The sequence below is a fragment of the Marmota flaviventris genome, chromosome 1 (assembly GCF_047511675.1).
Source record: "Marmota flaviventris isolate mMarFla1 chromosome 1, mMarFla1.hap1, whole genome shotgun sequence".
NCBI lineage: Eukaryota > Metazoa > Chordata > Mammalia > Rodentia > Sciuridae > Marmota > Marmota flaviventris.
The window spans coordinates 59,303,809-59,431,420 of NC_092498.1; the positions used below are offsets into that span (position 1 = coordinate 59,303,809).

General features: G+C 36.7%; 4 protein-coding genes across 12 annotated transcripts; 2 read left to right on the plus strand and 2 right to left on the minus strand.

The window, feature by feature from the left end:
* Positions 1–680: 680 nt before the first annotated feature.
* On the plus strand, positions 681–49,987 carry Slc26a5 (solute carrier family 26 member 5). 5 transcript variants are annotated; one of them, XM_071613295.1, is made up of 21 exons: positions 1,400–1,480; positions 4,870–4,987; positions 14,207–14,263; positions 17,988–18,192; positions 18,642–18,781; positions 24,366–24,476; positions 25,712–25,878; positions 26,511–26,675; positions 29,273–29,425; positions 31,335–31,417; positions 35,767–35,914; positions 37,035–37,148; positions 38,142–38,219; positions 38,887–38,982; positions 39,157–39,263; positions 40,991–41,060; positions 42,682–42,774; positions 43,373–43,480; positions 44,208–44,408; positions 45,308–45,362; positions 46,287–49,987. In XM_071613295.1, the coding sequence occupies exons 4-21, from the start codon at positions 18,041–18,043 to the stop codon at positions 46,478–46,480; spliced, it is 2,235 nt and encodes a 744-aa protein (XP_071469396.1). In that variant the 5' UTR covers positions 1,400–1,480; positions 4,870–4,987; positions 14,207–14,263; positions 17,988–18,040; the 3' UTR covers positions 46,481–49,987. The 5 variants fall into 5 exon arrangements, with proteins under 5 accessions (XP_071469391.1, XP_071469396.1, XP_027782149.3 ...); XM_071613290.1 differs by lacking the exons at positions 1,400–1,480; positions 14,207–14,263 and adding an exon at positions 681–714; XM_027926348.3 differs by lacking the exon at positions 14,207–14,263.
* A 2,815-nt stretch (positions 49,988–52,802) lies between these two features.
* On the minus strand, positions 52,803–69,614 carry Psmc2 (proteasome 26S subunit, ATPase 2). Its single transcript, XM_027926442.3, has 12 exons — positions 69,466–69,614; positions 64,181–64,218; positions 63,448–63,529; positions 62,645–62,744; positions 58,448–58,579; positions 57,779–57,851; positions 57,273–57,368; positions 56,275–56,439; positions 55,218–55,305; positions 53,328–53,530; positions 53,138–53,234; positions 52,803–53,053 (listed from the first exon to the last, which is right to left on the minus strand). The coding sequence occupies exons 1-12, from the start codon at positions 69,533–69,535 to the stop codon at positions 52,896–52,898; spliced, it is 1,302 nt and encodes a 433-aa protein (XP_027782243.1). The 5' UTR covers positions 69,536–69,614; the 3' UTR covers positions 52,803–52,895.
* A 28-nt stretch (positions 69,615–69,642) lies between these two features.
* On the plus strand, positions 69,643–100,267 carry Dnajc2 (DnaJ heat shock protein family (Hsp40) member C2). 5 transcript variants are annotated; one of them, XM_071613321.1, is made up of 17 exons: positions 69,643–69,685; positions 72,728–72,829; positions 77,310–77,385; positions 83,967–84,065; positions 85,340–85,481; positions 87,573–87,653; positions 88,521–88,586; positions 89,366–89,457; positions 89,544–89,665; positions 90,094–90,243; positions 93,301–93,389; positions 93,539–93,608; positions 95,716–95,900; positions 96,516–96,616; positions 96,877–96,984; positions 99,664–99,818; positions 100,117–100,267. In XM_071613321.1, the coding sequence occupies exons 2-17, from the start codon at positions 72,797–72,799 to the stop codon at positions 100,189–100,191; spliced, it is 1,644 nt and encodes a 547-aa protein (XP_071469422.1). In that variant the 5' UTR covers positions 69,643–69,685; positions 72,728–72,796; the 3' UTR covers positions 100,192–100,267. The 5 variants fall into 5 exon arrangements, with proteins under 5 accessions (XP_071469422.1, XP_027782189.1, XP_071469418.1 ...); XM_027926388.3 differs by lacking the exon at positions 69,643–69,685 and adding an exon at positions 70,800–71,220 and having other exon boundaries at positions 72,639–72,829; XM_071613317.1 differs by lacking the exon at positions 69,643–69,685 and adding an exon at positions 71,165–71,220.
* On the minus strand, positions 100,189–112,647 carry Pmpcb (peptidase, mitochondrial processing subunit beta). The gene is made up of 13 exons (XM_027926389.2): positions 112,526–112,647; positions 111,332–111,472; positions 110,392–110,478; positions 109,735–109,864; positions 107,817–108,015; positions 107,401–107,480; positions 103,769–103,881; positions 103,186–103,329; positions 102,002–102,162; positions 101,063–101,148; positions 100,834–100,922; positions 100,624–100,699; positions 100,189–100,540 (listed from the first exon to the last, which is right to left on the minus strand). Exons 1-13 carry the CDS (start codon positions 112,625–112,627, stop codon positions 100,476–100,478), a joined length of 1,473 nt encoding a protein of 490 aa, XP_027782190.1. The 5' UTR covers positions 112,628–112,647; the 3' UTR covers positions 100,189–100,475.
* Positions 112,648–127,612: the final 14,965 nt, after the last annotated feature.

Consider the following 127,612-nt stretch of genomic DNA (forward strand, 5'->3'; position numbering starts at 1 on the left):
GTATTGAGCTACAGGACGTGTAGGTGACAAGGTAATCTCAAGTTAGCAAAGGATAAGTGGCAAATGAAAGATACCAGAAATGCATGCCGAGGAGCTCAACTACTCCTTAGTAATTCTCCCTGTTAGGATTTGTTCAGAGATGTTCAAAAAACTGGAGAAAAGCAAACTCAGTTCTACACAAGCGCCCAGATAAAACAGTCGCTTCTGAGCACAGGACACGCAGTGCACTTGAATCCTTGAAAACAGTGCCCTCCAGTGGTATACAGAAGGAATTTGCGGCCCCCTCTCTCTGAAATAGAGCACCTGGGGCTGAGTCTGGCCTCTGTTCTCTGCCGGTGAGGTACCCTGGTCATAAGTCATTGGTGTCTCTAGGCGGGGTTTTTGGTTTTAAACCCGGCTGCCAAATAGCTAGCTCATCACCTGTGTCACTACAGGGTACACGCACAGAAATGCACAAAGCAGAAACAAAAAAGTGTTCCTTATGAGCCAGATATAATTTTTGCAAAACGATAAAACCAGAAGAAAGTGTCTGAAATAGTTTTCTACCCTCACCTTCCTGGATCCTGGCACTTTGGCAGCAGTGCTCTCCTGAATCCCAGCTGTCAGAAACAAAACAGGCTGCTTCCTTCCTTCCTTCCTCTTTTCTTTCCCCCCTTTTTTTCCTTTCCGTTCCTCATCTTCCTTCTGTTTATATTCCTTTCTCCGGAGTAACAGGTTGGTTAATTTACATTAAAAAACAAAAAAATAAAGGGTTTTTTTGTTTGTTTGTTTTGTAAATTCTAACTCGAATGCCTGCAAAGTAACCTATCAACCATTGCCTTGTTGCACGATAGTCAGTACTTGTAAGTAAATTGTTAATCAAAGACAGCTCACCAAAGCTTGTTTTAAAGGGAAAAAAAAATACATTTTTTTTCCACTGAGTATTTTCTAAGTTTTAGAATGTTCCTATGCTTATATCTCCACAATGACTGTCTTTTTAAATGTTTGAATGTTTTCATTCAAATAATAAGCAATGGAGCAATGTTTTGCACTTGAATATTATTGCTCGCTTACTGAGCTTTCTTGAGCCTGACCTCTAAATTTGCCTTTTACTTTTCACCCCAAGGCTACAGGAATCCCATCTTGAGAAATTCATGGGCGATAAGGGGTGAAAGCGGGTCTCGCCTCAGTAACTCCTCTTGGCCTGTCGACTAAAAGTGTTCCAGGAGACGTCTGGGGAACAGGGGAGCCCAGAGCCCTAGGGTCCGGCGGGGGGCGGCGGTGACCGCGGGCTCTGGGGCTGGCCTTCGGAGGGGCGGGCTGCGCGCGGTCCCGGCTCCGAGGCGGGGCGGGACGGCTCGGGTTACTCGGAGCGCTGCTGCGCGCCGCGCCTCCACTGACCGGCCGGCGCCTCCTCCGAGAGCCGCACCGGGAGGCAGCGGCGCGGCGTCCAGGCGGCAGCGGCGGCTCCGCCCAGGGCAGCCCCGGGCAGCGCCGGCCGGTGAGTGTGCGCGGGCGGCCGCGGGTCGGGGGAGCTCGCTAGGGTACCTCGGGCTCTGCGCCCTGGGGGGAACGGGCTCCCAGCGCTGACTCCACTGATGCCCACCCGACCTGGGCTCTGGCGGTCACCGCCTCTCCTAGTGGGTCTGTCCCTCTGCCTCGGGCTTTACCTTCAGGCCTTTCTCACTCCTCTAAAACTAATAGCCCACAAATTTGACTTGCCCACACCTTGCGGGGATAAAGTCTCAGGATGTGTTTTCCCTTGCTTTCCCTAACTGGTTCCTTTACCCTCTGCAGCTGCTGCGGAGAGATTTTTACTAGACGTTTGCCCCTCGAAGTCCCTTTGGTTCTAACCCAGCTCTTTGCTGTTTACAGTTTCGTGTTCCTAATTTCTCATGCGCCCTGACCCTTGCTTCCAAAATATTGTCATACTTCATACTTGCCCTGCTGTGGCCAGAATCGAGTCCCTCTTAGTTCTAGCCTGTTTGTAACAAAATCCAATTTAACAAAACAAAAAACGTTCAGCGATTCCTTTATTTAGCCTTCTCTCTGGAGCCCAGCGCTGCCTCGGGCTGTGTCAGAATGGGTTCTACTGGCATTTGACTCCCTGGGCAATCCACGGAGGGTAAACCGGTTTGAGACCGGGCCCCTCCGCACATCACACGACACTGCTTGACCCCTTGCTTCGACTAATATGCTAAAAAAAAAAAAAAAAAATTATGCCCTGAAAGTTGGTATTGGTTTCCTGCCTAAAAATTCATTGCCCTCCTTGTAGCAGGTGCTCTACCATAATAGTGGCTCCGAGTGTTTGAAGGTAGCAAAGGCAGTTATCAGGAAACCAATTTACTTGTATTGATTATGCCTGGTTGGGTACGTACTGGGGACCGGACCCTCAAGGAGACAAGCCGGACATTCTCAGTGGACTTTAAAAAACTGCAAGGATCTACTGCTGTGAAGAAGGCCACCACCAGATACACTGTGAGGAGGGGGAGATTCTTTTCCTGGTGTGATGAATACTGTGGGCTGATCTAGAGTCTAGAATTTTTTAAAAACTTAATGAAGACTCTTGTCAACAGCAGCAACAAAAATGGAAACGTTTGGAGGGGTTGCTGAGATTCTGCTTTATCTTATTTGAAAACTGGGAACAATGTGCATTATATTTAAACGTATTTACTAAAGTTAGCTTAGGGCCTAACCCAGAATGAAAATGGAATGGGGTTTGAAATATGCAATAGGAAATGCACATTTCCTTTTGGAAATGAAATTTGAAAGACCTTTTTAAATTTTTCTTGTGGTGCTGGGAATTGAACTCAGGGCCTTGCACCTACTAGCACTACCTCTGTGCTGCAGCCCTAGCTGAGATACTTTTTGCCAGGTGATCTAATTGCTGTAGGGTCCTATTGTTTTGTACCAGAAGGGACAAGAGGGAGGAAAACGAAATTCAAACTAATTTGCTTTAGAAAAAAACTTAGGGTAAAGAATTCCTGGGTAAGGTTGCTATGGCTGATATCAAGTGCACTGTTGGAAAGTGTTCTAGTTTGTTAAGTAACACCTGAGGTCCCAGTTCTGTTGCATAGCATTTCTTTTTTCTCTCTCTCTTTAACTACTCTGAAACTATACAGAGTTACAGGTTCCTCATTAATTTATGAGCGATACCAAAAGAATTTACTCAATCCAGTAAGTAGGTGAGTGCTGTCTGTGTAAAAGGCACGTGGCTAAGAACTGAAGATTGAAAGATTGGGGAAATTTCTAATTAAAACAGTGGGCTGATACAGGTTTGTAGCACCAGTTTGATTGAAAATCAAAATCAGTTGAGTTTTCATCTCATTTTCAATGCCTTGCATGTCTTCTGGTGGGCATTTTATTTTATAGTAGCAGCTAGTCTGCATTTTAGTTAATTCCAAAGTAAGCAGTTTTCTCAGAAATATAAATAAGAAGACACATCCATTTCTCCTGATGTTTGAATTACCATTAAAGTAATACAGTTAAAATCAACAAGAAAAGTGATGAAATGATGGTTTTCCTTTCTTTTGCTTTCAAACTAGTAAAATCTTATATGAAGGAAGACAGAATAAACATGGATAACTTTAATCCTCTGGGACCTCCCAAACCATCTTTTATCTAAGTCCATTCTTTTGGAGAATGGACCCAATTTCATTGAATCTTTTAATTCTTCTTTTGGACAGTAGTTCCAGAGGACAATTTCATAAAATCTTTCATTTTAGGTACCAAGAATGATGAATATTATTATCTACTGCTCAACTCAACCTTTGAAAACCAATTTTATTGTAGGGGACTTTGAGAGAATAGACAGGTCTTTTTCAAAATCTAGCAAAAAGTAGGGATTTCATCTCCAGAAAAAAATGCACACCTATTCAAAATGTTGGACACCTTTCAGAGGATTCCTCATATCAGGGTTAATAGATCTTGCTTTATAAGAGGGCAGATAGATAGAAGAAAATGAGAATGAAGAGGCATGTGGATAAATCCACAAACTGAGTGTATTATTCTACTTACACATGAAATAAATACCTGGCCTCTAGTGTAATTGTTCTGGATTATCTGTGAAAGACTAAAGACACTTTAATTATATTAATTTTTAATTGATATTTTAATTGATATTTAAAAGATCAGCTCTTTTTCTTGAATATTATACCATTCTCACTTTTTGTATTTTGCTGTTTTGAGTGCCAGGGATTGAACCCAGGGACACTCTACCACTGAGCTGCATCCCCAGCACTTTTTGTTTTTATTTTGAAAGTTTTTGCTAAGTTGCCCAGCTGGCCTCAAACTTGTGATCCTCATGCCTCAGCCTCTGGAGTTGCAGGGATGTGCTCACTATACCTAGCTTTATTTTTAAATTTTTCTTGCTTTTCTCAAGAAAAGTGGTTCTAAGATTTGTTCCCAGTACTAGTGTCCTATTTGGGGGAACAGTTTCTCACACATGATTTTCTACCCTTGACTTACTAAGTATGGGAATGGTTGAATTAAAAAATCAAGGAGTCCATCTCCCTCAAACCATAGCAGTTCACCTTTAGGAAGATTTATTTGTTTATTTATTTATTCAATTTTTATTTATTTTGTAAGTATTAAAGTCTATGTAAACCACTGTGATAACAGTAGCTGTATCTTGGAGTGGGTTGGAATTAGGAATTAGAAATCAATGAACATGGGCTGGGGATGTGGCTCAAGCGGTAGCGCGCTCGCCTGGCATGCGTGCGGCCCGGGTTCGATCCTCAGCACCACATACAAACAAAGATGTTGTGTCTGCCGATAACTAAAAAATAAAAAATACTTTAAAAAAAAAAAAAGAAATCAATGAACATTTAGGCATGACTTCTAAGAACAAACCAGCAGTTGCTGTGTTAACTCTCTTTCTTCTTTACCCAGGGAAGGAGTAAGCTGTCCCTTCAACTCTCAGCCCCACTAATCAAGGTTTCACTGAACTGCACTGAGCTCCCAGCTGGGGATTCTGTCCCCTGCCTCTTGTACTGCACATTGGATCTGGGTAAGTAAAGGGCCTCCTGGAACTAGTAAAATGAGACAGTGGGACATAGGTAGTGACAAATTTAATCTAGATCAAAGGGATCCTTAAATCTCCAGAGGTGTGATTCATACACCACTATTTGGAAGAAAAATATAAAAGAGAATGCCAAAATCCTCATACCTTATCCTCACCTTTGAACTTAGGTCAGGATCAGCTTAACTGATCCTGATATATAACTTAGATATCAACCAGACTTGGTTGACCTTATTCTTGACTGGCAATTTGTGACTGGTAATCAAGTCTAGAATATTATTGGTAGATGTTTATCGGATGTTTAAATTCATGGAGATCATGGCTTTAATCCAGGCCCTTCTAGGCATGGGTAGCTAGGCATATGATCTTGGGCAAGTCAATTAAATTCTTTGGACCTTGGTTTTGCTATGTATAAAAGCAGGCTGGCAGCTGGGCGAGGTGACACACACCTGTAATCCCAGTGACTCAGGAGGCTGAGACAGCAGGATTGCAAGTTCAAAGCCAGCCTCAGCAATGGTGACACTCAGTGACACTCTGTCTCTAAAAAAAAGTAGGCTGACATATGGTACCTGTGTTTCTCAGCTACTAATATGTAGGCCCATTATGCTTTCATCACCTGAAAGTTTACTTGGAAAAAAAAAAAAAAAAAGATTTTTATTTAAGTGGACTAAGGTAGGCCCAGACATCTTTTAAAAGTTCCTCTAGGAAATAATAATACCCAGTCAAGATACAGAATCACTGGGTTAAATAATCACAAAGAACCAATTCTGAGATTCTGTAATCTTAGGACAGAAAGCAGACCCAAAAAAAATCTGTTACATATTATGTCACCCTTGCATTACCTACACTCACAGTAACCAAGCCTGAATTATGCCCTGTAAACAGCAGTCCAGACCAAGACATTTCAGTGAGTTTAGAGAAGGGACTGCTCCTTTTCACCACCCAGAGTGCTTTGAGTTTTCAGCTCCTGGTGCATTTTGATGGGCTGAATTGGATGTAACTCTGCCTATCTAAAATGATCCTCTGTTCCAAAAGGCCCCCTGGGACGATTACATCTCTTTTCTAGGTATCCATGCCAGCGTTTAATAGCCTCTTGAAATTGTCTCCTAGAAGTGATCTGTGACTTGTTGGGGTAGGGAAGAAAGGTGTCAACAAGGGATAAGGATGATCACCTTGATTGTAGCTGAAATGTGAGCTAAGATCCTCAAACCTTCTCAAGTAATCAGACTATCGAGTTACCAGAACTGGGAGAGGGGAAAAAAAAAAGAGCACATTGTTTACTTACTTGTTCAGGGCCTAATCTTGTTGTGGTTACATTGAAACCTCTATAGATGCTCATACTTAGAAAACTATTCTTGCTATAAAGATATGTTATTAAAGTGTAAATCCATGATCTTTGTCTTTCCTGCTCTTTGTTTCTCCTTCTACATATCTGAAAATACCTCAAAGGCATGTCAGAGAGAAGGACATGAGTTGACAAAAAAAATGGGAAGGATTAAGCCAGGGTAAGAGGCACGTGCATTACAGGGAACTATATTGAATTTCTCTTTGGGTTAATCTGCTACAAACTTGTTTTCAAGCTTTCTGTGATGTAGGCAAATCATCATATCCTATTTGCTCTGTGTTGGTGAATGTGGGCTTCTGGCCCTTGATTCCTGCTTGTTCCCTGCAGTCTTCCATATGCAGTGTGTGGAATGGTAGCTCCAAGGGTGAGCTGGTGACACCCACACACTTGATATAATCTAGTGTTCACCAATACCAGGGCCTGATTGAATACTAAATGATATTTTAATATTAGTATTTGTTGGAGAATACTTTTTTCTGGAGTGGAAAGCTACCAGCAGTGGAGTTCTTTGCCTTGTATCTCAGAGGAGCTGCCCATCCCTGATTTTAAAAATCCAGTGCATACCTACAGAACCAGCTCAGCTTCTACCTTGCCAGCTACCTAGAGCTGGTTTACCCATTGCCATTAAAAAAATGCATAAATAAAATTCTAGCATTGCATTGATTTTATGTCTTTCTCACTGATCATTGTTCCCAAAGATTTTATGGTATTGGCACATGCTGTTTTATGATTTCATAATTTATTCTTTGCCCACTTCTTAAAAGGAATTAAGGTAGGAATAAAGGCACTAGGAAAAGATGGATTTGTCACCATAACCTTAACAATGATGAAAAATTTGCTAAACTCAAAGACTCATTAATATGTTTACATATAAACATTTGTTCTCCAATGCATCTAACTTTTTAAATTTTTTAATTGCTTTTATTTTTTAAATATATGACAGCACAATGCATCACAATTCTTATTACACATATAGAACACAATTTTTCATATCTCTGTTTATATATAAAGTATGTTCACACCAATTCATGTCTTCATGAATTGAATGAAGATGAATGAATTGAATGTCATGTCCATCACATTCCACCATCAGTGCTAACCCCCTCCCCCCTCCCTTCCCCTCCTACCCCTCTGCCATATCTAGAGTTCCTCTATTCCTCCCATGCTCCCTCTCCCTACCCCACTATGAGTCAGTCACTTATATCAGAGAAAACATTCACCATTTGTTTTTTTGGGATTGGGTAACTTCACTTAGCATTATCTTCTTCAAAGCCATCCATTTACCTGCAAATGCCATGATTTTATTCTCTTTTATTGCTGAGTAATATTCCATTGTGTATATATGCCACATTTTTAATCCATTCATCTACTGATTTAGTTCCTCAAAACAATGAAATGTAAAATAATGATAAATGATAGAATTTCTTAACTAGTCCCTGTTTTATTGAGCACTCTTAACAACAATCTCCAAAGGTAGCAGGGTTTTTCATTTCTTCCTCTCTTTCCTTCTGCCTTGATTCACTCATTCATTCAACAAATATTTAATGAATTCTAATGCCATTTTCCTGTAGCTTCCATTCTCATGAATGGAGGAGGGAAGACAAAATAAAGAAATAAAATGTAATATAGGTTAGATGATGAAAATGCTAAGGCAAAGCTGGGGAAAAAGCAGTGGTGGACTCGTAGTACAATTTTTTAATCAATGCTCACAGAAAGCTTCCTGTGAGTAAGTGATATGGAGCTAGAACAGAGGTGGTAAAGGAAAAGATTATGAAGCTATCTGGGAGTAGAGTTCCAGACAGAGCCCCTGAGTCAGGTGTGCCTGACACAGTCAGAGAGCAGCAAGAGAGGTCCCTGTGGCTGGAGCCCAGGGACAAGGTGAGAGGTAGAGGGAAATTTTTTAAAGTCAGCCAAGAAAGGAGCAGTTGTGGACAGGAGTTTGGGAGGATGGCTGAAGAGCATCTAGGGCCTTGTAGTGCCTTGTCAGTGGGATTCTTTTGTTTTGTTTTGTTTTGTTTTCCTAAGTTCTCAATGGACCTTTATTTAATTTATTTTTTATATGCAGTGCTGAGATTTGAACTCATTGTCTCACACATGCTAGGCAAGTGCACTGAGCCCCAGCCCCAGTCTGTCAGTGGGATTCCTAAGGGATGATGTGAAGATAAGGTTTCCTGCTGTTTGATCAAAATAATAGCAGTCCTGTGTTCTGTTCCCTCTGTGTTACTGCCTCTAAGCATTCCCTTAGCTTTTATTTTCGCCCCCACCAAACTGGACTTTTCTCAGTATTTCCTTTGAAGTTCCTTTTTCCCCAGGACTGACTATGGAGTGGGCTCCACTCTCCCTTTTCTTCCTTTCTTGTTCCCTGAAGATAAGGCTGGCCCTTCCTGTTTTAAGGAATGTGCTCCTAATTGCTAAAGAATAAAACCCATCAGGTTATTTCATGAGATAAATTTAACGAATTTGTACAAATCATTCATACTGCAGAACAGACACACAGTGTTGTGTTGTTTTGGGGTTGAGGTTAGCCTCTCTGTTTTGGGTCTGCCCATTGTTTCCTTAAAAACCAGTATTCATTTCCACCATTGAAGATTAAAAATATTTTTGTAAAAGTGTAGTTTGAAGTTATCTTTAAAAACTGGTTGTTCTGCCAGCTGCCAGGTATGGTGGTACATGGCTGTAATCCCAGCATCTTAGGAGGCTGAGGTAGGAGAATCACAAGTTCAAATCCAGCCTCAGCAACAGCAAGGTGCTAAGCAACTCAGTGAGACCCTGTCTCCAAATAAAACACAAAATAGGGCTGGGGATGTGGCTCAGTGATTGAGTGCCCCTGAGTTTAATCACCAGTACCCCCCCCAAAAAAAATACCTGGATGTTCTATATGAAGTTCTAGAATAAGCATAACTAATACATGGTAATAGAAATCAGAACCATGGTTGCCAGAACTGTGGTAGGGATTGACAAGGTAAATTTCTGGGTGATGAGAATTCTACTTATAGAAGCCAGAAAGGCACACACAGTAAGACTCATAAAACCATATGCAGATCTGTACAATTCACTCTATGTAAATGAACTTCAAGATAAAGAATGTTTTAATTTTTGAGTTAATAGTATTGTTAATTGACAAATCATAATTATATATATATTTATGAAGTATGATATGATATTTCAATATATACATATACTATGGAATGATGAAATCAATCTAATTAACCATTACCTCATTTACTTATTATTTTGTATGGTGAGATATTTGAAATTTACTCTTTGTCCTTTTAAAATACACATTACATTATTATTGGCTGTAGTCAACTTGCTGCACAACAGATCTCAAAACTTATTCCTCCTTTCCAATTAAAACTCTGTATCCTGTGATCAACAACTCTCCATTCTCTCTCCCTTTTCCACCTATCTACCTGCCTCTGGTAACTGTCATTCTACTCTCTATTTCTGTGAGTTCAGCCTTTTTAGATTCCATATGTAAGTGACATCAGTGGTATTTCTCTTTCTGTGCTTAGGTTATTTCATTAGCATAATGTTCTTCAGATTAATCATGTTGTCACAAATGACAGGATTTCCTTATTTTAAAGCTGAATAGTATTCCATTGTGTGTATATAGCACATTTTTTCTGTCTATTTATCTGCTGATGGACCTTATGTGGTTTCCATTTCTTCCATTTCATTTTATTGTTTCCATTATACATAGTGCTACCATGAACACCAGAGTGTAGTATCCCTTCAACATGTTGATTTTAGTTCCTTTGGATAATGCTCAGAAGTGGGATTACTGGGTCATGTGGTAGTCCTAATCATAGTTGTTGTTTGTTCTTTTTTTTTTAAGGAAATTCTATATTGTTTTCCGTAATAGCTGTATTCATTTACATTCCTACTGACAATATTGCAAGATTGATCCTTACCCCCACATTCTCATCAATGCTCGTCTTTCTTTTTCATGTATATATATAAATAATTCTAACAGATGCAAGGTGACATCTCACTGTGGTTTTAATTTGCATTTCTCTAATAATTAGTGATAATGAACATATTTTCATTTACCTATTGGCCATTCATGTGTCTTCTTTTGAGTATCCATTCGGGTCCTATGCCCATTTTTCAATCATGGTTTTGGTTTTCTTATTATTGAGTTCTTTGCGTTCTTATAGATTTTAGATATTAATTCCTTATTAGGTGTAGGTTTGCAAATATTTTCTCCCATTCTGTGGGTTACTTTCTCCTGATGTCAGCCTATTTGTCTATTTCTGCTTTTGTTGCCTGTGCTTTCAGGATCATATCCCAAAATATCATTGCCCAGACCAATGTAATGAAATGTAATGAAACTTTTCCATGTATTTTCTTCTAGTACTTCTGTACTATTTTCTTCTAGTACTTCTGGATCTTAAATTTAAATCTTTCATCCATTCATTTTTTGTTGATTTTTTTATTCGGTGTGAGAAAAGAATCCAATCTCAGTCTTTTGCATGTAGATAACCAATTTTCCCAACATCATTTATTGAAAAGATTGTTTAAAGAAAAGATTAAATGGAGGCCTTACTCGATATTCAGCAAGAGCTGAATAGCACCTGTCTGCTTTGGCTTGGCATATGCTTTCTAGGTTGGCATAGACTCAACTGGTTCACTTCAGAGGTGAATGGAGAGTCTTTCTGCATTTTCATTAACTACCTGACCCCTCATAGGTGGCATTGATTTGTGTTTCCTTCAGTAGATGGTTGGTGTTTGGGTTTCAATTATTAATAAGAAGCAAATCCAAAGAGGCCTCATATGTTTCATAGTAGAGAAAATAGACCTGTCTCTTGGGCAATTTGTGGGTCATGCTACAAAGCAGAATCCTGAATAACTTGAATCAGTTGAGCAATTCACCTGTATTTCCTTCTCAGATTTTGAGAATACTCAAATTCTTAAATTTTGGTCTGTGGATATAACTACCACTTAGTCTGCACGCGCATGGTAGTGGGGATTGAATCCAGGACTTTGCACATGTTAGGCGGCAAGCACTCTGGCCACTAAGTTATATCCCTACCATAATAACTTATGACAAAAATGATTTTAAGAAAGTGATTTATTTAGAAGAATGGAACTAGAGCTGGGGAGAGGTGGTATTATGGTCATAGCAACAATAAGCTAACTACTATGAAGTGATTCCATAGCCCAGCCTCCCAGATAAGGAAACCAAGGGATAAAAGCTTGTCTACAACACACTGTAGTAGGGTGCCAATTCCTGCCTCCAAACACAATCCTTCTAAACCCCAAACCCAGCATATGGTGTTGCCTTTCTGGATACTAAGCTAGGCACCATTTGGCAGAGGAATTTAAGGTAAGGTAAGAGGATATAAGTAGAAGAGGGGGAAAGGCTGGGCACAGCATGAGGCTAAATGCTCTGGCAACTTTGGCCTCTGAAGTCCAAATACACTGAGAATATTCAGTCAGCCATGCCTGGGAGCTGCTACAGGTCAGCTGTGTGCTCTGTGCTCAAGAATAAGAGTCCTGCCTTCGCAGAGCTTATAGGCTCTATTCAAGAGCAGCTTGCACAGATTTTAAGGCCTTTTGCTCTTCCTACATATTGGGCCACTATAATTAATGTTTGTTAATAGGGACAATCAGATAATATATTCTCAGAAGTACAAAGAGAAAGCAGTTTCTCCTATTGCTTTCAGAAATCAGCTGATAAAGTCACAAGTGAAAATCTCCCCCACCCTGGATTATAATTAATAAGGCCTTTGCTATATGCTGTATACTTATTTTAAAAGTTTTAGTTTGTTGCTCTAGGCAGTATAAAAAACAACTTCTTAACAAATAACATTTATTTTTGTTAATTGTTCATGCCAATACCCATGGGGAAGATCTGTGAAAGATAGTAAACTTGACATGTGCTTGCCTATTTGAAATTAAAAGGCTAACGTGCATTATTCAAGTTTTAAATACATAAATTGGCTACTCGGAAAAGATGGATGGATGATGAGACTCACTTTCTTTAAGTACCTACAATCCACAGAGACAAATAGTTTTGAAACTTTTAACAATGAAAAGCATTACTGTAGAGGTGAGGGTTCTTAGTTTCAGACTACAGAATCCATGCTGGCTAGTTTAAGCACAAAGAGATTTAAGTGGTATTTTGACAAATTTGCAAAATTCTCTTCTCAGAATCTTGTCACTAGAAACCTTATTTAAAGACCATGAAACTTAGAAGTGGAAACATAAAAGTGGAGAGTAGAATGGTGTTTGCCAGTAGAAAGGGGACGGGATGATGGGGAAGCATTAGTCAAAATTTCCCTTTAGAAAGAGTAAATCCTAAAGGTTTGTACCACTTAGTACCCGCAGTTAACAGTGCTGCATTGTACACATAAAATTTTACTGAGAAGGTAGATTTTATGTTAAGTGTTCTTATCACAAAATAATAAAACTTTTGGAGATCATCGATATGCACATGCCACATATTGTAAAGTTTTTTAAAAATGGAGATGGTTTCATGGGTGTGTACTTATCTCTAAACTTATCAGTTGTTTTCATTAACTGTGTAGATTTTTTTTAATGTCAACCATATCTCAATAAAGTGATTTAAAAGTAAGTAAATAAAGATGAGAAAACTAAAACCCAGAGAGGCAAGTTATTTTTCCATATTCACTCAACAAGCATTTTTAAGACACTGTACAGCAATGAACTGTACCAGAAGTTCTTTCCTCAGGGACCTCAATCTGTTTTCCCAACAGGTTGTGCATTGTACTCACTACATGAGCTTTAAAAAAATACGGATTCCAGAATTACTAAGTCAGACCTAGAAATCTTTAACCTCCGTCTGGTTGATTCTGACATGCTACCAGACTTGGGAAGACCAGGTCTAGTTGATCACAGCATGACACTGTAGAGAGCTCAAAATGGTTTAGAACTCCAACCATCTCATTCAGTGTGGAGCATCTTCCACAAAACCAGGGAGAAGTTCTATTATTACAAAGCAATGAAATCTGTCTCTTAGTTTGAGGTTAAAAAATGTTACTACCATTTTTAACACAACTTTTATTTGTAAATATCTTTGCCTTTAAAATTTGATACATATGGCCTGGGGTTATAGTTCAGTGGTAGAGTACTTGCCTAGCACAGGTAAGGCACTGGGTTTGATCCTCAGCACCACATAATAAATAAATAAAGTTAGAGTCTTTCTTAAAAATTTTTTTGATGCATACTTTGAAGAGGGAATAGAGTTTGTGTTTTGAGACTATTTCTGGATAAGTCACTTACTCTCAAGTGAGTGCAGATGAGTCCATTTTCTTACATACTAAGTGGTAGAGTGAAATGGGATGATCTCCAAGGATATTTTCAGATCTAAACACCCAGAATGACAGATGTTATAAATTATTTTTAAATCCCTTCTTTCATGGCTGTGAAAAATGGGACTTAACCCCTCAGTCAGTTTGCCTCATTAGTATTTTTGCTTGAGCACCTCCAGAATTGTCCCTTTAGACCATGTTAGAAGTGACTTTCCTCATATAAGGATTTGTGTAGTTTTGCAACTTAGTGATCTCATCCTTTTAATTCATATACTGGAAGCTCATTATCTGCCATGTCTCTTAATTTCTTTGCCTCTCTGCTTCTGATAAGGTGGTGGTTATTGATAGCCTTTATGGCTTTAATTATTTAATCATTGTTGATGAAAATAAGCAGAACCAACAAGGAGATTTCATAATATGAGAACAGGATGTTTTACTATTACATCCTCTTCTTTTCTTTCCCAGTTGAGACATTCTGAGCTGTGAAACAGATCTCTCTAGGAGGACACAGATTATAGCCAGGGTTGTAGAACCTCAGAAATATTTGAGAAATCTCTCTTTACTGTGTCTCTTTCTAATCTACAGGAGTTATGGTTGCCAGATTTAGCAAAGAAAAATACAGAATACCCAGTTAAAGTTGAGGTAAACAAAGAATAAATTTTTATGTCACATGTAATATTTGGTACATATTTATACTAAAAAATATGTTGCTTATCTAACATGCAAATTCTACCAAATATCATGTACTTTCTCTGAACCCTATGGAGAAAATATGTCCTAATGCTTTCCTGATTCCATCTAATGTTTGAGATCTAAATTGCATTGAGATTTTCTCTGAATGAAATGGCCTTCAATTAAGGCTGCATTTGCCTCAGACTCAGGAGACAGTGAACTGCCCATCTATATAGAATTCCCTTTTTATGTGAGAACGTAAGTACAGAAGCAAGACTTGCTTGAGAAACCCAAGCTAAATAATTCCTCTTTGTAATTTTGTATTAAATATTTCAAAAACACACAAGTAAAGATACTGATACAATGCATTGTACACTATTTACATTGTATTCATATTTTTCCTTTTTGTTTGTTTGGTAGGGTTGATAGCTGGGTGGATCGGTATGAGTTTTTGTTTTGCCATCTCCTAAGTCCCTAATTTAGAACCTTGGGTGCACAGTAGCATCACCTGAGACCTTTTTAAACTTTAAATCTCTGCCTGCTTTTCAGACCAAGTAAGACAGAATCCCTGCCTGTAGAGGTAGGCATCAGTAGTAGTTAAATCTGCCCACATCACTCCACTGTGCAACCAGGACTGAGAACCAATGCCCTCAGTGAAAATAGCATATTCAGAGAAACATTTTTACTGCTACAGCATGCCCCTATGTTTAAAATTCCTCTTCAAAACTGATTTCATGGACTTCTCAGTATGTTTACTATTTTTACCATATTTATTATTTTATGTTGCATTACTCTATTATGTCATATATTATAAAGTTTTTTTTTAAATAATCTAATCTGGCTTTAATTGTGTCACTGATTCATTATTAATTTCCTAAAATCTGTCATTTGCTTTTGTTTTCAAATGCTGCTTGGTGATTTTCTTGTCTCTTTCATATCTGTTTCTCTGTCTCTCTTAGGTTATAAACTGGAGGTTCTCCATTTAGATTCCTCACTAGAATCATGTCAGGATGCTTTAAGAAACAATGCCTGGGCCTTGCCTCCTAAAGGCTGTCTAATGAACAGGTCGTGTGTGGAACCTGGCTCTAGTGTTTTAGTGTCCGAGGAGAGTCCAGTCTAGTCACAGTTGAAAGCCAGCATTTTAAGTGTCAAGTGCCTGTCTTCCTGGTCATCTGAATTTCTTGGGAACTTTAAAAAAAAAAATAAATAAAATTAAATTAAATTAATATATATATATATATATATAATTGTTCTGGTTAATGAAATGAAATGAAGTTTAAGGTTCTAGGAGAAAAACAGGGGTGGCAAGTACTCTTCAGATTAATGGGTGTAAATGAGAGATTCCTGATGTTGGGGCTAGCTAAAGAACTCTTGACAATAAAAATAAGGATGTCTAATATTTATTTCTGCTGCTGTATTTCAGTGTATTAAAATGGTTCCTAGGAGTGGCCATAAAAGTCAGATGACGGGTGTCCACCCAGTCTTGCTAATCTAAAACAAAAAATGTATCTTTATCAGATTCTGATGCAAAGTCCTTCTTCCCCAGACTGTCATTCCTGCCTTGGCTCGTTTATGCTGGTAAAACAAAATGCCAAGACTTGAGTCATTTATAAACAATATAAATTTATTTCTCACAGCTCCAGAGGCCAGGAAGTCCAAGATCAAGTTGCCCACCAATGAGGGCCCGGTCTCTCCACCTCCAAGATGGCACCTTATTGTTGCATCACCTGGAGGGGAGGGACACTGTGTCCTCACCTGACAGAAGGGACAAAAAGGGACAGGATCCCTCCATCAGGCTCTTTTATAAGGCCACCTAATCCCGTTTATGAGGGCCGAGTCCTTCTGGCTCAATCCCCCCTATAGGCCACACATCTTCATTGCATAGGCAATTAAGTTTCAACACAAATTTTAGAGATGACAGAAACATTCAAACCACAGCATTTAAATACCATTCTTGGTGGTACTTGGTCACATTGGCTTTTAGCATATAATTTTATTTGAGGCTCTTGAATTTTCAGTCTTTTTGGACATATGCATTTATTTTGCATTCTGCTTTGTGGCCAGTTGCACAAGACTGGTTTCTCTTTGGTGAAAACCTGACTTTTCACCATGAGGAAGTTTCATTGACATTAGTGACCCAATGCCATAGGCGCCACCCAAACCTAACCATGCATTTGTTAGCCCCGGCTCCTCTGCTTTTGACTTCCTTCTGCTGGGAATATTGGGTTGTGCAACTTTTTTTTTTTAATAGACATAATACCTTTGTTTTATTTATTTTTATGTGGTGCTAAGGATAGAACCCAATGCCTCACACATGGCTAGGCAAGTGCTTTACCACTGAGCCACAACCCCAGCCCAAGGGTTGTGTGCTTTTTATTATTAATATATAGTTCAACGGTTAAGATAGGCACAAAGAATCATGTAGCAAACAACAGTTTACTTACCACTCACCACAATAAAATCTTATGTTTGCTCTAATTATGCCAGTTCTTTTTACAATCTAAACATTGCCAATAACAGTCGGAGCTCTCTGACTATCCCTCCCTAGTCTCATTCCCCTTCTCTCCAGAAGTAACACCATCTGGTCTTACTGTTTACCATTGTCACAAATGCTTTTGTACTTTTGTACTTTTACACACATATATATTTAAATATATACTGCTATAACAACATACACTTTTTCTTTGTAAGTTTTTATTGTAATTGCATCCTCTATATATCTATTGTACCTTACATTTTTATTGAAAATATTTTTTTTAGTTGTAGATGGACACAATAACTTTATTTTGTTTATTTTTTTAATGTGGTGCCTCACACATGCAAGGTAAGCACTGTACCACTGAGCCAAAACCCCAGCTCCAAAATTAAGTTTTTGAGATTTATTGATAATGATGTATAGATTTATTTTCTCTCTTTTAACAACTGCATAGCTTTCAATTTATGAATACACCAAAATATATTTTTTATTGTATACAAGTAGACATTTGGGTTTTTACCAATTGTTTACTGTCATGAAACCATGTGAATATTCTTATATGTATCTCCAGGTACACAAATATGTTAGATTTTTATTCCTCAATTATTTATTTTATTCAAATAAGAGATATTCACTATGTAGCAAGGAAAAAATATCAACCATTCTAATAGTCTAACACTTGACAATATTATCACCTTTAAAACAACATTATACTAATGTGCTAAAGTTTTTATTTGTGACCTCACAGGGACTTCCATCATGGAGACATGAACATCTAGTCTGAACCATAGAATAATTTGAGGAGTAATCAAATATAAGCATGGAATTGGGAAAGGAAGCTGATACACCTTCTGGAAATTGGGTATCAATTTAAGTGCAGTCTTACTCTCCATTCTGTTTACTTGACATAAACAGATGGCCAGCGTTGGCCTGACTTACAGTTCCCCTTAATGTGAACTAGAGACAGCATTAGCCACTGAACTTAGGATGAGCTTTTGTTGAAAGTACACTTGTTGCTTTGGGAGGAAATAAATCACGTTTATGTTTGTATTTATTATGACTTTATTCTACTTATTAGTGCCTACTGTATACAGAATAATGTGTTGGGTGCCCTGGATGTCTAAGAAGTCCTCAGAATTTAGGAATACTGTGAGGAAGAGATGCTTAGGAGCAGTAGGACTTTGGCATCTGACATGAAGCTTTAATTTTCTTCCTTAGTGACTCTCAAGAAATGCTTGTCTCCTGCTGTTAATAAATAATTTTGGAGTACTATGGATCATGCTGAAGAAAATGAAATCCTTGCAGCAACCCAGAGGTACTATGTGGAAAGGCCCATCTTTAGTCATCCAGTCCTCCAGGAAAGACTACACACGAAGGACAAGGTTTCGGATTCCATTGGTGATAAACTGAAACAGGCATTCACGTACGTTGTGTTCCAATCTGCTCCCTTTATTGTATGGTTCCACCGTGAAGTGAAGGGAGAGTGAATTGTGAGCACTCCTGATGTGCAAAGCCAGCCACAGCAGTTCAGTGTTAGACATAGGATGGAACTTGGGCTTCATCATGGATGTCACCATGTTTATTTTACTTTTACGATGCCTTACTTTTGTGTCAAGTTTTACCCAAATGACCCACTTTCTAATTCTCCACCCACTGCTGAAATATCCACCTCTTCCCTCTGTCTCCCAGAATGTCCAGGCCACTCTGTCTTTTCCCCCACTGCTGACTCTGACCCTATTTAGCAACATCTTGAATCATCAGTTGTGAATATTTCTTTCTCACTCATGGATATGAGGAAGAGAAAATGTCACGCTGTGAACTCTGCAGAGATATTCCTTATTTACAACTTTGTTTCTGTCTTTATCTTCACAGCTGTACTCCTAAAAAAATAAGAAATATCATTTATATGTTTCTGCCCATAACTAAATGGTTGCCAGCATATAAATTCAAGGAGTATGTGTTGGGTGATTTGGTCTCAGGCATAAGCACTGGAGTGCTTCAGCTTCCTCAAGGTTAGTAGAATATCTTTCTTTTCTTTTGTTGTTGTTTTTCTTCTTTTGTTTCCCTTGCTATCATCTCCTTGAACAGTTATTTGACCCTTTTCCATCATGATTGCAAATGTATGGTTTTTATCAGATCACTTTTATAACTTTTACCTTCCTAATGGATTTCTTCAGAAACTTTACCCTTTAAAAGCCCCAGAAGTATTCATAGCAGAAAATGGTGGTTCTATTTCGCAAATCAGTAAACTGTTTTGGCATTACCTTGCTAAGTCAATCAACATTTTGTTGTGGTTGTTATTAAAGTTTTTGGCTTCTAAGTCCATGCTCTAATTACAAGGGATCATGATATACTATGACTTTATATTTGATATAAGAACTTAACAAAATATCAATTTATTCATTCCAGTGGCTTGGCATAGACAAAGGTAATAATGACTTCAACAGGTTCTAAGTTAGCTGGTCAAAAATCCATTACCTTCCTAGACAGTTTCCCGAAAATTAATTTCTAATGATTTTTTTTTTCTTTCTTTCTTTCTTTTCTTTGTTTTTTTTTTTTTTTTTTTTTTTTTTTTTTGGTACTTGGGATTGAATTGAGGGGTACTTTATTACTGAGCTACATCCCCAGCTCTTGTTATTTTTTTTTTTTTTTTTGAGACAAGGTCTTATTGAGTTCTTAGGGCACTGTTAAGTTGCTGAGACTGCCTCGAAGTGAGATCCTCCTGCCTCAGCTTCTCAGTTCACTGGGATTATAGGTGTACACCACTTTTCCTGGCCCCAAAATTAATTTCTAAGAAAAATGCTTCCTCTAACAATCAATTATTGAGTTTAAAATTTTTCAAGTGGTTGATTTGCCACATATATTAAATCTATTGAAATCTTAGAAAGGTAGAGGATAGTTTCCTATACCCATTTGGCACCATCACCCCCCAAGAATGCAAAAACGGACAGATTCAAAGGCAGGGGCCAGGGTAGGGTAAGGAGAAGATAAAACCTCAGCACCTGCAATGGCATACAGAAGTTTAGGATGTGCCTCCAGGGAACCTAATAAACTCATACTCAAAGAAATCCAAAGGATTTTGCCAATTTGGGTTTTCACAGTCATCTCACAAGCTCATTTTTAATCAATTGTCTTTCTTCATCTTGGACTAGGGTGATGGCTATAAAAATGGAAACAACTGGGGGCTGGGTCTGTAGCTCAGTGGCAGAGCACTTGCCTTGCACATGTGTGGCACTGGGTTCAATCCTCAGCACCACATAAAAATAAACAAAATAAAGATATTATGTCCATATATAACTAAAAAAATATTTTTAAAAAATGGAAACAACTGGAAAACTGTGTGATATGTATTCTGTAAGTAAGATAGTAAGACTAGCTGTTTAGTGAGAATGAGGGAGGAAGGATTGTCAAAGATAGTCTTAAGGTTTCTGGGCTATTGAGTTGGATGAGGGGATAATAAGGAAGAGGAATAGTCAAGATGACTCCCAGGTTTCTTTTACTGAGGGATGGAAGGATGGTTGCAGAATAATAAAAATCACAGGAATGGAATTGAAGGGTAAGTTTGAACTTGTGCATTTTAAGATACTTGTGAGATAGACAATTGGATATTTCAAGTTTATATTCAAATGTGACAAACTTAAAAAAAGAGGCATGCCTAGAGAATCTTTGACAGATTAAAGAGCATTTAAACCACAGCAAAAGACAAGGGCACCTAGGGAGAGACTGTGAAGTGAAAAGAGAAGAGAACTAAGAACACATTCTGTCCAGCATTAAAGGCCAAATAGAGAAGGAGGACTCAGCAGAAGAGACTGAAAAGAAGAGTATCTGGATCAGAAAGGAAAACCAGGAGCATATGTGATATTTCAAAAAGAAGGAACCTATTTCAATACATGGAATGATCCAGCAGATGCTGCTAAGAGGTATAGATTATCTACAATCAATTTTCTATTGAAAAGCTATTTTTGCCCATCATAAATCAATGAAGACAGATAAATATGACAAACAAAATATTAAAAAGATAGAAATCTAAGATAAAGTAAATTTACTGTGATTGAAAAATGATTTAAATATCTGAAAGAATTTTTTGGTTAAGCATGGCAGATTGAATCACTGTTTTGTCTTCATTCAAAATTCTGCTAAAATATCAGTAAAGGAAGGAGAAGTGGTATGAACCAGCCTGGACAAAGAGAATGGGAGAAAGGATATAGTGGACCTGGTGGGGGTGGAAATATATATATATATATATATATATATATATATATATATATATATATATATATATATATATATACATACAATTGAAAACTGAAGGGAGGAAGCTGAAATCTGAAATTTATTAACCTACCCCACAGAACCCTGGGAGTGTGGAGGCTCCAAATATTGTCAAAGCTGAGAGCCAGGCAGAAGGACAAGAGCAAGATAATTGGCTGAATGTCTGTGTTATAAATAGCACATAGGCACTCAGGTGCCCACCCTATGCCATGCAAGGAATGATAAGGTGATGACACCTAGAGCTGTCAGGAGGATTAAATGAAAGTCTGCATGTTCAGCTGTAAGCCAACAAAGGCTCTTCCCTCACCCTGCTCAGCTCTAAAGTGCCTACAAAAAAAGACATAGCCCATGGCAGATGGGGAACTGTCCCCAGAGGAAAAACAGAGTGACAGCTGGAGGACCCCCAATGAAGAGATTATCTGGCCACCCAGTTGCACAGCAATAAAACTCATTGGTAAAAAAAGCAAGCCAAGGGCTGGGGATGTGGCTCAAGCGGTAGCACGCTCGCCTGGCATGCGTGCGGCCCGGGTTCGATCCTCAGCACCACATACAAACAAAGATGTTGTGTCCACTGAAAACTAAAAAAATAAATAAATATTAAAAAAAGCAAGCCAATATATATTAAGCTTCAAGAAAGACCAAACCATACACAGAGAAGGAATTTATCAGAAACAGAAATGATGGAGAGGATAAAATTAAGAAGTTTAAAACTATTGTATCTTTAAAGAAATATAAAAGCATGTTGAATCCATGAGACAAGGACAGGAGTCTATTTTAAAAAAAACATCAGATAATAAAAATGAGCTCATAGAAATTAAAAATATGATATCTAGAATAAAACATTTAATTGGAGGATAAAGAAAAGGAAATATCTTGGCAGTAGAGATAAAACACAAATAAATGAAACAAGTTTTTTAAAAAATAAATATCAGAGAATCAAGCCTAATGTTCTATCATGTCTAATAGGACTTATAGAAAGAAAGTAGGGTGAAATAAAAAGGGAAGAAATTATCAAAGAGCAATTCCAAAAATTGAAGTACATGAGTTTTCAGACAGAGAAATCATTAAGTACCCTGCAGACAAAAATGGAAAATAATTGAAAACAAGGCACATCACAGCAAAACATCTGAATACCAGGGATAAAAAGAAGAAAGCATCACTTTCTATAAAAGAGACGGAAACCCATGCAATTATGATATAAGTAATGTGAAACTGAAAGGTAGATAATAGAATAGAAAGTTAATAGTTTATATCTAAAATTGATAAACTGGGAAATAACAATATAAACATTTTACTTAAAACAAGGTTTGTCAAGCCTGTCCCTTTTACGTATTGTGGGAACTATCTTGTGAATTTATAGGATGATTGATAGCATCTCTATCTAACCCTATATGGTAGCAGAATTCCTCATCATGATAAAACAGAATATCTCCAGAGTTTGCCATATGTTATTGATGGTGGTGATTGGGGGTGGGGGGCACCAAAAGCAATCTCCAATGAAAGCTGCTAATTTAGGAAAATGAAGAAAAATAGCAGAAAAACAGGATAGAGTTGGAAGTGATTGCTAGCCTGAGCAACACCTGGAGGGAGAGTAGTTCTTTGTTGTTGTTGTTATTGTTGTTTTCTTCAAAACATAACAGTGCATTAAGTGATTTTTCTAGTTGCCCTAGAAATTCAGCTGAGCTCCCAAAGCTACAAAAACTGGTGTTTACTGCCTACCCATTGGAGGGATGCCAGACCATCTATGCAAAACTATGAGTGAATGACACCCAAACTCTTTTATTCTGCAACAGAATATATGAGGAGAAGAGGAGACTGATATAAGATGGGAATGAGAAATTTCTAAAGACCCTATATATTTTCCTTCCATCTAAAAGCAAGAAAGAAGGATGACAAGAGTGCTACTCAGAGCATTGGGCAATGTCCCCAGAGTTTGTGGAGACTGCTTCCTAATCCTACTTATCTAACTTCTCTAAAAAATAGTCTCTTTTTTAAAAATCTGGAAATCAACCTACACATGGACATTTCTAGCAACTTTATTCATAATTGCCAAACCTTGGAAGTAACCAAGATGTAATCTCTTTTAGTAGACTAATAGGTAAATAAACTGGTACATCCAGATAATGGAATATTATTCACCACTAAAATGATATGAGCTGTCAAGCCACAAAAAGAATGGAGAAAGCTTAAATGTATTTCTAAGTGAAGGAAGTCAATCTGACATAGCTACATACAGTGTGATCCCAGCCACATGACATTCTAGAAGAGGCCAAAACCATGAAGACGGTAAAAAGATCAGTGGTGCCAGGGTTTTATGAGGAAGGAGGGATAAATAGGCAGAGCACAGAAGATTTTTAGGTCAATGAAACCATTGTGCGTTATACTACAGTGGTGGATACATGTCATTACATATTTGTATAGAATGTACAACACCAAGAGTGAACCCTAATATAAGCTTTGGGTATAACAATGCTTCAGTATAAGTTTGTCATTTGTCACAAGTGTACCTCTCTGATGGGGGATATTGGTGGTGGGGGAAGCTATGCCTGTGTAGGAATGGGGGAAATCTCTGAGCATTCCATTCAATTTGTTATGGATCTAAAGCTTCTCTAACAAATAAGTTCATTTTTTTTTAAAGAAAAAAAGAGTCACAGGTAAAAGATGGTGTGAAGTCCCTGGGACAGCAGAATGAAGAGAGTGAGTCTTCTAGTAGATATGACCTGTACTGCTAAAGTTTCTGGGGGTCAAGGGCCAAGCTTTCCCATTGAAAAACTGGGGACCCTGGAGGGTAACCCAGCTTGGCTCCTTTCAAGGTGCTGCCCAAGAAGCCCGCCCACAGGATGAGCAAGTGCCAGCAGAAAGAACCTGGATGACTATATCTTAGGGAGCCAGGGGATGAATCCAAGGGTCAGGTGGAGGGGCACCATATAGGCCAGGGAATGGAACAGTGGGTTCCCAATATCAAAGGGATCTCCACAAACCCACAATAATGGCCCAGTAGAAAAAGAGCTGACATTTGTGCACCAACACCAGACTACAACTGCACCCATCAAGTCAAATAAGATTCTTTTCCCTGCTCTTTTCTAATTTGTGAAAGAATAAAGCAGAAAACATCCACCTAATGGCAAAGCAGAGATGACAAGGAAAACTGTCTCAGCCCTGACTCCGTAGGTACAGGATTTCGTGCAGGATTGGGGTGGAAGGGTGGGCAGGTAAGACACATCAGCTTCCATTAAGATGCTCATCAGATAGAATCAAGAGAAAAGTCCATATGGTCCCTTGTTTTCTAATGGTCTCCCATTTCTCTGGCTCTCAACCCCACAGGCTTAGCCTTCGCAATGCTGGCAGCTGTGCCTCCAGTGTTCGGCCTGTACTCTTCATTTTATCCTGTTATCATGTACTGTTTTCTTGGAACCTCCAGACATATATCCATAGGTAAAAGCTTACACTTGACATTCTACAACCTTTCTTTTTTGGATTTCCAAGCTTTGCAATATGCCAAGGAAATAGTGTCATAGAACATCCACTTTGTGGTAACTTTTGATTCTGAATATACAACAGGTGCTTTTAAAAATAGACTCCTCCCAAGATTTCTAGGATTAAAAAGTTTTCTTTTTATCTTGGGAAAATTTAAAAGGACAAGTTTCTTGTATAAAAGAGCAATTGTTGAAACCTGTGAAATAAGGTAAATGTTTTTTTTTCCTAATACAATTTGCTTGTGTCTGGTTTTCCTTCTTTATGTTAATAGTGGTATTTCGAGCTTGTAATGGCTATGCATGTATATCACTTTCATCATATTCTAGGCTCTGAGTTGTACATGTTTTCTCTTTAATGTATTTAAGATCAGATGTATATAAAGTTCATCAAAGTAGTGGTAGTCCTTAAGACCACCACAGTGTTTTAGATATCTATTATAGGGGTGAGAAATGCTCCCAAAATTTAGCAGGTTATATTCTGTTTTTAAAAATAAAAGTTTTAAAAATAAATTTAATACTTAAGAATAAATAAACAGAAAGCATGAAAAACAATGATTTTATTACCTCTCACAGTTCCTCTGCGTCAGGACCTGGGAAGAGGTTGTCTGGGTAATTCCTCCTCTCTCCCTTCTTCCTTCCTGTCTACTCCCTTTTGTCCCATCTCCTCTGTATAGTCCTAGGAGTTCTCCACGTGGGCTGGTTGGAGCTTTCTTACATGGTGACCCAGGCTCCAGCATAAGTTTGACAGCTCTCAGGGGGAACCAGCATCACCTTTTATCACCTAGCTTCCAAAGACACACAGTGTGATTGCTGCAGCATTCTATGGGTTACTAGTAAGTTATAAAGCCACCCAGCTTCAAGGGGAGAGCAATTAGATTCCACCTCTTGGCTGGGAATTGTCAAGGTACTGGAAGAGCCTGTGGGATGGGAGATATTGTTGTGGTCACATTTGGAAGCACAGTTTGCACACACACCAGGCACAGAGTGCTTCAGCAGGTCAGGGCAGTCTTTGTCCAAGGATGACTAATTGACCTCACCTGTGTCTCTTGACATACTGGCAATAATCACATCAGATGCACTGGAGAGAGTTTTCATGTACCCCCTGAATAAGGATCATATGTGCTCATCACACCTGATACACTGAACAATTTCCTAAAGCCCCTGACAATGGTCATTCATGTTTCATCATTTCAGGTCCTTTTGCTGTTATTAGCTTGATGATTGGTGGTGTGGCTGTTCGATTAGTACCAGATGATATAGTCATTCCAGGAGGAGTAAATGCAACCAATGGTACAGAAGCCAGAGATGCCTTGAGAGTAAAAGTTGCCATGTCTGTGACCTTACTTTCAGGAATCATTCAGGTGAGACTAGAAAACGGGGAACTGGGCTCTGACTTGTTCATCTAGTATATGTTGAACCCTCTTGGCTACTTACTAGTAAGCAAAAGAAACCATGTAGTAGGGAAAATCTTACTAGGATAAACTTACTATGTGGTGGAATAATCTTACTATGGGGTGGGCAGGGCCAACCAGTAAAACTCGAGAACTCAGGGTTTATAGAGTTCAGACCCTATAAACTGCATGCCTTATTGACAACTAGGAGTGACAAGCAGGCTTCAGTTGGGGACTTTAGAAGTTCCAAAAGCAAGATAAATTTGAAACAGTAGGATTGGTTCATAAGGAGAAGAGGACATTCCTTATCTGCTTGGAAGGAATGACTGTGATGCCTGACTAAGCATGTACCTAGTTCAGTAGACAGGGAAAGCACTGTGACCACTGCCCCTTGGGGCTCCAAGCCACTCCACATCTCCCATGGTTTTCTCTATAACCAGTGATTAATTTGTTAGCTACTGAACTGCTGCAGTTGCAAGTCTGTAATGACAGAAAGTGTTCCAGAAAGAATTTTTATGTTTCTGTTGATCATAATTTCCTAACCTATCATGTGATTTCTTTCTTTCTTTGTCTTTTAAAAAAATACAACAACAACAACATAGTTTTGCCTAGGTGTCTGTAGGTTTGGATTTGTGGCCATATACCTCACAGAGCCTCTGGTCCGGGGGTTTACCACTGCGGCAGCTGTGCATGTCTTCACGTCCATGTTAAAATACCTGTTTGGGGTTAAAACAAAGCGGTACAGTGGCATCTTTTCAGTGGTGTATGTAAGTAAGCAACTTCTGATTTGGTGGTACTGGTTTTCCTTCTTTATTTTTCTTCCTCATCTTTTATCTTCAAGGTTTCTTTTTCTTTTTTTAAATTTTTATTATTTTTTTATTTTCAAGGATTTCCATAAAAGGAAAAGGACTTAGACATTTTGAGGCTTTCTTTTTTTAAAAAATATTTTTAGTTGTCAATGGACCTTTATTTTTTTTTAATTAGTTTATATGTGGTGCTAAGAATCAAACCCAGTGCCTCACACATGCTAGGAAAGCGGTCTACCACCGAGCCATAACCCCAGCCCTATTTTGAGGCTTTCTGAGAATAGTGCCACAAAGAGAACTAAACCCTAAAATCCTATTTTATTGATAGTGATCCTTTCTACATCACAGATAATTTTGTGTTAGGTCTTTATTTGGTGACTATATGATTACTCTAATTAGGTGAAGAGAGAGTTTTTTCTTAACCACAAATTTTGTTCTTTTTAGACTAACAAATAATTTAAAGACATAATGGGAAAACCTCTCTTTCAAAAATTGCTAACTCATGCAGCTAAAAAAAAGAAGGATATAAAAGATTTAATGAACATAGTTAACCAGTTTAATATGATAAAATATGCATAGACTCTATACAATTCAGAGAAATCATTTGCAATTACATGGGGAGCAATGGTAATAACTGTCCATGTTGAAACTGATTATACAAAACTGATTACAAATTCTGAAACTTCAACATTTTTTCACAGAGTAAAATATAACTAGAAATCAATGACTAAATATAGTTTTTAAAGCCTGATGTATTTGAATGCCAATAATGACATTTCTAAATGACCCATGGATAAAGAGGAAACTAGGAAATTATTAGAACCAATTGACAGTAGAAGTCCTAGATATTAAACCTTAAGAGATGCTGCTACAGCCTTTGTAGGTTTCTCTGCCAGGCACTGAGATAAAACAGCCAAGCTGGGTGCGGTGGCGCATACCTATAATCCTAGTATCTCAGGAAACTGAAGCAGGAGAATCCAAAGTTCAAAGCCAGCCTCAGCAGCAGCAAAGTGCTAAGCAACTCCGTGAGACCCTGTCCCAAATAAAATACAAAATAGGGCTGGGGATGTAGCTCAGTGGTCAAGTGCCCCTGAGTTCAATCTCTGGTACCACCCCCCCCAAAAAAAATAAAAAAACAGTGAACCAAGCAGATACAGCCCTTGTCCTTTGGAACTTACAGTCTAAGGGGAAGATAATTGGTAAATTGTGAATTGCGCAAATATGTAAGTAATTACAAATTATGTCAAGTACTACAAAGAAAAGGTGCATATTGTTCTAAAAGTTGAATAGGGAGACATAGGAAAGTCACTCTGAGGTTTAAATTTGAGTCCTTGACTGATTAGAATGGAACTATAAGAATATACCCTAAATAGTTAAACTGTTTTTCTGGTAATAGCTAGTAACATACTTCTTACTCTGAGACTTTTCAAAATGGCTTGTGAAAAAAGAAAATACAAAATCCAAGCATACCTGAGTTTGTTCTAGGCATTGATGGGAAAGGGTGCATGCCCTGGGCCTGGAGGGGGTCATTTTTGTTGGATTTAGTTGAGAACTGACCTATATTTGGAGTACTCAGACTGTAGCTGTGGGATATAAACCAGTGGCTTTCTTCTCTAACTCTCTTGGGCTCCTTTCCAAACTTCATGCCCTGTCTCATAGTCCACCTAACTTCTCTTTCATCTGCTAACAGTAGTTTCTCCCTCTTTAAACTAAAAGCTTTTCTGTGTGTTTACCTTCAGAGTATTTTGCTGATATCAACCTTTAATTCTTTCCTAATGCTCACAGCTCAGCCTCAGGGTTATTTTTCTAAATTTATAATAATACATTGAGATAACAGCATATTACAAAACACTATAAGAAACTTGAATAAGAATTACAATTATGAAGTAGTATGACTAGGTCAAAATGCCAGCTAATTAGTGGATGCTACAAAGAAATTATAGCCAGAGGAAAAATTTTTTTTTTTCCTGTGATGCTGGGGATCAAACCCAGGGTCTTGTACTTGCTAAGCACATTCTCTACTACTAAGCTACACTCCAGTTCTGAGAACTTTTAACTAGAAATGTCCAACAATAGGATAGCTAATCAGGAACTATTTTTTCTTTAACTTTTTTTTTTTTTTTTTTTTTTTTTTAGTGCTGGGAATCGAACTAAAGAATGCTCAGCATATGCCCTACCACTAAGCTATATCCCTGGCTGTCCTTTCTTCCCTCCCTTTCCCCTTTCTTTCTGAGCTCATCTGAGACTTTTTTTTAATGGTAAAATATATATAATAAAATTTACCACTTTATTTTTTAAAGTATGCAGTTCAGTGACATCAGTGCATTTTTTACAGTATTGTGCAGTCATGACCAATACCCATTTCCAGAACCTTCTCATCATCCCAAACAGAAACTCCACATCCATTAGACAATACCTCCCTCCCCCTCCACCCAGCCTCAGGTGACTCCTCTACCTCTGTCTCTGTAAATCGCCTCTTCTAGGTAACTTGTATGTGTTGAGTCACTAAATACAGGGGCCGTTTCTTGGTGTAAACTCCAGTGTTCACTGTGTTACAGAGTACAGTTGCTGTGTTGCAGAATGTTAAAAACCTCAACGTGTGTTCCCTAGGCGTCGGGCTGATGGTTTTTGGTTTGCTGTTGGGTGGAAAGGAGTTTAATGAGAGATTTAAAGAGAAACTGCCAGCACCCATTCCTTTAGAGTTCTTTGCGGTAAGTCCACTCGAAGAGATGATCTATTCAACTTCTACAACCCATGTACCTGTTTCTGTGAGGGATTTTGAAGTGTATGAAAGAGGAGCAGAGAGAGTATATTTTTTCTCTTAGTTCTGTCAAAATAGATAACAAAAAGTAGAAAGAAAAAGCATTAAAACGTAAACATATATGACTTTTAAATATAGGTGAAGACCATAAATACAAATTTTAACTTTAATTATCTCTGAGTGATGGGAGTTTGGAGGATTTGTTTTCCTCAAATTGTTTGTGATCTAATTGTTTTTTAATGAGTATATATTGCTCTCATAATCAGAGAAAGATAAAGTTGTCTGCACTTTCAAAATAGTATAAAACAAAAGTTCCCAAACTTTCTTAGCTACCTGGCATGCCTGAGCCGAAGAAGCACCTCACAATTCCATTTAAGAAGTAGTTAGATCCAAACACCTTAATACGTATTTATGTCTAACAGACTTGTTAGCTTTTTGTAAAAACTATACACAAATTTGAATAAAAAATATGTTCTTGAATAACTACAGTTATTTATTCATGGATGTGTACACCTGTTGAGCACTGTACAAATCCTCAGACCCTGGAAACTGATTGGATAAAATCACCTTCATTTCCTGTTCACATGGATTTTTTTTTTAATCATAGCAACCACTGAACACCCAGCTTGCAAAGACAGTTTTACCAAAATGAACATACTATGAACAATGTTCAAACTATGAGCTTCCTTCAATTAGAAGTCTACACAGTGTCCAACAGATACAAAAAGATGTGTTATAAAATAGAATGAAAAGCTCAAAATAATGTTTTTATAATAAAAAAATATTTTACTTTTTGTTCAAAGGGGATCCTAAAGAGTCTATCCCCAAACTTTCCAATATGGCTTCTATTTTCTGTGCTCTGTGGATAGCTTTGATAAGAAGTTGAAAAGGCATGGATTAAGTTATGATTGAAAGACATTTCAATGACAGAATTTTGGCAAACCATTTTCCTGGAATACAAAGGAGTCTCTAAAGGGTATCTGGGAAGTGGACAGAGCTAGTTAGTAACCCGGGCAGGAAAGGCAACCTTCATTGCTCACTTGGTAAATGGGGCTTTCCTGCCTTATTTTGCATACATAGGGGCTTAGAATCTCTTGCTGGACTCCCAAGTGGAAACAGGGACTTACATGTCCAGTCCCAGAGAGAGAGGGGGTTCTAAAATTGTAAGAGATAGTCTAATTCCTCCTCTCCTGGGTAACCCCTTCAGAAAGCAATATGAGCAGTAGTTACTGGAGATGGAAGCAAACTGCCGTCTCACTGTGTCTCACTAAGGGGTTGAGCAATATCCCTCAAGTAAATCTGGGGCCTGACCATCCAGGGTGGCCTTCTATCCACCATCACCCTGGGGAGTGTGCACTGTGGCCCTGGAGAAGACAACTGTGGGGTGCTGCTGTCCTAGAAACAGAGTCAGCAGGAGGGTTCTAAATCCAAACATTCATTTCTTTCATTTCATACTGATATGCTGAGCCACCCTCACCACACACATCTTACTACCCTCCACTCATGAGAGCTTGGCCAGAGACTCCTTTTACCTGCCCCAAGGTAAGGTCCACCCCTGAGAAGCTTAATGTCCTCTTTCTGTTGCACTGAACTAGCCTGACACCTCAGCAGGGAATAGAACAAAGTGAGAAGAAAATCATTCCAGGCCTCAAGGAAACTTTAAAACCTGTTTGTGTTACATGATGTAGAGTCATTGAGAGAAGTTAGAATGGCTGGAAGCTAACAAAAACTTCGCATTTTAAAACTGACCATCAAAAGTGAGACTAGGTTAGACTTGGCTAAGAAATTCTTTGAAGCTTATTTTTCTGACATTTGAACATTCATCCCTGAAGGTACATTTGTATTTGTGTCTGTCTTAGGTGGTAATGGGAACTGGCATCTCAGCTGGATTTAACTTGAAAGAATCATACAATGTGGATGTCGTTGGAACACTTCCTCTGGGGTAGGAAAATAGTTGACTTTGGTAACAGGGTGACTTGAATAATCAAATTGTTTCTAACCTCTTATAAAAGTACTATTGCAATGGAAAATAATCTTTTCCAGCATACCAAATAACTGAGGGTGCTAGGGGTTGGGAATGGGTGTGTGTATTAATAAAACATACCATCTTAACCATTTTTAAGTTGACAATTCAATAATGTTAAGTATATTCAAATCATTGTAAAACACATCTCCAGAGCTTTTCCATATTGCACATCTGAATTTCTCTTCTTGTTAAATGACTCCCTCCTTCTCCATCTCCCAGCTCCACCATCTTCATCTTTCTAGTTCAATGAAAAGGTCCATAGGTACCTCATGTTAGTAGAATCATACAGTGTTTGTCTTTTTTTTTTCACTTGCATAATGTCCTCAGGGTTTATTCATGTTGTAGCACATAACAGTATTTTCTTCTTTCTTTAAGGCTTAGTAATGTTCTACTGTATATATACTGTATTTGTTTCTCCAAGCATCCATCAGTGAGCATTTATGTTGCTTCTACCACTTGGCTATTGTGAATAGTACTTGCTATGAACACTGGTAAAAATAAATATATATATTTGAGACCCTGTTTTCTATCCTTTTGGGTATAAACCCCAAAGTAGAATTACTGGATAATATGATAGTTTAATTTTTTATTTCTTGAGGAAATCACATACTGCTTTCCATAGCAATTGTACTATTTTACAATCCCACTAACCATGGGAAATGGTTTTTCTTTTGTTTTCCTTAAGAGTTTTTAAAACATTTCCTTGAGTGACACAGGAATTAAGAGCAAAAGACCTTACTCATAGTGGGTCACTTATCCTTTTAACACCTCAGTGTCCCTGCCTTTCAATGGGGGCCTGGTAATCCCTGCTTCTCCTAGGGCAGCCATGAGAGGGCAGGAGACCATGCTCACAGCCAGTGCAGCCCTGGTCTGCACATTGCACATTCAAGACAGGCTAATTGGAAGTTCTGAGGTCCGCTATTACTGTGGGTTTTCTAGTTTCAAATCATATGCTGCTTGCTTCTGTGCTTCATCTATATTACCTACTCTACATTTTTAACATTGATTAATCTTTCTCTGTATCTGAAAGCAAGAATGACTACCACCTCTGCTCATCTTACTTCGACCCTCTCTGAATCTCTAGGTATATCCCTGTCTTTCTATCTCTTGTACTATTTTGCTTTCTCTCAACACCCTCTTCTTTCTTCCTAACTAACAGAGTCAGACATTTGCCCAGATGTTGGACATTGAGGGAACTTCCCATTCCATCAGGCCTTGCCCTCCAGTCCTGAGTCTCCTGGGAAGCAGAGGGCGCTGAAGATGTTCTCTAAGCCAAAGCTCATCCCATAGTACAAGTGTTGAAGGAGGAAGATTGCACTGTACCTTTAAACTTCATGACAATATGGCAGTGAACATGTTTCTTATAATGATTCGGAGTAAAGCTATTGGCACAGCAATAATACCCTGCTCTTCAACTTTGACATAATTTATAAAATACTTGTATATCTGCCATCTCAGTTGAGATTAAAGCAACTCTATTGACAATATACATTATTATCCCTATTTTACAGAAAAGTTCATTTATTCTTATTTATTGAGAATCTGTTTATTGAATGCCTATTGTATATCAGGAGCACAGCAATTAAAGAGAAAAACAGACACATCAGCAAAAAGTCCTTGCTCTCATGGAGTTTATATTCTAATGGAGATAGACAATTGATCAATAGGCAAATAATGCGAAATGCTTTGAAAACAAGAGAAGGCAAATAAGCCATAGGAGGGACTGGGTTGAAGTTTTAAGTGTCAGGGATGTGATATTTGAGAGACATAAATGAGCTTTAGTGACTTTGGGAGTCCCAGCCTGGACCCAGAAATTGTCCTTCTTGATACCCAGATGTGTATGATCTTTCCATTACTTCACACCTGGGTCTCTAACACAGTAACTGATAAACACTGACCTTTGATTCAATTCAACAGATAACTCTCACTTACTAATTACAAATAATTTGATTAAATGCAAAATTTTTACACTTCAAATTTTCCTTGTAAAAATATACTGATTCATTAAAATTCACATGTCACCATAATTTCCAATTAATGTCTGCCTTTCCCTGTTATACTGTATCCAAATATATTGCTTTCATTTTATTTGTGAGAACTAAACTTGAAACACAAACAAACAAAAACATTTTACCATTCTGGAACTTGGCTTCCTAGAAACCTTGTCCTTCTGAAACTTTACCCCAAAGAGGCAGGTAACAAATACTCACCTACCTGCATGTCTACATACAGCCATACTGTTTCTCTTATCTGTGAGTCTTACTGCTACTTTATAACAAACCACTCCAAAACAGTGTCTTAAAACAGCAATCATTAATTTGCTCATAATTCTTCAGTCTAGGATGGCTTCCACCAGGATTCTGGTCTCCCTTGGGTGCTCTCATACACCTGGAGGTATCTGAAGGGGTAACTCATGCTGAAGGATTCAAGAGGGCTTCATTCACATGTTTGTTGCCTCAGCTGGAGTGGCTGGAACAGCTGGGGGCTGACTGGCACCTTCTCTCCACATGGTGTCCCCAGCAAGGTAGCCAGACCTCTTTACATGGTGCTCAGGGCAACAACAAAGAAACATAGAGAATTTGCCAGGCCACTTTAGACATTCATAGGACATCACTTCCACCACATTCTGTTGCTCAAAGGAAATCAGAAGGTCAACTTAGGTTCAGCAAGAGGGCAAATAGATTTCACATCTAGATGAGAGAAGCTGTCCGCATTTACCAGAATGAGAGGAATGGTTGGTGGCTGTGTTTGCAAGTAAACTGTTACCCTTATCTGTACATATTCCTAAGCTAAACACACTTTCGGGCCCAGAAAGTGGCAACTGACTACTAAGTTCCCAGTCATGGTAATGTACTACTTGGGGTTTACTTTCCTGAACTCATTCCAAAATACATCCATTTCTTACATTTTTACTCCTCAGGTCCAACCCTGGTGTTAGGCCTTCCCTGTGAGTAAATTAATTTACTAATTTACTCAAACCCCCTGCATTTAATTTTCTGATCCATCTTGGGGAAATCACTTAGCATCTAAAAACATCCCTTTTTTAACCTATTAATTAGGCTGATAGTGGTAGCTCTCAAACAGGACTGTCGTGAGGATAAGTGAGATGGCTTATATCAAGTATATAGTGTGTGATCTAGCCTTAACAGATACTAGTTTCCTTTCCCTTCCTCCCTTCCCTTTTTTACCCAAGAATTTGAAGTGTTCCTTCTGTCACTGTGCATAACATGGTGAGAGAAATAGAGAGGCAGGCTCTTCCTGGTTTTGTTGTACCTAGTAGAACTGTTCAGTCTTGGACAAGTTGCTTAATTAACCTCATTTTCCCACCTGTGTAAAATCGAGATTATAATGATGCCTTGTTCACAGGGCTATTGGGGAAAAAAAAAAAAAAGCACAGAACCTGACACAAAGGGAGCACTTAACAATAATTTTGTAATAATGATATTATTACATGAATAATAATTTTGTTTTGTAATAATGATATTATTGTGTCTCTATTAAGAGATTGTTATTTAGCAAAATGCCTTGATTTGAAGCAGGATGTCTTAGAAAATCCCTGTTGCCTTTTCCCCTATAACATTTTAGGGAATCTCTGTTTTGTTTCAAACGTCCCCAACTACACGAATGGACAAAAGTCAGGTTCCCCTTTGTGGAGGCAGGAATCACACTTTGGGCTCCTCCAGATTCCCAGGATTCGTAGGTGAGACTCAAGGAGTATAATTGGCCACTGCTCCTTTCCCATGTTAGAACCGAAGGGACAATGACATGCGAAGAGTTAACAGACTTAGAGTCCTTACCTTGTGTAACAGTGAGAGAAGTGAATCATGTTACAATGACAGTAATTCTTCTCCAAGGTAGTCCTTGTCCCTCCAAGATCCTCCCCACCCCAAGACTGGTTTAAATGTCTTGTGGCATCTGAGCACTTTGCTGACCCTCTCTTCTTCCTGTTTCTGTGTCTTATTTACACCTACCAACAGGGCGCCACGCCGTATGAGGTTACTCCTTTATAAATAAAACAGCATCTGATCTCTGCTGATAATCCATCCAGGTAGTATGCCTGTGCTGTATAGTTTGGGCTTGGAAAGAACCTCTCTCTGTCAAGGAGGGCCCTCATTTTTGCTAACCCAGAGCAAACAACTACCCAAACCTTGGTGACCTCATTGTAGACTCTGCCCCTCTCTAATGCTCCCCGCGAGTTGCGTGCTGTTTCCCAGTGGTTTCCTGGTGGTCAAAGCACTTGAGTTAAAATCAGCTTAACTTTTCAGGCTACTACCTCCAGCCAATCCAGACACCAGCCTCTTCCACCTCGTGTATGTGGATGCCATTGCCATAGCCATCGTTGGATTTTCAGTGACCATCTCAATGGCCAAGACCTTGGCAAATAAACATGGCTACCAGGTCGATGGCAATCAGGTAAAGATTGTTAGTTTCCTGCAGATATTTCATAGTGGTACATTCATTCATTACGCTCTGTCATGGAAGGCAAATGAACTAGATTTTTATCTTGGTAGAAAAACCTTTATTTTGTTAATGGATGTATTTGAAGCATGTGTTGATTCAATGCTATGATTTCTTTTACTATTCATGAGCATTACATATCCAAACATTGAAGTAGAGAGCCCTCAGGGGTTCAGCTAGAAAGGTGACACGAAATTTGTGATTTGCCATACTCCAATTTATCCATCTGCTTAAAGCCCACAGCCTGGGAATAAAACACATCTCCAGAACCATTTTTGCTCCACAGAAAGGTTTATATTTGTTCATTGAACTTTATGCATATGATTAATCATCTGAACTCCATAGTATTCTCTCTGATGCCTTTTTTTAAAAAACATAGCTACTTATGAGGTAGGTAATCCAAACACCATGAACTATCTTGGCCTAACAGTGTCTTTTTTTAGCACCCTATATATTTCTAAGGGAAGACCAGATGCCCACAGTCATATGAGATGCATTCATCAAACTAGAAATTGCCAGAGTAGCCCAAGAGCAGAACTCTCTGGTCCTGGGAAGACACTGGCATGTACTTGTTGATGAGAAATAGCCTAGGTATCAAAATGATGCCAGTAGTCATACATCAAGAACTTTCTCTTAACAAATGTATTTTCTCCTTTTTACTGTGATTTTCTTTTCTTTTCTCTTATAGTATTATTCATATATAGGGTGTATTAGGGTGAGGATCACAGAAATTATAATAACCAAAGTATTTTTATTCCGTTGTAAAATATGCCACAATTCCTATTGTGAACTCAACAAATTATTTTATCTGAAGAAAGAATGAATGGGGCTGGGATTGTGGCTAAGTGGTAGAGCATTCCCCTAGCACGGGCGGGACCCAGGTTCAATCCTCAACACCAAATAAAAATAAAGGAATTGTGTTGTATCCATCTACACCTAAAAAATAAATATTAAGAAAAAGAAAGAATGAAAAGACAGACTATACTTCTGAATGTTTATTAAATGAGCTAACAGGTTTCCCCCCCGCTGAAAAAAATGACCTTCTCCTTTGTGTTTTTGCTGCCATGTGGAAAAGGAACTCATTGCCCTGGGACTGTGCAATTCCATTGGCTCACTCTTCCAGACCTTTTCTATCTCGTGCTCCTTGTCTCGAAGCCTTGTTCAGGAGGGAACCGGAGGGAAGACACAGGTGGGTATACAACAGGCCTCTAAGAACTCATGTTTGGAGTGGAAATTAAATGCTGATCTCTTGATTAAATTCTGAACCCAAACAAAGCTACTCTGTCTGCAAATCCATGGTCCAGTGGGCTATGTAGTGAATCAGAGAAAGACAATGACTGGTTGAAGCAAATCACAAAAACTGAATCTATAAAAAAGAGGCATATTTTCCAGTTAAATTGGAAAGTTATATAGTGCTCCCTTTGCTACCAGTAAACCTCAAAGTTCAGACATGGAATGTTGTTATGAAAGCCTGAGACTGAGGCCAGTCATGGTAGCGCACTCTCCCAGCAGCTTGGGAGACTGAGTCAGGAGGATCGTGAGTTCAAAGTCAGCCGCAGCAATGGCGAGGTGCTTTGCAACTCAGTGAGACCCTGTCTCTAAATAAAATACAAAAATAGGGCTGGGGATGTAGCTCAGTGGTCAAAGTGCCCCTAAATTTAATCTCCAGTACCAAAAGAAAAAAGAAAAAGAAAGTCTGAGACTGAGTATGGGCAGGATGCCAGCACCATCCAAAAGAACTTTCTCCAGTAATGAAAATGTACAATATTTGCACCATCCATATGATAGCCCCTAGCAACTTGAAATATGAATAGTGGAACTGAGACCTGATTTTTAAATGTTTATTTGATTTTAGCTTAAAAAACTTATATAGTCACATGTATCTAGTGACTACTGTATTGGGTAGAACCACTTGTTTGGACTCTTCTGGCCCTGGTCAGTCTTAGGTTGGTACCAGATATCTTTCTTCCACTTCTTACAAGGGCTTTTAAGTCAGAAAATTTAAAAGCCATAGGAAGAATCAAAACTTCAAAGAGGGAGCAGGATATGGTTATATAATGGTTTGGATGACTTATTGGAATGTAGATTTTCTTGATTTTCCCATAGTGATGTAAAAGAATTAGACCAACCCACCCTCTGCCTCTTACTCTAGTTTCCTAAAAGTCCCTTCTCTCATTTTCAGCTTGCAGGTTGTTTGGCCTCATTAATGATTCTGCTGGTCATATTAGCCACTGGATTCCTCTTTGAATCATTACCCCAGGTGTGTAGTGTGGACTTAATGTGAGGTATTTCCATGTGTAGATATTTTACTATTTTATTTCTCTCTGTTTTTATGGCTGCCTTAGGGATTTTTACTATAATCCTAGCAGAAAAGAACGAAAAAGAGCCATGCCTAGGATCAAGATCCTGCTCCATAATCAAGTGTCACTGGGACCTTGAGAAAGCCGTCTAAACTCCTCTTGGTCTCAGTTCCCTTATCTGCAAAGTGGGGTTTGAACTGGGTAATCTCCAAGGTTCCTGTGCTCTTTGACCTTCTATGACTTTATACTTTCATTAAAAATATGAGGTGACCTATACTTGTAAGAAATTTATTTGTTGATGTATTTAATCTAGGAGAGTTCAGAAACAACATAAAAAAAAAATCTTAGGAAGACCATGGATGAAATCCTTGAGTATCTTGTTTAATTCTGAACCTCTTGACCACCATGCAGGTTTGCTACTAGGATATAAACCTGGTTTCCCAAGTACATTCTAGTTAACTATGTGCCCAGTATCCAGGCATCCATGCCTCCAAAGGTATCATCAGCTCAACCTAGGAAGTCAGTGGGGAGAAGATGTGGGAAGGGCAGCAGGTAGACTGTGAAGACCCAGCAACAGGGCCCTGTGGACACAAGAAGAGAGGCATGGGTGGATGTGTTGTGTTTCAGGCTGTGCTGTCGGCCATTGTGATCGTCAACCTGAAGGGGATGTTTATGCAGTTCTCAGATCTCCCCTTTTTCTGGAGAACCAGCAAGATAGAGCTGGTAAGTAAAGGTGATAATTAGATTAATAGGTTACAGCAGCAACTATGTGAGAAAGATGTTAATCCAGTTAGTTATTTGCAGTACACACGTAGGCAAGATGAACAAAACTTGTGGGTGTTTAGTTCTTGGAATTTTTAATATGATTCTCCATATAGCTTTCTGACTTCTATTTAGACCATCTGGCTCACCACGTTCGTGTCCTCCTTGTTCCTGGGATTGGACTATGGATTGATCACTGCTGTGATCATTGCTCTGCTGACTGTGATTTACAGAACCCAGAGGCAAGTGCCCAGACTAAAATGGGGGGTGAATGTCCTGGCTGAGATTCCCATGCTGACTTAAAGTACAGTCTGAATTTGAATGGGTGGAAGTGGGGTTAGCATGTTTGAGGTCCATCCATCACGAGCACAGGAAGGGAGGGAGGAATCCCATATAATAAACACTGTTGCCCATTTTTAACTAAAAGAAGTTTTCCCCATTTTTATAAAAAAATATTAGTAGTACTTATAGGAATCCTTCATCCCAGAACTTTGGTCATCATCATTGTTAAAAACATCTAGGGAGTTGAGGGCATAGCTCAGTGGTAGAGTGTTTGCTTAGTATGCACAAGACCCTGGTTTCACTTCCCAGCACCAAAAAATTTTTTTAAAAATCTGTCCTTTAACAAGCTAGTCTAGAAGTTGAGAGTATGTTGTTGTTGTTTTCTTTAACGAAATTGAATTTTATGGTTTCCTATAAATTTTAAGATTGGGGAAGATTTTTTTTAAGTGTTATAATTCTCTTTCTCCCTCTGATAATTAATTAAGTTTGAATGTGTGTGTTCTTTGTTGTTGGGTCTTGCTGGGTTTTTGTAGGGTGGAGTTTGGGATCAGCTCTTAGGATACGTGGTGACTCAGCTAGTCTCAGTTCTGTAATTAGGGAATTCTTCCAGGAGATGGCTAGAGATGCACTGGCTTGTTCCAAACACTCAAGTTTCCTTCAGAGCACACAGAGTCATGAGACAACCAAATTGTTTTGATCATTCAGCAAATAACTCTGATGGCCTCTTCCATGCTAGTACTATGTGTGTTATATGTGAGGGTTTATTTCTGCCCCCAAAGAGCTTAAAGTTTAGTCTGTGTTATAAAATATATTAAAATAACTATAATCTTCATTGAGTAGCTATTTGTTGAGGGTCTACTATGTTCCCAGGGACATAGTAGCCTTTCAGGATATTGCAATAAATAAGACATGGTCCTGCCCTTGAAAAAGGTTGTATTCTCCTAAGGATGACAGACTACAATATAAGTGATAATGTTAATGATGACAATGAAGTAATGGAGCACTGTGCAAATCAATGTTTTATGTCATTTCATCCTTACAACCCAATGACTATTAGTACTCTAATTTCATAGCCATAGACAGAGTCCTAGAGTGATTGGATTAACTTACCAAGATCACAGTATGTGGTGGGATCATGACTTCAATATGCATTTTTGTGAGTCCAGAAGCCGACTCTTAATCACCATTTTGTAATCTTTCTTCAGAAAATTAGAATGTACAGTTTTATGTGCTTCAGTAGATATAAGCAATGTATGGTGTGATAATAAACATAAGAGATGCCCAAATGAAATCCCAGAGGAGTTTATGGAAAGAGACTTCTTTGCTCCTGGTTTCAGTAGGGAGGTAGTCAGGACTTGGCCTTTGTTAGAAGCAGTAGGATTTAGACTTACAGAAATGGGGTGTCAGGGTACCCCAGGTGATCAGAAGTCCCATTCCTCCTCTGCCTCTTGAACTCCTCATCCTTTGATGCCCAGTTCTCCCCCCACCAGGGGACCTTGACTTCCCCCTGTATACCTGCAATATCACTTCAATGTGATGTCACTAGGAATGTGATACGTAAGGAGCCCTTTCACAAGGCACTGTGTACGGATCATGTATTCCTGAATGCAGTAGCAAATCAGGCTGTCATGTCTAAGCACACACTGCCCCTCGGCACAGTAGACTTTAACATGCTCTCCATCTCCAGTCCAAGCTACAAAGTCCTGGGACAGCTTCCTGACACTGATGTGTATATCGACATAGATGCATATGAGGAGGTAGGACCTTTTTTAAAAAATATTTTAAAAGATTATAAGAGTGTGATGTAACTGGCTAAGTGGTATATTTGCCCAAAACAAAAACCAGGGATGAAAGGGAGGGAGGCATCGTGGTCAAAGTGAAAATCACGAGCTTTAATTTACTGTCAGGATTCAGTTTTATAGTTTATACTGTGCATTAATGACTCAACTTCCTAACATTTATATTTCCTCATTTTTAATGAAGCTAAATATATATTGTTGGAATTAAAGTATATATGTACAAAATACTGAAAGTGGGAGAATGGTATATAAATGCATGACTTTCTTTTATTTATTTATTTTCCTGGTACCAGGGATTGAACTCAGGGGCACTTGACCACTGAGCCACATCCCCAGTCCTATTTTGTATTTTATTTAGAGACAGGGTCTCACTGAGTTGCAAAGTACCTCACCATTTCTGAGGCTGGCTTTGAACTCACAATCCTCCTGCCTCAGCCTCCAGAGCTGCTGGGATTATAGGAATGTGCCATTGCATCTAGCATGACTTTCTCTTGATAGATTTAAACTGATGTTACAATACTAATTTTAACTGTAAAATCTGGGGCTCTAAAATTCTTCCATTTCACTTTTAATGGGTAAAACTATGGCTTCGAGTTCCCTTTATTACAAAGGTTCTTTTCTTCAGTGCAACCTCAAAAACGTTTAAAAAAAATCTTTTAAAATTAGTTTTGTCTTCTGCTTGGGAAGAAATTCTCAGACTTACTTTATAGTATTAAGAAATGATCCTGGTGTTAGGGTTGCTATCTTTTTCCTCATTCCAGAAAATTATGTGGTGAATTACTTGTTTCCAAACTGCATGTAGACTTCCTCCTTCTGCATCTAGGCTTTTCAGTAAAAAGGTCCCTCTGTGTTGCCTGTGTCCACACTGGCTCCTTCCTGCAGTCTGTGGGTCACACCACTGCCAACCTCTGTTTGCTTTGTTAGCCTACTTCTCCCCATCTTGCTGCAGCTCCCCTCCTATCCACTTTCTTTTCTCTTTTTTTGAATGATTATCAGTTCCATCTTCTCCATCTTCTTTGTGTTTAATGGTAAAAATGAAACAAAGACAGATTGTTAGAGAAATGGGAATATGTACATTTTTAGAGACTTTCAAGATAGGTTTGGAAGCATGTGCCTGTGGTCTCAGATACTCAGGAGGCTGAGGCAGGGGCTCACTTGAGCCCAGGAGTTCAAGACTAGCCTGGGCAACATAGAGACTGGCTCAAAAAATTTTTTCTTCCATTTATTTATTGTTTTTTTAAATTGGTGCATTATAGTTATACATAAAAGAAAGAGAAGGAAAGGGAAGTACCAAGGATTGAAAGGGAGCAAATTATATGCATTTATGGATGTGTCAAAATGAACCCCACTATTATGTGTAACTATAATGCAATAATAAATATATTTTTAAAAAACTTTTTATTCTCAAGATTTTTCCTTACAAAGCCTGAGTAGATATAGTGACATCATTTTATCCCAACACACTAAGAGGGCCATTCCCAGCTTCTGTATTCATTTTTACATTGAAGGAGGCAGAAAATTGCAGTTTTGATTATGAAATATATCCAAGTGTTAAATTCACTAATATTTTATTTCTCAGGTGAAAGAAATTCCTGGAATTAAAATATTCCAAATAAATGCCCCCATTTACTATGCAAATAGTGACTTATATAGCAACGCATTAAAAAGAAAGGTGAGTCCCATGAGATTCAGAGTGATCCTTTCTGGGGAGGGGATGGGTGAATTGGCAGGAATGGGAGGGTCACTTAAATGTCTCAGTATACACTATTAGACTATTTTCCCCTTTACCTCCCCTCTCTTTTAAACTGTGGTAAAATATACATAAGATAAAATCTAAGTATTTTAAAGTGTACAATCCAGTGGGTGACATTAAATACTTTCTCATGTTGTACAACCATTACTACCATTCCTTCTCTCTTATCATATGCATATGTTCCCTTTTTGAAAAACATTTAAGAAAAGAAAGTGAAAATAGAAGTCTTAGATTTCCTACTTTGGGGATCAGGTGAATTCCTTTGGTATGAGTGAAAATCAACCCTACACTGGCCATCAACACACAAAGCTTCTAGTTATCTTGAATAAAGACTAAGAAAGGCTACTAATGTTTTCTTAGGGAGTAGCTCAGGACATCTGAGGGAAAAGTAGAATAAGAATTTGGGGTGGTCATCAAGCACAGAAATGGGTTAAATGGGGGAGATTGGAAGATGGATAATATGTGGTATGTCTCTGGGAGCCTAAAAGTGATTTCTATATGTTGCTCTTCTGTAAAGACTGGAGTGAACCCAGCAGTCATAATGGGAGCCAGGAGAAAGGCCATGAGGAAGTATGCTAAGGAAGTCGGAAATGCAAACATGGCCAACGCAATTATGGTCAAGGCGGTGAGTGTTCTTTTCCCATTTCTCTTGGTCCACAGTGACCTCCATCTTTACCTGTGGTTAACGTCTATACACAGCATAAAGTCACTAAAATAGAAAAACTTAGAATCTAAGTATCTCATGTACTAAAAGTATGTAATAAGGTCAGTTTGAAGATATGTCTGTAATAAAGAGTGAAAATGTTGTTTTCAAGGTTAAAAATCACACAGTACCTTGGTAAATTTTACCATTCATACTTTGTCACAGACTTATTCAGCTGATAGTAAAAAGCTCAAAGGCTTTTGCTATTCAGACTTATGGTAACTTGTGACCTGTCATGCTGAAGTTAATGGAACTACTTTAGAAGTGAGGGGAAAATGGAGAAGAGGACTAAGGAGTATAGATTTTAGTGAACCAATAAAAAAGAAGAGGGCTGGTGTTGTGGCTCAGTGGTAGAATACTCACCTAGCATTTGTGAGGCACTGGGTTTGATCCTCAGAACCACATGAAAAAATAAACAAACAAAATAAAGTTATTTTTAAAAGGAGAAAGAGATGAAAAGAAACTGAACTAACCCTAAGTATTATATACATATTCTTTTTGTCATATCTCAAGGCTGGAATGACAAATATTTTAGAAGGGATCTTATATAATCTGTGAGTTGAGAATTAAGGGCTTATTTTCCATTATAAATCTTTCTAACAACCAAAAATGTTCATATAATTCTGGGTTGGTTTCATTTTTGACATAGGATGCAGAAGTAGATGGAGAGGATGGAACTAAGCCTGAAGAAGAGGATGATGAAGTCAAATATCCCCCGATAGTCATCAAAAACACATTTCCTGAAGAACTGCAGAGGTTTATGCCCCCAGGGGATAATATTCACACCATCATCCTGGATTTTACTCAAGTCAATTTTATCGATTCTGTGGGAGTGAAAACCCTGGCGGGGGTGAGCATCACCTTAACCAAGTAATTTCTCCATGTCCAGGGTCTCCATCAGTCACATCAGAAAATAGATGAGAGTCCTTTCAGCTCTTAAAACTCTTAAAATTTGTTGTTGTTGTTTTTTTTTTCAACTGATTATGGAAAGTAAATTAAACATACAAAAGTAAAAGCTGGGCATGGTGGCACAAGCCTGTGATCCCAGCAGTTCAGGAGGCTGAGTCAGGAGGATCATAAGTTCAAAGCCAGCCTCGGCAACAGGTACTATGCAACTCAGTGAGACCCTGTCTCTAAATAAAATACAAAATAAGGACTGGGAATGTGGCTCAGTGGTTAAGTGCCCCTGAGTTCAATCCTCAATACAAAAAAAAAAGTATAATGAATCCCATGTGGGGCTGGGTTGTAGCTCAGTGTAGAGCTCTTGCCTAGCATGTGTGAGGCACTGGGTTCAATTCTCAGCACTGCATATAAATAAATGAATAAAATGAATCCCATGTACCTATCACTCAGCTTTAATGGTTACAACTTATGACCAATCTGATCTCATTTATACCAGACACCCATTTTCTGTTCTCTTATTTTGAAGTACGACTGAGTTATCACTTCATCTGTAAATATTTCAGTATTTGTCTATAAGAAGATTCTTTCTAAAAAATCATTACCATAATACATTTATTACACCAAAGTAAAACAATATTTTTGATACCCCTCATTATCACTATATGCAAAGCAAAAGAAGTACAGAATTACTTTTAAGTGATTAGCTCAATAAGGCATAAATATTAAAGCTAAAGGTAGCTCAATGAGTGAATTAGACTCATATCTCTTAAATACGTATTGGTAGAAAATGACTTGCATCTGGCATAGAGTCAAGAGAAACTAATCTTTATTTCAACATTATTACAGATTGTAAAAGAATATGGAGACGTCGGTATTTATGTATATTTAGCAGGATGCAGTGGTGAGTATATCTTTAGGAATGTCTTAACATTTTAGTTTTCTTTAAGAACTGCCTTTAAAATTATTTTCTGTACTTTAATTTTTTTATAAAAATGAAAATCATTCTTCTCAAAAGTCACTGTAAAGCCAGCTTTGAAATTAGCCACTTACAGGCATTCATCTCTCTGAACAGGTGTTGGAGGGAAGCAGCTGATAAACCATTGCTTATTATCAGTGGCTGCCATAAACATTTTATAAAATCATTCTGGTTGCCTTCCATCCAATAGTTTTGGAATACTTTGCCTGCTATTTTTATTTATATTATATTTTGGTTAAACAGTACTTGAAAATTAAATCTGCCTAAACACATAATTTTTCACCTGTCAGGTTGACAAAAAGAAAAAGAAAAATGTGACCACTTGCTTCATAGGAATCTGGTAGAAAAATAGGCATGTAACTGGTGTTAAGTGCAAAACAGCCCCTTTGGAGGGCAGACCAGCATTATCTATTGAAAATACAGAGGTATTTGCCTTTTAGTGAAGCAAACCCATGCTGCACGCATTCAAAATGGCACATCTACATAGTTGTTCATCACAAGGTTGTCTATAAAAACAAGAGAATGGAAAAGAAACTCAAATATCAAACAAAAGGGACCAGTTAAATAAACTGGGGTATATCTATACATTAGAACAGCATGTAGTGGTAGGAAAAAAATAAAAAATAAAAAATAGGCAAGAATAATATAGTGTATACCTTTTAGGTAATAAAAGGGAGAAAATGAGAATATATATTTCTATTTATTTATATTTGCATAGAGAAATCCTGGATGATTACACAAGAAGAAATAAAAAGGTTTCCTGGGCCTGGAGGTGTGATGTGATGAACACAGGGATTGGAGTGAGACGTAATATAGCATTCATGGAATAATTTTCTGTTCTTTTTATAGCGCAAGTTGTGAATGATCTCACTCGAAATAGATTTTTTGAAAATCCTGCCTTAAAGGAGCTGCTATTCTATAGCATCCATGATGCAGTTCTGGGCAGCCAAGTCCGAGAGGCACTTGCTGAACAAGAAGCCTCAGCTCCCCCTCCCCAGGAGGACTTGGAGCCCAATGCCACTCCAACCACACCTGAAGCATAGACGAGGACCTCGGCCTGGGATGGATGCCTCTCTTGAGAAATTCCTACTTTGTACTTTGAAATACTAGAACCTAGATTTTTTTTTTCCCTAAGAGTAATACTAGTAGTTATGGCTTGATTTGGAGGGTGAATGACGTGTAGCATGATGTATCTACTTGTGTGTGTTTTTTAAATTGAATACTCTTGCAATGTGCTTTTTGTGCAGTGATATTTCTATTATAGTTTTTAGTATTATCCCTGCAAGCCAAGCACTTAAAAATTTATTTTAAAGTATTTTAAATACTGTAGCTACAAATAGGATATACTGTCACTAGATGGGTAGTGGTACCTAGGTTTTGTAGTTGTTTGGCTACAGATTGTCTATAATCAGTTACCTATCCAAAAAAGGAAATCTATAATTTTCTAGAAGTTCTTGTTTTAAGATAACCTTTTAACATTACAGAAGAGATAGAAGTGCATTGTGGACATTTTGAAAAAAAAAATAGATAAGCAAAATAGGAAAATAAAAACATTGTATTACCACCACTCAGGGATGACCACTATTGACGGCTCAATGCATACATATCCTTCTGGATTTTTTCTATGCATATATATTCACATTTTTAACAAAACAAGATCATATCTGCCTAGTGTTTTGTAGTCTTTTCTTTTTTTTGTCAGCAATCTCCACATTCTATTCCAGAACATTTTTTAATCTCAGACCATATTCCAGTTTCCTGGCTGTCCCCAAATTTGCAGTTGATTTGTCTAAACTGGTATTCATTCTGTGATTTTTACATTGTACCTGGTCATATCCCTTAAATCTTATTTTAACCTAGCATGGTTCCTTTTTTTCATTATATTTACTTGTTAAAAAGACTGGGGAAAAGTTGTCTTATATAATTCCATCTTGTGGCCAGGTTTGATGGCACACGCTTATAATTCTGCAAGGTGGGAAGTTGAGCCAGAAGGATCTTGAGTTTGAGACCAGCCTCAATAATTTAATAAGACCCTGTCTTAAAATAAGAAACAAGAACAAGGATGTAGCTCACTAGTAAAGTGCTCCTGGGTCCAATCCCAACACCACACACACACAAAAAAATTCTGTCTTATAAGTTTGTCTAGTTTTTTTTCCCACAATGTTAGTTTGTTTCTCTATTCTCTATACTACCTACAGTCTGAAAGTTTCACCTAAAGGTTCATGGATTTGAGTTAAACATAGATATGAGAGATATATTGTAGATAAGATCCATGCTTCATTTTGCATCACATCAGAAAACATAACTTCTAGTTCATCTACCACTAACAGTATTAATATAGATCTCTGGATCAGCATGACAGTCCGGTCCTCCTATTGGTTTTCCCCTTTGTGACAACAGTGTTATCCATATGGTTTCTTTTGCATTGAACAATATCTAGTTCTCCACTAACAACTGATTCAGAAATTGTAACATCAGGGGATAGTCCTTGCCTAAATCAATAATTGTATTACATTTGTGAATTTTTTTGTAGTTCTCTCATTTCTTCTGCATTTATTAGTTGGTTAATCTATGTAAATTATATTTTTCCCTCAACTTGGAGCATTTGGTCATCCTTAAATACAGTTCTTACAGGTAAGGCAGGATAATGCTTTATTTCCATTTAATTATCAACTTTAAAATAAGGAATTGGTTTACTAGATGTGACAAATTAGGATTTTTATATATTTCTCTTTTTTAGTAAAATTGTAGACTTGAGATTTTGTTAGTAATATTTCACACTATCATTTTCTTTATGATGATACATTGTCACAACCATGTCCCATAGAATTCCCTAGAAGTTTTGTTGTTGTTGTTAATAGTGAAGTAGCCTCAAAGACTATGGTTTTTAAGAAAGCTAAGGAAGGCCCAGGTATAATTTAATATCTTCCTTAGAAGTTGATAACAGTTATCAGTTAAAATCTGTCAAACTCAGTTTTTTGCCAGTGAGGAAAATGCTAATCTTAATGACATTTTATAGTTGATACAGAAATGTGGAATGTTCAGAGGTTGAGGGACAGGGCATTTAAACCAATTAGTCATCAGTAGTTCTTGCTCCTATAGTTCCTTCTATTATCTAATTACCACCTCACAAAGCACAGGCATTAGCCAACATGTCTGAAGCTTCTCTGATAAGAGTTACTGCTAAGTCTTTTTCTGTTTTCTTACTGCCTCCTTGTTTCAGTTTTCATGAAGGAAAGTAGTCAGACCCTAAAAGGATAGCATAATATGTTAGGTTTCTCAGTGAGTGTACTAATTTGATTCAAAGTAGAGCCCTCTTTTTTAATCAATTCTTTATCTCAACCTAGAATGAAGTTAGATTTGCATCCAGTTATTTCCTTTGTAATCATCATATGCAAGATCAGATACATCTGCATTCTGACAGACTGCCTTCTGAAAGAGCACATAGTTGTAGAACTTCAGTTTATACTAAAAACTTTTGTAAAATGGCCCAAATAATTTCAGTGTAATAGAGTTTAAACAATATTATAAAATACTTCATTGCTTATTCTTTAGCACCAGTCTTCAACAAATTCCTTCTACACAGTAGATAATGTGGACAATGCCCATTATCCTAGTGGCTAATAAATGTAGTGTACAAATAGTATTTATACTTTATTTTTCTGTTCTCTAATTTTTAACCTGTTTGAATGCAGGTACACATTTACATAAGAAGCATTTATTGAAAGTGGGAAAATATTTTTGTTGAATGTATCTGATAGTGTTTCAGAAAATAACATCTATATGTAAATATGTCTGAATGTTTTACTTGAATTTTTCACACAGTGGAAAACATCCTAACCTTTTTTTAAAATTTTTATTTGCTGACCTTTTTTTGGCTTAGTTTTCTCTTTCAAGAAATTAATATGTAAACTCACTCGTTTGTTCTGGGCATTAATAGCTGCTAATGTATGTTGACTATGGTTTTCAGTCCTGATTTAAACTCAAGATTTATATTGCCCAATCAAAACGGGTATTGTCCACATAGTTACAGGCCCTAGAGTAACCTTATTTTATGGCAATATGGGGAAACCCTGTTTTCAGGAAAATCTCATAGAGAAGTCCTTTGTCGAGATTTCTCAAAAATATAACAGTGGTTGATCTCTGCATTATGGATGTATGGAATAAATTTGAAAACAATTATTAGGCCAGGGCCAAGAAAATTCCAATGCATGTCATGGACATTGACTCTATAAAAGCATATGGTAGTTGACAATGGGATCCCAATTGCTGATCTCATCTGGAGTGGGACTCAGAAATCAGTGAAGGGTGTTTGATCCTCTTCAATCCCTGAAAGCAGCTCATTTTGTAGTTTTTAGGTAATGTCTAAAATATCCATTCCAAGTGATTTAATTCTGTAGCCTTACCTGTTTAGCAGAGAAAGGAGGTATTTGCCTCCAAATATTTAAGAAAATGAAATCTGCCCTACTGTGTGCATGAAGAAAAGGTAGCAAACCCAGAAAATCTGCTGCCCTGGAGTATAGGTGGTTTTTCTGTGTGTTGGGGAGTGGGGGGGAGGTATGCCCTTGTGTGTGGGATGTGGGAGGGAAAATGGGAGGGAAGGGTACATGGTGGGGAAGGCCTTATCTTTATGTGTGCCCTTGAAAAATAGTAAATTAATTTAAATTCTAAAACAAAACTAAACTTCCTTGGTGTGATTTTATGTGCTTTTAGTGAGTGCAAAAATGCTGTTGGTCTTTTTAATGCACCTTTCAGGAATGCTTGTAAGATTCAGCATGTTTAGATTCTTGATAATGTTTTAAATGCTGGTAAGTTTGAAAACTGATAAAAGTATTCTCTAATTCTCCAAAAATATAGCGAACCAAAATGCATACAATAGTTTTGAAACCCCTCAAGTCCTGCCAACAAAAAAGTCAAAAATTCACAATACACTAGCTAACTTATTTACTTGGATTCAATCAAGTTTGAACATCTTAAAAACCCATCTTGTCTTCAAGAAAGGCTTGCCAGTTTTCTTATACTAGCTGGTATTTCACTTTATGCAATAAGTGAATCCAAGGATTCCAGAAATGTTTTTCTTTACAAAATCTAATCACAATTTTTACATATTAAAGCATCTTTTTAAAGGAATTCAATATATTTTTCTTATGTCATAACCCTGTGCATCTCAATTTATCAACACTTTGATACACGTGTGTGCATGTGTATATGTCCTTAATATGTATATATATATACACACACACATATATGTATATATATATGCACATCTATACACATATGTACAGAAGCTCCTTGGCGTATGATGGGGTTACATCCCGATAAATCCATCATAAACTGAAAATATTGTAAACTGAAATGCACTTAATAGACCTACCCTACTAAACATCGTAGGTCACAGTTCACTATAGAGAGAGCATCAGTTGTTTGCCCTCACAATTGTGTGGCTAATTGGGAGCTGTGACTGGCTGCTGCCTTGTATCATGAAAGTATCATATTGCATACTGCCAGGGAAAACTTAATGTGTTTTGCTTTTTGCCCCATTGTAAAGTCAAAAAAATCAAGAATTATCTATATATGCATTCATATATTTTTTACATAGGAGTTACTAGTAAATGTGTATTTTATTTTTTTAAAAGGTACAAACATGCTAATCTAGGTAGTATTGATGCTATCTGCATACATATGCCTAGGCAGAATCATTTTTCAAATAACTTTTGAGTATTTAATGTAGTCATATGGACTTTTCATGTTTCTAAAAAAACAAAAATGTCAAGATTATTTAGTTTTCATCAATGTTAGGCCTATGTGTACAATGTTGCCTTGGTGTACATGAGTATATGGCTATATGAAAAAGGGGAAAGATCAGAATGTTCTAAATGCTTAAAATTTATTTAATCAAAACATTCAAAAAAGTACATCTCCACTCATTTACTTGAGTACATTTTATTGTAAGCAAAACCTGGAAATGGTTTGTTCTATTTTATACCTCAAGAAAGACTAGGACAGGGTTAGAAAAAAGAATGTTTCTGATCAAAAATCAAGAAAATATTAGTTGGATTTTACAAATGAAGGACTTTAACTTTTCTATTTGAAAACTTTCATTAATATTTCAGTATAACAAGCAGTTTCTATGCTGTCAACATTTTTTGTGACTTAAACATTTATCCAGCTCTCACTATTTTCAATTTATTTATGAATACTGAAATTCAATAAAAACATTGACTATTGTGCTTTGGTTTCAGTACTTAGGGGACTACAGGTAACTGTGGTAGAAAAGGGGATCTGGTGGTAGTTGCATAAGAAGTAATTCTAAGAGATCTACTGGGAATTCTAATGGAACCTATATTTATACCTCACTATAGAAATTTACCAAAATTTTAAGGCACAAATTTATAAACTGAAAATAACCACTTCGATGAATGAAACCAACTCTGGATTTTCTAAATTAATTATGTGTACATTTTTATTTCTATTTTACCTGCTACTACTTCACTGTTTATTAAAATCACCACTGACAGATGAAATTAGAGAGGATAATGCTAAGTTGGCCAATCCCAAAAAACCAAATGCTCAATTTTTTTTTTTTTTTATATATAAGGAGGCTGATTCATAGTGGGACAGGGAGAAGGAGCATGGGAGGAATAGATGATCTCTAGATAGGGTAGAGGGGTTGGAGGGGAGGGGCATGGAGTTATAAATGATGGTGGAATGTGACAATCATTATTATCCAAAGCACATGTATGAAGATACGAATTGGTGTGAATATACTTTGTGTACAACCAGAGATATGAAAAATTGTGCCCTACATGTGTAATAAGAATTGTAATGCATTCCGCTGTCATATATACAAAAAATCACCAATTCTGGGATAATTTGAAATCAGCCAAACAGCAAAGCAAAATATTTATCAAATTATTTTTTTTCACTTTAAAAAAGGTTTGGCCAAAAGTTTATTATTCAACATGGTGGAGGAAAACTATCATAATGCATGTGGTCAATATGTAGATGACCTATTTTAATGGAGGGCAGAAGAGCAAAATAGGTGCATAGGTAAAGGAGCTAACAAACTTAGATTTGAATCCCAGCCCTACCAATGAGTAAATTAGGAAGGAAAAGTTTTTGCATCTGTTAATTCAAGATCCATTTCATCTTCTTCACTGGGGAGATGGGAGGATATAATGATATAGCCACCAGCCATCATAACCCTAGAATATATATAGTTTAAGCAAGCACTTTATATAATAATGTGAAGCCTTTAAATGGTGGTGGATCAAAACAAGTCAACATACATTGTAACAAGCTTTTCTGCCTATATACCAATAACTTACACTATGGAAAAAAAGAGATCTGGGGGGGAAAAGCATACAATTTTTAAACCATTTATTTTTTTTTTTTGTGAGGTGGTACTAACAAGTCTTAAGATTCTAACTGAAGTTGTCATTTGAAAGCCTTTGAGGCTCAGTTGTATGTCATGTAGCGAGGAGTAGCACTGAATTTGGCATAAGACTTAATGACCTTATTTACAGCTTCCAAGAAATCCTTCTCAGTAGCAATTTTTCGCCGTGCTCGGATTGCAAACATACCAGCTTCTGTGCAAACACTTCTAATCTCGGCACCTGTTAAACAAAAAGAAAAGAAACGCTTAATTATGGTCGCCCAAACAGACAGACTGGCAAAATAAACAACACCTTTTCTCTTACCAGTGCTATTTGGACATAGTCGTGCTAACAATTCAAATCTGATATCTCTTTCAACACTCATTGAACGAGCATGAATCTTAAAGATGTGAGTCCGACCCTAAAAATGAAGGAATCGACAAAGTATTAAAATGGGGGGGGAACACAGAAAAAACTCAAGAATTCCTTTTCTAAAATGAAATAATTTTCTTACCTCTAAATCAGGTAAGCTAAATTCAATCTTTCTATCCAATCGCCCTGGCCTCATCAGTGCTGGGTCCAGAGTATCAGGTCTATTGGTGGCCATCAGCACTTTAATGTTGCCTCGAGGATCAAAACCATCCAGCTGATTAATCAGTTCTAACATTGTTCTCTGTACTTCATTGTCACCTCCAGCACCATCATCAAACCGAGCCCCTAAGAAAACAAGAGAAAAACATTTCATGTCCACCAAGAGAACCAAGAGTAGTAGCACTACTTAATGGTACTGTCAGTCTCAGCTCAAATTACCTCTAGCACAAATGCACATCTTACTTTGAAGTAAATCAGGTACACAAAACTAATTAGAAAGTGAATCTTTGCTTTTAAAAGAATTCACCACAGATTTACTTAACATTGTCTCCTTTAAAGTTTAATTATAATTAATTTAGGTAGTGGGAATTATGCAGGGGCACTTTACCACAGAGATACATCACCAGTACCAGTACCTTTTTTTTTTTTTAATTTTAAGATAGGGTCTCGCTAAGTTGTTGAGTCTCCTGGAACTTGTGTATTCTTACCTTACTGCATGAGTAGCTGGAATTAAAGGGGTGCACCATCATGCTTGGCTCCTTTACAGTATTTTGAAGACCTTTAAGGAATTTTGTTTATAAATCACTTAACCACCTCTATTGTTTGATACTTGGTTAAGGCAACTTAAGCACTATCATGGATGTTTGACTATATTATCAAATTATCATACTATTTTAATTTTCTCAAAATTTTCCTTTAAAATGTCTAAATAATATAATAAACCACAGCAGTTTATTATGAAGCTGAATGATATATGAAATTACTCTAGGCTCATGTCTTATTTCAACCAGAATAGCAAAAATGGGGGAAAAAATAGCCTGCAAATATACTTTTTTTACTTGTAAGTTATATAAATACATATTATTAATGTATACATTAATAAAACACCAAAAATGGACATTTAAATAAAGATTAAAAATACAAAAGGAAGTTTTAGTGTTTGCTTCCTATACCCTAAAACAATGTTTTTCTACACAATCTACTTTGGAAACCAGAGCCTCAAAGTACCCTGACATTATAAGGTTTGTTATAGATGATATTAGAGTAGAACACTACACATCATTACACTGCAGCCAAATAATGGCCTTTGAAAACATTAGTGGCACAATGTCCAAACCCAACAATGCCCATGCAATCTAAAACCACCTAACATCATTACCCAAATAGTTCAAGTCATTTTTGTCATTCAGTTTATTAAATAACAATTAACTACATGGAAATGTGATACTTCTCCAGCCACTAAGGAGTATTAAAGACTACAACAACAGTCAATGCCTATAGGAGAGTTGAGTGTTTTCAAAGTCTATCACATTCATTACTTAATTTTAACCTCTCAAAAACCCATAAGGCAGGAATTATCATTTCCTTTATAATTTGAGCAATCTGGAGCTTGAAGCTTAGTTAAAATAAGTTACCTAGACTACTAATACTGTATCTCATCAAATCTATGAGGCTAACTTATGTAAACTAAAATAATCACCACCAATCAAATTATAACAAAGAGCTTTCACATTAAGAGACAACTCATCTCAATGTAGGAGTTATTAATGCAAGTGCAGAAATATGTGTCACAATAATGATACGGTACAAAAATAAAGGCTTTGAAAAATGTCAATACTATATAGTATTTCTTTTTTCCTTTATGGTTTAGCCCTACTCTTAAGCAGATCTGTGGTTTAAAGGTCCCAGAGCTCATAAAGGAGTCAGAATTAAAATTTTGCACAAGATGAACATAATAGAACTTTAACACATATCACTTTAGAGCTCTTATGAACTCCAATCCTAAAGAATTTCTTTAAAATACCATTCATACCTCCAATGGCATCGATTTCATCAAAGAAGATAAGGCAGGCTTTTTTTGTTCTGGCCATTTCAAAAAGTTCACGAACCATTCGAGCCCCCTAAAGAGAAAAACTAATTTATTAATTCAGAGTTGGTTTTTAAATCTTTTAACATAAAGTACACAGTTATGTTTCAAAAGTTTCACTACTTAAACTCTTAAAGAGTATTCTCAACCATCTTTACCTAAATCTTTTTTAAAGATTGAAGTTTGCTACTACTAACATCAAATTGATCTTATTAGCCTCAAAACAATATTAATTTTTCATGATTCTGTTAAATAATACTAACTTAAGGAAATAAAAGCATCTGCTCTATCACTTGGAATTGCTAATTATCAAATTTGACTTATGAACATGGATCAGAAAATCAAAGTATATCTCAACTTTGTGTGGCTCCTTTTCTAATTCTTATTTCAAGTATACTTATCATTAATAGGTTTCATAGTCCTAGTTAGTGCCTAAATATATAGAGGTGCATATATATATATACACATACATACATATACGCAATTGATGTTCTCCTTTTCTTATTAGACCATAAAACACTGTCCCTGAAATAAAATTTTATTCACAAAGCATTTCTGGGTCATTTGTCTCACAAACCAGATTTGTATAACGTGTAATCCTTGTACCAGGGATTGAACCCAGGGACGTTTAATCACTGAACCACATCCCCAAGTCATTTTATTTTTTATTGTGTAACAGGGTCTCAATAAGCTATTGAGGGCCTTGCTAACTTATTGAGTTTGACCATGAATTCACGATCATTCTGCCTCAGCCTCCCAAGTCACTGGGATTACAGGGGTACACCACTGCACCTGGGCATCTTTGTCAAATTATAAATAGTTGTCTTTTTCCAAATGACCACAAGTGAAGGTTGCTGACTTCTGGATTTCTCAATCACCAATTACAATCACACTCAAGAAATTTTAGTCCTCAATCCCTCATAATAAAATGTGAATTACTATTTTAATTTCATTCATCTTCAACAGACTTATATATTCTTTGATTTTGATGAATTTACTTTACCTCTCCAACGTATTTCTGTACAAGTTCGGATCCAATAACTCGAATGAAGCAAGCATCAGTCCTATTAGCAACTGCCCTGGCACAGAGTGTCTTGCCTGTGCCTGGGGGACCAAACAGCAGCACACCCTTGGGAGGCTCAATGCCAAGGTTAACAAACCTCTCTGGCTGTTGACAGAGACAGAATTTTTTCATTTATCATTTCCGTATAATAAAAATAAGACTATGTCTACATCAATATTAGGCCCATAATTTATAATTTGATATAAATAAGAAATATTACTTTACCTATAATATGTAAAATAGACTCTTACCAACATTTAAGGCTGAATTTTTGTTGTTGTTGCTGTTTTGGGTAATTGTAGATGGAGAGCATGCCTTTGTTTTGTTTCATTTTTATGTGGTGGTAAGGATCGAACCCAGTGCCTCACACATGCTAGGCAAGCACTCTGCCACCGAGTGACATCCCCAGCCCATCCTGAATGGTTTTTAAAGGTGCTTTATGAACTTTTATGAACAGTTATGAACAAAACATTTTCCTTTTTTTTTCCTTAAGAAAAATTAGTGTTTAAAGAATGAAAGTATTATCTGGTATTTAATACCTAATTTTTCATGATCTAAGTTTAATTTTTTTCCTCTTGATGTCATTAGTATACGTAGTTTCTTCTATAATTAACCTATAACATATTTAACCTAGTGCTAGAGGTAACATCTCAATTTCCTTTACTGATCTAAATAGTAGGTCTTTCTTTTTTTAAATACAAATTAATCATTTCATCCTTTTTGATCGTTTTGTTTGTTTCCTTTTTATGTGGTACTAAGGATCGAACCCAGTGCCTCACATACTGTAATTTACCTCCCCACCCTTTCAAAAATTTTCATTCAGGAAAATATTAACCTTAACAGCTTTCTAATATGTAACCAATTTTAGTGCTCAATACACAAAAGATTATTACATCTTTCTAACACAAAAATGTGAATGCAATATTGAAATTACTTACATGAAGTAGTGGGGTTTCAACCACTTCTCTCAATTTCTCAATCTGTTCCTTACAACCACCAACATCACTGTAAGTGACATCAGGTTTTTCCTCTACCTAAGAGAGCAATAACATTGCTTCATAAATAATTACTGACTTTTGATTAACTAGTCCAGTACAGTAGACTCAATATCATAAAAGAAAAATCAGACTTATAAACAAGAATTTTAATAAAAATGGAGTACATTGCCCAGTGTCCTAGAATTATTTGCTCTATATATACATTTTTACTGATACTGATTTTTTAAAAATTTTTAGTTATAGGTGGACACAATATCTTTATGACATTAACAAGTAAGACAAACAAGTAAAATAAAGGTTGATAAGGACTATCTCGTCTGAAAAGTTATTTTTAAATTTTTGGCAATTTTTTGATACATGCCCAGATACTTAAATTTTGGGAATAATGAATGCAATTGTATTAGAAGCCATGCCAACCAATTGTTTTCCCTCCCAGAGTTTCTTACCTGCATCATGGTAACTGTTGGGTCAATCTTAGGAGGCAGTGGAATGTGGATTTGATACTTATTTCTGTCCACACTAAGGAGGTAAAAAACATACTCAGTAACACATTCTTTAAGCTTTCTAAGGGCCTTTATGTTTAGTCTTTAATCCTCAAACCATACTTTTAAGCAAGCAAGAGAAACACAGTTATGCAAAGAGAAACATTAAAAGTTAGGACACTAAAACACCAGCCTGACATGGCAAACAACCTACACAAGTGCAATGAAACCCTAGACCCAAAGGGGAAGGGAAAATTTTACAAAATTTACTGAGTGGATTATTATGTATTCTATAGACATTACCTCAATCCTTGTAACTCTCTTTAAGCAAGTACCTCCTCTACTTATACCATGTTACCTACCTTAAATGGACCAGTAAATTCAACTGTAAAAATTATGTACTTGCTTTATGACATTTGAAATCACACAAAAAAAGCAAAAGTTAAGAGTGGAAAGCAGGGAAGATGATAGGAAGTTAGGGAGTAGATGGATGGAAAAGAAAGGCTGTTCAACTGTACTATATTATTATTAATACATGGCACTGTATTCATTCATTCATATCAAAGCCAAGGTATGAATGTGACCTGATGTCTTTAATAAAAGAAGCGTATTTATTGTAAATAGAAATCTTACCCAACTCTCATCCCTTCTTCAATGTCAGTAGGTGCCACCTGATCGCTGAGGTCTACCACGAACTTGGCAAACTGCTTCACATTGATAATGTATTTTGGGTCCTCTGAATCAGCATTAATTATCTTTGTACACCTAACACAGCAAAAGGCTTGATTAGAGTATGAAATCTAAACCACTAATAATGAATTCAAGTAACTAGATTATCAGGACACGTAGGACACTAATGAGCAAGTATAATGTTGAACTGAACTGTAGAAACTGGGCCACTGTTAAAGATTCCATTCTATGCTCAGCCCCAAGGATCCACTCAATTTTAGCCAGGCAACCAAATTTTCAAATGATCATACCCCTGGAAAATTAAATCCAAACATTTTATTAGGAAGTTCTCAAATTTCTTGATTTTTTTTTCCTATTTATTATTAGGGATACCCCTTTGTATCTTGATTTCCTTCTTATTTTTCCTAAAAGAAGACAGTCATATTATCTCATGTCAAATTCAATAGTAAATGTGTTTTCATGAGTTTTTTCTTTAAATACATTTTTACTGCTACTGATTCTTAAAAAATTTTTAGTTATAGGTGGACACAATATCTTTATTTTATTTTTATGTGGTGCTGAGGATCGAACCCAGTGCCTCACGCACTGAGAAAACAGCTATCTTAGTCAGAAAAAAGTTAAGCTAGCATCCTACCTCACATCATATTAAAAAAACTAAAACAGGACTGGGATTGTGGCTCAGCGGTAGAGCGCTCGCCTGGCATGTGTGAGGCCCTGGATTCGATCCTCAGCATCATGTAAAAATAAAGAAAGAAAAATAAATAAATTAAAAAAAATAAAGAAAGAAAGATATGTGTCCAGTTATAACTAAAAAATAAATATTAAAAAAACGAAAACAACAAAGACCTCCAAGGACCTGTGGTTGAACACAAAAAATTCAATGCAAGCATCCATTTTTTTTCCTCTTTAAACATAATGCCACTAGAACCAGAAAGGAATTTTTAAAAGGGAATAAACAGGTCTGGGGGTTTGGCTCAGCGGTAAGGCACTTGCCTAGCATGTGCAAGGCACTGGGTTCCATCCTCGGCGGCACATAAAAATAAACAAATAAAATAAAGGTACTGTGTCCAACTACAACTAAAAAAAAAAAGAAAGAAAAAAAAGGGAAATAAACATATTAAAGAGACCATACACAACTAAATTTTGTAAAGTAGAAAACAGATGTACATGTGGTAAATGAGAGAAGAATCAAGAAAAATTGAATCCTAAAGGAAAATGAAGAAGGCAGACATCTTCCTTGATTAGGTCAAATTCAGCAAAGGCTCAGAGACCAGATAGGATGCAGGTGAAGGCAGAAGATGTGGCCTGTACTTCCCTTGAATAGACAAAAGATTACCTCTACTCTCTAGAGTAGAAATCAGCCAATTACTTGTGGGCCAAATCCTGCTTGTTTTTAAACATGAATATCTACAATTAGTTTGATTTCTCTCTGATTATATCAATTTAAGTGGGGTAGGGAGGGAGAGCATGGGAGGAAGATTATTTCTAGATAGGGAAAAGGGGTGGGAGGGAAAGGGAAGGGGAATAGCAAGGATGGTGGAAGGTGATAGTCATCATTAGATAACTGATGTCTGCCTTCTTCATTTTCCTTTAGGATTCAATTTTTCTTGATTCTTCTCTCATTTACCACATGTGCATCATTTTTTAGTTGTAGTTGGACACATCAAAACACATGTATGAAGATTTGAATTTGGTGTCAACATAACTTATATACAGAGATATGATAAATTGTGGTATATATGTGTATTAAGAATTGTAATGCAAAAAAAAAGAGTACATATATGTATAATGGCATAATTTGGCATGAACATACTTTTATACAGAGTTATGAAAAACTATGCTGTAAATGGGTAATATTGAGTGTAATGCATTACACTATTGTCATGTATGTAAAAATAAAAATAAATAAATAAATAAGTCAAAGATATTTACCATTTGGCCCTTTATGAAAAGTTTGTTAAACGCTGTTCTGTAGAAAGTAAAATGGGGTAGCAAGGAATGCCAGAGGAAGGCTTGGGTAAATTTATTGAAAATGAGAAGTTAGGGGTGGGCAATAAAGCAGGCCAGAAAGTGCTAGGAAATACTCAAGGAAGATGAAGCTGAGAAAACACCTGATGGATCTATGCATCTGAAGAACAATTTAGACGAAAAAAAAAAAAAAAAAAAAACTCAAAAGTTAGTAAAGTATATAGAAAACCAGGCAAACGGGACGGAAACAAGTTGATTCTAACAGGGATAACAAAAAGTGGTATAAGAAAGGAAAAAGTAATCATAGTTTACCACTTGGCTCCTTGTGAATAGAGTTTACTTGGATATAATTATATAAACATTGAAAACTTACCTAATCAAAATTACAAAATAGTAATTATATTGGGAGGATATGGGGATAGGAAGGGTACACCTTTAGGATGAAGGGGGAGGAAACAAACCCCAAACCCAAACAAAATCCTCATCTTCCATGGTAGGAAGCCAAGACCTAATATCTAAACTTAAAAAAGAAAAAATTGACATGTAGAATCTAGAATACACAAAGAGTAAATGTGCTCATTAGAACCTGAAGGTAGAAAACAAAATAATCAGCTGAAGAAAGTGAAAATGAACATCTCTAGAAATTGGAAAATACAGCTATTATTACATAACTATTAAGTTTTTAAAATGATGATAAAACAAAAATCAATGAGTAAACGAAAAGATGGAGAAAGAGATACAAGGAGGGTAGAAGGAAAAAAACCAACTTTTAGCTGTATTAAAGAAATAAGAATCAAAATAAAATTTTAAAACATTAGAGAATATGTATGTAGCCTTGGATTGGAGTGGGCTTTCCTAAGCAATATCAACATCCAAGAGGGACAATGAAAGTACTGATTTATTTTACCTTCTAAAAATTTAAAACATTCATACAGCAATATACCAAAAAGTTAAGTGACACACTTTGAAAAATGTAACATATTTAAGATTAATATGTACAATATATGAATGTTTCTAAAATCTAATAAGAACCCAATAGAGCAAAACATGTCAAAGAAATACAGATGTTTAATAAGAAGTACTAGTAATCAGTGCAATACAAATTAAAATGAAAAATTTCTATAAAACTGGCAAAAATCTATCAGGCAAACAGGCATTTGACTGAAACCTTCTTAGTAAGTAAAGAGTATAAACCTGTTAAACCACTTGGCTTCACAGATTTTCAAAACTGTAAATGACTCTGACCCCATAAATCACTTCTAGTAAACTAACCTATAGAAATGTATGCATGTGGGCTGGGGATGTGGCTCAAGTGGTAATGCGCTCATCTGGCATGCATGGGGCGCTGGGTTTGATCCTCAGTACCACATAAAAATAAAATAAAGATGTGTGTCCACCGAAAAAAAAAAAAAAAAAAACCTAAAAAATAAATATTAAAAAATTCTCTCTTAAAAAAAAAGAAAAAAAAGAAATGTATGCATGTACACAGAGAAATGTTTAATTAGGGCACTATGTATAACAAAATTACAAACTGCTTGCTTGTATCAACAGATTATTTCTTTTTTCCCTTTTTAAAAAAATTAAAGAAGTAAATGTTAAAGATATGTAACGCCTATGTTAAAGATAATGAAAGATTTCCAAACCAGTGTAGTTATGTCTTAAAAAACCTTCCACTTGTTTCTCTACATGCTGATACACACATAAAGATATGCAGAGGAATAGGAAGACCAAACTCTTTTCAGTAGTTACATTTAAGGAAGAGGCAATCAGAGAGCAAAGATGAGAAGGGAGGTTTTAATAATAAGCTCTGCATATTTCTGTATCATTTTAATCTTTTACTTATGACGTTACGTCTTTTTGAATAATTGCATAAAATTTTACCTCCAGATACTTTTGTAGAAAGTTTTTATTTATACAGAATTTGAAATAAAAATTCCCTATAAACTATTGCATTATCCCTAAGTCTAAAAAGTGCTTGAAAATACAGGCTGGAGTTGTGGCTCAGAGGTAGAGCACTCACCTAGAACGCATGAGGCACTAGGATCGATCCTAAGTACCACATAAAAAACAAATTTTAAAAAAAGGTATTATGTCCAACTACAACCAAAAAATTAATATTTTAAAAAAGAAAATACTAGATAACAATAAATTTCCACAGAAAATTGTGTATACCTTGCAACCTGTAAAGGCTGTTCACTCTGGAGAGTTTGCTTGTCTGCAGCCAAGTCCCAGAGTGCTGGTGGGGCCAGGCCAGTGTCAGATTCTTTAATACCTACAGAGAGAAAAACAACAAAATTTACCAAAATGTAATACATTTTCCTAACATAAGCTTTCTCAATCTTAGCACTATTGGCATGTTATGGGGACTATCCTATATGTTGTATGATGTTCAGCATCATGCTTGGCCTCTAGCCACTAGATGTTACTAATATTGCCTTCCCCCAAGTCAGAAGAATCAAGACGGTTTCCAGACATTGTCAAAGGCCTGGGGGGCAAAATCGCCCAACTTGAAAATATTACTGCCCTAAAGTAATTATCAAACCAAAAAATTTAATGAAATACTTGACATCTTTCATGTAGGTCAAAAAATGTAAAACTTCACTGCTAAAGTTCCCAAAAAGAAAAGTTTCCACTACCAGGCAATACTCTGCAATACTCTCCAGCAATACTATGTGAAATAATGTTTTTATTCAAAATTTTATTTGCTGCATTTGTTGGAGTTTACTAAATAAGGCCTTCATCAACAGAAACATCACTTGCTTAGAGGATGATGATGTTTTTTAATACATAAGCATTAAGCCTTGTAAAAAAGCAGTGAAAGAGACTGTTAAGTAAGATCTAATTTCTTAATAGAGGAAGAATAATAATTTCTTTTAAAATTTATAATTTATGAAAGATTAAAATTTACATTTAAACTCTTACTATAATTAACACATTACATTTAAAGAGAGGAAACGGGATTAAAAAATACATACCAGTGAGCTCATTAATTTTCTTAAGAAGTTGTTGAATGTCATCCTCAACCTGCTTGATCTGCCTGGAGTAAGTACTCTGACCCTGGGTGATGAAGATCAGATATCAACAATTTACTAAACAACAGATAAAATTTTTTAACAATTACAATCTTATTAGTATTTATTGTCCCAAAGCCCATGAAGTGAAACACAGAGTGTGTACCATTTTCAGAAGTATTCCTAAGTCAATTACTTTTCCCCAGACCATTGGCCATTATGCAAGATAACAAATAAAAATAAATCCGTTTCTATGCATTTAAACTTTCCATTTCAAGGGCCAGGGATATAGCTCAGCAGTAGAGTGCTTGCCTAAACAGGCATGAAGCCCTGGGTTCAACTCCCAGCACCATAAAATAAACAAACAAATACATAATAATAATAAAAAAAACCTCTCTATCATTCATATCTCAGTTACATACATAATAAGTATAGTAAATATTTCTGTAAATTATTTCAAATATCTTCCCATGTAGTACCACACTTTAATTATGAAAAGTATAAAAAGTATGTATAAGCAGCTTAGATTGCTGAATGCGCTGATCTAGTCTAGACAGGCTTAGGTCATTAATTTTTCAGTGAAGATTACTGTGAACTACCTGACATTCTCCTCTAATTAGTATGGAAGAACAAAACCAAAACTTTTTTTTATTTTAACATAAAATATTTACGTTTTCTAGACATTTTAAGGACTTACGTAAGTTTTCAGCAAGGCAATGTCCCCCTCATCCAGAGCTAAAAGAAAAATGACAATAAATGAAATTCAAACAACTTTTCTGTTCAATTCAAATTGTTTTGAGTGCCAAAACTTGAGTAAAATTACAATGATATAAATACAACAATCAAATAGTTCCTGGATTTAAGAAATGACCTAATTATTGGGAAAATGAATAAATAATTCATAATAAATAGATGAATACATAGTATACATGATTAACATTTATGTACTTTATATAATATGCACCAAAACAACCATTAAGCATGTTTTTTTCCCATTAAGGATCTTAGTTGAATAAATTACACTATGTTATTACAATGAAATACAATGTAGTCATTAAAAATTATAACAGTACAGTAGAAAGCTAAAAGAAGTATCATTTTAAGTAAAACAAGCAGGTTTTAAAAAAATATAAGACGTGCATATAATTTTTTATATAAAAATTCTTTAAAACACATATGAAGATTAGCCCTAACTGGTGTTCATCTAAATGTTAACAGTGGTTATCTGAAATTTCAGGTGATTTATAGTAAATCCTCTTTAAATGGCAATTCTGCATTAGTGAATGTGTGTAGTCACTAAAATTATGTGTAAATCCCCCAATGTGCATTTGCAATCATTTGTGATCATGCACAGAATGCTCTCCTGTTTCAGCTCTCATACAGAAGACCACAGGATGGAGAAGGCGGGGCAACGCAATATAGTTCAAGAAACTTAGCCACCAGTTGGATGGGTTTGAATCCCAACTCTGCAATCTGCTAATGGGAACAGCATTAGGCAAGTCAATACTTTTGAACTTGTTTTCTCTTTTTTGTAAAATAAAAACAACAATCTAACAGGATGAGTCACTTTTAGTATCTAAGATTATACTCCATGTGAAATATGTGTGTATTTCCCCTAGGAGCAATGGTTCAGTATTTCCTAGTTCCTATTTCCTAGAATTTATAAAACAAACCTACTATGAGTAACAAAAGTCAACTCTATATATTTCAAGAAAAAAACGTTTTTGAGCCTACAAGGACAAGCTATTTTCACAGGGCAGGATCCCACCTTCCCCAATAAGTATGAGTAAAAGTCAGAATAACATGCAGGTTACTGCCAACTAGGCCAATTTAACTGAAACATAGTATGGTTAATGAGTAATTAAGTAGTTGGATGTTTGGGGCCCTGGTGAGGTAGTCCAAGAATGCTAGAGTGAATTAAGACAGGACATGGCACATCTTGACACATAGGAACTGTACCTTAGGAAGAATTAGCTAATGTATGGAGAACAAACTGGAGTATGTGAGGCCATTTGGAGGTCACAAGAGCCTGACATATGATGGTGGCAATGAAAAGAGAAATAAAGAGCTAGATAAAAAGTCCTTGGAGGAGAAATCTGCAGCACATGGCAACTAAATGCCAGGAGCTAAGGAAGAGAAGAATCAAAATGATGCCCAGGCTTTACACTGCATATCCCAGAGAAGGTGGTAACTTTTAAGAGAAATCATAAGAAAAACTGGATAGTAAAAGGTCTTGGATTAAAAAACCAATGAAAATAGAGGAGAAAATCCAGTTCTGTTTCAATTTTCTTAAGTTTGTTGTATTACTCTACCTCTCAGAAGAGTTACCATGGCATCTGAAAGCTCTGTTTACAAGGTTAACCCTTGAATGGTATCTGAAAACATGAATTTTTGAGAGTGTTCCAACCATTTCCAGAACTGACAATGAGTAGTAGTTCACTGTCTAAACCCTTTGTACAAATACAACTGCATTTCTTCGAAGAGTGTGAAATTTGGTATGTGGTAGGCAGACAGTGTCTACATGATCAGTCCCCAATAAAAAAACTGGCAATGACTATCTAACAAATTTCCCTAGTTGGTAATATTTTACACGCTGTCACAATTGTTACTGTGAAAATTAGGAGCACCTGTGTGAATCCACAAGCACAACGAACCTTTGAAATTTATCCCTGAACTTCACCCGTGTCTCATTTTCCTTTTGTCTTTGCTGATTTTGTTTTGTATCCTTCTGCTATAATAAATCAGAGTAATAAGGAAAATAGTATGCTAAGTCCTATGAGTCCACCTAATGATCATTACTGAATCTGAGGACACAATCTTGGGAACTCTGTAACACCAGTGTATCCCAAAGCAGCAACCTGGAAGGCAGACAGTAATCTGGCTCTATAATTCAGATACTAGTGTATGAAGTAAAAAAGATTAGGGAATTACATTTGAGAGGCAGCAGTGCAAGATGAGAATGAAATCACCAGTAACAAAAATGCAGAGAAACCATGTGAGGACAGGGAGGATAAACAGAAAGATTCAATAAGAGAAACCAAAGGAGGCCCAAGTGTAACAATGTCAAAAACATCAAGATTAGGACTGAAAAAATAGTAAAGGGTCTTGGATTAAAAAACCAATGATCAATTAGATTTACAAACACAGCAACCAAACTTCAGGAGGTTTAAAACTTAATAAGAGCTAGGTGCTGTGACACAAGCATGTACTCCCAGCAACTTGGGAGGCTAAGGTAGGAGGATCACAAGTTCAAGGCTAGCCTGAAAACTCAGTGAGACCCTGTCTAAAATAAAAAAAAAGAGCTGTGAATGTAGTTCAGTGGTTGAGCATCCCTGGTTTCAATTCCCAGAACCACCAAAAAAAAAGAAAGAAAGAAAAAAGGAGCAGCAGTGAAGAAATGGACTGGTAGGCATAATAGTAATCATAGCTGCCATTTATTGAAAAGTTCACTGACTACAGATAAATAAATGCCATAGATATAACATTTAATCCTATATAAACTTGTAAAGTGAATACAATTGTTTCCATATTATACATTAGAAAAACTGAATGTGACTCGTCCACTAAGTAAGAAGCAAAGTCAAGATTCAAATCTTCCTAACTCTCATGTCCACCCTTTCAGCCACTTTCAGGTAAAAAAAGAAAATGGGTTGTAGCTGGAAAGGATAGATAGAAGAATAGAAAGATCTTTACAAGGGCTGGGGTTACAGTTCAATGATAGTGTTCAATCCCCAGCACTGCGAACATGGGCAAACACACACACACAAAACAACAACAAAAACACTAATCTTCCCAATTGTGTGTGGTTTTAAGATGAAATTGATATTAGTATATTCACAGGAACAAAAGGAAAGCCCATAAGAAAACAAACAAAAGAGGTGGTAATTGATGAAACAAAGTTCTAGAGGAGGAAGGGAAAGGGTCAGGAACAGATATGGGAAGGTTAAGACTTGACAGAAAATAACATCACATTCTGAGGCAGGACCAAAACAAAAAATGGATGATAATAGAAAAGTTAACAGTGCATTTTCAATCTTCTCAGCAGAGAGAAAAAAAAATCATCCGCCAGGAAGACCGGAACTAACTGAAGACTTGAGAAATGTGTAAAAGATTTGAAACAACCACAAAGTGAAAGGGCATTAGCAATACTTCTCAATTGAGACCTGAAGGATTAAGTTGGAAGTAAATTCATCAATGAGATTTCTGTGACTTGTTTGAACAATGTTGGCAGCCTGTGAGCAGAGAAAAGACAAGAAACACTGAGACTTTCAGAATTAAACAGAGAAAAAAAAATGCAATGAGCAAAAATTGGGTATACTAAGTTACCACAAAAAAATAGGAACAGTATGAGCGGGGAAGAATAAGATACCAGATTGAAACAGATCAAAAGTGAGGTCAGGTTAAGGTTCAGTGATAATGAAGACTGAAGAGCAAAAGGTTGTGATGGAAAGAGAAATATGAAGTTTAATAGAAATTAAGTAGCTTCTGTTAATAATAAAGTCTAACAGTATCAACTCCTTAGGTGGTTAAAGTGCAATGATAACAGAAATTGCCAGAATTGAGGTGATCAGTGATCATCAACACAACCACTGAAAATACTCAAAATGATGCCACAGAATAGCAGGCCAGAACATCAAGGGGTTTGAGAATGAAACAACCTGGGGCTAGGCCTAAAAATGTCATGTATTTGCTAGATAACCTTGTAAAAACATTAAAATCTTAGTATTAGTTTCATCACCTGAAAAACAGAGATAACACCATTTTACCTTCAGTGTTTCTGTAAAGATCAAATAAGATACCGATTAAGAAACACCTGAATTTCAATATACATATTAGTTGTAACTATGTCCAAATTTGTTAATTTTACAAAACAATATAGAGAATCACATAGATCACTATGCATATCAAATAGCGAATTTCTGTGATTAGGTTCTCTCACAGGTACTTAGTACCTCTGAAATGTTCAGTCTTACAAGACTTTCAAGGAGACTAGAGTAGAATGAGGACAGAAAATGCTTTTTCTTTGGGAGGAGGGTGTAAATGGTGAAAAGGGGGTTCTAGTAAAAGTTGAAGTTACAAAAGGGAAGAGTAAGAGAAAAACATTTCAAAACACCATAACATTTTAAAATAGCTCAAAAGAAACAAATGGCAACGCCACTTCTAGAATTTACACTACAACTTCACGTGGAAGTTATATAAACAAGGTGCTTTACAATGGTGACCAGGGAAATCTAAACGTCATCAATGCCTTATTAAATATATTATCATACACCCATACGATGGAATACTATATAGATGCAGAAAGACAAACAGCATTACAATGAAATTATTTCTAAATATATATTTTTAAAAAGCAAGATGTTGAAGCCTGCAGAGCATGCTGTATTTATGTAAAAAAAAAATAGAAAATACAAAAGTAGAATTGTTTGTATAGAAAACGTCTAGAAGGCTACGTAAAATGTCAACATTAGCTGCTTCCATGGAGAAGCTGGTGGCTGGGGCCAAGGATGGGAGACTTCAAAATGCCTCTTTCCTAACTCTCGAATTTTGAAACTTGTGAATGCATTATCTAGTCAAATAAGTTGTTATTTTAAAGACAATGTTGTCTCAGGATTCTGGCTACACTGTTATAGTACCAAATTGTCACACTTTGGGGGCCGTTGGCGGAGGTTCGATAAGAGGATGAAGTAACCAAACACCGCCAGGCGAGGGAATTTCTGCAGGCCTGTAAGGCCCTGCAGAGTGCGTAACATCTTCAATTCCCGTGAGATGGAAATTAATTAAAAATTCGACCAGCAACAGATGAATTCACCACTTGAAGCGGGAGGAGGACGAGAGAGAAGGCAGGCCCGGGATTGCCGCCCCGGACTAAATTACTGGGTCAGAAAGGAACAGAACACCGAGCCAGGACGAGAATCTAGCTCCTCTCCAGTGCCAAGGCTGGTCCCACCCAGCTCCTAGATCATGCCTGTCTCAACTGACCTCGGATGGGCTTGTCGTCCTTCTCATCCTCTTTGGTTTTCCGCTGATCGGCACCGAGGTAATCCGGCATTTTTAGGATGCGAGTGCCTCCCTTACTTTCTCAGTGATTACACAGCATCTTCCTCGCTTCCGGTGGTGCTTTCCCTTTCCCTTCCCCACCGGAAGTAGAACCGGCTCCTGGTGCCGGTTTGCTCTGCACCTGAGAGATGACGAGAGCCTTGTAAGGAAACACGTTCTAGCCCCGGTCGTGGCTGGAGAAAAGCGTACTTGTTAGACGGAAACGATGGTCTATTCTGGCCCCTCACCGTCTGTAGTCTCGTAAGATCCTGTAGCAGTAAATTCCAGGACCAACCCTGGCTCAGTCGATGAGTTTAAATCCTGAGTTAGTGTGGCCAATTTGTGTAATGTGTTTAATCTCTGAATTTTAATTTCCTCCTTACCTCACAGGATTAGGAAGACGCCAGATCAAACAGTGTTTGCAAAATGCCTGGCACAAGTGATGGATAGATCTATAAACTAGAACGAAGAATATTTTTCTCATAGGGTATTAATATCCAAACTATACAAAGAATTCCTCCAGCTCAATCATAGAACAACTTTATTTTTAAGATGGGCAAAGAAAAAGAAAGGCAGGCAGGGAGGCAAAGAACTTGAGTCTACATTTCTCTTAAGGTATATAAAGGACAGACTACATGAAAAGGTGTTCAACATAGCTGCTAAGGACAGGCAAATCAAAACCACCTCAAACCCATTAGAATGGTTACTATAAAATTTTTTTAAAAGTAAGTTTGGCAACGATGGGGGTGGGGGGTGGAGAATGAAATTACGTATACCCGATGGGACTGTAGAATGGTGTGATAGATTTGGAAAAGTTTGGGGGGGGGGGGGTTGCACGTTTTGAATTTTTTTTTTTTTAACCTTAGTCATAGAAGGACGCTTATAGTAGAAATACAATTGACTTTTAATATACATCAAATAAACAAAACCCAGAACCCTGTCATTGGAAATATCTTGAAATAAAAATTCATTCTGTTAGGACAGGATAAAAATAATGCTGGCCTTGAAATAGAATCTAACGCTAGAGGGTGTTTTTTTTCTCCAAATGATTATTAAAAGAGATAATGCTGGTAAACGAATAATAGCATGACAAATTGCATCACAGGTATACGTACATAAGTGTATGTATTTGTACAAGTAGAGCTACTGGTAAAAAATAAAAATAAATCAGTGGTTAGGTTCAGGCTAATACATAAAGAAGGATCTTGAAAATTACAATCTAGAAGTAGCTGTTTTTACTGTGTGTGTGTGTGTGTGAGAGAGAGAGAGAGAAACATATGCAAATAACTTTTAAAAGTTATTTTCTACGGCTTGTAAAAATAATCCTTTCTACATGGGTACTAATAAGTCTAGGAACCGTTCTTTCGTGCGCCTTGGTCTCCAGCCGGATCTGAGTGGGTAGAGGAACTAGGTTGCAGCACACGTTGGCGCGGATGGGTGGGGGTGGGATTGGCGTCCACACCACGAAAGACCCATCCCGGAAGTGCTTGCTGCTTGTGTCCACGCGCCGGTTCCTGAGCGTCGTAGAGCCTAGGCGCCAGGCTCGGACGGGGAGGTAGAGCTGGAGGGAACGCAGAGGGCCTTCCGCCGGGGACGTGAGCCGCTGCGCCCGCAGGGCTAGCCCTAGCGCCATCATGCTGCTCCTGCCGAGCGCCGCGGACGGCCAGGGCACCGCCATCACCCACGCTCTGACCTCTGGTACGTGCCCACCAACTCCGGGTCCGTCCCGCTTCAGCCGCCCCTACCTCAGTTTTCCCTCTCGCAATCTTGTAATTTCTCTACCCTTGACCCCGGCGTTTAGCTCCCGGTTCTGTGGGGCAGTCACAAGTGCCCTTTTGCTCCCTGCTTTAAAGTAATCCTGCTCTAGATTGGAAGACTGAGCGGCTTGGGGGCATCTTTCTGCCCCTAAGGTTGTTTTCTTTTCTTGGGGCTGCTGACTCATGGATCCTTCTGAACACTTCGGGACCGAACTCTCCAGTACCCCAGAAAGATACCCATAAGCATCTCCTTGCTTTCGGCAAAGAGACTACCAGCTGCAAACACCCCACGTGTCTGGGATTGTACAAAGCCTTAACACTTTTTTTCTCCTGTACGTTTGCTCCGGCTTTGTAGTTTAAACGTCAGAACTCAGACACTGCTCTAAAGTATTAAAAGACCGCTCCTTGGGCTGCTGGAAAGGTTGGCGGAGATAGACTTTAAAGGCAGTCATAACAAGTGAAACTTGTTCTGCTGCTGTAGATTCTGATTTATAGCTTAGGAAAGTTGTGGAAGTCTCGGGTTTCAGATTCCCATTGCCACTTTCATTGGTGCTTGTTAAATGTGGTTTTGAGTCTTTTTATCCCCCTTCCCTGACCCAAATTGCTATTTTTCAGTTACCAATATACAGATATACAATGCTTTTCTTACAGCAGTGTAGTTTGCAGAGTTCTTTTATGCGTTCTCAATGTTTCTAGGAACTAAATGACCTACGTATTGTTCCCATTTTATAGTTGAAGACCTCTCTGAATCATTTCAAGATACACTGTCAAACCTAGACTAAAGCTCATAGCTTCTGAGTTTAGATCCCAAGGTTATCTAACAGCACAGCAGCATTAGTAAGTCCCCATCAGCTGCTTGTAAAATTATCTTTAGGAACAATCTTGCTAGTGAATCCTTAAAATTATTAGGAGCTATTTTAATTCAAGATTTTAATAATTGAGATAGTTTGAGTTGATTTTTTTTTTTTGGAAGTTAATTCCTAGTGACAGTTTATCATTATGTATTGCTTCATTTCCATTATTGGTATAAAAGTAAAGCAATTTGCAACATTTCTTCCTGTTCCCTACCAGTCTTTTATCCACAGAAAAGTATTGGTTTATTATGGACATTATTGAATGGTTTTATATTTTTTTAGTTATCTGGACAACTTTGATGGAATACTCTGTAGATACTAGAAATGATAATTTCTTGCTACCCCTCATGTAAATAGGATGACTGCAATTATTTTTATAGTTGGTGATTTTAAAATTATATTCTAATGGCATCACTGTTTTAATCTTCCTAAGAAAATATATTGCCCTGAAACAGACTTGTTTCATGTAATACATTGAAGCCTCTCTTACCAATTTCAATCACAGCCTCTGCACTCTGTCAAGTTGAACCTGTGGGAAGATGGTTTGAAGCTTTTGTTAAGAGGAGAACCAGAAATGCTTCTGCCTCTTTTCAGGAACTGGAGGATAAGAAAGAGTTATCAGAGGAATCAGAAGATGAGGAATTGCAGCTGGAAGAGTTTCCCATGCTGAAAACACTTGATCCAAAAGACTGGAAGGTATTTAATCAAATCTTTTTCTCAGTGCATATTGACATAGGCAATATTCCCATGATTTTCCATCCATGTTTTTAAGTGGTACAAAATAAGCATAATTGAGCCCTTTTTGATTGTTAAGCCCAGAATTGGGATAGCACTAGCCATAGTAGAAATCCAGAAAGGTTTCACAGGAAAGATTTTTTTTAAGCTGTCTTCAAAGGATGAGTGGCAGTTAGTGAATCAAAGAAAACTAGATAGGTATAGATACAAAGGAGAAAGAACATGTTCCACTGTAGAGGATTAAAAATGAGTAGAGTGGGATACATAGGGATGGTTGTGAGGAATTAGGCCTAAAATGTACTCTAGACCAAACTCTGTTGTATCCTTTTTATGATATGCTGAAAAAGGAGTTAAAATTTTATTTTCAGGACAGTAGGAAGTCATCAAGTTTCTAAGCTAATTGTAGAAAAATGATTTTCCAGAAAAGTGCTTGAAAGTGGGGACAGACCTAGAGGGAGGAATGAATAATTTACTGAGATAGGGCTGGTGCAGTAATCCAAGCCTGTGAATAAGGAGATGAACTAAAATTGTGGCTGGATTTCGAACAAGAAGAAACAGATTTTATTTATTTATTTTGAAGACATAATTGCCAGGCCTTGGTGACCTTACTTGTATGGTACAAGAGAAGGGGAGGTATTCAGAAAGTTTTCAGCATTCTGATTTAAGTGACCTGCTGGAGTCAGTAACCAACACTAAGCTGTAGGATGAGGAATTTTGTAGAGAATGTTACCTGTATCCAAATTTAGCTTTGTCAAAAATTGAGGTTCTAGGGGCTGGGATGTAGCTCAGTGGCAAAGTGTCTGCATTGCATTTGCAAGGCCCTGGGTTCAACCCCCGGTTCCAAAAAAAAAAAAAAGGAGGTTCTAGCCAGGCATGGTGGAACCACTTGTAATCCCAGCAATGCAGCAGGCTGAGGCAGGAGGATTATAAGTCCAAAGCCAGCTTCTGCACCTTAGCAAGACCCTGTTTCAGAATTTTAAAAGCTGGGGATGTAAAGCTCATTGGTAAAGGATCCCTGAATTCAATCCAGTACTTCCGGGGGGGGGGGGGGGGGGGGAAGCTCTAATAACCACATTGATATAGATGGTCTGTGACCCCAAAGAGATACTAGAGCCAAAGACATTTGAACTCATTGGCACAGGGTGGTAGTTGAGGCTGTGAGAAATTGAATGACATCAGTTGTGGAGAAGAATATAGACAAACAGGTATTATATGTGTATGTTGTGGAATTAGAGTGCCTGAATTCGAGTCTGTTTCCATCACTCTGTGCACTGAGACCTTGGGAAATTTATTGGACATCTCAATGTCTCATTTTCCTTGTTAAAACAGTTAAGATTATTAACAGCTTCAAGGTTGTAATGGGGATTAATGAAATGATACATATAAGGCATTTAGCGCTTGGCACATGATAAATGCTAAACAAATTGTGGACAATAAGGTTCCAGTGTCTTAGGTTGTTTTGAGGATTAAATGGGGTAAAGCATGTGAATAAAACCCTCAAGAGAAAAGCAAGTAAGCACTCAGAAACTGTTAGCTGACTCTCCTGTCATCAATTTCAAAAGAAAAGGACTGAACATTGAAGAACATGGTTATTTGAAGGGGTAGGAAGAAAAGGAACAGCAAAGGATACTAAGGAGGATTGAAAAAAAATAGGGAAATAAAAGAAATGTATTAGTTCAACAAAGATTTGTTGAATTTTAGGCACTATACTCTTCTAGAAACTAAGGGAGGAAGAAGTCTCAAGAAGGAAAAAGCATTCATCAGTGTCAACTGCTTCAGAGAGGGGTCGCTCACAGAACATGAAATGATGAAAGGTCATTGAATTTGAGAAAACAAGTATACATGGCTTCATTGAAAGCTATTCTGGTAAAAGGACTGAAAACAAATTTCTTGGTGGGTTGAGGAGTGATCAGGGAATGATGATGTAGAGATGTAGGTATGAAATACTGTCATAGCTGGATTGTAAAGAAAGAGAAGATAGTAACTTGGGGTGAAGGCAAGGTCAGGAGAAGATAAAATAGGGGAATGTCGAAGTTAAAAAAAAGTCTTAGGTATAGAAATGACATCAGAAGTAAATTACATCAGAACATAGTAATGGTTGATTCAGTGTTCAATTCATTATTTTTATTCATCAAGTATGAATCAAGCCTCTGCTGCTTGTCAAACACTATTATAGGTACCAAGGATATTATGCCATACAAGACAGCATTGTTGCTTCCACATAGTTTATGTTCCATTGAGCAGACAAAAAATAATGCAGAACATGTGTCCAGTAAGCTCCAGGCAAAGAATTAGAATAGGGTGATATGAATAAACTGTCTAGGTGACTAATTTAGATTGAGTAGATGGGAAAGGACTATGAGTTGACATTTCAGACAAAACATGAATGATTTGCAAAGATGTAAGAGAATAGTATTGCATGTAGAGAGTTTATGCAAAGGCAGAAAGAAGAAACTGAAAGAAGGCAACTTGCTGTGACAGAGGGAAGGGCAAGGAGTAGTGGTCAGTGGAAAGCCATTAGAGCATTTTAAGGCCCGGTCATTTTCAGGAACTTTGGAGGAAACAACAACCAAGTCGAAATGCAGGTCTCATTTAAGCTGAGACCTAAAGGATAAGAATGGGGTAGGTACAAGGAGAATATGCCAGGCAGGGAGAAAAACTTAGGAGGCCTTGAAGTGAGAAAAGGCTCAGCATTTTCAGTGAACTAGAACACCAATAGAGGGTCATAGGCCAGGAGGTTAGAGAGAGGGAGTTGCTCTATACCTCTGGCCATCAGAAGGGAGGTCTGTACTAGAGTTAGTTGGGGGTCTTCAGCATGTACCGAGTGTTAGGTATTATATCATCACGTTGGATAAAATCCCCCAGAGGCCTTGTTTGCACATTTTATACAACGTGAGAGATAAACCCCAAAACTGATCTTTGAAAGTCTTCAGGAAGCCAGTAAAGGTGACTAAAAATGTCTGCTGGAAGGTGGAGGGGAATGTGGAGAATGGATTCACATTAACTCTTAAAAGAGACAATGTTTCAAGGACAGCCAATGGAAGTTGAAGTCAAGTGAGAGTGAAAATACCTATGGAAACAAATCTCAGCACCTGTGGTGAGAATGGTCAAAGCAGACTAGATTGAAGTTGAAAAATGAATGCAAGAGGATAAGAATGTGGTGTGAACAGCTTTCTCAAGAAGCTTAACTGACAAGCAGAACTTTGGGGAAGGATGGCCTCAGAAGGGTTTTTAAGGATGAGAGACAATGGCATCTTATGTATTGATGAAAACAATCCACTTGAAATTTAGAAGAAGGTGAAAGATGCTAACCTGAGAAGCTTAGGATGGATTTCAAAACAAAGGAAGCTGAAATAATTCATCATGACAGGAAAGGCTTTCTCAATTGCGAAAGTAGGGAAGGAGAACATGTCCAAGTGCAAGGAGGTTGGTAGATTCTGACATTTAAGTAGGATGATACTAATTTTTAATGGTTTTTTTTCAGGTATAATTGATATACAAAAAAACCCTATTATACATCTAATTTAGTTTGGGATAGCTTCGCTTTTTAGTTAAGCAGCATTCACGACTGTCAGCTTGGGGATGGAGAAAGGTGTGTGAAGTATGAGGAAAGGTGTGTGAAGTATGAGGGAAGGACAGAATGTTTGAAATAGCTAGGAAGTAGAAGAGTGAACTGATTTCCAGACATAATAAAGGATCTATCCATGTGATGTTCGTATCTTGAATTTGAAGGAAAACTAGTCAGTCCTATTTGACTTTTTTCTCCAATGTTGTGTGCCCTCAACTCCTCTTCCTCTTCACCTGATAGCTGTCTTCATTCTCCAAGACAGAATGCACAATTTGAGTTCTGTAAGGAGCCCTCATTCTAGTTGCTACCTCAGCTTATAAATTCACTAGATGTTAACCAAAGGAGAAATGAAAACAGGTACTTCCTATCCACAGACACCTTTTCCCTTAGTTTGATTTTTACTCAGCCTACCTTCTTTACTCCACATGGTTCCTCATTTTGTGCTGTCATTGTCCACTGACCCAACCAGAGGAGCTACTGTAATGCTCCCTTTGGTTCTGAAATATTCCTAGATGTACCTTGATTTCAGAGGGCTACAGGGTATTAATAGATGTTGAGAGAGAAAAGTGTACTTTCAAGTAATTTTAGAAAATGCTAGGTGTTACGGGCCTCTTTGTGTTTGTTTTCCTTTTTGTAATTGGAGGACTTTTTGGAGCCCTTATTAGGCTTATGTGCGTACAAATTATCAAGAAGGCTATACAGTAATTCACATTTCTGAAACTTACATGACCAGAGATCCTATTTTATTCAGAACTTCTCACTGGACTCCTGCCATGAAAGTTTCTCTGTGGGAAATACTGTTTTAGGGTACCATAATATAAGGGATAGGATATATCACTCCGTTTCAAACTTGACTCTCTTGTGTCTTATCAGAACCAAGATCATTATGCAGTGCTTGGACTTGGCCATGTAAGATACAAAGCTACACAGAGACAGATCAAAGCAGCTCGTAAGTACTTAGTTATTTTGAAGTAATTATATATTTGTTATAGGAAATGTTATTTTGAAAAAATATGTAGGGTCATAATCTGTTGCCATAACTCTACATTTAACAATATGTGTAGTAATTGTCATAGCAATATAAAATGTAAGACCAAGGTCTCCTTTGCCTTCATAACCAGAAAAAAATTAATGATGTATGGACTTTCTCATTAGGGATAAAAAATCAGTTTGGGTGTGTGCATGTGTGTGTGTGTGAGAGAGAGAGAGAGAGTGTGTGAGTGGGAGGGAGGGAGGGAAGGAGAGACAGAGAGAAAGAAGTGTGGGGGGCAGGCAGGATAAAGAATACTCCAATAGCAAGCTATTACAAATATTTTACCTCTCTTTGGAAGTATGGGCAGCTGTATTTAGTAGGGGCCCTGCTTTGTTTCTTTGGTTTTTCAATATTATTTAGTGATTTTAGGTCATACCTTTGTCAATATCACCCTTTCCTCTGCCCAAGAGTCCAGTGCTTTGTTATTATTTTACTTCACAAGATTAAATATCGGGGGAGGAAAATGTTGGGAACTGAGACTTCATATACCTTAGAAAGACACCATCCTTTAATGTGCCTAAATGTCCTGTTCTTTTCATTTCTGTGGACATAATTCCTTAAACACCTTGATTAGTGAAGTTTAATGAAAAAGGTGAAGGTGATTAGTTTTCTGTGTTTTATCTTAGGAGAATGTTCTGCCCTCCACTGTAGAGAATGGATATTGAGGTCAGAGGAGGTAAGATTGTGGCCATTTGGAAGAGGAATAGGGAGTCAAGTCCAGCCAAGAAGAGAAAGTACTGTGCTTGGATGAACATGGCTAAACAAGAACTTACGTTGAAAAATGCTGGTTGAGACTTAGTTTAGTAGATAAACTTAATTTTTCCCATTAATGCTTTTATTTAGGAAAATCACAAATATTTTTTAGTAGTGAAGGGATTTATCAGATTATTTTATACTTATTACTGGATTTCTTAAAAGGCTGGCATGATTTTGGACAGAACATATGTTAGTGTATACAAATAGTTATTGCAATATACATAAATGCCAGGAATTACCATGGGAAAGTATTTGCAGAGTCTTACTATAAAAATAGCATATAAGTACTGCATAAGTACTTAGTTATGATGCACACAAATTTGTAAAAAAAATTAGAAGTTATTTTTGAACTATGAAAATATTTGCCATTTTAAAATGAAGGAATTCTTTTGTCTTTCTCTAAAGGATAAAAAATGAGCAAAAATTATAAAGAAATATTCATTTTATTTTTGTTAAGGCCACACTTTTTCTTGACAAAGTAGAAATTAATTTTTGAGTATTCTGTAGTGGAAGTCTTACAACACCTGTGCAGATTGTTAACCATAAGAAAGGAACTGTAATTTATTCCACACCACCCTGGTTGAATATCAGTATTTATTCAGAAGGAGAGTGTCATTTTCCCTACCTCTATAAGCTATATAGTTCAAACTAAACAGTTTAAATAGTTCTGTTAACTAGAGAAGTATAAAATAGACCGTTGCTACTTACTGCTTTCTGAAAGTCTAGTCAAAAAGTGAAAATGCAGTTAGTGTTTGCAAATCCATGATTATTATAGTATAAGCATAATAATACGTAAGATCTTTTGCGTTCTTAGATCATATTACAAATGGTAGTGTTTAAATTGCGTATAGCTGGGCATGGTGGTGCATACCTGTAACATGCCTGTAATCCCAGTGGCTCAGAAGGGTGAGGCAGGAGGATCACAAGTTCAAAGCCAGCCTCAGCACTTAGTGAGGCCCTAAGCAACTGAGCAAGACTGTGTCTCTAAATAAAATATAAAAACATGGGTGGGGATGAGGCTCAGTGGTATTGGTTCAATGCCCAGTACAAAATAAATTATGTAATTTTGTTCTTGAGGTACACATTGGCAAATGGTGTGTAGGTTTTATAATATTTTTAAAACATGATGTTGAGCAAGAGAAGCCAGATACAATAGCATATTACAGGTTTCATTTGTTTGAATAATCAGATAATTTGGATATTCCAGATTTATTTGTGATATTTTAAACTAAAAACTTTCAAGCTTTGTAAAAATAAAAATATATTTAAATGCTTTTTTAAAAATATTTATTTTTAGTTTTTGGTGGACACAACATCTTTATTTTATTTTTATGTGGTGCTGAGGGTCGAACCCAGTGCCCCACGCATGCCAGGCGAGCGCGCTACCGCTTGAGCCACATCCCCTGCCCTAAATGCTTTTTTTTAATAGTACCAATGTGATCATACAATAAAAGCCCCTTTACTGGTGTAGCCTCAGAATACCTGAGAAACTTGTTTTTCATGGGGGAGGGAAGGGAAAAGAAAACCTGAAATTACTTATTTATTTTTCCCTTCCTTACTGCAGTATTGGGGATTGAACCCATGAGTGCTCTATCACTGAGTTACATCCCCCAGCTCTTTTTATTTTTTATATTGAAACAGGGTCTTGCAAGTCTCCTGTCTCAGCCTCCCTAGTCACTGAGATTATAGGCAATGTGCCTGACTGAAATTTCAGTAAATGTATAACAGCTGTTCCCAGATTACTTTTTTTTTTTTTTCAAGTTGGCCAGTCTTTTGGCTCTCTTTACATTATTTTCTTAAATTGGGTAATATCTTCAGTCCCTCCTAGGGACAGTTTTATAAGTAGGAATGTAGAAGCCTCTAATACACATGGGTGACTAAAGATGATCAGGCAGAAAAATCAGTGTTGGAAAAAATAGTGCAGCCTAAAAAGAGACAAACTTGATCCTTTTTACAAAAAAAAAAAAAGTAAGCTATCTTTCAGACTTTATCCTGAGGTTTAAAAGAAAACCCAAGAAATGTCTGTTGTCAATGAAATACGAAGATGCTGTATTACAGTGAGGTCAGCATTGCAGAGGGAGATTAGGGAGAAATAAGTAGAGGCTGCATGAAAACTAAAAACATGAGAGCAGAATATAAAATTACAAAAAATTGCTGATGTATAATTAGAAAATACAGTAAAGCCAGGGACAACTTTAAAGAATGTTCCCAAGATTCAGATGAAAAGAATAACGAAATGCAAGATGTCCCTAAAGAAGAAATAAGAAACAACTACAAATTAGAAAGCTTAACCTGATTTTTAAAAATATGTATGGCTTGAGATTCAGAATATATAGACAAATGACTTAGGTTTCACTAATCATCACACACTTCAGAGTCAAAGGAGAACAACAGGCTGTGCTGCAGGAATCCATTTGCTGGCAAGGGGGGAAGAGCACTGCATAGTGAAACTTAAGGCTTTCACTGGCTACATGACAGGGGTCATAGCTTGTGCTCAGTATCAGCAGTTGTGGGGCACAGTGATTGTGCCCATCAGTGGTGGGATAAACATGTTTCTGAACTTTCCAGTAAAAATTGAGTCATGAGCTTCCAAACATGATAATTTGGTTATCATGAAAGTTCTGTGAACTGGGCTGGGATTGTGGCTCAGCAGTAGAGCTCTCGCCTTGCATGTGAGAGTCCCTGAATTCCATCCTCAGCACCACATAAAAATAAATAAAATAAAGGTATTGTGTCCAACTACAACTAAAAAATAAATATTTAAAAGAAAAAGTTCTGTGAACTACCTAATAACATTTAATAAATTTCTGTTCTGCTTGAACCAGCTAGAATTTTAAAATGCCTGTTTTCCAGTGCTAGTAGAGAAATGACTACCTAACTAGAAGGAAGATCTTGGACTTCAGGAAAACAAATGTATATGTCACACTTCTGAACCCTTGTAAAAATGAGTAAAAAATTTCCACACAAATGTTCATAGCAGCCTTATTCAAAATGTTCATAAATAGGAAACCACCCTAATGTTCACCAACAGGAAAATGGATAAGCAAACTGCTCTTAGAACATAGAATCCTACTCAGCGATAAAAAATAACATTACCAGTATACTCAAGAGTTTCAAAACATGGTGTTGAGCAGGAGAAGACAGACACAATAGCATACTATAGGTTTCATTTATATGAAGTTCAAGAACATATAAAAGTATGTACAGATTTAAAGTGGTTGCCTTAGTTGGTAGGGGATGGGAGTCACCTGGAAAGGGGTACAAGGAACTCTGGGTAATGGAAATGGTGTACATTTCTTTTGGTTGTAACTGTAGTTGCATGTGTATATACAGTTGTTAACTCATTAAATTGAATACTTAATATCTGAACATTTTGCTCTTAAAATGTATTTTTTTAAAATTTTATCTTAACCGGATGAATAAGATGCAAAACAAACCAGAGAAACAATCACTGGGAAATTTTAAAATATTTGGGGGCCTAGAAAAATTTAAATTGTATTTATGAATGCAAAAGTAAGATTAAGACTGTTGCCTGTCAAAACTTAAAGGAACAGCAACTAGAATTGTACCATAGCAAGTTCATTGCCTTAACCTATTATGTTACTTTCTTTAAAACAGGGGAAAAAATAAAGTAGACTTTCAATTCATTGTTTAAGAGAACAACACTAAGGAAGATGGAGGAAGGAAATAGAAGAGATAAAACAATATTCCAAAATGGGTTTTATAAAGAAGAAAAAAACAAATCAAATAGTGAAATATACAAAGGATGAAAACCATTATAGAAGATACTTTTAATTGAAACTACTCTTATATGCAGTGAATTTGAAAATTTCAGTAAAAACTGAAGAAGAAATTTTTAAAGTTACCAAAGAATTATCTTCTAAAAACCATTTTTAGGCCCAGGTAATTTTTCAGGTGAATATTTCATATGTTAAAGGAATTGAAAATGCTCATGCTGAACATAAACTGTTTTGGAACAGTTCATTTTGTTCTTCCTTTTATTTTTTTTTTTCTTTTTTCCTGTGCCAGGGGTTGAACCCAGGGCCTCACTTGTACTAAGCATGTGCTTTGCCTGTGAGCTACACCCCTAGCATGGAACAATTCATTTTGTGAAATTAATGCAGCCCAAGTATGAAAACTTAGCAAAGAGAGCTCAAAAGAAACTATGAATAAATCATATTTGTAACACCAAAAAATAAATAAGTTAAAATGTAGCAAACCTATATTTTTTGGCAGTTACCATCAAATATATTAGATAGCTATAGTCATTTTCAGGACAATCCTGGGGCAATAATGAGTAATCAAAACAAGCCCTTATAAAATTTGCTGTGATAAAGGAAACATTACAAATCAGTGGAAAAGGGAAGTATTATTGATTATATTAGGATTTTAAGAAATGACAAAATTTTAATACCTCTTTGACTATTGAATTCCAGAAAAGATTTAAGGGATTCATTGTTTTTAAATCTAAGCATAGGAAACATTTGTGATACTAGAAGAATTATAAATACTGGAAAAAGCTATAGAGGAAATGATAAGTAATTGTATAAATAAAAATGAATTTTAAAAAACGAACAACACCATTTGGGGGAAAACATTAGCAACAGATATTGAATGTAAAGAGTTGAAGCATGCACATAGGCTGAGGATTCATAGGCTGCTTGGATCAGAGCCTGACTTGGCCAGAACTTTGTGCAGGTTGCAAAGATTGTGGTTGCTTAACTTCTCTGTGTCTCATTTTTCTCATCTGTGAAATGAAGAAACAAATAATGCTTTTCTCATAGTTATTGAGATAAATAGGCCTGGCTCACAAATGCTCAATAGCTAATATCTTATTGTAAAGTGACACAAACTAAGGATAAAAACAGATAACCCTTCTATCTATAGATAGATGAAAGGTACGAACAAAAAATTTTGAGCACCAGTGATAATTTTATATCAGTGATATTTTATATCTCTAGTGATAAATTTTTTAGACCCTGTGCTAGTTAAGATTATGGTGAAAAGGATGTACACATAAAAAAATGAAATAGTTTAATTTTTGGAATGCACCTTGTTCCTACATTTTTATTCACTAATTTCACTTCTGTATAAATTTATCTTCAGAAAAAGAGTCCTAAATGTGGAAAAAATAGTAATATTCAAGATAATTCAGATTAGAAACAATTCCAATTTCCATCAGTAGAGAAGTGCTTACGTTATGACAATTCTATTTGAAATGCAGTCCTAAACAGTCACTAAAAGGGAAGTTTGAAGAGTTGACAAGAAAAATGGAAAAAGGCAAATTATATAATATTAACTTAAAACAAAAACAATATAACTTTATACATACAGTATGATCACACCTAATTTTTTCTTTTCTCTTGGTTTTTTTTTTTTTTTTTTTTTTTTTGCAGTGCTGGGGATTCAACCCAGGGCCTTGTTAATAAGCAAGGGCTCTACCACTGAACTACACCCCTCAGCACTCCTAAATTCTTTAAAGCATATCCTTAAGGGAAAAAATAACCTATGTATAAATACACAAAAACATTATATATTTGTCTTTGGGTGCTGGCACTTTGGCTGATTTCTTAAAATAATTGTTTCAGTTGCTCTTTAATTTTCACACTTAATAAGCACGCATTTCACCTTGGAAGGAAAGATTTTAAAATTAGCATTGCAATTTTGGAGATGGTCTATATTTAGCTCATCCTTATTTTTGGTTTTGATGCCTGAAGTGACAAATCTGACTCATTTTGTAGATAAAGCAATGGTCTTAAAACATCACCCAGACAAACGGAAAGCAGCGGGTGAACCAATAAAAGAAGGAGACAACGATTACTTCACTTGTATAACTAAAGGTAAGAAAATATTTTACAGTCGGAAATTTCTGAAAGTAATTTTTATTTAATAAATGCTGGGATTGGGTTTCCTATGTGTGATATAGTTCATTTACTATCGCATGATATCTTTAAATACTTTTAATTATACCAGGTTATTTTTTATTTATTTCCCCAAAGCCTCACTATACAAAGTGAGGTTCCCCCAGCCAGCAGCAGTAACACCTGGCAGCTTGTTAGAAATGCAACATCTCAGGCCCTGCAACTACTGATTAGAATCTGCATTTTAATGGATCCCCAGATGACTCTTACCTGAAGCTTATACAAGCATTGTATTTAATGATGAGACTACTAAGATCTTTTGCCTATCAGTTTCTTTGTGAGAATAAATTGTTCCTTAGATCTTTTGCTAATTTAAATTGGGGGCTGGATGTGAACTAAGTGGCAGAGCACTTACCTAGAATGTGTGAGGAGGCCCTGGGTTCCATCCCTAGCACTAGGAAAAAGTAATAATAATTAAGCTAATTATATCATTATACAATAATTATTTATTGCTAATTTACATAGCAATATGCTCATTAAGCAAGTTACCATAGGTAACCACCATTTCTAAATGTTTCCTAAATGTGATTTTATTATTTTTTATTTTTGTGGGTACCGGGGATTGAACTCAGGGGCACTTGACCACTGAGTCACATCCCAGCCCATTTTTGTGTTTTATTTAGAGACAGGGTCTCCTCGAGTTGCTTAGCACCTCACTTTTACTGAGGCTGGCTTTGAACTCAGGATCCTCCTGTCTCAGCCTCCCAAACCACTGGGATCACAGGCGTGCGCTACCACGCCCAGTGTGATTTTACATTTTGATGATACTTGTTAAATAATTATATGTGCATTTTTCAAAATTCTTCATCTTAGCCCACTCATATTACACATTACTCTAGAAACCTAAGAGCCTTCCATCTTTTACAGCCATGAGATCCATCAGTTAATTTTCTTTTCCCCCAGAGTCTTCATCATCTTTTTTCAGTTACTGTTTAAAATTTTTTTTGTCACTTTCCTATCAGAAGTACTTAAAGGAGTTGCGTCCACTCATATCCAGAAGTGCTAGAGCTGTCCTTACCTAAATTAAATCCTCCCCACCCCCCAAAATTTTAAATATGGAAATTAATAACTTAAAAGAGGGGGATATTTGTTTTCTCTTAGAAAAAAAAAGGGTAAACTTATGGTGCTATAATCTTGCTTTTTTTCCTGGGGTAAACTTAATAGTTCTATAATCTTGCTTTTTTCCCCCTCAGCTTATGAAATGTTATCTGATCCAGTGAAAAGACGAGCATTTAACAGTGTAGATCCTACTTTTGATAACTCAGTTCCTTCTAAAAGTGAAGCAAAAGATAATTTCTTTGAAGTGTTTTCTCCAGTGTTTGAAAGGAATTCCAGGTGAGTTAAAGCATTTCCACTTTTGATCATAAAAGCCTCTATTAGCTTGCTTTGTGCAGTCCTCCAGCTTTTTGCTATTTTCCCCTGATATTAGTTTTATTTATAAAATTGTTTCCATTGTCTTGTCCTCCTCATCTTTTATTGAGCCCTTCCGGTAAACTTATCTATAGATAGAATTTTCTATAGATATATATATCTATAGAAAATTCTATAGAATAGATAGATTCTCATTTATTTTGTTCTCTAAATAAAATTCTACCTTTCCATAGTGAAATTCCTTTATCGTTTATGGGATATTTTCCTTTGGCTGAAAAGTTATATCTGGCTTTATGTAATGTGATATTGAAAGTTAGGTGATAGTACTTTTTTTTTTTTTAACTTCCTCTTTATCAATGGGTACACTGTTTGGCTCATTATGAGTTAAAAAAAAGAAAGAAAAGGGCTTATGGTCCTTTTTCTTCTTCTTCTTTTTTTGGTACCAGGAGTTGAATCCAAGGGTGCTTAACTACTGAGCCACACCCACAGCACAGTCTTTTTTATTTTAATTTTGAGACCAGGTCGTCTCACTAAGTTGCTGAGGCTGGCCTCAAACTTGTGATTCTCCTGCTTCAGTCTCTATTATTGAGATGACCCCATGTGCCACCACACCTAGCTTGATCCTTTTTTTTTTTCCCCCATATAAGATTATCATAAGGCATCTCTGACAAAGGATGATTTACATTTAAGATTAAAGCATACATAATTTATTTCAGTAAAATGTTTTTTATAATAGTATGCATAGTGTCAGTATTCTATATTTTTTGTTCCCTCAAAGCCTGTTTTGGCTGTGCGTTGGATTCATCTGGAGAGCTTAAAAAAAACTTTGTACTGACTATTGCTTGCAGAGAGATGCTGATTAACGGTAGGAATTTTTAATCCTCTCTGGTGATTCTACTGTGCAGCCAAAGTTTTGAACCTTTTTTTTTGGTACTGGGAGTTGAACCAGAGGCGCTTAATCACTAAGCCACATCTCTGGCCTTTTTGAAATGTTTTATTTTGAGACAGGGTTTTGCTAAGTTGTGTAGGACCTCTCTGAATTGCTGCAGCTTGCTATGAACTTGGAATCCTCCTGCCTCAGCCTCCCATGCCGCTGAGATTAGTGGCATGCACCACTGCAACCAGCTGAACCACTTATTTAGTAGTTTGTGATGCGGCCTACTGGTTGCTCCTCTCTGTCTTCTCACATTTATTTTAAAACAGTACTGAAGGTGATATAAAGACATAGCTTTTTTTGTTTTGTTTTGTTAGTGGTACTGGAAAGATGGAACACAGGGACATTCTACCCCTAAATTACATCCCCAGCCCTTTTTATTTTTTATTTTCACTAAGTTGCTGGGGCTAGCCTCCAATCTATGAACTTCCTGTGAGCTGGGATTACAGGCATGTGCCACTGTACCTGGCTAGGATATAGTATTTTTGTGTGTAGTGATTTAATAAAATAGAAAACATGGGTCAGTAGCAGCCATAGAGTCCTTTTCAGAGGTGATGAGTGAAATGCCAAGCCTAGAAGTCTAGCTCTTAGGCACAGGTGGTGATGATAAGGGATGAAAGTTTGTTCTTTCTGTAAATATTAGCATTTATTTTAAAGGCCAGGCCTTACATTAGTGTTGCTTCTGTGCTACCTATTTAGGGGAAGGAGTAAGTGAGCTTGGGGAAAAAAGGCTAGTTGCCATTTTTTCCTAACCTGTCTGACAGCTACTATATCATTGTATCTTGGGGCTGGGAATATATCTCAGTGGTGAGTGCAAGGCCATAAATGCAGTTACCAGCACTACAACAAAATCATTAAATTTTTTTGAACTGAAGATAACCTGAAAGTTATTCCATTGTCTCTTGCCACCTTCTAATCCACCCTTCCCCTCACATTCTTCACACCTACGTTGTTTGTCATGAGACTGTTGACCTTCCAACTCTCATCTTTTAATTGCAGAGATTATAGGGGAGGGAGGTTAAAAGGGATTAGTAAAGGCCCTTGTTGTTTTTAATAAATTAGGCTATAGGTAGAACTTTTGTGCAAAATTTTTCAGTTAAATTTTTCTTTTAATATATCAGATGGTCAAATAAAAAAAATGTCCCTAAACTTGGTGATATGAATTCATCATTTGAAGATGTAGATGCATTTTATTCTTTCTGGTAAGTAAATACTTCTATGAAGTTGTCATTTTTTTAAAATATTCAATAAGTACTTGATGCTTTATAAATTAATTGAGGGATGGGTGACTTACTGAACAAAAAGCACTGTTCCAAAATGAATAAAGGTTTCACATGTTTTATATCTTCTCTATGATATTCAGGCTTTTATGAGTGTTTTACTTAGCTTGTTTTCTATTAATGAGATCTAGGTAACAAGCACACTGTAGCAGTTAAAAAATAAAATCATTTGAATTCAATGAAAATTAACACATTTTCACTTAGCAATTTTCCCATTAAAAGTGTTTGTGCATTTGAGGAAGACATTGCTTTGTGTCCAAGTTTATTGATTTTCAGTAAACAATATTTAGCCCATTTTATTGTGTATTGTGTTTCCTTATTAAATATTTAATAAATAATGGAAGCATAAATTCACTGTAGGAAAAATTATGTAAGATTTAGTTGCCAGTTCAGTTGTCTATACATTCAGAAATAAAATAACCATTACTGGAGTTACTTTAAGGCTTCACAGAAAATGAGAGTAAAGGCAGGGAAAACTTAACAAGTCCTAGGCAAGAGAGAAACAAACCTAAACCTAAGAAAGAAAAAGGACAGTGAGGTGTGACTTCTTTTTTTTTTTCCTTAACTTAAGCGTGATGAATGTATTTTCATACTAAATGTGGAGTCATTTAACACAAGATGATGACATTAAGGACTTGAGCATAGTATTGGTTTAATACCAAAGGGAGGGAAGGAACCATTCAGACTAACTTATTTACTTGCCATTACTATTTTTTAAAATTATATGTATCTAACTTAATTTTAAAAGGAATGTTATTCTGTGTTAATTTTTTTTTCTATCTATATTAGGTATAATTTTGACTCTTGGAGAGAATTTTCATATTTAGACGAAGAAGAAAAAGAAAAGGCAGAATGGTAGGTATGCACATCATTAATAAAGGAATATATTCCTTTGGTACCTGTGATAATATAAAAATAAGGTGTGTGTATATGTATATACACACACACATATACAAATATATGCATTTGTGTGTGTGTGTGTATTTTCTCTTGGTGCTGGAAATTGAAAGAAGGGCCGAGTATATGTTGCACATGTGCTTTACCACTGAGCTACATTCTCCAGTCATTATTTTCTCTGACACAGTATTTTGAAATTCCTCTATATAAATTAAACTAGATGGGGCCAAAAGAGTAACTGGTTAGGCTTAAGATTAAGAAATTGCCAAGAGGGCGGCACACACCTATAATCCCAGCAGCTCAGGAGCCTGAGGCAGGATTATCACAAATTCAAGGCCAGGCTCAGCAATTTAGGCCCTGTGCAACTTAATGAGACCCTTTCTTATCATTAAAAATATAAAAAGAGCTTGGGATGTAGCTCAGTGAGTGGTAAAATCCCTCTGGGTTTATTCCCTGATTACCCTCCTTGCCCCAAAATTGCCAAGATAACTCAATTCAGCAAATTTTTCTTTTGGTTGCTTAACCTAGGTTTTATTATACTTTTCCCAGAGTACGGAGGAAAATTCTTTTGACATGCATGTCCAAGAAAACTAACCAAAATTGATAATAAACAGAAGCACACTTCAATGTTAGTAGTGATATAGCATTGTTAATTTTGTAAGACATTATTACATATAAATTTATAAAATATTACTCTTTCCAGTCATAATTTGTTTCCAATATTTACTATTATATAGTCGTGATGAGAGAAGATGGATTGAAAAGCAGAATAGAGCAACAAGGGCACAAAGAAAAAAAGAAGAAATGAACAGAATAAGAACATTAGTTGGTAAGTATAATTAATGTTTTTATAACTGATGTTTAAAGTTCTTTAAATGTTAGAATTTAAAAGATTCACTAATTTTTTTGGGGTAGACAATGCCTATAGCTGTGATCCAAGGATAAAAAAATTTAAGGAAGAAGAAAAAGCCAAGAAAGAAGCAGAAAAGAAAGCAAAAGCAGAAGCAAAACGGAAGGAACAAGAAGCTAAAGAAAAAGTAAGGTGACATTTGATTATGTTGGACTTTAAATATTTGTTAATCATTGAAAATTAGTTAAAATAACTATTATCTGGAAGCAGGAAATTGGGTACTACTATAATTGAATCTTAACAAGTTGGTAAAATCAATAGTTAGATCTTCCTTAATAGCAAATAGTTATTGAACAAAAACATAATCTCATATAAATATTTATGTCATAAATCTGACTTTATATTACGCTGATTTCTAACATGTTTGTTTTGTTTCCTCATAAATGCTTGTAGAACTTTGGTAGCTTGCTTTCCCTCCTAATTCAACCTTCAATTTTCAATAAGTTGATGAGCCATTAATTTGTTAATTTCTAATTAAAAGATTGAATTTTAAAATCATTACAGAGCATTTTGAAATTCTAATTATCAAAACAATTTTGCTCTTCGTTTTTAAAGCAAAGACAAGCTGAATTAGAAGCGGCTCGGTTGGCTAAGGAGAAAGAAGAGGAGGAAATTAGACAGCAAGCGTTATTGGCAAAGAAGGAAAAAGATATCCAGAAAAAAGCTATTAAAAAGGAGAGGCAAAAACTTCGAAACTCATGCAAGGTATGTCAGACTGACATCAGGCACCAGTAAAGCAGGCAGCTGATTAAGCTTAAAGATTATTTCTTTTCTTATATTTTGTTTTTAGATTAATTTTTTTCTATTCTGATTCCTCATCCAAATTCAGATCTGATTTTCTCAGTGTTTTTTTAATAGTTGATTTAAACAAATTAGAATTTAAATAAGTCACTATAAAATCTTCAGTTATTGTAACTTCTAATTATATTTCTTAACACCCTCTAATTCTGTCACAACCTACCTACCATCACTTCTCCCCACCACATGGCCATGTTTGTTGGAGAAACCAAATTATTTTCTGAGAACGTGCAACAATTTGGTTTTAGCTGGTTGCTTCCTAATGAACAAAGTTAATTTTTATCTTAAAAAAAGTTTCTTTGGAAGTTAATACTTTTATCTTTATCTAAACAAAGGGATATCATTTGGGTGAGTACTGGTAGTTTTCATTCAAATACAATTTTTATTAAACATATTGATAGAAAAACCCAAATTTCTTATTGTAATTTTGTGTAAGAGATATTCTTACATTTTTAAATTGGTAAATTCAGAGAGCAAATTGTACTTTATTAAACTGTGTCAAATAAGTATATTTATGAAATTCCAAGCTACAACAGATTGCTACAAGAGAATATTCTGTACTCTACCACTGTAGTTAAATTCAAGAAATATGTAAATGCTTAATATGTATAGAAAAATCATGTTATCTTTCACATGACCATCCAGAAGGCTTTAGACACTAGTATGTTTAGTATAAAATATCCTAAACATTCAGTTAATAACACAATTGAAATTAACCAGCCCCTCAGGTTGGGGAAATAGCTCACTTGGTAGAGTGTTTGTCTTGCATGTACAAGGCCCTGGGTTCAATCCCCAGCACCACAAAAAAAAAAAAGAAAAAGAAATCAACCAACCCCATCAGTAAATTTAGAAAGAGAATTAATGAAAACACAAGTACTGGTTTGTCTATTTAGGCATTTTAGTAAACTAGGAAAATTTAGAAAAAAAATGAAGTATTCTATTCACAGTTTTCCTGGGTGGAAGATTATTTTTAGGAGAATGCAGTATATCAAAATGGTAAAGAGCATGGACTCAGGATAGGCTGTCTGGGTTTGAAGTCATTCTCCACCTATCACTTACCACCTGTGGGACCCTCTGGAGGTTACCTAAACACCTTAGTGCCTTGCTTTCCTCACCTGTTCTGTAGCTGACATAATAGTTAGTCATAGGGTTGTGAATGTTGAGTGAAATGATTCACATATAATTGGCACATTCAGCGTATGATGAGAACGTGAAAAAAAAAAAAAAAAAGACCAGATATCAACTAGAAAGTGAATAATTCTTAAGAGATTTTGCATAAGTGAGGGTACAAATTCTGATATTTAGTAACTTTGTTTTATTCTCCTTTCCAGCATGAGTTAATTTATTCAGTCATCAAGTATCTGATGAGCATTATACTGGGTACCAAGCAATTTTAATTAATGTGGGTATAATGATAACACAGTCCTTGCCTTCAAGGAATCCACTGATTCCTTGTAATAGAAAACGACAAGTAAACAAGCAATTCGAACACTTCAAGATGAGCATGAGCACTAGGATGAAAAGATACCAAAAATGTAGTCAAGGAAGGCTTTCTCTTTAGTAGCATTGAGCCAGGCAAAGCAGTGTGTACACCAGATAAAAGACTGAGGAATATTGAGTGAATTCAGATATGCAGAGATAATGAGGTTTACTGAGTGAGAAGCACCTGAATATGTAGGAGGAGCAAGGTTTGAAGGGCTGTTTAATATGTCTTGCTAAAGAGTTTAAATCTGATCCTGAGTTGGTTTTGGTTAGAGTGTTCAGAGAAGATAAGAGGCACAGAGACTAATCAGGAATTTTTGGTACATTCCAATCGGTGTGGCTTGAAATAAGGTAGAAATGGTGGGAATGGGAAAAAGTAAATGAGAAGTATTTCGGAAGTATAATAGGTTACTTACTGTTGGGACTGATTGTATATTGGGGGCAGCATGGGAGAAATAAAGTTTATAGATACCTTGGTTTCTGGCATGGTATACTGGATGAGTAGTGATAGCATCAATTGAAATAGAAGACAGAGGAGGAGGCAAATGATGAGTCCAGTTTAGGGCACATTGAAACTATTGGGACACCCAAATGAAGGGACCCTGGGCATATAGATCATATTATAGAGTTCACAAGCAGGATCAACACAGACTCATGCACATCTTGTGGCACTAGAAACCGTTCAAGTAGATTAGATCACTCTGGGAGAGAATATAGAGTAAGGAAGGTAGAAGTTGGGACCCTAGTGAACACCAGTCCTTGAGATACTGCTATAAAGGAAGAGAAACCTGAGAAGTAATCAAATCGCTAGAAGAAAAATCAGTAGTGCTTTTAGAAATATCAGCAGTAAAAGAAGTATTGAGACTTTGATGAGATCCAAATCAAATGGATCAAATGGGCAAGAAGAAGTAAGGAATAGGAGGTATGTCAGTAGCAGTTTAAACATGGAAAGTATTTTCCAGTTACTTCCTATAATCCAGTTACATTATGGTGTTCAATTCTGAGCTTAATATTTCGTTAATCATATTTTTTGATAATATCTCCTGTCCCTTAGCAGGATATATTATTATATATTTCTTTAATTTCACATTTTCAGTAGACTTCTCAGTGAAGCACATGTGGGAACAGGCAGCTGAAAAAAGGATTTTAATTTGAGTCAGCCTACACATTTCTTTAACTTTAATTGGTTCTTTGAGGTCCACTTATAACTTGATAACATTCAGAAGGTATTGTTCACCATCTCCTTTTCTGTTTTACTCCCCTGCCTACACTTGGCATAATGCCTTTTATTGTAAGCTAATAATAATGGAGACCACTGGACAGTATGCTGGGAATATAGTCAGTAATGGGCACAAGGACATTGTATACATCTACATGAAGAACCTCCTGAAAAGTTTATGCTTATCATCATATTTATGTTGTATTTGCATCAGTGTTATATCAGTAGATAGAAAATAAAAATGTTTGTGTTTGTGTTTTTAGACCTGGAATCACTTTTCAGACAATGAGGCAGAACGGGTTAAAATGATGGAAGAAGTGGAAAAACTTTGTGATCGCCTTGAACTAGCAAGGTATATGTATGGAACAACTATTGAAGTCTTTTTTGGGACTTAAAGTTTCTTTTTTGTATGTGGTGCTAGAGAATTGAACCTAGAGCTTCATGCATCACATGTTCTACCACTGAGCTATACCCACAAGTCCTCATTCCTTTTTTCTTTAGCTTACAGTGCTTGAATGAAACACTCACAACATCTACAAAAGAAGTAGGAAAGGCTGCTCTGGAAAAACAGGTAATAGAAGAACATGTAATTTCTACTTATATTTAGCATTTAATTATTTTACCTCACCCTTCTTCACCTAATACTAGGTTACTAAGGGTAAAGAATATCTGATTTCTCTTTGTCTCCCAACTTTGTTTTGTTTATATAAAGTGCTGTTGTTGATTTAAATTGGATTTAGTATGTTTTTCATACTAAATGAAATAGTAAAATGTTAGATTTGTGGTATCTAGCACATTAATCACTAGTTTTTTTTTTGTTTGTTTGTTTTTGATACTGAGTATTGAACCCCAGGGATGCTTCACCACTGAGCTACATTCCCAGTCCTTTTTATTTTTTTATTTGGAGACAGGGTCTCAATAAGTTTCCTCAAACTTGTGATCCTCTTGCCTCAGCTTTCCAAATTTGCTGGAATTACAGGCATGTGCCACCATGTCTAATGCTTTAATCACCAGTTTTTATAAAATAATGTTAAAAAAGTAAATTTTTAATTTCCCTGAATATTTTCAGAGGATAACATTTAGAACCAAAAGATTTTTGTTTTGTCTAGTATATCTTTCATTTTATAGATGAAGAATCAGGCCTAGAAGTTAAATTCAGTTCAACAAGTATTAGTATTCTATAGATAAAGCGTATGCCTAGGCATTCTTGGAGAAACACCTAATGCTACTGCTGCCACAAAGGGATTCAGAAAGTTATTCTGAAAGTAAAGCCTCAAGGATCAAAATATGGAGGACCTATGCTAAATGTCAGAGAGAAGGGGCAAGTCCACATCTGAATAGTCAGAGTCTCAGTGAAAGGTCTGAACCAGCCTTGGAGGAAGGACAGTGCTAAAATGGAAGGTTGAGAAACAGCATAAATTGTAAAATAGAGGTAAGAGTAGAAAGTTAAGAGGAGTGGAAAATGAGGTTGGTTATGAAGAGAAGAGCCATAACTTTCTGTTTAATATTGTGACCAGTTTCTGTTACTGCAAAACCTTTGAATTGCAGAAGATTCAACTTTGTACTAATTATTTGGCATTTATGGGTAGGATGCGTCGGGTACATAGAAAATAACTAGTTTTAATTATATCAGTAAGGATCTGTACTATGAAAGATGAGAAACAGGAAAAGCTTTTCAAAATTAGAATTACAGGGACTTCATGACTGGTTTTAAGGATTGAATGAGAGAACTGAATTAAAGATGGCTTCATGATAGCTGCCAACAAAAGTCTCATGCATGTTTTGTAAAGGAACACCTGTGGAGGAATACCTGTGAGGAAGTGCACAAAGAACAGACAGAGACACAAAAAGTAAAGCAGTTAGACAGGATGGAGTGGATAGGAGTGAAATGAAATGGTGAAGAAGAAATGCAGAAGTGAAGTGTCCACTCCTTCCTGCCTGGGAGTTTATTAACTCAAAGAACACATACCTCCCATTACCATGACTATATTCTAATTAGTATTTCTTTAACCAAAGTGCTAGCTAACTGAGATAAGGTCCAGGTTAATACAAACACAGAGCCCAATCTCTCCAAGGACATTGCTAAGGAAACCAGATAGTGCCTGCATAGTTGTCTTATTACCTCAGAGGGAAGAGGCTCCTGGGAATCAGGGTGCCAATTACTCCCTGGGAGTTTGCTCACCAGGGGAACACTTCCCTGGCTGTTTGCAGGGTCAGAATACCTACAACATTTGAAGGTAGACTAGAAGGTACAAAGGATAGAACTTCAAGGTAAAACGGGACATGTTCCTCTGTTTATCTTTTTGTGACAGATAAGTGGTATTATTTGCTAAGAGTGTATATGAGCTTAAAGAGAGGTTCATTATGGCCTTGTGTATGATAATCTAGTGACCGTCAACTTGACAAAGTTGTGTCTAAAGCATAAAGAAATCTCATGACGTGAGTATTGGGCAGGTCAGTCTTTGGGTGGCTGTTGGTTCTTCAAGCAGACCTATGCAGCCTGGAAGCCAGAGTGAAAAGCTGATACCAGTTTGGCCTGGGAGGAGTATAGTGTCAAAATGAGGATGACAAGAGAATTGAGTAAAATTTAGAGTTAAGGATCACAAAGTCCCAGCCAGAAAGGGTGTGTAGAGTACAGGATGCTTTAAGTCCCTGACTCATCTATAATATTTGTGTAGATAGAAGAAATAAATGAACAAATTAGAAAAGAAAAAGAGGAAGCTGAGGCTCGTATGCGACAAGCATCGAAAAATGCAGAGAAATCAACTGGTGGAGGTGGAAGTAGCAGTAAAAATTGGTCAGAAGATGATCTGCAATTGCTAATTAAAGCTGTGAATCTCTTCCCTGCTGGAACAAATTCAAGGTATTTGTTTTCATGAAATTTTTCTTCAACACATACTGGAGCCCAGAGATAGTGTCAAAAATCCAAATTGCAGCAATGATTATAGCATTAATTTGCAGGGGTAAGCCTGAGTCTGTAAAAACCGCCTTCTATTAAATTCTGTTTAACAATGCATTTTTAACCTTATTAGTCTTATCCATTACACCAGCACATACATACAGCAAGGTGCTTTATCAGTTAGTTGCTCCCCACCACAAACCAGAGCTTATTTTTGATTCTAGGTTGAGCACTCAAAGAAGCATTAGAGACCCAGCCTCTCTTGTTATATAAAAATGGAAACTAAGGCTGTTTTCAGTGATCTCTCCTTTTCTTAAGAAGTATGTCTTAAGTTGGCAGTATACATAAACGTGTGGTTTTATTTTTGTTGGTTTATACACAGAATCATAAAGTTTTAGCACACTTAAAATCAAGATTATAGATAGTTGATTTCAACATGTGAAAAACAAGAACTATATAGTCCAGGCAGTAGTAAGGTTGAGTAATAAATTAGACCACCAATGTATAGCAATAAAAACGTAATGGTATCTGTTTTGGTTTTTTCTTAATATTACTAAATTCTTATGTTGATTGTTGTAGATGGGAAGTTATTGCTAATTATATGAACATACATTCCTCTTCTGGCATCAAAAGAACTGCCAAAGATGTTATTGGCAAAGCAAAGAGTCTTCAGAAACTTGGTGAGTGACAGTTTTGAGAAATCAGTTTGGTACCTTGAATACATTGTTTTTAAGTAATTTTTTGTAATTTAATTAAAAACTAAATGATGGGGTTGGGGCTGTAGCTCAGTGGTAGAGGGCTTGTCTAGCATGCATGAGGCACTGGGTTCGATCCTCAGCACCACATAAAAAATAAAGGCATTCTATCCATCTACAACTACAAAAAAATTTTTTTTGAGATGTTTTGTTAATGTTACGACATTTTTTTTTTCATTCCTCAGACCCTCATCAAAAAGATGACATAAACAAAAAAGCTTTTGATAAATTTAAAAAAGAACATGGAGTGGTACCTCAAGCAGATAATGCAACACCTTCAGAACGATTTGAAGGTAAGTTCTTTTTAGAAGTAGAAAATGCTAGCCAAGATTCCAGGCTATTTAAGGACTTACAGAACCTGGGGTCTGTGTTCAGAATGATTGGAAAATAAAATGTTTGACAGGAAGATGTAAAGCAAGCATTTTTAGACAGTTGCATTATTTACTTCTGCTGACCATTAATAGTTGAGAAATGCAGTTCTTCCCATTCAGAAGCCATAGAGGAGGGGCTATCCTTGTTCACCAGATACTACAAATGACTGTTGGGTATTATCGGAGCAGTTGAAGAAATAATAGTATTTAATCAAGGTTAATTTCCTGGTTTTGAAACATTTATGAATGCCCTTATTTTTATGGAAAAAGTATTAAATTATTTAGGGAAGGTATTCGTGTCTAATAAGGTAGTCTAAAATGATTCAGAATACCTTTCCATACATAAAGAAAATAAGCAAATATGGCAGAAATGTTCACATTTAGAGAATCTAGGTAGAACAGGAATTTTTTACTCTCTAGAAAGAATTTCAAAATAACAAAACCCATTAGAATGCTGTCACTGTTTTGAGATTCTTCCTAATTTGATTATCCTGGACCAGTGTTTTTCAAACTACAAATCATGACTCACAATAGTTACGAAATCAATTTAATGGGTTGTGAATACAAAATATTAGCAAGTGTTAAACCTGCAAACAGGTTTTATATGTACAGTTTTGTCTGCACGTGTGTGTGTGTGTGTGTATGTCTGTCTGTCTTTGGGATATGATACAAAGTTGTGGGGGTTTCTTTAACTGTGAGAAAAACATTTGAAGAAGTTGTTTCACTTTATGCATTTGTGAGCCTCCAACCATTTCTCTTCTTAAACTAATCTTGGGTATGCTTTCCATATCATCATTCCAAAATTTTTTTTTTTTTTAATCTAATAGACTTCATTCTATATAACAAGTTGTCTCTGTCTTCTAACATTCCCAGTTTTTCCTGTATTCTTAGACTGGCAATTATCCCCAAAGGTAGTTTGAAAATAGAGGAGACTTAGAATGTTCTAGAAAGGAAGGGGAATCATTCTGTCCTTATAAAAATCTAGGACGAGTTGTTTGAGCTAGATTTTATTTTGGCTTATGTGAAGATAAGTAACCAAAGGGGAAGTTTCAGAACACCTCTTAAGAGGGCACTTTTTTTTTTTTACTTTTTAAAGTTATTTTTTATTTTTAGTTGTAGATGGACACAATACCTTTATTTTATTTATGTGGTGCTGAGGATCAAACCCAGTGCCCCAAGTATATGAGGCAAATGCTGTACCGCTGATCCACAACCCCAGCCCTAGAGGGCACTTTTTAAAAGAGTTTATTCCTCTCCTTTATCTCTTCTACAAGATATCATTGTTCAGATACTAGCACACTATTCCCAACTCTTCCTTATGGAACTTTTCATGTTGGAGAGAGACGCTGATGTTTGTGCCCACATCCAGTCTTCTATGAGAAGTGAATGACCCTGTGAGGGCAGGATTGACTGGCAGTGTTGCTATCTGTGTGTGACTTCTTTATCTCCTTATTTATTTTTATGTGGTGCTGAGGAACCCAGTCCCTTACCAGCACTAGGTGAGTGCTCTACCACTGAGCCACAACCCCAGCCTCTTGAATAATGGTTTCTAATAGGAATTTTGCAACACTGTTTCACTTTATTTGGGTATTAAGTAACTGGAAAACTTCAGAAAATAATTGCATGTTACTTCCATCTTTTTTCTATGAGGAAATGAACTAAATGTGTATTAAGGTGGGCTTTAGACCAAGAAAAAGAAATTCAATTAAAGGCTTCCTGGAATTTAAAAGCTACCCTCAGAAAATGCTAATCTCCTTCAAATATGGATATGTTCTTTGCCTTATTTTGAGTAGGTGTCAGTTTTCTTTTTTAATTGGGAAATATTTTTTTAAAGCTTAATATTGTACCCAGTCTTCTCACAGAGTATAATTTCAAACAGTTGTCAGATTATGGATAGTATATAGGGGTTACTGCATGATCTGAAGCAACTAGATTGCCAGTAGTCCATTAATTTAGAATAACCAAATTAGCTCATCATTTTAACACTCTCATTTCATGTGCAGAAGTGGGCTGACACTATCCTTAGGAAATATATTTGTCTCTGACACATGTATTAGATGTTTTGCAAGTTTTTAGCAGTCTACTCCACAAGATTTTAGCAGATGTGGTGACAACTAATCTTAGCTTGTCCCTATAGCACTGAAACCTTGGGCACTTAATTTTGATAAGCTTGTTTACTCCAGTGTAAAATGAGTGTTTCCCAGGAACCTATCCAAGAAAACATTGTGTAACTTGAGGCAGTTCTTTGTCCTCTCCTACATGTAAGGAATAAACAAATCTTAAATGTCTTAGTCATGGTTTTGAGCCCAAGAGTACAAGTTTTAAATCTAACTTAAAAAATGAGGTGTTGGGCAAGTATTAGATTTTAAGAGAACAGCAATATGAGGTAGATGTTTCCTATTATGCCATGTTTAAAAGGCCCTTGAGATGTTCATTTTCTAGGAATGTAAGAAATTGTTCTAACACTTAGAATGTATACATGTCTCAATCTCTAGAAGTTTGCTCAAAGTTTCATTAGCGTAGGCACTTGATCACTGTTCACCAAGATAATTTTCTACCAGTTGGACTAAGATTTTCCAAATAAAAATTTTTCTTAAATAGTTCCATGCACAGATTTCACCCCTTGGACGACAGAAGAACAGAAGCTTTTGGAACAAGCTTTGAAAACATACCCAGTCAATACACCTGAAAGATGGGAAAAAATAGCAGAAGCAGTTCCTGGCAGGACAAAGAAGGACTGCATGAAACGATATAAGGTTGTGTTTAAGTTTATAGATTCCATTATGATTTGTAATGTAGTTAGCATTTTAGTTACAGCTGTTAAATGGGTAATAATATAGATTATGGTGTTTATTTCAGTATCCAAAGTTATGGGCCAAAATTATTGCAGAAACCTAGCTTCTAACCCTAGCAGTTAGTAAAATCAGATTTTTCCAGCACTGTCTTAATTTTTAGATTCATCCAATTTGAATTATTTACATATTTATACCAAGTACTGGATATATCTGTTTTTAAAGTGACAGTTTCTTAATTTAAATCAACTTTCCATTCTAGGAGCTCGTCGAGATGGTAAAAGCAAAGAAAGCTGCTCAAGAGCAAGTGTTAAATGCAAGTAGACTCAAGAAATGACATAATGACAATCTTTATTGTGTGCATTTTTATAATAAAACTGAAAATACTATATAAACTTTCATTTTCAAAATTACATTTATTGTATCAAAGTGCTCTTTCCAAAATAATTTTTCAGAGCACAAAGATATACCGTTAAAATGATCATCAGGGCTGTAGTCTTGTATGACACATATTTGTTTCAAATTTCCAAATTTGTATTTTCCTTTAGGGATCAGTAGTTTAAAACTTGCAAATTCTCAGTTTCATAAATATATGTTTAAAATATTTCCATTATGCACTTCTTAATCACGAAGCCAGCGCATGTTACTGCAAATCTGGTTAAAATCTGGTAGCTGCTCAATGGGACCTATGGATTAAAAAGAAGATGGTTAAAACTGACAGAAGTGCTTAGCCAACTTTCTACATAGGAGAAAAGGAAACCAGGCTTACCAACTGCAGCAATAGCTGGACTTTTATCATAAATATATTTGGTACATACTTCTCGAACTGTCTTAGCACTTACAGCCTGAAATAAGGAAGATACTGTCAGAACTTTTTGTAGTAAGAACAAATTCTATGCCTGGAACCTTAAAAACTAAAGCTCTTCTAACAAGAATGCTTTTACACGGAATCCAATAATATCTAAAGACAACAACTTACATCAATTCTTGCTTCAAGCTCAGGGATAGGAATTCTTCTATTATAGCATAACATTTGCCTACCAATATCTTCACAAATTGGAGTTGAACCTGGTTAAAGAGAAAAAACAATTTAAGTATTAGAATTTTTTTTTTTTAAGGTGTTTGGGATCAAACCCAAGGCATTACATGTATTAGGTAAGTGTCCTACTACTGAGTTACAACCCTAGCCCCTAAATATTTATTCTTACCATCAAGCTGCAACAACATGTTTGTTTTCAGAAGATTTTTGGCTCGGGCAACTTCACTCTCAGTGACACTTGTACAGAGTCGCATCCTAAGAAACATTGAGAAACTGGTATTATACAGTGGCTAGGAAATGTTATTGTGATTTTATAAATTAGTGGCTTAAGGAAAGAGGTAACATTCTACATACACCACATTGTGTAAGCAGTTATGATTTCAACTAAGTAAAAAGTTTAAATTATTAATAATTCTGATAACTAAGCAAAAGCTAAAATAATATTTATTGTTTTTTCAGGTATTTCTATTTTTGCAAATCACATATAAATTTGTGTAATTGCTCATTAGAAGACTAAGGTTCAGCACAATATAAAAATAAGCTGCCTATCTCCTGATTCAAATACTACTCTTCAATTAAAACACTAAATTTTCTTTTTCTTTTTTTTTTTTTTGAGAGAGAAAGAGAGAGGGAGAATTTTAATATTTATCTGTTTTTTTTTAGTTTTTGACGGACACAACATCTTTGTATGTGGTGCTGAGGATCGAACCCGGGCCGCACGCATGCCAGGCGAGCGCACTACCGCTTGAGCCACATCCCCAGCCCCTAAGTTTTCTTTTAACGAGCAATTTCTCATTCAATTTTCATACCCTGTCTTTCCAAGTCAGATTACTTCTAGATTTTTCTGAACAACTTTTGGTTAGCTTAAGTTTTAGGATCTTCTTTATGAAGTAATCTACTTATAAAAGATTTACAAATTTTCTTATAGTATAAAGCAGCTTATATGAGACTTGGAGGAAACATATCTATGATCTTTAAAAACATGGTAACTGCTGCTACTACTTTAAAAGGTAAAATTACCACCACAAAATAATCATAAAATATAAAAAGGAAACTGGCCTAGAATATGAATCCTAGACATTAAACTACTTAAATTTTTTTTTCTCACCATTCTCTTTGAACAACATGTAACATGTCTGCGATTGTGGCTGGTTCACAAACCGTATAGAGTCCCCATAATCCTGTATCTGTGTAGGAAGTGTTGAAAGACTGGAAGCTATGACAAAGATTGCCATGACAAGTGAGCTGGGCCAGCTTGCTAGATAAGTTCTATAAGGAAAACAACAGTCTAAGAGAATTGTACACATGTCTAAATTGCCAGAAAGAAAAATGAGATAGCAAATGCCCTAAGAGGCATTTCCTAGTTTTATCCAGCAACATTTCAGTAATTCAAAATTGAACTGAGTCTAAGAATTTTGCTCATCTAGTTCAATGCACAATGTAAAAGCAATGAATCTTTGTAATTAACATAGTAGTAGCTGCACCAACTTATGGGTTGACATTGCTGTTATCAACCCATATGTAGGGCTGTAAGATCTGAAATTGCATTGTATGTGAAGCCTAAGATATTTATTTGAAAAGTAATTCCGATTTACAGAAGAATTATAAAAACAGTACAAAGAATTCTCTATCCAATTTTTTTTTTTTTAAATGTGGTGCTGAGGCTCAAACCCAATGCCTCACATGTGTGAGGCAAGCGCTTTATCAATGAGCTACAGCCCCAACCCCTATCCAAATTTCTTTAACAACTATTATTTTCAACAGTTTGGGAGAAAGCTTCTGACAGGATTTTACTGCCTTTATTTTATATTTTTGTGGTGCTGAGGATTGAACCCAGTGCCTCACAGTGCTAGGCAAGCACTCTGCCACTGAACTAGGACCCAGCCCTGTGATTAGGCTTCTTTGTCCTTAAATTCTTTAGTGTGTACTAATGAAAATACAAAGGTATTCATTTTCTTATATCACCTCAGTACTTTTAAAATTTATAAACACTGATATAATACTATTAACTATTAGTAACTTCTCTATTATAGTTACTGCATTACTATTACAGTAGTAACTAATAACTAGTTCTGTCCTTATTTTGCCAATTATTCACTAATAAACTGTGTGGCAAAGATAGTTTTTTCTAGGCTCAGATGCAATCCAAGATCAGTTTATATAAGTCAAAAATCATAGAACAAAAGCTCCGTTTTTGCCATTTCAAAGGGAAGATTCTTACAAAGAATTTATATTCAGAAGAATATGGTAATCTTCTAATTAGCATGGGAAGTAACTCTTAAAATCACTCACCATTCCTCCTCCAAAAGAGCGATCCCAGTTGCCAATCAGTGTGTTGGCAACCATGAGACAAATTGTATCTGGATGTGCCCAACCAACAGCTTCAACAGCTATTGCAAGGTGTGCCAAAGGCATCTTGTCATCCCTCACTCGAATCTAGTTAAAGAAAAAATGTACTGTAGGCAGAACTTAGCCAAGAGTAAACCCAAGGTAAGAGTCAAAATTTGGGATCTTTTATAAAGTTATCGTAAGTGGGTACAGTGCCAAAGAAAAAGCACAAAATGACCAAATATAACACTGCTCTTAAGACCTTGCTTCCTTCCAAAAGAAAAACAGGCCGTATTAAATAATATGGAATAGGAAGCAATGTAAGCAAAGGCACCCATTCTCTTGCCTTTTCTATGTTTCAGTTTAGATTTCTTCCATCTAACTATAAGAAATATGCACATTTTGCCAGGCAGTGTGGAATAGGCTTCTTGGGAGCCTGAAGCAAGATTCTCCCAAGTTCAAGGCCAGCCTAGGCAACTTTAGCAAGACCCCATCTCAAAATCCGAAACCATAAAAGGCCAATTTCTAGCTAGGAGGCTTACCATACCTCACTTCCTGTGAATTTGCAGGGAGGCAGAACTGGTACTTCACCTTTATGTGCATATAAAGAGTCACCAAAATGAAACTTTGCTAACTCAAGCAATTCATCATGGGAAACACCTAAATTGGAAAAAAAAAATTTTTTTTTTCATTTGTATCTAACAGCAGTACAATCTAAGACTGCCAACTGCTAATACTTTGCTTTACAATAAACTCTAGGTGGTACGTGATGTACACTACACATGAACTGTTCATACAAATTCATTAAAAGCCATTTAAGAGTAAATGGCTCACAACATTCATTTCCTTGGTGCAATTAAGGCTTGTGTTTGCACAGATTTCTCATTTTGTAGAACTGACAGTTTTCATCAATATGAATTTTACAACTTAAGGCAGTATTTCAACTTGAAAAATATAATCTTCTATACAAACATTATATTGTTATAAAATTTCTAAGATGCAACCTAGCAAATAAGGTCCATTTTTAATGTTATTTTTTAAATAGGAAAGAATACAAATAAGGGTTCCATCTCATTTAAAGAAAGCTGGATACACAGATATGCTTTATTCTTTAAATCTTATTAGAACCCAACAACAAAAGTTTCATCTAAATTTCTGAACACATTCATAGCTATCTACCTGCTCACTACTTGATATACAAAATTGATTACTTAGATTCTATATTCCTTATTATTCCAACTGGGAACCAAAACAGATTCAGTCAGGGAAGGATTCTTAAACACAAATATAAACTTACAAACATGTGCAAGTGCTTTAAAAAAATAGTGTCATAAGATTTCTTTAAGTATACTATTAGAATATAAAAGACAACTTATACCCATATTTTCCAAATCTGTGGTGTGATAACAGCAGTGTAGGATGTGACAGGGCTCACCTGCTTCCAAGCACCCAGCCAGCCCACTGATTCCTGCCAAGAAGCTGCAGTAGAGCAGCAGAGCAACAACCGTGGTGGGCTGCAGTGCAGGAGGCAAGCATGGGCTGCAGCTGTGGAACCTGCCATGCCTATGCAGGCCTAAAGCAGGAATGGGCAGTGCTGCAGGTGAGCCAAGGTACACCAACCTGTCATCCCACCAGGGTTCTGATCAGCCCAGTACAGACACCTGCTCCGTGCAACACTGCAGCTCCAGATACCCCTCCCCCACCAAGCATGCACAATTCACTGACTTCAATCTCCCACTTCCTAAGAAGTGGGGGAAAAAACGTAAGGTGAACCTGAATGGGATTCAGGTCTAACCAACAATATTAGTACTTTTCCAGACCCTAATTAGCATAATTGTGGACCAATAGTGTTGACCTCAGTGCTATATAAATCCCTAGACTAGCAGACTCAAGACAGCAACGCTTGTCAACTCCTCTCTCATCCTTCGGGAGTTGTTTCTCTTTGCACACTTGAGTAAATCCTACTCTTAAACTCACTTATCCTGGTCCCTGAATTTCATTCTCTGAATTCTCAAAACCAGAACCAAGAAAGAAGAAATTGGTGGTGAGCTGCTGGGGTCTGGTGCAACACTGGAGGGCACAGTCAACCATTAAGAGTGTGTCTCAGCTGCAGACACCTGCAGCTTGTGCAGACTTTACCTGCCAGCAGAAACAGAATCAAGTTTCATCTCAAAACTCCAGTTTCAATGTTATTTTTGGAATAATTATGTAAGAGAGTCATCTTGGATTATCAATCCAGAGGACAACACCACGAACAGAAGACTGTGGCAGTAAAAGGTTCCAGTTGCAGAGTGAAAAACCCTGAGGCACACAGTTCTCGGCACCTGATGACAACACTATTTTATTACCTTCACTATTACCTTCACTTACTAATAACCCTTTTGGTTGAACAGGACAGATACTTACCTACTGCTCAATCCCACCTCCAGCTACCCCAATTTAAAATGCAGGTGAACCTACGATTTTTTTTTTAAATGAGACTGAAATACAAAAAATTCCTGAAGATTAAAAGCTAATGGTAGGGGCTGGGGCTGAGGTTGTGGCTCAGTGGCAGAATGCTTGCCTTGCACATGTGAGGCACTGGGTTCAATATTCAGCAATACATAAAAATAAATAAAATAAAGATATATTTATAAAAAAAAAAAAGCTAATGGAAGCTGAGGCGGTGGCACACGCCTGTCCTCCAAGTAATCAAGAAGCTGAGTCAGGAAGATCACGAGTTCAAAGACAGCCTCAGCAACTTAGTGAAGCCCTAAGCAACTCAGCAAGATACTGTCTCTAAGTAAAAATAAAAAATAAAGGACTGAGGATGTGGCTCAGTGGGTAAATACCCCCTGGGTTCAATTCCTGGTACCAAAAAAAAAAAAAAAAGCTAAGAGTAGCTGAAATTGTTAATCAGAAGAGGTCAGCAGAGGATTAAAATGGCCTATTTCATTGAATTTAAGATGCCATTATTCATAAGGCAGATTAACAAATGAAATACAAATGCTAATTGATCTGACACATAATTAACATACCTAAACTTCAGCAACTTCAAAATGAACCAATAAACCAAAGTAAAACTTATTGTGTCCATGTGCACAGAGGACCCAGAGAGCTTTCCTGCTAACCAAACCCCAGTCAGCAGTAGTCATTTTAGAAACAATGCTGGCCACTTGAAAATTTCAGTGCTACTGTCTGCCACACAAAAGGTAACATGATTTAGCTAAGTGCCACAATAAAAAACACATCTTAGATATTTAACTTCACTTTCATCTTCTCTGTTACCCCCAAATAATTAGCTCAGAAGTATATTGAGGGCAACCAGACTTTAATTTACTGTAATTTCTAAAAAGAGAAAAATTAAAATAACACAAACACTCCATCTATCTTCATTGTGCTCTAGTATTAAAAGACCAAGAAAACCAATTAAAATGTACTGTTTGGGCCATGCATGGTGCCACACACATGTAATCCAAGCAACTCCCAAGGCTGAGGCAGGAGGATTATAAATTCTAGGCAAGCTTCAGAAACTTAGAGAAACCCTGTCTTAAAAAATAAAAAAGGGCTGAGGATATAGGTCAGTGGTAAAGCTCCCTTAGATTCAATACCCAGTCTGCCCTGCCCACCTCAAAAAAGTACTGTTGATCTAAATTCACATTGCTAGGAAATGTAGCAGAAGTGAATTTTCTATGATTGGTTGGTTTCACACTCTCCAAGGAAATCTGATGCTACCTGCATGTTTGATTTCACATTATACATTCTCATGGCTCCCTATGTGCTTCCCCTACTCAGTCATCAGTAGATCTACTGCGTGAATGATTGAGTAAATGAAAGAATGAATGAACATACCCATTCCATGCTTGACCAAAGATGAAGCTGCACCTCAAGGAATAATTTACAATCTCAAGAGAGTCTCAAATTGTAGAACAGCTAACTTCCAAAGTAACTGTTTCCCAGTTCACTCATTAGCCCTTAGTCTTGTAAATAAATTCTACTGTGTATTCTTATGTATGGAATAGTTCATTAAGTTTTTTCTACAAATGAAACCTACTACAAAAGACAGAGGGAAATCCCTAACACAACACAAACAATTTGTTCTGTAAATAAAAACTCTTTACGATATATCTCCCAACAAGACTAAGTTAGTAAGTACATAACTCTAGTAACTTGTCTTTATAGAAATTTAAACTGACTAACCTCCAGCAGCAGCAAGCACTATTCTTGGCCCCTTATAATGTGTGGTTATATAATCCACTAAATCCTTACGATTTATAGATCTGTAAGTGAGGAAAAGCAATTTTAAAGGAAATAAAAAACACAGATCTTATAACATTAATATACTTGAAATCAAATCAAACTGAACCTACTATTCTAAGAGTTACAAGCAATCAGAAATAGGATATAGGCAACAAGTATCAAAAACTTCAACTTTATATCAACAAAGACCCATCTGACACCATTGTTTATTCCAGAAGTAGTTATGAGCCCAGACACTTAGGAGCTATGTGATGTTAAGTGTAGCTGTATGATTCCATTCATATTATCAGGAAAAAAACATTATTGAAACATATTTTTTGAAAATTTGATTTTAAAAATATGGGAATTACACCTACTTGATATTTTCAGTTGGTCCCAAAATTGTCCGTCCAAGTGCAGTATTTTGATAAGCTGTAGCATGAAGATAATCAAACACAACTTCTTGTAAATTGGTTTCAACTTCTTGCATCTCTCTAAGGATTACTCCACGTTCACGTTCAATCTCTGCTTCTCCCAATGTGCTATTTTGTATTATATCAGCAAGAATTTCTACAGCTAATTGAAATTAAAATGTAAGCAGAAATGCTAAGAATCTAATTTTTGTTATTAAGATCTCAAATCAATATCAGAAACCATGACAATGACCATCATTTTGATATTAACTAAATGATTAACCTGAGAAGAAAAAAACTTCCATATATTCAATATACCTAAAAGGATTGTATTAAAATTAATGTAAAATATAAACCGCTGTAGTACTGAAGATTTGGGGGGGGGATCCTCAATTTGCCACCATTTTGTAATGACTTTTTTAAAAGCCCTTGGAAATCTGTACATTAATACAGATTGTTCTCTATGAAAATTACAAAGTAGAAAATTATCTGTATAAGACCAAAAACATGTAGGTATATACAGAAGCATTCATATCATCCAAGTTTTTTTTTAATTTCCAAGAGCAATAAGGCTGCTATATAAAGAAGCAAAGAATCACTATAGTCTAAAATATGCCTCCAATGAATCACTTACAAAATTGTGTCCTCTTAAACCCTAATTTGCTAAAAAGCCAAAGTAATTTTACAAAACCATATACCTCTCAAAATTTTTTTTAAATCTAATTCATGTTTGTTGTAATCACAATATAAATTTTATTAAATATAAACATCTTCAGATTTATTTTTTGCCCTTACAGTAAACTTTTGTTCCCTAATTTAAGTTTACTTGCCTCTGAACCAATTATATTCAAATACCAAGAACATAACAAAACAAAGTGTTAAAGTAAGATGGGATTGAGCTCATAACCAAAAGGAAAACATCAATAAAATTACTTTTAAAAATTATCAAACTGCTGTGTGCGGTGGCACACACCTGTAATCCCAGTGGCTCAGGAGGATGAGGCAGGAGGATCAAGAGTTTAAAGCCAGCCTCAGCAAAAGCGAGGCACTGAGCAACTCAGTGAGACCCTGTCTCTAAATAAAATACAAAATAGGGCTGGGGATGTGGCTCAGTGGTCGAATGCCCTGAGTTCAAACCCTGGTAACCCTCCAAAAAAATTATCACTGAAAGCAAATAAAACCCATCTGTCCAGACGGATGAACCATGTACCAGGAAGATAAGTAGGGAAGAGCTCACAGATATATGGGAGCAGAATTCCTTTGTAAAGATTCTCTTGGGGTTAAGTGATCTAGAGGGACTGCCTAGCATGCATGAGGCTCTGGGTTCAATGCCTACCATTAAGGGGGGAAAAAAAAAAGATCCTCCTTTATGTGGGAATGGTAGTCTAACCTGACAGGTTTCTAAATAATAGGAAATGAGAGTTCCTATTTCCTAGTATTTATAATTTTAATCTAAATATTTTTTCATTCTAATGTATCTTTAATATTGCATTTTAGAATAGAAGTACATGTATTTAACATAAATATATACATAACAAAGCTGCATGACAAATTTCATATTGACAAGAAGATGGATGATCATAAAAATTTTCAAACATCTAATTATTACCTCATACACCAGCTTCGTCCAGCTCCGGGGATAAAAATCTCAGGCAAATTCCCAAAATAGGAGATGCTTCAGAGCATACCTCCACTTCAGATTGTCAAGGAGCACCCCCCACCCCACATTATTCCACATCCAATGACAGGGGCTCTGTTCTTCTCAAAGATTGGCTCATTTTTTCATATTTCTGGGGGTTACTCTTTATGACACACATAAAAACAGGAGTAAGTTATTTTTGAACCCTCATGAAAATTACATTATCTGCAGTATAAATAATACCTCTTGGCAAATCTTTAGAGAATGCTTTGGCATAATATACAGTCTGCTCTCTGGAGGTGTAGGCATTGAGATGAGCACCCATATTTTCAATCTCCAGTTCCAGGTCTAACTGCGATCTTTTTTTGGTACCCTTGAAATAAAAAAATAAAAACAAATTATTCCTTTATCCTTCATCTACTCCAAGCACTTCAGAAAATGAACATGGACAGGCTGGATTTGTGGCTCAGCAGTAGAGCTGAGAACCGTTTCCTTCCTTCTTCTGACAAATGTTTTCAGTTTAGGTTTCTCACACGTGCGAGACCCTGGGTTCGATCCTCAGCACAACATAAAAATAAATAAAGGTATAAAAAGTTATTTAAAAAAAAAGAAAATGAACATGGAGGACAAAGGCATGTCAGTTTCTTACAGGGACAAATTTGGTTTCTAAAATAGATTAGGCTTCAAAAATGATATTCATTCCAATAACCCTTGCATCCCAAGAAAAAATTTATTTCAGTTTTACAAAACAATTATCAGTAATCATTGCAGATATTGCTCTAGATAAAAATAAAACATGTCATACTATTGAAGTGTAGTGTTTGCCTTTAAAGCATAAAAATTTGCACTTTCTGCCTTTTTAAAGAGAACATATTTTTGTAAAGTAAGTCTATAACTTGCCTTGAAAGCCATATGCTCCAGAAAGTGAGCTGTTCCATTATTCTTTTCATTTTCATATCGACTTCCAGCATCAATCCAGAGCCCAACCTTAAGCAATCAAAGAACAACTAAGTAAAACAATCACTTCTTCCAGGAGCGGAGAGAACAGTCTCCTCCCTTCTTCTGACAAATGTTTTTCAGTTTAGCATTAAGGTTTTCTTCTCCTGAGTAAACTGAGACATTCATTCCTATGAAGTGAGACTTAAATTTTATGACCATCAGGCTAGTGTTAGTTGCTACAAGTATCTACCTACGAGCTTTAGTAAGGACACAGATTAGTCTAACTCACTACTACTGCCAGTTAATAACTGTGGTATAAAGGACATGGGGAAGGAGGTGTTAGTGAGGATGTAGCTCAGTGGGAGAGTACTTGACTAGCAGACACAAGGTCCTTCCATCACCACAAAAAAAAAAAAAAAAAAAAACAGGGATTATCAGAAAGCTCAGGTTGAAATCGATGTATTAGCTGCATGACAAAACCATTTAACCTCTCTGAACCAGCTTCCTCAACTATAATACAGGTGGGATGATATCTACTGCAAAGAAATGTTTTAAAAATCAAATAAGCAAAATATATGCAAAAAAGTATCACATAGAGTTGCCCAAAAATATACCTCTTTCATTATCATCAATACAAGTAATGAAATCATCAACAATATAAGTAATGCAATAGTCTACAAGAAACATATACAAACAATAAAACAGGATATGCATGTACCTGGTATGGAAGAATAATTGAAGAAAAGTTCACACATCAGAGAAACTTAGCAAAGCAGAATAACAACCACTGTTTTTTTTTTTTTTTTTTTTAACTACAGCCAACTGCAAAGTTGAAGGTTAAATAGTTTGCTCTTCCCTAAATGACACATGACTCAAGAGAAGGTTGCCTTGAGTCACTTACTGTGCATGTTGAGAGCCCAGAGTCTTCAGAGGCTACTCTGAGCCCGTTTTCCAAACATGTTACTCGAGTTTCAGGAACATTCAGAACAATTTGTGTAGCAGCCTGTGTACTTCTCAGTCTGGTCCCTCCAAAATGCAATGACTGATTGGGGTAGAAGGAGGAAGAGAGGGAAGCAAACCACATTACTATTCTGATATTAAATGTTGATTAGAACATCAAATCAATCTCTAACAGACTCTGTAAAATACTCCTTCCTGGGCTAAGGGTTTAACTAAGTTCTAGTAGAACACTGAAAATATAAGGAAGGCCTGGTTAGATCCCAAGTACTGAAAAAACAAAATCTTTCCTCATTAACTTTGGTTCTACTGGAATCCATCCCTTTGCTGAGCCTAGAAACCTTCCTTAACCAATCACTGTCCTAAAGATAGCAACATGATTATAAACAAGCCCTTCCTTTAGAAAAGCTGAGTAGCTATTACCATTTCCCAGAAAGAAACAAATTTTATTTCAAAACTTCTCCTAGAAACATTTCGTTTTCTTTATGGAGAAAACAAGCAGAGGAAGAGGGGAACCAGGAAAATATATAAATACCTACTACAACACAGAAATGAGACTTAGATTGTCACTGCTGAAGAAAAGCAAAACGATTTGGAAAGGTAATGGAAGCACATAGGAAGAAGCTCAAATATTCCAACACACTCTAGATAAACCGGCTTGTTGACTATGAACTATTCACCTTTCAGCCGTTTTTTCCTTTTCCCTTTTTCCACAACAAAAAAACACACATATACATATTAAAGTCCCTTTGGAGAAAGTTAGAAACTCTCCCATGGGAAAATGTAAACACAATTTTTTTACTTTAGCTCGTGGGAAGCCCAACTGATGATGGAGCTCAGTCTTAGGCTGAGGTTTTTCCCAACTGGCAAACACTACCTTCTCGGTGGTCAGTAGGCACTCTTTACAGATTAGCTGCGGAAGAGGCGACTGGGGTCATCCTACACCTCACTGACTGCTCACGTGGCGGGCTGTTGGCCCCGCCGGCCTTCGCGCCAGGCGTCCCGGGTCCCAGGGTCCCGGTGCCGGAGGCCGGACCTAACCCGCGGTCGCGATCCAGGGAGGTTGGGTCTGCTGCGCTAAGGCGCGGGCCGTCATGGCCAGCCCCCAGCGGGTCCATATCAGGGGAGGAACGCTCACCCTCCTGGCGGCGCCTGGGACTAGGAGCCTCTGGGTGAAACCCCACAACCGCCGCCTCGCTGCCGGTAACACCAAGGCTCGGGCCGCTACCGCCGCCGCCATCTCCGCTGCGGGCAATTGGGAGGGTGTGCTTCCGGGGTTGTGACCCGACATGCCAGAACAGCCGGTGGGCCCCACCTTGTGGCGGTGATGGGGATAACATTCCTTGCAGCGGTCATGGAAGGATTAATGGGACTAAATCTTGACAGGGTCCATTGATGTTAATATAAAGCCAGGAATTTTGGCTATAAGTGTCTCCAATTGTCTAGAAAAGAAGATTCCTTTAATAGTGCAGGTGCACTAAGGTAACTTCTGATCAGCAATTGACCCCGGTGCCCATATTAACATGGCATTGACTTACAGATTAAGCCCCCTAAACAGGATGGCCATCATTACAGTTCCAGCTCTGGAGCGAAGCAACTAAGGTCAAAAACTCCACCTCCCAACGTGAAGGAGGAGTTAGACACCTGATTGGCGAAGAATACAGAAGGTGGTCCCCAGTTCTGGTAAACTTTCCTTTCCAATTAATTTGTTAGTATTTATAATCAATATAGTAGAACGTAAAACCTACAGAAATTAAGTGACTAGAACTGAGTTAAGAAATCTCAGTGCTTAACTGATACCAAAATGTCCTTATACCCCTAATAATACCCATTATTACTGTTATACCACCATATAACTGAATAAGACTTGATACTTGTCCTGTTCATTCCTGTAATCAAGCTCAGAAAAAAAAAGATTTGATAATAAAAACACTTAATATATGTTTCTTTATACTTTGACATACTTTTCCCCCACTTCCTATAGAGCTTAAAGTTAAAGATTGACCATGGTGGTGGGGGTGTGGAAAGTCAGGAGAAAAAAAATACTAGCTGTGATTGTTTATCGCAAAGAAGAGCCAAGAAATTGCTGGGAATCAGAACATTTTTAAGAACATCTGTAGGATAATCATTTTTTTTCCTTAGAGTGTTCCTAAGACTACTGATTATTTCACAGGTGGATGGAGTAAACTAGGAAAAAAAATATAAATATGCATATTGAAATTCAGAAATTTATGAAATTAAGAATGATGGTAGAGTCAGGGCCATGAAAAATTATCTCCTCCATCAAAGAAATAAAAAAAAAAACTCATTAAAAATCAGAATTAACATCTTCAAACCTCTGGAAATTAAAGATGTGCAGTAATCTGGGAAGAATTTAATTCAATTAAAAAACAGCTAAGCTTATAAAAGTATAAAGGATAATGATGATGGGTACCAGAAGTTGGGGAGGGAGCTGGGTAGGGAAAAAGGAGATGTTGATCAAAGGTTGCAAGTTTTCATTTAGATAGGAGAAAAAGCTTAAGTGATCTATGGCACAGAATGTTGACTAGAATAATAATGCATTGTATATTTCAAAATTGCTAAAGGGGTATATATTAAGTATTTTCACTACAAAAAAATGATATGTGAAGTGATAAATTTATTAATTAGCCCAATTCAATCATTCCTCATTATAAACATATTTCAAAACACATTGTGCCCCATCAGCATATATAATTATTTGTCAATTAATAATCTTAAAAACAGCTAAATCTTGGGGCTGGGGTTGTGGCTCAGCGGAAGAGCACTCGCTTAGCACGTGCGAGGCCCTGGGTCTGATCTTCAGCGCCACATAAAAATAAATAAAATAAAGGTATTTAAAAATATGTAAGCATAATATAAAAAAACCCAGCTAAATCTTAGTAAGAAGAATGCATTTTGTAGCATTTTAATTTTCTCTATCCTGCATCCTTTCCCCCAACTTCATGGTCACATTCCAAAACCATGGTGAAAATCATCAGTGTAGTATTCACCAAAGAGTATAGAAGACAGCACTGGAGTTCCCTCAAACCCTCAAATTTGGAGAGCTGAAATTATCCCACTCAAATTCAAAGCCTTTTTCTAGGAGTGTTAGTCAAAAATATTCAGAGGCAATTGTTTAGCTTCATGGCTGCCTGAGGTGATGGATAAAGTACAGGCAAACAGTAGTCTAACCAAAAAGCTTAAAGGGAAAAGCTAAGGCATGAAACATTTATGGAGGCTTTGAAAAGCTCAGACCTATTCCTGGCTATCTAAAAGGCCATACACCCACAAAGGACTGTATGAAGTACCCCAGGTTTCACACTTTCCCAGGAAAGATTTGAGAAGACCCTTACACCCTCCCTGTGTCTGACCTTGGGTCTCTGAGCAAGCAAAAAGCAAAAAAAGCTAAAGCATAGATGTCAATCACCTGGCTGAGTTGAAGGTATGACACACACAAAGCTCCCCAACAAGACTATTGAGACTGGGACAAAGAACTGATTATCCAAAAAAAAAAAAAAAAAAAAAAGGAAAAGGGTAGATAGCACCCCATCAACTGGTTGCTACCAGTTAGGGTAGCTAGCCCAAAAATCCATGTGAGGCATATCTCTGAGTTCAAGCAAAGATTTATTTATTTTTAATGTTTTAGTTGTAGATGGACAGTACCTTTATTTATTTATCTTTATGTGGTGCTGTGAGTTCGAACCCAATGCCTCACACATGCTAGATGAGTGCTCTACCACTGAGCCACAACCCCAGCTCCTCAAGCAAAGATTTATTGACAAGAATATCTGCCAGGATTCCATTCTGCAAGACACAGCAGCCAGAGTCACTTGAATAGAGATTTTTATATCTTTTTTTTTTTTTTTTTTAACAAGGAACAAGAGCAAGCTGGAAATGACCTTGTATGCAACAAGTTAGGATTAACCTTGGGTGCAGGGGTTTGGCTAACAACAGATTTTGTATTTAGGGACATTGGGGGGCAGTATGGTAACAAGGTACCTTAAGTTTCTTTTTATTGGCAATTTATAAGTTTCAGTTTGGTGTTAAGTTGGAGTCCCAGAATTAAAATGGACTTATTAATGTCTAGGGACCTAACACTAACTGGGAGGGGAAGGATGCACTTTCCAACACAAGCAATCACTCCCTGGGTGGCTCCTTTCCCACCTTTCGGTCACTTTAGGCAAGATAAGAGGAGGAGGGGATATGAGAAGAAAGGACACCTAAAATCTATAAAGGGGCAAGACACCCCACTCCCATGGGCACCAGTTCTGGACCCTCTTCTCTACAAGAAGAGTCAGTTTGGGGATGAGGACCTAATCCTGATTTTCAAGACTAGTATCACTATGAAATGTATTAAGGAATTTAAGGAACTCTGTGTTCAATCGTTAGCTAATAAGCTAATGAGCAGAGACTTCTATAGCTACACATAATAAAGAATACAGACTTTAAGGAATTTATTCAGAAAAGTCTACACAAGCAAACGGCAAAAATAAGCCCCAGGAAATAATCCAGTAACCACAATTGACATATTATTGTCAGGTCAGCAGGCTTCCCTACCCCTTCCACTTTCATGGCAGCTGTGGGTGGGGACTTTCCACCTGGCTGAGGAGACCTGAAATGGCCAATCAGAAGCTGACATGGCAACGGGACCCCAACCACAATGGGTGCCCCCCATCCCAAGCAATCACCCTGTCATCTCACATCAGCTCTGACCAACCCGTGGCAGACATGATCCCCTAAACTGAGCTCAGCCAACTGCTGTCTATAGCTGCAATTTAGATGGCCTAGGCCTTCCTACCTCCAGCTTCCCTTATTAGCATTGTCCTTGCCTTTCCTGCCCACGACTTCCCCGGCTCTTACCCTTCCTCGACCAGGAGTGCCCCCCAATAAACCTTTTGGTGCCTCATTCTTGTTCTGTGGTTCCTGATCTCAGGCGCCCCTTTCTGCTTTACAATTATATTAATTGAAGTGTCCAATTCTCAAAAGAAAAAAATGTATGTATAAGACATGCAAAGAAGAAATATAGTCATACACAGGAAAACATGCACATACACACACACACTCCCCATACACACAATCAATAGAAAATGTCCCTGAGGAAGCCTAGCTGTTGGACTTATTAAACAAATCTTTAAATAAGCTCTTTTAATTTTTTTTTAAGAAATAAAGGATACTGTATAAAAAACAAAGCCAAAAAAGATTCAAGATGGTGAGCTAGAGGAAGGCTACTCCTTAGTCACTCCTTGATTCAAGCAGCAGGAGTACTGCTTCTCTGTGAGGTGGGTGAAAAGGGGATTTCACTAAGACTCCATATTGGACAGTCAGAGTGTCTCAGAGACTCAGAAATTTGGGTACATTGAACAAAGAAGAAAGAGTACATTGGAACGAAGCCAATGTAAGCAGAGGCAGCAGTGACAGCACTGTTTCAGCAGAGGGAGGAAGAACACAGAGAAACACAACAGACAGATTTAGTATGGAAAATCCTGAAATCAGAAAAGTAGCCTGCCCTTAGCAGATCCAGAGGCTGCACTGTGCATTGGTGAATGAAATGTGCCCAGTGTTTCCCAACTGGCCATGGAGAGCTGAGGTGGAGCCATCTCGAGGCAGCCATGCTACAGCTGCAGCTACCGTTGCAGGAGCCAGGAGATCTGGGCAAACACAGCTACCATGTGGCATAGGGTGTAGCTAGCTGACCCAGAGCAAAACGCACAGAGAATATTTTAATCAAGGGGATTCAAATGCAGGGGAGCCCAACTTGCTTTTCTCTTGAGTCTGGTATCTCATGTGGTTAGCTGAAGCAGGTGGGGTATCTGAACGGTAGGTGTGAATATATACTCAATGACTAAGCTCGAGAAGCCTGGAAAGGCTCTGTTCTTGTGCAGCAAAGGGGGTAAAGTATTGGCTCCCCCACTCCACACATGAGTAGAATCCTAGGGAGACTCGTGAGTTTCAGACTCTCAGCAGAAATAGGCAAGTACCAGGCCCCAAGAGTGTGTTGATCTAATCTCTCCTGAGCAGCCACCACTCAACAAAGTCCCTGAGGCCTGATGAGACCCAAGACCCACCTGCAGGAACTCCCCTCCTAGAACTCTGCAGCGGCATCACCCTAGGAGTGAGTGTATCTATCTGGTCTGTGCAGACAAAACTCTGGCTGATAGTACTTCCCCCCCATTTTATCTCATACTGGTGAGAAGTGAAACAGAATTTTTGAACTCAAACTGGCAGCTAGTTGAGCATCACAAAAAGAGGCAATGTTTAACAAACTCAGCCCTTGCTCTCCCACTCAGTACATAGCTCAAGAAGAAATGGAAAGACAGTCAGGCATGAGCAGTGACCATCATCTATTCTCATTGACTATTTTGATCATCTCAGTGGAAACAATTCCTCAATTTTTAATTAAGAATCCTTTTTTTTCTTGTGTTTTTATTTTTGTTTTGGGGAGTATTTGCTGTACTGATTGGTTCATGAACATATCTACACGTACATATTTGTTTCTTTTTTTCACATTTGTAGCATTTTTTAAGTGTAATTATTTTTCTTGTTTTTGGAAGATGAAGTTTTTGATTAATATATTTTGGTTTGGTTTTGTATAATTTTCATTTGTCTGTTCCTCTTTCTCTCTTTTCTTCTGTTAACAGCCAAATTCTATTGTTCTTTCACCCTTTGTTACTTCTATTTTTTCTCCTCCTTCCTTATAACCATCACATCTTACATCTCTTCTATATTCTCTATGTTCACTTTTTGAGGTTTTAAACTCTTTTCTACCTGCCTTTCACATTTTCTTTTGTCTTAAAAAACTATTCTTACCATCTTTTAAATTAATGGTTTATATAACTCCTGCCCACACCATGAGTGCTGTCTCAATTATTACTGCTGTGGATGCCATAGTTAACACCTGTTGTTTGCTTTAATGTCACATACAGTTCATGGTTACATATTGTTTTTGCTAATGGCAATTGCTGACCCTACCATTTCTGTTTTTTGTGGCCATTAACTTTGTAGATGTCATAGTAGGAACCAAGTATTTAGTTTAATGCTGTGTATTGTTTGCATTGGTTGTTGCTATTTTTTGTTTCTTATTAGTGCTGGGAACCTACAGGGACACTACAATTTCACAGCATAGAAACTCTCCTGTTGAACTAAAACCAACCAAAAGATAGCACATCTTGTTCCACACAGAGCTATACTTTAATACAAAGAATAGAAGAGACAAAAACCAAAACTAATGACCAGGCCCCAAATAGAGAATGCTAGGGGTAGGCCCCCAGGTGCCACCTATGGAAATTTATATCTACAGCAAAAATAGAGAGAAATAATATAAAGGCTGTGGACACTGCATCTACAAGGAGATCTCCATCCAGATCATCCTAGGATCTTTAGCAACTGAAGACTGTACCCTAAAAAGGCCCATACATAAAAGTGGAAGATAAATCCCTTTGAACAGATGCATAAGCTCCAAAATGAATACAAGAAATATGAAAAAGCAAGCTAGCAAACACCTCCTAAAGGTCATAATTCACCAGCAAATAACCCCCAAAATATTGAAGTGGATGAAATATCAGATAAGGAATTCAAAATGATTATTATAAAATTGATCAATGAATTCTGAGAGAACACAGGAAAACAACTGAATGGATTAAGGAAGTCAGTACAGGATATGAACGAGAAATTCAATAAGGAGATGGAAATATTGGAAAAGAACCTAATAGAAATATTGGAAATTGCTAGGGTTGTGACTCAGTGGTAGAACACTCACCTAGCACATGTGAGGTGCTGGATTCAATCCTCAGCACTACATAAAAATAAATAAATAAAATAAAGATATTTTTAAAAAAAGAAATATTAGAAATGAAAGACACAATAAATCAAAATGCTTTCAAAAGTCTCTAATACAGTAGATTATGCTGAAGATAGAATCTCAGAGCTGAAAGACAAAGTGGCCAACCTTTTATATTCAGATTGTATTTTTAAAAAATGAATAAACATGATCAGAATAGACAAGAACTCTGGGACGATATGATGAGACCAAATTTAAGAATCATTGAAATTGAGGGCTGTGAGATGCAGACTAATGAAATGAATAAACTCTTCAGGGAAATAATAAAAAAAAAATTTCCCAGCTGTCAGAATGAGATGGACATTCAGATGCAGGAGACATTCAGAGCCCCAAATAGACAAGATCAAAAAAGAAGCTCTCCATGACACATTATAATTAAAAGGCCTAAATATAAAACAAGGATAGAATTTTATTTATTTGTTTATATATTTATTGGTAGCAGGCATTTAACCCAGTAATGCTTAACCACTGAGTCATATCCATAGACCTTTTAATTTTTTAGTTTCAGACAGGGTCTCACTAAGTTGTTTAGGGGCTTGCTAAATTGCTGAGGCTGGCTTTGAACTTGTGGTCCTCCTGCTTCTGCTTCCTGAGTCACTGGAATTACAGGCACCCACCACTGCTCTAGTCAAAGATAAAATTTTAAAAGCCTTGAGAGAAAAGTCACATCCAGAGGCAAGCCAGTCAGAATCACGGTTGATTTCTCAGCACAAACTCTACAAGCCAACAATGTATTTCATGTTCTAGGAAAAAAAAAAAACAAAAAACTGTCAACCAAGACTGCTATATCCAGCAAAGCTATCATTCAAATTGGAGATGAAATAAAAACCTTCCAAGATAAGCAGAAACTAAAAGAATTCTTGATCACTAAACTGACACTACAGAATTTACTTAAAGAAATACTAGACATTGAAGAAATAAAAAACAAACCTCAGAGCTTGCAGGAGAACAAATCTCATTTGAAGAGTAGTTAAGCAAATGAGAAACAGGACCAAATTAAACATGATAAATAAAAATGGCAGGAATTAATAACATCTCTCTATATAACATTGAATGTAAATGGTCTCAATTCTTCAATTAAAAGACATATACTGACAGATTGGATTAAAAAACAAGACTTAACTATTATGTTGTTTGCAAGAGATGCACCTTACAGGGAAAGACATCCACAGGCTGAAAGTGAAAGGGAGGAAATTTATATACCATACAAATGAAGCTCAAAAATAAGCAGGAGTATCTACTCACATATCTGAAAGAGCAGATTTCATACCAAAATTAATCAGATGAGACAAAGAAGGTCATTGCATATTGGTAAAGGGAACAATCCAAGAAGAAGATATAACAATAATAAATAGTTATATCTCAAATGCAGGTGCAACTAATTAAATAAAAAAGACACTACACAAATTAAATGCCCAGATAGACACCAGTACAATAATACTAGGTGACTTCAATACACCTCTCTCACCATTAGATAGGTCATCCAAATATAAACTCAGTAAAGACTTTGTACATAAAAATATTATAAATCAGGTAGACCTATATATATATATATATATATATATATATATATATACACACTATTTCATTCAAAAACAGCTGAATACACTTTTTTTCCTCAGTGGCTCATGGAAACTTCTCCAAAATTTTATGTGGTGCTGAGGATCAAACCCAGTTTGATCAAACCCAAACTCGAATGCCAGACGAGTGCTCTACCACTTGAGCTATATTGTGTTGAAATATGTATATGTATTTGCTGTTATGTTATGACATAACAGCAAATCCCATCAATATGTACAATTATAATGCACCAATAAAATATTGTGAAAAAAATTTTATTTAGGAACCCACCCCTCCAAAATTTGTGAAGTGCTACAAGAATGCAGGATGCTTCTGTCTTTGGGATGAGAGGCTTATGAAAAGCTTCTGAAAAGACCTAATTTTGAATCAGAAAACTGAACAAAAATATGGGAGTGATATCTCACCAACTGCAGAATATCAATAAAGAGATAGAAATCATTACAAAGAAGTAAATAAAAATTCTGGTATAACTAAAGCAACATATTCACTAAAGGTACTCAATGACAAATATTAACAAGTGGAAGAAAGAATCAGAGAATTTGAAGATAAATCCAATTATGAAGATTATCCAATATAAAGAATTAAAAGACAAAAATGAAAATTAAGAGTCTCAGAATCCTGTGGGACACTCTCATGTGTACCAACACACATGTGATAAAAGTATCAGGAACAAACAAAGATTAAGGAGTAGAAAGAATCTTTGAAGAAATAATAACAAAAAACAACTGAAATTTGATGAAAGACATATGTATATGCCAAATAGCTCAACAAATTCCAAGTAAAATAAGCTCAAAGAGATCCACATCTAGACACATCATAATCTGCTGATAGTAGGCCCGCCCTGGCCCCTGGGGACTCAACCCCCAGTTCTTTGTTATGCATGTCAATGTGGCCAGCTCACAAGGCCATGACGCGGGCTTGCGGTTCCCTGTTTATCTGCCTGGAGCATATGTGTCTCTCGGGAACATCTTGACCTGTTCGAGCCTCCTGATAGGGGACGGTGACGTGACGGTAACCCAAGGACACAGTTATTACTCTCCCCTCCTCACTTTTGAGTAATTTCCCGCAGCTGTTAAAAAGATATATAAGGGGAACAAATTTGGCAATAAAGCGCGCACATGCTCCCTCCTGGATGAAGAACCTTGGTGTCCTGTGTATTTTTAACCCCGCCGTCCCTTGCCGGACTCGGCTCCGTTAGCCGGACGCGGCAATAATCAAACTATAGAAAGCCAAAGACAAAATGTTGAAAGCAACAACAGTAAAATAATTCTTTATGTATACTTGATTCAATAAGATCAATACCTGATTTCTCACTGGAAACCAGGGATGCTGAAAGGTAGTGGGAGAGCAGACTCAGAGTGTTTACCTCACATGCACAAGGCCCTTGGTTCAATACACTGCACCGCACACAAAAAATATGTATTTAGGAATAAATTTAACAAAAGAAGTGCAAACTTGTACTTTCAACTACAAAGTTTTTTCTTTTTCCTATTTTTAATTTTTAGTTATAGGAGGACACAATCTCTTTATTTTATGTGATGCTGAGGATTGAACCTAGTGCCTCACAACATGCTAGGCAAGCGTTCTACTTCTGAGCTACAACTCCAGCCCTCCTACTTTTTTTTTTTTTGATGGGATGAGAACTGGGGGTTAAACCCAGAGGCACTTTACCACTATTACATTCCCAGTCCTTTTTATTTTTTATTTTGAAACAGTATCTCACTAAGTTGCCCAGTCTGACCTTGAATTTGCCTTCCTTCTGCCTCAGTCTCTCAAGTCACTGGGATTACAGGCAAGTGCCACTGCACTTGGCAACTACAAAACATTATTGAAAGAAACTAAAGAAGATCTAAATAAATGGAAAGACATGCCATATTCATGTATCAGATGACTTAATGTTGTTAAGTAGCAATATTCCACAGATCAACGTGCAGATTCAAACCAATTCCCATGAGGATTTCAGTTGGTTTCTTCACATAACCCTTGTAGAACAAGCTGATATTCAAATGCATATGGAAATGCAATACACCCAGAATAGCCAAAATAATTTTGAGATATAGGAACAAAGTTAGAGAACTCACACATCTCAGTTTCAAAACACACTATAAAGCAAGGGTAATCAAGCAGGGCAGTACTGGCATAAGAATAGACAGGTACAAATGGAATAGAACGGACAATCCAGAGAATCTGGAGATTATCATGCTAAGTGAAATAAGCCAATCCCCAAAAAACATAGGTCAAATGTTCTCTCAGATATGTGGATGCTAACACACAACAAGGGGAAAGAGAATAGAAATTCAGTGGATTAGACAAAGGGGTATGAAAGAAAGATGGGGGATAGGAATAGGAAAGACAGTAGAAGGAATTGGACATAACTTTCCTATGTTCGTTTATGGATACACAACTAGCAAAGTCCACATCATGTACAACCACAAGAGTGGGATCCTAAGTAGAATAAGTTATACTCCATATATGTATAATATGCCAAAATACACTCTACTGTCATGTACATCTAAAAAGAACAAATAAAAAATGGTTAAAAAAAAAAGAATTGACAATCCAAAATATAGCCATCACACTTATAGGCAATTGATTTTTGACAAAGGTGTCAAAACAATTCAATAGGGAAAGAATGATCTTTTCAATATTAATGCTGAGACAATTAGATATCCACATGCAAAAGAATGAAATTGGACCCTAACCTCATAACATATGGAAAAATTAACTCAAGAGGAATCAAAGACATGAATGTAAGTGCCAAAACCATAAGACTCTTGGGGGAAAATATATGTGTGACACTTCATAACCATGGATTAGGTGATTTTTTTAAAAGAAACTAAAGATGATCTAAATAAATGGAAAGACATCCTAAAGCCCAAGCGATGAAAGAGAAAATAAATTGAACTTCATCAAAAATTTCAAATTTGGTGTTTAAAAGAAATCTGTCAAGAAAGTGAAAAGACAACCTACATAATGGGAGAAAATATCTAAAAATCATATCTGATTGCCACAGTCTGGCTGGGCACAAATCAGGAGCCACTGAAGCAGGAACAAACTTTATTTCTGAACTCCACCAGCATGCTCCACACACGCTCCGGGGAACTCCTCCGGAATCATGCGGCTGGTCCAGAAACCAGCAGCCGGAAATATCCTCCGGAAATCCCTCCTCCTTTACTTCCCCAACCAGTGGGAACTCTTCGGGAATCCCCAGGAATCCCCACAAGAACTCCAAAGTAGCAGCCAAGGCGGATAGTAATGCCTCGCCTGTCAATCAATACTATTGGCAAAATGCCAGGGGCCATTCCGACTCAGCTGTGGCCATATCTGATAAGGGATTTTATCTATATTATATAAAGAACTTTTGCAACTCAAAAATAAAAGGTCAACTAAGCCAAAATTTACAACTCACAAAGTCCGTGGTAGGGTGCTTTCCTAGCATGTGTGAGGCCCTTAGTTCAATCTCCAGTACCACCAAAATACATATAATATTTTATATTATATAATATACGCATAACATAGATATATATAATATAGTTATTATTGAAGGCATGTACCACTTACACCTGGCCAAATATTGGCCAGATATGGTGGTGCAGGCTGTAATCCTGAGGCAGGAGGATCAGAAGTTCAAGGCCAGCCTCAGCAATTTAGCAAGCCACCATCTCAAGATAAAAGAACTGGGGATATGGCTCAGGGGTTAGTGCCCTGGGGTTCAGTCCCTGATTTTGAAAAAAAAAAAAAAACCCTGACAAAGGAGGTATATAAATGGCCAATAAGTATATGAAAATTTATCATTATCATTAGTTATCAGGAAAATCCAAATCAAAACCACAATAGATAGCACTTCATACTCATGAGTATGTCTTTAATTTAAAGAGAGAGAGAGAAAGTAGTGGTGAGGATGTGGAAAAATTGGAACTCTCATTCACTGCTGGTGGACATTTATCGCACTCTTGCTTCTTTTCTCTTTCAAGTGGATTCTCCGGAAGCCTTGGGTCTCAGACTAGTGTAGCACCCTTGATCCCTCTTGTTCTGGGCCTTCAGCCTCTTGGACATCACAGATACTGGTTCCTCCAGCTCTCCAGCCTGCAGACTGCCTTTGTGGACTATCCTGCTTCTGGTTGTGTAAGCCAACCTAATAAGTCACCCTTTTATTATTATACTTCCTGTTGATTCTGTTCCTCTAGAGAACCCTGATTAATACAACTTCATAAAAACTACTGCTTTAGAGATCTAAAGTTATGTTCGTTGAAATGTGAATTTTTTTAAAAGCTCTCTCTTAGAGATTTTTAAACATGTGTTTCAATTTGAACAATAGTTCTTGACTCTTGTTTTTTGATTAACATAAAAGCTTTGTGTCTGTATATTCAAGTTGGGTCATTTAAGGAGGGCTTAATAAAGGGATTGTTTACTGATGCGGGTTTAGAGAAAACAACAAGGGGGATTATGGTGTTCAGAACTAGCACCAACAGAGATCTGTCTCAACTTAAACCCAAAGAGAAAGAAAATAAATGGCCACCAGACCTCAGAGAAGATAGCTGTATGAAGTTTGGGTCCTTGGTAGACCAATGCATTGATCCTCAGGAAGGATGCTCAGGGGATTAAAACATCTATTCCACTTCACCAGGATTTTGTTGCTTTCATTAGCTAAACCCACTTGTAAACCTGAAGAAAAAAGCAGTTTGTGCTGGTCACTCCCCTAGAACACAGAGAGGAAAAGGGTAAAATGTGAATCTGGAGAGATACAAGGAATATATCCAGACATTTTTAAAAAAGCAAAATAGCACTTATTATTGAAAGATAAGACTTTTGAAATCTCACCTTTCCTTTGATCTCATTTCCCCATCTCTTGATTTTTGTTAGTTATTATTTGCCTTGCTCAAATTAATTCTACTCATACTGTTCAATACAAATATTTGGTATTGGTAATAATATTTAAACGGATCAATGTTTATCCTCAATTCTTTTTAAATTTTTTTTTATTTGTAGATGGACACAATACCTTTATTTTATATTTATGTGGTGTTGAGGACCAAACCCAGTGCCTCACACATGCAAGGTGAGTGCTCCACCACTGAGCTACAACCTCAGCCCCATATCCTCAATTATTTTATGTGATTTTTCTATTCCTAAATTCTTTATATATTTTTTAATATAAATGTTGGCAATTGTTTATTTATTTATTTTTTTATGTGGTACTGAGGAGCAAACCTGGTGCCTCACATGTGCTAGGCAAGTGCTCTACCACTAAACTACAACCCCAACCCCTAAATTCTTTATTTTGATTGATCTATAAACTGACAATTTCATTGTCAAACAGTTGTTGCTATTTTTGTTGTTTTGATTTTTCAATAGATGTTGCTGTAGCAATAGGTACATAACATACCCCTCTAAATGAACCTCACTCCCCATGTGAAAATTAAAATGAATCATGGGGGCTAGGATGTAGCTCAGTGGCAAAGTGATTGCCCCTCATTTGCAAAGCCCTGGGTTCAACCCCCAGATACCCTCCACCTCCCAAAAAAGAATCCCACCAAAATGGATCATGGACTTAAATGTAAAATGTAAAACTATGGAATTTACCAGAATATATATATATATATGAGATAAATGATTTAGGATATTAGTGATAAGCAATGAATCTTTAGACATGGAGGGATACAAGGAATATATCCAGGCATTTTTAAACACTAAATGTATAATCCATAAAAGAAAAAATTGATAAATTGGACCACATCAAAATTAAAATTTTTGGTTCTGTGAAAGATGCTGTTAAGAAGATGAGAAGATCAGCTACAGACTGGGAGGAACTATTTTCAAACTATATATTCAACAAAAAACTTGTCCCTAAATACATGGAGAACTTTCAAAACAGAAAAACAAATGAATAAAACAATGCAGTGAGAAAACAGGCAAAAGACGTGAACAGACAGTTCACTGAAGAAGAAATACAGGTGGATCAAGGGGCATTATGCTGAGAAAACATTATTTTGAGAGATGTTCCATGTTGTATGTCTGATATTAAATGCTACAACTTGATGACAAATATATGTTTAATTTCAAAAGCAAAAAAAATAAGTACATGAAAAGATGCTCAATGTATTAGAGAAATGCAAAGTAAAATAATGAGTTATTACTAAACATATAGTAGAATGGTCAAATAAAAACCTGCAATAGTACCATATGCTGACAAGTACACAGAGAAACAAGATCACTCATGCATTTTTTTTTAATGGGAATGTAAAATTCTAGAGTGGGTATGGCCACATACTAAACAATCTTGTGTAGTCTTAGGCATTTATCCCAGAGAGATGAAAGTTTATGATCACAGGATAAACATATACATGAATATCCATTGCAACTTTATTTATGATAACCTCAAAACTGGGAATAACCCAAATGTCCTTCAAAAGGTGAATGATGAAACAAACTGTGGTATACCCAGACATCATAATACTACTCAGCATAAAAAGGAATGGCTATTGATAAATGCACCAACTTGAATGGACTTCAGGGGCATCATGCCAATCTCAAAAGATTGTAAACTATACAATTCATTTACATAACGTTCTTGAAGTAACAAAAATATGAAGATAGAAAACAGATTAGTGGTTTCCAGGGGTTGGGATGAGGACAGGAGGAGGACAAGGACAAGAAGGAGATGAGAAGGAGAAGTCCTTGAGGCAATGCAACTATTTGACCATCCATTCTCTATCTTCATGTGTGGTTACATGAATCCACACAAGTGATAACATTGTATATCTTTGAACACACACAAATGAATGCATGTGAAATTGGCGAGCTATG

What these genes read in the sequence shown, in the direction of transcription:
- Dnajc2 (XM_027926388.3), top strand. Translation starts at nt 71,157, where the DNA reads ATGCTGCTCCTGCCGAGCGCCGCGGACGGCCAGGGCACCGCCATCACC. An exon ending in CAGAATAAGAACATTAGTTG is followed by an intron (nt 89,458 to 89,543) that starts GTAAGTATAATT and finishes TTTTTGGGGTAG; the next exon opens with ACAATGCCTATAGCTGTGAT. An exon ending in AACTTCGAAACTCATGCAAG is followed by an intron (nt 90,244 to 93,300) that starts GTATGTCAGACT and finishes TTGTGTTTTTAG; the next exon opens with ACCTGGAATCACTTTTCAGA.
- Psmc2 (XM_027926442.3), bottom strand. Translation starts at nt 69,535, where the DNA reads ATGCCGGATTACCTCGGTGCCGATCAGCGGAAAACCAAAGAGGATGAG. An exon ending in GGACGACAAGCCCATCCGAG is followed by an intron (nt 64,219 to 69,465) that starts GTCAGTTGAGAC and finishes TTTTTCTTTTAG; the next exon opens with CTCTGGATGAGGGGGACATT. An exon ending in TTGAAACCCCACTACTTCAT is followed by an intron (nt 56,440 to 57,272) that starts GTAAGTAATTTC and finishes CTCTGTCAACAG; the next exon opens with CCAGAGAGGTTTGTTAACCT.
- Slc26a5 (XM_071613290.1), top strand. Translation starts at nt 18,041, where the DNA reads ATGGATCATGCTGAAGAAAATGAAATCCTTGCAGCAACCCAGAGGTAC. An exon ending in AAACTGAAACAGGCATTCAC is followed by an intron (nt 18,193 to 18,641) that starts GTACGTTGTGTT and finishes TTATCTTCACAG; the next exon opens with CTGTACTCCTAAAAAAATAA. An exon ending in GCAACGCATTAAAAAGAAAG is followed by an intron (nt 42,775 to 43,372) that starts GTGAGTCCCATG and finishes TCTTCTGTAAAG; the next exon opens with ACTGGAGTGAACCCAGCAGT.
- Pmpcb (XM_027926389.2), bottom strand. Translation starts at nt 112,627, where the DNA reads ATGGCGGCGGCGGTAGCGGCCCGAGCCTTGGTGTTACCGGCAGCGAGG. An exon ending in GGACCAACTGAAAATATCAA is followed by an intron (nt 107,481 to 107,816) that starts GTAGGTGTAATT and finishes CCTCACTTACAG; the next exon opens with ATCTATAAATCGTAAGGATT. An exon ending in AGTGCTTGCTGCTGCTGGAG is followed by an intron (nt 103,882 to 107,400) that starts GTTAGTCAGTTT and finishes TTTCCAATTTAG; the next exon opens with GTGTTTCCCATGATGAATTG.